The 140,701-nt window shown below is 42.5% G+C and overlaps 3 protein-coding genes across 7 annotated transcripts; 2 read left to right on the top strand and 1 right to left on the bottom strand.

Moving 5' to 3' along the window:
* Positions 1-769: 769 nt before the first annotated feature.
* tbc1d7 (TBC1 domain family, member 7) lies at positions 770-15,222 on the top strand. Its single transcript, XM_014168911.2, has 8 exons — positions 770-1,099; positions 11,946-12,065; positions 12,181-12,261; positions 12,450-12,640; positions 13,845-13,982; positions 14,202-14,347; positions 14,589-14,718; positions 14,819-15,222. The coding sequence occupies exons 2-8, from the start codon at positions 11,954-11,956 to the stop codon at positions 14,903-14,905; spliced, it is 885 nt and encodes a 294-aa protein (XP_014024386.1). The 5' UTR covers positions 770-1,099; positions 11,946-11,953; the 3' UTR covers positions 14,906-15,222.
* A 6,953-nt stretch (positions 15,223-22,175) lies between these two features.
* Positions 22,176-113,456, bottom strand: LOC106584070 (phosphatase and actin regulator 1). 4 transcript variants are annotated; one of them, XM_014168910.2, is made up of 13 exons: positions 113,246-113,456; positions 38,439-38,603; positions 33,102-33,182; positions 32,654-32,779; positions 32,259-32,465; positions 31,813-32,086; positions 30,192-30,385; positions 29,375-29,531; positions 27,507-27,562; positions 27,330-27,391; positions 26,392-26,532; positions 26,211-26,287; positions 23,033-25,406 (listed from the first exon to the last, which is right to left on the bottom strand). In XM_014168910.2, the coding sequence occupies exons 1-13, from the start codon at positions 113,355-113,357 to the stop codon at positions 25,391-25,393; spliced, it is 1,668 nt and encodes a 555-aa protein (XP_014024385.1). In that variant the 5' UTR covers positions 113,358-113,456; the 3' UTR covers positions 23,033-25,390. The 4 variants fall into 4 exon arrangements, with proteins under 4 accessions (XP_045562261.1, XP_014024384.2, XP_014024385.1 ...); XM_014168908.2 differs by lacking the exon at positions 113,246-113,456 and adding an exon at positions 40,010-40,444; XM_045706305.1 differs by lacking the exon at positions 33,102-33,182 and having other exon boundaries at positions 22,176-25,406.
* An 8,269-nt stretch (positions 113,457-121,725) lies between these two features.
* On the top strand, positions 121,726-135,546 carry LOC106584069 (NAD-dependent protein deacylase sirtuin-5, mitochondrial). 2 transcript variants are annotated; one of them, XM_014168906.2, is made up of 9 exons: positions 121,726-121,986; positions 126,047-126,155; positions 127,769-127,902; positions 128,076-128,301; positions 132,499-132,586; positions 132,698-132,751; positions 133,860-133,983; positions 134,138-134,253; positions 134,522-135,546. In XM_014168906.2, the coding sequence occupies exons 2-9, from the start codon at positions 126,056-126,058 to the stop codon at positions 134,589-134,591; spliced, it is 912 nt and encodes a 303-aa protein (XP_014024381.1). In that variant the 5' UTR covers positions 121,726-121,986; positions 126,047-126,055; the 3' UTR covers positions 134,592-135,546. The 2 variants fall into 2 exon arrangements, with proteins under 2 accessions (XP_014024381.1, XP_014024379.2); XM_014168904.2 differs by lacking the exon at positions 121,726-121,986 and adding an exon at positions 122,057-122,458.
* Positions 135,547-140,701: the final 5,155 nt, after the last annotated feature.

Genomic DNA, 140,701 nt, shown 5'->3' with positions numbered 1-140,701 from the left:
TGCAATTGTGTTCATTGTCCATAGCTTATGCCTGCCTGCCCACACCATAACCCCACTGCCACCATGCGGCACTCTGTTCACAACGTTCAAATCAGCAAACCGCTCACCCACACACCGCCATACACATGGTCTGTGGTCGTGAGGCTGGTTGGACATACGGACAAATTCTCTAAAACGACGTTGGAGGTGGCTTATGTTAGAGAAATGAACATTAAATTATCTGGCAAAAGCTCTGGTGGATATTCCTGCAGTCAGCATGCCAATTGAACGCTCCCTCAAAGCTTGTGTTGTGTGACAAAACGGCACATTTTAGAGTGACTTTTATTTTCCCTAGCACAAGGTGCACCTGTGTAATGATCATGCTGTTTAATCATTATCTTGATATGCCACATCTGTCAGGTGGAAAGATTATATTGGCAAAGGAGAAATGTTCACTAACATGGATGGTAACAAATTTGTGCACAAAATATTAGAGAAATACAGTTTTTGTGCATATGGAAAATGTCTGGGATATTTTATTTTAGCTCATGAAACATGGGATCAACACTTTACATGTAGCGTTTATATTTTTGTTCAGTGTAGAATGGCAGTAGACCGTAGTGTAGGCCGTCATTGTAAATAACAATGTGTTCTTAACTGACTTTCCTAGTTAAATAAAGGTTAAATAAAATAAATAAAAGTAAACATTGAATGTTTGTTACCCAGCTACAGTACACCCTCTATTGGCAGATATCTGTAACTACAGCAAATAATATAATGTTCATTGCCATCTGCTGGTTGCACGTGCTGTCGATGAGGAAATGGTCAACATGTTATGAATGGATCAATAGCCTGCGTTTCACTTTCTCATTGCTGTGCATGTGATTTTTGTTATTCAAACATCTTTGGTATTGCTAGCTTGGGTTTCATTGCTTGCATAGTGACGTTGATATACGCATATGAGAAGAAGATGTACCAATAGTGGTTACAGTATCTAGCTAGAGAGATAGCTAGCTGGTTGCAGACAGTCGTGTAGGTCGCGCCCGGCTTCAGAGCTCCTTCCACGGTGACTGCAAGCTGAAAAGGGCGTGGATGCGGTGAGGCCCACGGGTACAACAAGGTAGGAGGCAAAATAAGCTTTACATAAAGCACATTTCAACAGTAAACTGTACTTCTGTTACGTTATTCATCCAACAGTTTAATGGTTTTCAGTAAAGTGTAATTTTAACACTGTCACAGAAAATACTAGAAACTCAAGTTTAGGGCTATTATGGATCCTTGGGACGTCCATACCCTAAGCCTAACTGTAACCTCTAACCTTAACTATAAACCTTACCTAAAACGAACCTTAACCCATAAAGGTCCCGCACAGTCATCCTATTTCCCAATGTAAAAATAGCCTTTGAATGACCAACACATCACCCATAATATTTTTAAGCTATTAAAATGCTCAGAATTGAAGAAATGGTATACTTTCTTACATCTTTAACTATCAGGAAGCCTTAAGAAATGCTGAGTGGAGTGGCAGCTTATATTCATGAGATCGCCTTGACTGACAGTTATTGGAATTGCCCATGTGGTCGTTTCCAGGTACCAAGATAAACAAAAGGCCACATGTCACTGATGACAAGTGAAACAATGGGCCACATGTCATCCCGATCCTAATTGGCATGACTCAACCCATTTTCTCTGAAAAATGCTCTCTCTCACGGTCAACAGAGCTAATCATGGACTGTTGGATAGCAGACAAACAGCAGAAAAACACAATTGCATTTCTATTGTTTTGTAATTACACTGAACAAATAACAAGATAATCACTGCTGCTACTCGCTGTTTATTATCTATTATCTATACATAGTCACTTTACCCCAACCTACATGTATAGTACCAGTCAAAAGTTTGGATACCTACACATTCCAGGGTTTTTCTTTCTTTTTACTATTTTCTACATTGTAGAATAATAGTGAAGACATCAACTTTTGACTGGTACTGTACATATTACCTCAATTACCTCAACTAACCTGTACCACCGCACATTGACTCAGTACCTATAGCCTCGTTACTGTTATTTTATTGTTGCTCTTTTATTTTTTTACTTTATTCAGTAAATATTTTTCTTAACTGCATTGTTGGTTAAGGGCTTGTAAGTATGTGTTGCATGGTAAGGTCTACACCTGTTGTATTTGGCGCATGTGACAAATAACATTTGATTTGAAATATAAACGCAACAATTTCAAAGATTTTACTGGGTGACAGTTCATATAAGGAAGTCAGTCAAATGAAATGAATTCATTAGGCCCTAATCTATGGATTTCACATGACTGGGAATACAGATATGCATCTATGTTGTTAGTGTATGCAGCATGATGGACTGACTGGTTTACATGTGTATGATGTGAAAATGAAGGTGTGTGTAATTATTGTAATGGAAGGTGATGCCGAAGAAAAATGGCCATCCTGGATGGACAATAAAGTTGTATTCTATCTGCTGGTCTCAGATACAGTACCTTAAAAGAAAGGTAGGCGTGTTGATCAGAAAACCAGTCTGTATCTGGTGTGACCACCATTTGCCTCATGCGGTGCTGCAAATCTATTGTTGCATAGAGTTCATCAGGCTGTTGATTGTGGACTGTGAAATGTTGTCCCCCTCCTCTTCCATGGCTGTGCTTAGTTGCTGGATTTTGGCAGGAACTGGAACACGCTGTTTTACAATCCAGAGCTGCCCAAACATGCTCAATGGTTGACATGTCTGGTGAGCATGCAGGCCATGGAAGAACTGGGATATTTTCAGCTTCCAGGAATTGTGTACAGATCCTTGCGACATGGGGCCGTGCAGTATCATGCTGAAACATGAGGTGATGGCGGCAGATGAATGGCACGACTGGATCTCGTCACGGTATCTCTGCATTAAAATTGCCATTGATAAAATGTAATTGTGTTCATTGTCTGTAGCTTATGCCTGCCCATACCATGACAGTTTGTGCAGAAATTCTTCGGTTTTGCAAACCAGCTGTCTGGGTGGCTGGTCTCAGACGATCCTGCATGTGAAGAAGCCGCATGTGGAGGTCTTGGGCGGTGTGGTTACATGTGGTCTGCGGTTGTGATGCCGATTGGACTTACTGCCAAATTCTCTAAAACAACGTTAGAAGTGGCATATGGTAGAGAAATGAACATTCAATTGTCTGGCAACAGCTCTGGTGGACATTCCTGCAGTCAGCATGTCAGTTGCACACTCCCTCAACTTGAGACATCTATGGCATTGTGTTGTGTGACAAAACTGCATCATTTAGTGTCCTTGTATTGTCCCCAGCACAAGATGCACCTGTGTAATGATCATGCTGTTTAATCAGCTTCTTGATATGCCACACTTGTCAGGTGGATAGATTATCTTGGCAAAGGCAAAATGCTTACTAACAGGGATGTAAACAAATGTGTGCACAAAATTTGAGAGAAATAAGATTTTTGTGCATATGGAACATTTCTGGGATTTTTTTATTTCAGCACGATACATGAGACCAACACTTTACATTTGCGTTTTATATTTTTGTTCAGTGTATAGAATTATAGAATACAGTTGACTGATAGACTTCTTCGCAATATTTTGTAAAGCAGAAGTCACCTTAGAAGCTTAGACATACAGTGCCTTCGGAAAGTATTCAGACCCCTTGACCTTTTCCACATTTTGTTACGTTACAGCCTTTTTCTAAAATGGATTAAATAAAAAATATTCCGCAATTTACACACAGTACTCCATAATGTCAAAGCAAAAACAGATTTTTAGAATTTCTTGCAAATATATATAAAAAAAACATACCTTATTTACAAAATTATTCAGACCCTTTGCTATGAGACTGGAAATTGAGCTCAGGTGCATCCTGTTTCCATTGATCATCCTTGAGATGTTGCTACAACTTGATTGGACTCCACGCCACATTTTTGCCCATTCTTCAAGACAAAAGTGCTCCAGCTCCTTCAAGTTGGATGGGTTCCGCTGATGTACAGCAATCTTTAAGTCATACCACAGATTCTCAATTGGATTGAGGTCTGGGCTTTGACTAGGACATTCAAAGACATTTAAATATTTCCTCCTAAACCACTTGAGTGTTTGAAACAAGTCATTCTTTTCATTTAACTTCACCAATTCGGACTATTTTACAGGTTGCAACAAAATAGGAAAAATGCCAAGGGGGTGAGTACTTTTACAAGGCACTGTACAGATCTGGGGAAGGGTACCAACACATGTCTGCAGCATTGAAGGTCCCCAAGAACACAGTGGCCTCCATCATTCTTAAATGGAAGAAGTTTGGAACCACCAAGACTCTTGCTAGAGCTAGCTGCCCGGCCAAACTAAGCAATCGGGGGGGGGGGGCTTGGTTAGGGAGGTGACCGAGAACCCGATGGTCACTCTGACAGAGCTCTAGTGTTCCTCTGTGGAGATGGGAGAACCTTCCAGAAGGAAACCATCTTTACAGCACTCCACCAATCAGGCCTTTATGGTAGAGTGGCCAAACGGAAGTCGCTCCTCAGTAAAAGGCATACGACAGCACGCTTGGAGTTTGCCAAAAGGCACCAAAAGACTCTCAGACCATGAGAAACAAGATTCGCTGGTTTGATGAAACCAAGATTGAACTCTTTGGCCTGAATGCCAAGCGTCATGTCTAGAGGAAACCTGTCACCATCCCTATGGTGAAGCATGCTGGTGGCATCATCATGCTGTGGGATGTGTTTCAGTGGCAGGGACTGGGAGACTAGTCAGGATTGAGGGAAAGATGAACGGAGCAAAGTAGAGAGAGATCCTTGATGAAAACCTGCTCCAGAGCGCTCAGGACCTCAGTCTGGGGCGAAGGTTCACCTTCCAACAGGACAATGGACCTTAGCACACAGCCAATAATAAAACGCAACTTCCAACTATAATATAATTTGCAAATGACCTGTCCTTTAGACTATTTGTATGAACATTTTCATTAATAAATAACAAAACAGCTTTTTTTCTAATATCATCTAGGCCTCTCTAATTTAATTTAGCCTAGGCGTGAACATTTTAATTAGGCCTAATAAATAATAAAACAAGGCTGTCTACAGACACCAGGGCAGGCCGGTCATGGCTAGAAGTGTTCCAGCTTTTGTCAAATTGATGTCAGATTTGCCTTTTCGTAGCTGATTAGGAGAAGTTACGCCGCAGGTTAGGAGAATTAGCTAAAATGCAACAAAAAAATATCTACTTTTGATGTTGATTTGACAAAAGCTGGATCCCGTCTAGCCATCACCCGGCCTGCACTCCCCACTCCCCATCCCGCTGCGATTCAGCATCACAGCAGTGGAAAATTATAAAACTGATATTGGACAATCAAATTCGATATGTACACTACCATTCAAAAGTTTGGGGTCACTTAGAAATGTCCTTGTTTTGAAAGAAAATCTTATTTTTTTTGTCCATTTTAAAATAACGTCAAATTGATCAGAAATACATTGTTAATGTTGTAAATGAAATATCTACATAGGTGTACAGAGGCCCATTATCAGCAACCATCACTCCTGTGTTCCTATGGCACGTTGTGTTAGCTAATTATGTTAGCACAGCTGAAAACTGTTGTTCTGGTTAAAGAAGCAATACAACTGGCCTTCTTTAGACTAGTTGAGTATCTGGAGAATCAGCATTTGTGGGTTCGATTACAGGCTCAAAATGTCCAGAAACAAAGAACTTTCTTCTGAAACTCATCAGTCTATTCTTGTTCTGAGAAATGAAGGCTATTCCATGCGAGAAATTACCAAGAAACTGAAGATCTTGTACTAAGCTGTGTACTACTCCCTTCACAGAACAGCGCAAACTGGCCCTAACCAAAATAAAAAGAGGAGTGGGAGGCCCCGGTGCACAACTGAGCAAGAGGACAAGTACAGTCCAGTGTCTAGTTTGAGAAACAGACACCTCACAAATCCTCAACTGGCAGCTTCATTAAATAGTACCCGCAAAACATCAGTCTCACGTCAACAGTGAAGAGGCGACTTCGGGATGCTGGCCTTCTAGGCAGAGTTGCAAAGAAAAAGCCATATCTCAGACTGGCCAATAAAAATAACATTTTCAGATGGGCAAAAGAACACAGACACTGGACAGAGGAAGATTGGAAAAAAGTGTTATGGACAGACGAATCTAAAGTTTGAGGTGTTTGGATCACAAAGAAGAACATTCGCGAGACGCAGAACAAAAATAAAATATGCTGTACGAGTGCTTGACTCCATCTGTCAAGCATAATGGAGGCAATGTGATGGTCTGGGGGTGCTTTGGTGGTGGTAAAGTGGGAGATTTGTACAGGTTAAAAGGGATCTTGAAGAAGGAAGGCTATCACTCCATTTTGCAACGCCATGTCTGTGGACAGTGGTTAATTGGAGCCAGTTTCCTCCTACAACAGGACACTGACCCAAAAGCACAGCTCCAAACTATGCAAGACCTATTTAGGGAAGAAGCAGGCAGCTGGTATTCTGTCTATAATGGAGTGGGCAGCCGGATCTCAACCCTATTGAGCTGTTGTGGGAGCAGCTTGACCGTATGGTACGTAAGAAGTGCCCATCAAGCCAATCCAGCTTGTAGGAGGTGCTTCAGGAAGCATGGGGTGAAATCTCTTTTGACAACTAGAATGCCAAAGGTCTGCAAGGCTGTAATTGCTGCAAATGGAGGATTCTTTGAAGGACACTATTTAAATGAAAATAATTATGTATAACCTTGTCAACGTCTTGACTATATTTCCTATTTATTTTGCAACTAATTTCATGTATGTTTTCATGGAAACATGGACATTTCTAAGTGATCCCAAACTTTTGAACGGTAGTGTAAATAAACAATATTCATTAAGGCTGGTTCATTGAGAAATCTTATGTCCTGTGAAACGAGGCCTGCGACATATTTTTATAAAAGTACTTGTCTCCAAAGCTCAAATTATATCTCACTCGTTTCATTTCCAAGTTCACTGATTAAGCTCAACTGAAATGCACCAATTACGCACGATACAAATCATTACTCTATTCTAGTCTATCAATCCATTCCAAATTTTTATACTATACATATCACGGGCGGCATATGTTGATGTTGTCTAGGGCGGCAGCAGAACTGCTAGGACCGGGCCTAACAAAAACAATTTGCCTCTAATTTACTTGCGTTTGCGGCAGATCTTGGCATGCTCAAAGTGAGCCCCTGCTCTTGGGAAGTCAAAACTGTCCAACTCATTGGGGCAGCTTGCGTGCGCATCAGCTTCGTTACTTTGTCCTGAAGAAGGCACACCTTGAGTCTGTCTTTACCCTGTTTTGGAGAAAGATTCCCCTCTCGGCAGGCACACTGGAAACCGGGATAATTAACACAATCTTTTGCCCAGTCGGGAAGTACATTTAGCTGAAGTCCCTTATGATGACCTTGCGTCTTTTGCGTAAGTAAAAATAAACATACTCTCCCGACGCTAATTTCCAAGCAGCTTGTGGATTTATTAGCCTATGAAGTATATTTGCCTTTGATGTTGGAACACTTATTTCCAATGAATAAAAAGCATTATTTTGCGATGGATTTTCTTTTTTTTGGGGGGGGGGACAATTTGGCCATCAATTTTATTTATTGGCTTTTCTTTTTTTCTTTTTTTTTTAAGCCGGCATTTACCGGTTAACGGAAACCCTGCCTTCCTGGTAGTCCTCTGGCCCTGTGGCCTTGTGAATGTTAACCTGTTTAAAGGTCTTACTCACATCGGCTATGGAGAGCCTGATCACACAGTCGTCCAGAACAGCTGGTGCTCTCATGCATGGTTCAGTGTTGCTTGCTTGAAAGCGAACATGGAAGGCATTTAGTTCGTCTGGTAGGCTCATGTCACTGGGCAGCTTGTGGCTGGGTTTCCCTTTGTAATCTGCCTTTAGCTCAGTGAGGATGTTGTCCTTAATCGATGGCTTCTGGTTGGGATATGTGTACGGTCACTGTGGGGACGACGCTGTTGATGCACTGATCAGATTTGCCAAATGGAGGGCGATGGAGAGCTTTGTATGCGTTTCTGTGTGGATTGGGAGGACAGCAGTAAATCCTTGGTAATGCCTGCCTCCTAAAGCCAAGTGTTTGACATGAGGGGAGGGGACCAGTAATTTGTGTGTGTACATGCATACATACATACATACATACATACATACATACATACATACATACATACATACATACAGTTGAAGTAAAAAATGTTTAACTTTAAATTGTTTAACTTGGGTCAAACGTTTTGGGTAGCCTTCCGCAAGCTTCCCACAAAATGTTGCGTGAATTTGGGCCCATTCTTCCTGACAAAGCAGGTGTAACTGAGTCAGGTTTGTAGGCCTCCTTGCTCGCACACGCTTTTTCAGTTCTGCCAACAAATTTTCTATAGGATTGAGGTCAGGGCTTTGCGATGGCCACTCCAATACCTTGACTTTGTTGTCCTTAAGCCATTTTGCCACAACTTTGGAAGAATGCTTGGGGTCATTGTCCATTTGGAAGACCCGTTTGCGACCAAGCTTTAACTTCCTGACTGATGTCTTGAGATGTTGCTTCAATATATGCACATCATTTTCCTACCTCATGATGCCATCTATTTTGTGAAGTGCACCAGTCCCTCCTGCAGCAAAGCACCCCCCACAACATGATGCTGCCACCCCCCGTGCTTCAAGGTTGGGATGGTGTTCTTCGGCTTGCAAGCCTCCCCTTTTTCCTCCAAACATAATGATGGTCATTATGGCCAAACAGTTATATTTTTGTTTCATCAGACCAGAGGACATTTCTCCAAAAAGTATGATCTTTGTCCCCATGTGCAGTTGCAAACCGTAGTCTGGCTTTTTATGGCGGTTTTGGAGCAGTGGCTTCTTCCTTGCTGAGCGGCCTTTCAGGTTATGTTGATGTAGGACTCGTTTTACTGTGGATATAGATACTTTTGTACCTGTTTCCTCCAGCATCTTCACAAGGTCCTTTGCTGTTGTTCTGGGATTGATTTGCACTTTTTGCATCAAAGTACGTTCATCTGTAGGAGACAGAACGCGTCTCCTTCCTGAGCGGTATGACGTCTTCGTGGTCCCATGGTGTTTTTACTTGCGTACTATTGTTTGTACAGATGAACGTGGTACCTTCAGGCATTTGGAAATTGCTCCCAAGGATGAACCAGACTTGTGGAGGTCTACAATTATTTTCTGAGGTCCTGGCTGTTTTCTTTAGATTTTCCCATGATGTCAAGCAAAGAGTCACTGAGTTTGAAGGTAGGCCTTTAAATACATCCACAGGTTCACCTCCAATTGACTCAAATTATGTCAATTAGCCTATCAGAAGCTTCTAAAGCCATGACATAATTTTCGGGAATTTTCCAAGCTGTTTAAAGGCACAGTTAACTTCTGACCCACTGGAATTGTGATAGTGATTTATAAGTGAAATAATCTGTCTGTAAACAATTGGAAAAATAACTTGTCATGCACAAAGTAGATGTCCTAACCGACTTACCAAAACTATAGTTTGTTAACAAGAAATTTGTGGAGTGGTTGAAACACTTAGGTTGGAGTCATTAAAACTCGTTTATGTAAACTTCCGACTTCAACTGTATATAGACTAGTTGAGGATCTGGAGCATCAGCATTTGTGGGTTTGAATACAGGCTCAAAATGGCCAGAAACTAAGAACTTTCTTCTGAAACTCGTCAGTCTATTCTTGTTCGGAGAAATATATAATATAACTCGTGGAATGCAATGTAATCGGCCATAGTCAGCGTCCAACTATGCCTATTACCGATTGTTATGAAAACTTGAAATCGGCCCTAATTAATCTGCCATGCCAATTAATGTATTTCAGTGTATTTATGATTAATTTGATATTTTAATGCACAAAAAATTTGCTTTTCTTTCAAAAATAAGGACATTTCTATGTGACCCCAAACTTTTGAACGGAAGTGTGTGTGTGTGTTGTTTCTCCCCAATTGGTAGTTACAGTCTTCTTCCCTCACTGCAACTCCCGTACGGACTCAGGAGAGGCGAAGGTCAAGAGCCATGCGTCCCCCGAAACACGACCCTGCGAAGCCGCACTGCTTCTTGACACTGCTCGCATAACCCGGAAGCCAGCCGCACCAATGTGTCGGAGGAAACACTGTACTGCACTGTACTGGCGACCAAAGTCAGCGTGCAGGCGCCACATTGAGTCGCTAGAGCGCGATGCGACAAGGTCATCCCAGCCGCCCTCCCCTGACCCGGATGACACTGGGCCAATTGTGCATCCCCTCATGGGTCTCCCGGTCACGGCTGGCTGTGACACAGCCTGATATCGAACCCGGGTCTGTAGTGACGCCTCAAGCACAGCGATGCAGTGCCTTAGACCGTTGTGCCACTCGGGAGGCCCTGGACAGCAATTTTATGATCAAATTTGATCAATATACTAGCTACAGTCATTTCTCATACTTGGGTCACCCAACTTTGAACTGGTTTCATCCAAATATCACCCAATTTGACTGAAAAGCATGATTTTCACTGTTCGGGACCTTTAAACGTTCTGTGAACAGAAGTGATAATGTCTTTCTTTTCTGGGAACGTAAATATTTAGGTTGCAGGGAGGTTCTGACAACATTTTAGTTCCCTGAAAGTTATTTAATTACCTTCAATAGCCTATAATTTCTCTTCTTGGAGCATTAATAAAACCTCCCAGGAGAACTTTCAGGGAACCAGAGTAAAATGTTCTCAGAACCTTGCTGCAACCTAAAAATTAAGAGGTGTTGTCTCACAATCTATATCACTTTTCAATGTAGATTATGTAGTGTTTTCTCAGTGTTCTATTATAATCTAGCTAACTTGCCATGGAATTCCATAGTAATGTTACGGTGAATCACTTTAAAATGTATACCAAACAAAAAGCCAGTGATTTCAAAGTTTAACAAACCATAGAACTATTTGCACAAGGACTACTTTGAACATTTTCCAAAAACACATTTACAGGAAGAACTGTGCGGATACAAAGTTTGGTAACAGAATACAATAGTGAGACTTTACCGGAATTCTGTTACTAAACTTTGCATCTGCAATAAATGTTTTTATATTTTTGATTTACTGTGTAAATTGTTCAAAGTACCGTAAATTCCGGACTATTAAGCGCACCTATTTTGAACATAAATAAGCCGCACATGTCTATAAGCCGCAGGTGCCTACCGGTACATTGAAACAAATTAACTTTACACAGGCTTTAACGAAACACGGCTTGTAACAAAAATAAATAGGCTTTAACGAAACACGGCTTGTAACAAAACATTTAAAATTAGCAGTAAACAGTAGCCTACCAAGAAAGTCATTGCTCCAGACCAAGCTCCCGTGCAGCAGCTCTATTTCCTTTTCCAACAGCCAGATCAATCGCCTTCAACTTGAAAGCTGCATCATATGCATTTCTCCGTGTCTTTGCCATGATGAGGGTGACAAAATGACTACCGTAATCAGAATGATGAGCGCGCTCGATTTAATCTAAACAGTAAACAAAAAAGTTGTTTGACCTTAACCCGTTCGGCAATTTCATTGGTCTAATGAAAGCTTCATGCCGCCAAAAAACTGAGCACGTCACCGTATGTGTTTAAAAAAAAAAAAATTAAAAAAAATCCATATATTAGCCGCGTCATTGTTTAAGCCGCGAGGTTCAAAGCGTGGGAAAAAAGTAGCGGCTTATAGTCCGGAAATTACGGTAGTCATTGTGCAAAGAGTTGTATGGTTTGTTAAACGTTTTGAAATCAATGGTTTTTGTTTGGTATACATTTTTAAGTGAAAAATCTGAGTCTTAGCGTAATTCCATTATTGTGGAGTTGCCCTTAATGTTAACTCCAGTGTCCATGGAGATGATAGAGTTAGGCTAAGTATCTTTAGCGATCTAAGCCTGCCAGTGCCTGACAAAGTAAGTGTGCTGTGGTTTTGATGTCATTTTCAGGAGACACTATCATTAAATTACCCTTCTTTAAAACTGTGCTTTTCCAGGTGACAGTATGGCTGAGGACCCTCAGAGGAACTTCCGTTCTGCCTATTATGAGAAGGTGGGCTTCAGAGGGGTGGAGGAGAAGAAATCACTGGAGATATTACTGAAGGACAACCCACTGGGTATGTACATTACAGTACTACTACTGTTACAACAGGTACATCATTGTTATTATCACTGCTGCTCTGCTTCTACCTCCAAGTCTGTTCATATGCGTTTTTTGTGTTCCTTCGTCAGACGTGGAGAAGCTGAGCACTTTCAGTCAGAGATTCCCTCTGCCCTCAATGTACAGGATCCATGTATGGAAAGTGCTGTTGGGTAAGTCTTTTAACACAGACTACCCACAGGATTCAGAGCATATTTTACATACCAGCATACCTCTCAGCCCATAGAAAACCCTATTTCTCACCAGACACACATACACTAGACAGATCCATCTGACAGACCAACCCACTGCCGTGACTTGCGTGACTTGCTGATGTGACCCACCTTGTGTCTGTCTCTAGGTATCCTTCCTCCCCACAGTGACTCCCACTCCCTGGTGGGAGGGTACAGGCGGGAACAGTACCAGGATGTGTTGGAGGCCCTGAAGGTGATGAGGTTTGTCCACATGGCCACTCCCCAGACGCAGGTGTACCTACGCATGTTCCAGCTGGAGAGCCAAGTGCTGCCCAGACGCTCTGATACCTCAGCCCCGGTAAGAGGAGAGAGAATAAGAGGGGCCTTTAAAAAAAATTTAAAAATTAAAGGTCCAATACAGCCGTTTTATTTTTTTTATCAAGATATCAAATCATGAATCGTGAATAATCAGAAAGTCGTGCATCTGTAACTATCATACCCCCCCCCCCAAAAAAAATGCAAACCTCCCCTGTTATTGTAATGGTGAGAGGTTAGCATGTCTTGGGGGTATGATATTTGTGCGTCTAACTTTCTCACTCATCATTATTCACGATTCATTTAGGATTATCCGTAATCGTGGTAGCATCCACATTCATGTAGAAGTGTTTAGAAACGTATTCCATTCTTATTTACTGTAAAAGTGACTCCAAAATGACACAATGCATTATTTACCATTTAATTCATATTGGGCACAATATCATCTGCAACACAACCAAAACAAAGAGCAAATGCATCTAACAAATTTGTGGAGTCACAAGCTTGATGTAGTCATTGTGTGCCAAATACTTACCTTTTTACTACTTTAATAGACATGTAAGTTAATTTGTCCCAATACGTTTGCTCCGCTTAAATGGAGGGACATTGTACAAAAAGTGTTGTAATTTGTAAACGGTTCACCCAAAATGGGTAAACAATACCCTCAAATGAAAGCTGACGGTCTGCACTTTAACCTCCTAGTCATTGTTTGATTTCAAATCCAAACTCTTAGAGTATAGAGCCAAAATAACAAAAAATGCTTCACTGTCCCAATACTTATGGAGGGCGCTGTATATAAACCACAGGAAAATCATGTTTTTAACTGCACTGGGCCTTTCTTTGCATATTCTAAAGTAAACAGAACGTAAAGAGTTGGAGAGGGAAGATTAAATGAAATCAGACCCTTGTTCTGAACGTGCAACTTACCTCTGCCAGTATCCCTATACATTGTAAATATTGTATTGGAGCTGACCCTGTATCCAGCTTGCTTACTTCTCGTGTTCTTCTTATTTTTATTACTTGTGTGTTTTTGTCCTACCTTAGGTTATTTTTTAGTACTACATTGACATTGATTACTCCGTTGTTGGGTTTAAAGCTTGCAAGAAAGTAATTTCACTACTTGTGCACGTGACATTAATACTTGGAACTTGCCTGGTCCTACTCAGGAACTTGATTTCACTTTATTCTTTGTTATCAGTAGGATAGGCTATTTATGTGTGAGACTGACTGGTGTGTGTCTGTTTCAGGACGAGGAGGATGAGGACTTCCTGTCCATAGCTCGAGCCATGGAGGAGATCGTAGAAGACCCTATGGATTGTTATTGGCTGATCAAGAGCTTTGTCAACCAGTTCAACAATAAGTTTGGAGACTCCATTCCCCACCTGGTGAGCAGTGGATTGGAGGGTGGGTAAGGGGATGAAAGGGGTGGTCTGGACTACACTTGTTGTGTGGTGTTGCCTTGCTCGTTGTTGTTACTGCCACTGTTGTTGTTGTTTTGATTAGTCAAATATCCAACATAAAAATGTACATGTAGCAGATGTGTACACTGCATCTATCTCTCAACACATCTAACCCCCCCCCCAATCTGTGTCCGGTTGGTTTAGCCCAAGAGTCTGGAGCACTACCTGAGTGTGGAGGAGCCCCGGCTACTGAACCATCTGAAGAATACTGGGGCCCTCGCCATGCTGCCATACAGCCTGTGGTTCAGACGCTGCTTTGCTGGCTGCCTGCCTGAGTCCAGCCTGCAGAGGTTAGGCACACTGAGGCTTGTTTCTCTCAACAACCCAGCCACACAGGCGTGAGAGGTGTAATCTTTGCATCAACAAACCACATTTGTTACATGAAGCACTTTGCTGTTCTGTGAGTGGCGTGGGCCTGGGACTTGGTTAGAGAAGTCATGCACCATGTTAGCTATGAAGCTTTCAGGAAACTCATCGCTCTTCGCTCTATGCTGGCATTATGACTCATGTCATGTGTTCTTGCTCTTTTAGGGTGTGGGACAAGGTGATCAGCGGGTCCTGTAAGATCCTGGTCTTCGTTGCCATGGAGATCCTTCTCAGCTACAAGATCGTGGTGATGGGGACCAGCAGACCGGAGGGAGTGGTCAGCATCCTGTGCAATGTGAGTGACATCATCATCATAGGATCCGCTGGAGGTTTGAGACTTTTCTCTCCTTTTTGTCTACCAATCACATTGATTTGTTTTTCTCCTCTACTACCAGATGCCCCAGGAGAACACTGATGCAATAGTGACTAAGGCCATTGACCTGTGGCACAAGTACTGTGGCACCCCCATGCACTCTGTATAGGATCACAGGTCTCCTGCCAGACCCTCTTGATGGGGTCATTGACATTGGGATACGCTTGGACTCAAATCAATCATGTTTATTTGTCACATACTTTGTAAAACAACAGATGTAGACTAGCAGTGGAATGGTTTCTTACGGGCCCTTCCAAACAATGCAGAGAGAAAGAGCATAGAGAAATAATATAAAAGTAATAATAACATGGCTATATAGACACACGGTGCCAGTACCAAGTAGATCTGCAGGGGTACAAGGTAATTGAGGTAGATATGTTCATATAACTAGGAATAAAGTGACTAGACAACATTATAGATAATAAACAGTAGCATCAGTGTATGTGATGTGTGCCTGGTATAGCGGTCCTGGATGGCAGGGAGCTCAGCCCCAGTGATGTACTGAGCTGTACGCACTACCCTCTGTAGAGCCTTGCGCTTGAATGCCAAGAAATTGACATACCAAGCGGTGATGCAGCCAGTCAAGATGCTCTCAGTGGTGTAGCTGTAGAACTTTTTGAGGATCTGAGGGCCCATGCCAAATATTTTCAGCCTCCATGCCATGTCTTTTCAACCTCTGACTGGAAGTGCCCCTGAGGAACCACCGTGTTGAGGGTAAGTGTGGCGGATGTGTTGATGCCTACCATCAGCACCTGGGAGCAGCCTGTCAGGAAATCCAGGATCCGGTTGCAAAGGGAGGTGTTCAGTCCCAGGGTCCTTAGCTTAGTGTTGAGCTTGGAGAGCACTATGACGTTGAACGCTGAGCTGTTGTCAATGAACAACATTCTCAGATAGCTGTTCCCTTTGTCCAGGTGGGAAAGGGCAGTACCCCGTTGCAGAAAATGGCAGATTTGGGCAATGTTAAACTCCTAAATTGGAAACGCAATGGCTGTACAGTAACATGAGACTTTTAGCTCCAAAATGTCCAAAATGTGCTCTAGCTCTGCGCTTCACAGCGCTGAATGGGTTTTGACTGACAGCCATTCTGAACTTGAGCACCTCGCACGACAAGAAGTTGCCCCCATCCCTCCCGCTAATTGGACAACTTTTGAGGGAAATGCTGTAAATTAAGAGGATTCTATGTATACTGCAAAAAAATATAAACGCAACATGAAACAATTTAAAAGATTTTACTGAGTTACATTTCATTTAAGGAAATCAGTCAATTGAAATAAATAATATTAGGCCCTAATCTATGGGTTTCACATTCAACATTCAATTCTCTGGCAACAGCTCTGGTGGACATTCCTGCAGTCAGCATGCCAATTGCATGCTCCCTCAACACTTGAGACATCTGTGGCATTGTGTTGTGTGACAAAACTGCACATTTTAGAGTGACCTTTTATTGTCCTCAGCGCAAGTTGCACCTGTGTAATGATCATGCTGCTTAATCAGCTTCTTGATATGCCACACCTGTCAAGTGGCTGGATTATCTTGGCAAAGAGAAATGCTCACTAGCAGGGATGTAAACAAATGTGTGCCCAAAATTGAGGAGAAATAAGCTTTTCGTGCATATGTAAAATTTTGGGGATCTTTTAATTCCGCTTATCAAACATGGGACCAACACTTTACATGTTGCGTTTTTATATTTTTTGTTCAGTATATTTTGAAAGATGAAACTTTTGAGGATTTATAATAAATACCAAATGATGTCATACAAGCAATCCAAACACCCTTGAGTCCAAAATGTGCACTTCACAATTCCTTGTCATAAAACTTGTCTTATATATACAGTGTCAAAGTTTATGATCACTATGTTTTATGTACTGTTACAAGATGACACGCCGTCATACCCTGGGTTATTCTGAACAGAATGATCCTCGGTTTCTCTATTGTGAAGGACATTTGCCACTGCGCACGCACCTGAATGCACTCACGACTCCTTTCCATGCTCACCAAAAGTATGATCTGTTTCCCTGAATTGCATTGCGAAAGCCTTTTTATAATGTCTTTGTCTAACACTGTAATATCGTATTTTATAACTTTTCTAGTCATGTTGACAATGGAACAGGCTTTGAAATGATGCCCACCTGACCCAGATTGCGATTTATAATTGACCATTTTGGATTGCGTAAGTAACAGTTATTGTGTGATTGCGGGGATGCAGTATGTTCCAAACAAAATAACTACAAGTGTGCTTGCTCTAGTTCCTGAATGGCACAGCTAGGAGAGCTCACCTTATAGTTCAAGACTCTTCTTTAAATCATAAAAGTGCATTGAAATGACTTAAACTGTGCACACTTTGGAAAGGTGTGGCCACTTGAAGACACCAGTTAGTCCTCTCACTCAAACCCTTGTCATGTATTTGTCTTATGTTGTACCTACCCCACATTTTCCAGGAATATCTTATCATGTTACTGAATGTATCAAGAGTATTTTCAGATTTAGTTTTCAACAAATGTGACACAAGGTACAGCATACAGTACTAGTAAAAAGTTTGGACACACCTACTCATTCAAGGGTTTTTCTTTATTTTTACATTTTTTTTCATTGTAGAATAATAGTGAAGACATCAAAACTATGAAATAATGCATATGGAATCATGTAGTAACGAAAAAAGTGTTAAACAAATCAAAATGTATTTTGGATTCTTCAAAGTAGCCACTCTTTGTCTTGATGACAGCTTTGCACACTCTTGGCATTCTCTCAACCAGCTTCATGAGGAATGCTTTTCCAACAGTCTTGAAGGAGTTCTCACATATGCTGAGCACTTGTTGGCTGCTTTTCCTTCACTCTGCGGTCCAACTCATCCCAAACCATCTCAATTGGGTTGAGGTTGTGTGATTGTGGAGGCCAGGTCATCTGATGCAGCACTCCATCACTCTCCTTCTTGGTCAAATAGCCCTTATACAGCCTGGAGGTGTGTTGGGTCATGGTCCTAAATGATAGTCACACTAACCGCAAACCAGATGGGATGGCGTATCGCTGCAGAATGTTGTGGTAGCCATGCTGGTTAAGTGTGCCTTGAATTCTAAATACATCACTGACAGTGTCACCAGCAAAGCACCCCCCCCCCCACACACACACACACACACCATCACATTTCCTCCATGGTCCTCCTCCATGCTTCACTGTGGGAACCACACATGCAGAGATCATCCGTTCACCTACTTTGCTTCTCACAAAGACATGGCAGTTGGAACCAAAAATCTCAGATTTGGACTTAATCAGACCAAAGGACAGATTTCCACCGGTCTAATGTCCATTGCTCATGTTTCTTCTCTTCTTATTGGTGTCCTTTTAGTAGGGGTTTCTTTGCAGCAATTTGACCATGAAGGCCTGATTTCACACAGTCTCCTCTGAACAGTTGATGTTGAGATGTCTGTTACTTGAACTCTGGGAAGCATTTATTTAGGCTGTAATCTGAGGTGCAGTTAACTCTAATTAACTTGTCCTCTGCAGCAGAGGTAACTCTGGGTCTTCCCTTCCTGTGGCGGTCATAATGACAGCCAGTTTCATCATAGTTCATCATTTGAACTGTTCTTGCTATAATATGGACTTGGTCTTTTACCAAATAGGGCTATCTGCTGTATATCACCCCTACCTTGTCACAACACAACTGATTGGCTCAAACGCATTAAGAAGGAAATCAATTCCACAAATTAACTTTAAGCAAGGCACACCTGTTAATTGAAATGTATTCCAGGTGACTACATCATGAAGCTGGTTGAGAGAATGCCAAGAGTGTGCAAAGCTTTCATCAAGGCAAAGGATGGCTACTTTAAAGAATCTAAAATATATACTTTGATTTGTTTAACACTTTTTTGGTTACTACATGATTCCGGATATGTGTTATTTCTTAGTTTTGATGTCTTCACTATTATTCTACAATGTAGAAAATAGTAAAAATACAGAAAATCCCTGGAATGAGTTGGCTGTGCCCAAACTTTTGACTGGTACTTTATGTAAAATGCACATAAAATCAAAAGTGTTATATTTGGATTCAGCATTGTGTCAGGTGAACTGTTGTCCTCACTTTGGTCTAATATTTTTTCCATAATCTCAAAACTGTTCCTGTTCATTTGCTACCATTTTCATATTTCTTCTGTAAGAAACATTTCAATTTAGCCTTATCCATATAGGCCAATTCCCACAAGTGTAAAGAGTTAACAGGAGAACATCCAGACCTCTGCCACTAACACAACATACATTGAGTTTGGACTCAATGGATAGAATGAATGACTGTACAGTACAAAGGGCTGGCCAAGGCCTGTCATGGTTGAGGTTACTATGGTTGTTTATATGGGGAAACTGGTCCTAAACCTGTGCTTAGGGAGGTTTACTAAGCAGACAGCTTTTGGATCATAGCAGCAATCCACTATATTTATGGCCTGGTCTCAGATCTGTTTGTCTTGTCTTGTCAATTCCAACCATGCTTGTCAACTCCTCCAACCTACTCAGTTCAGACTCCTCGAAACGATGCCCATTTCCTTGAACATGTGTCCTAAAGGAAGGAAGTTGGAGGTGGCTTTGCTTGACATGTGAACATCTAGCAGAAGATCACAGCTGAATCATGTATTTATATGTCAATAAACATGCATTTAATGACAGAGAAATTTGAGTGAATTGAAACCAGCGACATAATACTCTTCTATTATGAAAACAGTTTGGTTTGAGTTAGTGAAGGGAAGTTCAGTTCTCACTGTTTGTGATGTTATATACGGTGGGATCTGAAATTGACACTTGATAAATATGAGCAAAAATAACTGCATAAAATAAATAATTCAAATACTGAGCTATATTGTATGCAAAAAAAAAATGTGTACTCGTACAATTGCTCAGAGGTAGAGATTTTGTTTAACAAGTAATACTTTTTTTTTCTCAAAGAGAGACAATTATTGACACCCCTGTTTTCAATAGGATAATGACACTGAGCCTTTTCTGAAGTGTTTTATGTGTTGGAGAAGATATTGGGAGGGATCTTAGGATATCAAGGATCTGGAAGGATTCTGTCTATGTGCTTATGGGCTGCCCTCTTCAATTCAAACCATATGTTTTAAATTAGTTTTAAGGCCAGAGACTGAGATGACCTTTATTTGGTTCATCGCACTCTAGCGACTCTTTGTGCCGGGCCAGGCACCTTCAGGCTGACTTCGGTCATCAGTTGAACAGTGTTTCCTCTGACACATTGGTGTAGCTGGCTTCTGGGTCATTTCGACGCCAAACCCACCACTGCTGTAACAGCTGACATAACTTGTCATAATATGGTCATAACACTGTCAAGACACATCTAGATAGATCTGTTGTGACATATGCTAGTCGGAATGAGGAAACTCAAATGTCCGATTTGCTATCTAGTTTCCTAGTTCCGACTAGCATGTGAACGCGGCAATATATTGCTTTATTTCTTTGGCTGGTTATGACACCTACAAAAGTATCGAAACCCACAAAAACTCCCACACAAGGCAAACCAATCCATTACACCATAGCCTGCTTGTAAACCATATGTATATGTTTTAAATAACATTGTCAAAAATGTTACATATTAAAATATCATTGTAGTTGCACACACATTGATGTCAAACATGCACCTACCCCAATACTGTGTTGCTGATGACTGGGATAAATGCAGGAGCAGTTTTCAGGAGCAGGACAAGACACCCTCTTTGTGGCTGATGACTGACATAAGGGCATGTATGTGATAGGCCTATCTGGCTTATATGAAATAAAGATAAAATAAAAATTATAGTAACAGTCATAATGCTTCTTGATGGTGTCAAAGCGTATTTTCTTAGTCCAAGTAAAGTGACACAGGATGTCATAATGCTTCTTGACAATGTCATAAAGTGTATTTTCTGCAAGTTATTCAAAATACAATGAAGAAAAACATGATTGTAAAAAAATCTTTCCAACAAAAACAAAGGATTTTAACTCTAAATCGTATTATTTATTCAAACGTGTTTTTTTCCCTGCCAAGAAGTTTCCTTTAGTTCGTTTCTGCAGCCTCCCTTAAGGTCTTCATCTACAACCCATGATGCAGCAGATACATTACTTTCTCTGAAAAGTAAAGAACAGAAATCAGAATAGAGTATTTTACAATGCAGTGACGGCTCTAAAGAAAGCTGAAAAATAAAACTTCATACCAAATACATTATGGAAATGGCAAACACTTTCTCAAATACATTACAATCCTGTTTTCTCAGTGTTTTCATTAAAACAGCTCTTAACTATTAATGTAGGTATCTAACAGTGTTTGTTTAGCTAACATTAGCATCAGTAAGGGGTGCAAGTCTGGTTTTAGAAGTGTGGGGGAGTATAACTTGGCTGTGGTCTGTTTAAATGTGATTTGAAAAAAATTGGGGGGCAGCTAATTTCCTGCATTTCTACACAATCTAATATGACCCATGGCCCGAAAGCTGTCTCTATTTAGAACAAAAAAATAAGCAAAAATGCCCACAATCATCAAGCTAGGTAAGAGCAGTGGTGTAAAGTACTAAGTAAAAATACTTTAAAGTACTACTTAAGTCGTTTTTTGGGGTATCTGTAATTTACTTTACTATTTATATTTTTGCCAACTTTTACTTCACTGCATTCCTAAAGAAAATAATGTACGTTTTACTTTTACTACATTTTCCCTGACACCCAAAAGTACTCGTTACATTTTGACAGGAAAATTGTTCAATTCGCACACTTATCAAGAGAACATCCCTACTGCCTCTGATCTGGCGGTCTCACTAAACACAAATGCTTTGTTTGTAAATTATGTCTGAGTGTTGGCGTGTGCCCCTGGCTATTCATCAATAAAAAAATACAAGAAAACTGTTTGCTTAATATAAGGAATTTGAAATGATTTACTTAATATACATTTTAGCAATTCCATTTACTTTTGATACTTAAGTATATTTAAAACCAAATACTTTTAGACTTTTACTCAAGTAGTATTTTACTGGGTGACTTTCACTTTTACTTAAGTCATTTTCTATTAAGGTATCTTTACTTTTACTCAAGTATGACAATTGAGTACTTTTTCCACCACTGGGTAAGAGATCATTATTAAATATGTTTAAGTGATTAAGACTGAACTAGATCAATGATTATTCAATAATCAATATTGTGTTGTACCTTTAACCAATAGCCTAACAACTCGTACAAATAAAGTACAAAGATGTAACTTTTGATTGTCCATATTAAGACATCCTCTATATCAAAGTGTAGCCAGACCACCCAGCCAGCCCGAGCCGCCTACACGCCTGACCCCCCTCCCCCCCCCCACCAGTCTAGTCAATAACTCTACTCTCTCCCCAACAACTTCCTTCCCATCTTTTTTTTGTCTCAGGGGAAAGGTTTGAAAAAGAAAAGTTTAATAAAAACACACATATACCTACACATTAACACACAGAAACAGTACATCCTCCATAGCGCTAATAGTACTGTGGAGCTCTTTTTTGCACACAAGAAAGCTCGGTCACCCCGTCCTGCCCCTAGGGGTCCACGGCCCTGCAGCGCCCCAACCCAACACACCCCACTCATCTTTAGGATATTAGTGAAACATTGATTATTGGTTTCAGGTGTGTTAGGCCACGCCAGAGTGACAACCCACAGTACGACAGACCCCCACGGCCAGCAGCTAGGGATTGTCTAAATAGGTATCTCCCCTGATGTGGGCATGTATTCAATACAGACTCCTTTTGACTGTAATGGTGCTGCTGGCAACAATTTAATTACGTTCTTTTGCCGACGTTTACTGACACCAGTCATATTCAACAGGTGATGCGCGTTCGTAAAATCCTCAGTTATTCTGCACTCGGACACACTCAGAGGAATGTTTTGAAATCGGAGTAGATAAGCCTGAGTGAATTAACGAACGCACACCATGTGTATAAAATATTTTCGAAAAAGGCTCAGTGCTGTTATCTTTGCAATGTGAGGTATTGAAAGGTATTAAAAACATGGGTGTCAATGATTTTGACCCCTACCTATTTTTGAAAAAAGATTATTACTTGTTAAACAAAATCTTTCTCTGAGCAGTTGCATTAGTATAAAATAAAAAAAATCCCAATTTTTGGAGTATACAATATATCTTAATATTTGAATGATTTATTTTATACAGTAATTTTGCTCATCTTTATCCAGGGTGTCAATCATTTCGTACACCACTGTATGTATGGAATAGAGATTGAAGAAAAAAGCAGTTATGAACATTTAACGGTTTTTTTTTAATATATATTTCCTTTAGATAAGAAACTGCATACATCACAAGCCCCGTTTATACCTGGTGCTTTCATAGGTTGGTTGTCCTGATCTTGTCTACATTCTGATTGGGCCCACATTTCCAGAAATGTGTCTACACAGGCTATTAAAATGTCTGTTATCTGTCCACTATGTCTGTGTTGTGACCAGATTTCCAGGTCCCTTCCTTTATGCAAATTATTTGAGTTATTCTTTCAAAATAATATTTATTTATTGTAAGATATGTTGATGTAATCAGTCAATGGGGCCACCTGTCAATGATTTTAGACGGCAGAATAATGATTTAAATGGTTTCTCTGTCCAGATCTGTCTACACAATGCATGCCTGACTACCTCCGGAAGTGGGCAGAATGATCTGATCACAATCAGATCACAATGTGTCTTTTGATTTTCTACACCTGCCTAAAAACGTGGGCATAATCAGAATTTGGACAAGATCCGGACAAAGGACCCAAGTTAGAACCAGGTATAAACAGGGCTATAGAAGATGAACAAATAGTTAACAATCATCACATGCAGTTTCCTTCTGTACAAAAAAGAAAAACATATTTCAATTCCAAGTTTCTTTTGTACTATGTACATATATTATACAAAGAGTGTCCTCTTTTGTTAGTTTGGATACAGGAGAGAGGCACAGGGAGACAACACTGAGTCCTGGGTCGTGTTAAGTAAGCACTCCGTTGTAAAACATTTTCCTGTTTTGTGCCTAATGAACATGTACGCGCACGCAGACACACGCACACCCAGGATACACCACAAGTCAAAGGGTTCTCAGACTAAACAATCAAGACCAACTCATCAACTGCATGTGTTCATTGTAAAAAAACAAGAAGAATGTTTTTCCTTGTATTTTGAGGTGTCTGGCTTTTTGTGAGCAAAAGGTGGTACTGTACTTTCATTCACAGCCAAAGGGTGGTCTAATGTAGGTTCTCCACTATGAAGCCAAACCAGGCGGAACCATAGAATTCCTGTTTTGAGAACAGTGAGAAATTGAACAATTCCATTCATAACTGATACTTACCAGTCTATGGAGCACGCTACTGAAACATTATATTGACAACATACTTGATCAAATGTCTTTCAAACAAAGTACATTTGGCAATGTTTTCATCCATGTAAACAATACAACAGGCACAGTGACACTATACAGAGGGTTGCAGAACTCTCAACAGTAATAATGATGATCTGGGTTGCATTCAAGATCACAACAGCATTTCAAAGTGTATTTGGTATTGAGCGGCTAGCTCTCTGAAATGTTTCCTGTACTTGTTCACTTGAATGCAGCCCAGAAAGAGAGACAGATGGAGGAAAGAAAAGTTCAATTATTGCTTGGTTCACATTTCTATATCCCAACATGAACACAACACGGACAGGAGAGTTTTGCGTTGTATTTCAACATTTTTAGAGGTAAATATTCTGATCATATTCTCCTACTACAGTTTCCTTCAGAGTAGCACATACCGTATACGGTATTGTAAGTAGTACTTTAACCGCAACACACTTATTACAGAATCCTATTCTGCAGTACTATCAGATTAAAAGGGTTTGGTCCCTCTGTTTTCAAAACAGCAGCCCACAATGGAAAATAGTCAAACTAATAATGTACCAAAAAGTATTAAAAAGGCAGGAACAACAACCCTTGGAGGATAATCATTTTTGAACCAATCAGTTGTAGGATGTCTCTCTGTATTCCTTACGGATGCCCTCCCAAACTCAATCTCCCACAATCCCAAAGTCTTGTTGGCACAGATATAGGAATAGAGTTCCATAACCCCTCCATAGAGTACCGTCAAAAACTAAAGTGCAGTAAAGTAAACACATTAACTATCTTCATAATTAAAAAGGATAATAAAAGGCTGTTAAAAACAATACGTTTTAGTCCATATAATCTCCGTTTAGAGGAGAACCCAGTCAGTCAGTCCATCCAGTGCTTTCCATCAATCTCTCTCCATGTGTACGATGCTCCCTCTCCGCAACCCCAACATGACCACACTGTGACCACTCTATAACCACAGGACCAAGATACTGTTGTGATTGATCCAGTCTGCCCTATCCTGTTATTGGCACATATTTTGGGTCAACACTGGAGCCTGGAGTAGTGTCAGCTGCCCGGTTCTGTACACACACCCCTCCAGGTTCAGATTACGTTTTCGGTCAGTTTCACTACATGTTCTACTCCGGTTCTAGTGTGGTTCTGGTCCAGTTCTAGTCTTGTTGTGTTCTGGAAGCGAAGGGGTGTGGTACACAGAGGCAGTAGTTTGCGATCCAGCACTTGAGGTTCTTGTAAAATATGGCAGAAGAAGAACTACGGTCGATGAAACCTACAGGACAGAGAAAGAGAGGGAGAGAGACAGAGAGAGCTAAATGAGGAGTTGATTTCCAAAACGCTATATCCACCCATTTTAAACATTTGTGCTTTCTCATCAAAAATGATTGCTTATGGGTACCTTCTTGTGTGTGTAAAATATTACTGTTCTCAGATTTTTTATTAATAGATTTTAGATGTGTATGAAAATGTGCTTTTTTTGCTAAATGCTATTTTCATTGTTTAGATGGAATGGAATGTTCGTATCCTGTATATTTGACTGTGATATGTGGTTGTCTCACCTAGCTACCTTAAGATGAATGCACTTACTGTAAGCCGCTCTGGATAAGAGCATCTTCTAAATGACAAATGTTTTACATACAGATCTCATATTACTGTATTGAATTATTTAAAAAACATGTAAATATTGCTGTCACAAATGTATCATTTGTACATTTATTTATAATATTTTTCCCCGTTATTTATTACATTTGACTGTGTAAAACCTAGCGGGTCTATTTATTGTGGATATATAGCATTTAGCAAAAAAACTAAAATGTCTCTGAAATGAAACCACCAAGTGATACATTTTAAACAAATAGATATCTGTCATTGAACAACCTCATTCCATTATTAGGTAGTGAAAAAGCATACCAATCTCTTTCAGAATTTCTTTAAAACAATAAAAGGTAATTTGCCAACATTTCTGAAAATTGATATATAGCGTCTTCAAATAGTTACTGTATACAGCTTGAGGTATGGGCTACTGTCTTTGTGTTGTCTTGCAGCTTGTAGTATGGCTGTGACATACAGTACATACCTGGTGAGATGGCGACTACCCTCATGTACTTCCATTTCTGTGTTTTTAAATTCATTGAGTTCTTTACGTATGGCAGCCTACGAGGGACAAACAGAGCCAGAGATCAGTCTGAGAAAACAGTATCCACATGACTGTGCATTTGTGTATGTGTGTGCACACACATGCATGTGAGTGTTATTACCTTATCAGCAGCTGTGAGTCGTGTCCAGGGTTTGTCTGCCCTCCTGTCGTAGTCCTGAGCGTCAGCCACCTCTACGTAGTCACTGAAGCGGGTCAGGATCTTAGCTTCCCTCAACTCCTCCACTGTGGGCCTCTGACTCAACTGGGTACAGGGGGAAAAGGGTTATCAGAGAGTGCGTGTGCAGGGCCGGCCCTAGTCTTTTGGGGGCTCTAAGCAAAATGTTATTGGTGTCTGGCAGTGACTGACATAACAAGAGAAAAACTGCTGATGCACAACCAAATTTCAAAATTGTACCTTGTGTATTCTACTATTATAACTCTCAACAGTAAGTTGCGACAGAGAGGAAGAGGCAAAGTGAGAGGGATAACTGGGCCCAAAATCTGTATTCTCCAGCAGGTGGCATTTTGGGTAAAGAAAAATGGATTGGAATTTTTGGAATTCTTAGATTGTTACGAGAGTACTGATATAAGTAGGACACGTGACATCCCGGCAACTCTGAGAAAAAAAAACCTATATATCGGCGTTGTGCCAGTTTTTCAAAAGCGTATAGCCCTCTCATTGGCTAGAATGGTCCCACCTGAACTTGCCCCATCCCCACTGCTTTCCATTATTTAAGACGTTTATTTTCATCTTTAGAGTGGCCACTAGAGTATCTGGTCAATATAATGGATAGTCTGTCGAAGGGAACACGACTGCATTCCAATTTTTTTTTGTACTAAAATAACTGTATTTTGGGTCTGGGGCCCCCTAGCGGCTGCAGGGACCTAAGCAGTTGCTTATGTCGTTTATGCCTTGGACCTGCCAGCTGTGTTTGTGTGGTGATTGAGGGTCACCACACACACACTCATATTTCCAATGGTCTGTCATGTAATGGAAATTGATACCCAATTCCCCTCTCGTAGCCTCTTCCTCCCCTCTCTTACCCTCCCCTCTCTCACCTTTCTCGATAGGCGTTTCTTGAGCTCTCTCATCTCCTCCTGCTCCTCCAGCTCATTGTGGCCTGAGATAGGGGAGAGAAGGAGAGACAGGTTAGAATAGAACATAACAGAAGACACTATGTCAATTTCATAAGAAATGAAAGTGTGTCTTCTGCCTATCTAGTCTGTGCTACTTACGTTTGAGTATGTTTCTCTGTTCCAGCTCTTCTGTAGTTGGCCGTTGACTCAACCTCCTGAGGAAATAGAACTAGAGTCAGTCTGGACCATTTCCTAACGTGTTTTATTGTGTTATGTTTTACTTGCTGATGTCAGAGCAGGTTTTCTATGAGCCGTGACTGCTTCAGATTTACATGTATTTATTTACCACCTCAACAGTCTGACACAATGATTCATACAGCAACGAGAGGGAGGGAAAGAGATGGAGAAAGATAGAGGGGAGGGAGGAAGGAGTAGGGAGGGGGAAGCAGAGAGATGGAGAGGGAGATAAATGGATAAAGGGAGGGAGGGAAGAGAGGGAGAAGGCAAGTTGTAGTGAGTGTGACAAATGAGAGTGGGAGGCAATAGAAGGAAGGAAATGATTTGTGAATTCTGTTTTCTTCCTGTATTTCCCAATGATTTATATATACATTAGATGACTGATAGGGGGCGCTGTGTTAAAGCCACATGTCTCCATCTTGGCACTCCCCCACCATTATAAAAAATATTTTGGAAGCTTAGAAATGCATTTATGTGTCTACATTAGTTTTTGCTACATTTATTATATTACAGACACCTTAATGCATACTTTTAAATTATATTATGTGCACTAAACATAAACATTTTTACTTAAAGTATAATTTTTCATGATTACTAATGTTACTGTCCCCACTACAACAACAAAAAAATACTTAAATACATGTAATTTAGGGCCTCCCGAGTGGCGCAGCGGTCTAAGGCACTGCATCGCTAGTGCTAGCTGCATCACTACAGATCCTGGTTCGATCCCAGGCTGTGTCACAGCCGACCGGGAGACCCATGAGGCTGCACAATTGGCCCAGTGTCGTCCAGGTTAGGGGAGGGTTTGGCCGGGTTTTCCTTGTCCCATCGCGCTCTAGTGACTCCTGTGGCGGGCCGGGTGCAATGTATGCTGACACGGCCGCCAGGTGTACAGCGTGCGGCTGGCTTTCGGGTTAAGCGAGCATTGCGTCAAGAAGCAGTGCGGCTTGGCGGGGGTCGTCTTTCGGAGGACGCACGGCTCTCGACCTTCGCCTCTCCTGAGTCCGTACGAGAGTTGCAGTGAAGGGACAATTGGATATCGCAAAATTGGGGAGAAAAAGGTGTAAAAAAATATATGCATTTCATTTTATTGAAATACTGTAGAATTAAATGCATTCATATGGAGGACCGCTCCTACTGCGCAGTGCCAATATGGCCAACCGGTGGCTTCAAAGCCTCTCATACATTGCATCAGCAATCCAGGGTTAATATACATGATTGATATTGCCACAACCCTCCTGTACTCATGTTCTGTCCTCTGTGAGCGTAAAATCCCACTTGAAGATGTCTGCCCTCTCACTGGCATATTCAAGATTCAAGATTTAAAAAATGTGACAGGCTCTCTGCTACTCTCCCTCCATCCTCTACCTCTCATCAATTTCCTTCCATCCTCCGTCCCTCTACCTTTCCTCACTTCCACTTCCTCTCATTTCCAGCTTAGCTTCCTCTCTCCATTATGAGGTGTCGTCTATCATGCTGTCTTAATTAGCCAGGTCACATCTCAACCAGGCCACAGCAGGGTGTACAGGCGCTGACTGGGAGATGAGGTGTGTGTGTGTGTGTGTGTGTGTGTGTGATTTCAAGCACACGTGAGTTCATCTCACACCATAATAGCTTGTTGCTTGGCAATCGTTTTGACTGCATGCAATGTGTAAGAGCCTGCGTGCGTTTGTATGCGTGAATATGACTCTCTCCATGCGAGCTTGGTGCCTATATGATAATGTGACTCAAGTCCTCTCCGTTGCTATAGGGAGGGTGTGCATCCATATGTGTGTGGGCGTGTCTCTCACCGTGTGAGCTTGGTGCCTATCTGCTGCCTGAACTCCAGTTTCTCCTGGTCTGACTGTGTGGGCAGTATGTTCTTCTCCTCCAGCTCTCTCTGTGACGGACGGTTACTGATCTTAATTGCCAGGGAGTCCTTCCTCAACACCTTCAGAGCCAGGGTACCTATACACACGTGCACATGTACACACACACACACACACACACACACACACACACACACACACACACACATGGACAAATTGTTTTTTTTAGAGGCCAGAATAAGATCAGCAAACTTTGTCCATAACATTTTGATAAAATTGGAATTACTAGCACCACAGCTAACTCATGCACTAGCAATTCAACTGGCACAGCGGTTACCCTATCCAGTGAGAGCTACAGGATGGGAGTGTGTTCACTGTTTCCAACCCACTCTTCTGTTTACATCACCTTATTACAGAGAGGAGAGGTGTGTATAAATACTTCATAGACATAACGGGCCTCATTCAGAAAACTGCTTATGAAAAAGAGTGAAGGGAACTACTGGAACAAGGGATCTGAGGACCAGCCGTGGTGTACGTGTGCGTTTCATGACATAACAGACAGGTTACGCAACACCTCTCATTCACACGCCACTGTCACCTCTGCGATTTGATTGGTCACATTCAACACTCAAATCAGGGACGTGAACCAGAGCCCTGAATGGAGAGGTCCAATGAAAGGAGAGCTCTTGAACCACATATCCCAGCAGCCATTGAGGCTGTTACCAGGAAGCAGGGGCACCAAGCAGAGACCAAACGGCCACCACGGTCCCAAACCAATTATGTGTAAACAATCACCTACTTGTAAAGAGTGTTTCATCTTCGTCATCTTCCTCCTCCTCTTCTTCCTCATCATCATCATCATCTTCTTCTTCATCATCATCATCCTCGTCCCTGTACGAACCAGGTAGTTCTTGATAGTCTTCCTCGTTGGGGAGGTTCTCTTTGTTGTAGTCACATGCTATCATCACCGTGGGAACCGCGTGGTGCAGCGAGCTGAGGTCAGTGAGAAAGGTAAAAGGTTAGCAAGAGATGGTGGGTGTTTGTGTGTCTGTTTATCCATGTGTGTGGTGTTAGACAGGGGAGTAGTTAGGTAATGTCAGGTTGTTTCCACCATCAGTTATTATGAAAGGAGCTATGACCTATAACCTCGAACTCATGTTAACGGCACCTCAACTCAACTGAGAAATCAAGACAGAAACACTGTAGAAAAACAAGCCAGAGCTCTCTTAATTGTCACAGTATGTGGCTCCTAAAATAATGTTGGTACCTCACTCTGCCGGGAAGCATTGCATGACTTATACTGACTGGATGTAACGGAGATGTAAGGGAGGGATGTAACAGACATGGTTGGCTTTAGAGACTCACATTACCACGCCTAAATCACACAGCCTGTCTCAACTATAGGGGAGACAAGAGGCACAGCAAAAACAAACTGCAAACCAATCACAAATGAGCCTTGAGGCAGCATCACCAATCAGCAAGGCAAGCAGCAATCCAGCAACTGTGGAGCTCCCATAATGGAGAATAATGATCTCTGTTGCTTTTACAAACTCATTTTAGGCGTGCCTTACATAACATTTAGACAGCAAATGAGTAATTCAAAAAAGGGCTACAAAAGGAAGAGGATGCCTACATCTATTATGTGCTTGAGTCCATAACCACCTGCCGGCCCACCAATTAGAGTGATGGATCATGGGAGGCCAATCTGGCGCTGGCACATCAGTCACAGAGTGTGTGGGTCGATTGCAGAGTGTTCTCCACGTGTGTGATGTGTCTGTGGACAGATGGAGATGGTGTTGTGTGTGTGTGTGGTGCTCTAAAATGGTCTGAACTGATTAGACACCAGCCCATGATACACATACACCCAGAGGTAAAGCCAAGGCTCTGGGAATTTGTGCAGCTCTATATCTGAAGCTGAAGTCAACACCAGCCATGCTGCTCTCCAGGGAAGGTTTCGATTAAATGGTCTCTGTACTGAGATGTGTATGACTGACCAGACGTTTGAAAATGCTGCCTAGAGTGCAGATGTAGGTGAGCCAGTTTGCTACAGCAGAAAAATAATCCTGCAGCAATAGGACATGTGAATTATTATGTGGATTGTAATTTATGGACATTTTTTGTAGGGGTTGATACATTTTCCGTAAGGGAAAATCATGTCAGAAGCCTTTTAAAGCCTCAAATACACCAAGTTTTTAATTTCCTTACGGTAACTCTCAATTTAACCCTACTGATTAGAAACCCTTAGTCACATGATAAACAAGCTCCTTAACGACCCCATCCAACTCACTGCTGTAGTGTAGACACAGGGCAGGACCAATGGGAATAGGGTACAAGGCAGACTGGATATGTGAACCACTGAATCCATCCACATGGAGGCATGGATACACACACACAAACACATACTTCGCCTTAATCCTCACCTCTTGTATCGCTGCATAGTGAGGGCCAGGGTCTTGTTGAGTTCCTCGATGATGCGGCTGGGGGGGTGTAGGGGCACAGGGAGGGTCCCGTAGTGTAGGGAGTGGCCCCCCAGGGACCCCACGTGGTGGGAGGGAGGGGGGCACTTCTGAAAGGTGAGGGCCGAGGGCTCCATGCTCCCCCCCGCACCCACAGGCACACAAATCATCAGCTTCTTAGGAGGTAGAGGAGGCGACAGCTTCATGGACATACAGGGCAGCTTCACTGGCATACCGTCTAGAGGAAGAGAGAGAAGAGAGAGAGAAAAATCGGAGTCAGATACACACACTGATACACCCACACAAACGGCACGCTGGTGGGCTGGTGTACAGTAAAAACAGAAAGCAAAGTAAACGCAAAGAATGACACAGGGATACACGCATAGACACAGAGGATTACAGGGCTAGACCTGTGATGTGGTTGGGCAGCCTGTTGAACGGTTTGGGGGGTAGCACTGGGGGTTGTTTTTTATGTTTTATGGTGTGATGTGATGACTCTGCCCCAGCCCCTTCGCCTGGATACACCATAACCTTCTTAGTGGATGGAGGCTGGCTGGGATTCTGGGTGTGGTCTTGTGGACACGCCCCCTCTCCAGACATCTGGAACTCAACTGTACCTGGGCATAGAATAAATCAATCAGATGATATGTTAGAACAGGGTGAATGGAAATGAACCAATAGGTGAGCGTATTGGGAGAAGGCCTGAGATTTGAGAAAAACATTGACCAATCAGATGTCAAATAACAGCACAGTGAGAGACTATGAACCATTGCATAAGTGTGTTGATAGAAGGCCTGAGACGTACCTATGGCTGACCCTGCTCCATCCATGAGCTCAGCTCCATCACATGGTGATGGATCAGACCCTCCTAATGCTGGAGACCTCCCGTTCTCCATCTTCTCCTCCTCTCCTCTCATTACTACCGCCCCATCTGCAGAGAGAGAGAGAGAGAGAGAGAGAGAGAGAGAGAGAGAGAGAGAGAGCGATATATATATATATATAGATATATAGATATATATATATATATATATATATATATATATATATATATATATATAACATGTTCACAGTACATATCTGGCGTGTGGATATCAATCCATGTGGATGCTGTGATGCCGACTATGACTTGACTTCATTTCCGCCAAAAGTATTTTTGATTACGCAACAAAGAACAACTACAACAGTTCTGCCAAAAGTCTCTGCGTTCTAACCTCCCTCTGCTGTCTTCTTCTCTATTCTCTCTGACCCCTCACCTTTGTCATAGATGTCCTCCATCACTCCTCTCTTGATCAGATCCTCTCTGCTCTGCCTGGTCGACATCTTCCTCTCCAGGACTGAGGGTACAGGATATGACATCACAACAACATTAACTCTCATCATATGGTACAGGATTCTACTCTATTCTACTTCATCACCAACTTCACTGTGCTTATAACTGGCCAGCAGAATCGGCACGTTCTTTTTCTGATACATTGGTCTCTGTCTGAATCATAACCCAGTTATGGCTAGGGTCCTGTGATAAAAATACTGTATGGTTAGTGTAACAGTCAACATACAGTATATTGGCTGCGAGAATATGTTTGACTATTTGAATTATGCCAAAATGTATGCCATTATATTAACACGCCATAATAATTCTGTTCAGAGAAAAATCAGAAACTGCACCGACAGCTGGGGGAGCAGCATGAGATTAGAAAGACAGGGCAGCGCCCCACTGGTGAGTGTGTGTGTGTGGACTACTTTGCATAACAAACTATAACACTGTAATACATTTTTGTAAATTTACTGCAATAAATGTACAGTTCTATATTACAGTACAGTACTGTAAAGAGCAATGCATTAAGGGTGCTCAACGGTATTCCGCTACACTGTTGTAAAATATAGTACTGTGCACCTGTTTTGCTGTATATTTACAGCAGCATACAGTGAATTATGGTGCATTGTGGGAAAATGTTGTGGACGGCGAAAGAATCTCTTTCCCATGAACATATTTTGAGATGTGCCTTGTAAGAGGCTGTATTTAAGGCACCTGTAAGTGAGAATGCTGTACCAAATGAATTGCTATGTGGTAGTAGTACCTGAACAATTTAAAGTGTATAGGGGACAGATCAGAGCGGCAGCATGTCTTAAACCTTTACTGGTGTTTTGCCCTGTAATCACGGCCAGTTCAGAAGCCTTTGTTTAGGCCCCTAGAAATGCAAGTGATTTAAAACACGAAATATCCATTATATGCTGTAAAATACAAATACCTAGCAGCCAACCTGCTTGCATCAATCCCATGTAATTACAGTAAAATACCAATGTTATGATAACAGTAGCATTTACTTTCTTACAAGTGGCTAGTTTTACAGTATTGTACTGTTTCATTGCTCTGATATTACAGTAACTTATAGGAAGCTCATGGCAAGTTACTGTGAATATTACAGTAACGTACTGTGCACTAGCCAGAGATGGGAAAAGACACATCAAAAGGTATCTTGTTACAAATATAAAATACTTTGAAGACCAATGTATCCTTAACTACAACAACTTTATCAGTAACTGTTACAGAAATGTTTTACTTGCAATGACTGTGATACGTTTATTTTCTGAGCATTCTTTTGAATTATTAGGAAATGCAAACATCTTAATCGGCATTCCAGCATTGTGTGATCTGCGCATGTGCTAGCATCAGCCGAGCGAGCATCCCTCCAGCGCAAGTGAAGTGAGTTTGGAACAACTGAATGTATGCGTCTTAGAAGTGGTTTTCACATACAAACTTTATATGTCCAAACTCAGAATCAAAAATGCTTCCCCAAAATAACATTCGCTGTGGTAGAATGTTTATTTTGATTGAAGATTTTCTGCATTTATCAGAGTGTCATCAGGTAGCATGATTTCATATGTATCCATGTACACAGGATTATTAGGGAAATCGTTCTTCTTGCAAAGCATGTAAATGTTTTAATCAAACTATTACATTAATCTGACTAACCACAATAATCACATTATTGTGTGTATTTAACCGTACTCAGTGCATTAAACTAAGGTAGATAAAACAAGAACATATCACAGTCATAGCAAGTAAAAAGATGATGTTACCGTTACTGAGAATGTTGTTGTAGTTAAGCGGGCTACTTGCAGGTTTATTTTTTGTATTAGGAAATACAAAATACATGTATTTAAAACTCATGAATTGTAGTTCAGGCCAGTGAAATAGAAATTACAAAATAGGTATTGAAATACCTATATCAAATAATTTTGCCCATCGTTGGCACTAGCTGCCTGCACTGTAAATCTAACAGTTTACTAACCACTGTGCTTCCAGTAATGCAATGTAAATTCTAGAAATTAGAGGTCGACCGATTAATCGGAATGGCCGATTAATTAGGGCCGATTTCAAGTTTTCATAACAATCGGTATTTTTGGCCACCGATTTGCCGATAAAATTTTTTGGCCACCTTTATTTAACTAGGCAAGTCAGATTAAGAACACATTCTTATTTACAATGACGGCCTAGAAACGGGGGTTAACTGCCTTGTTCAGGGGGGGATTCGTTTTTGCAACCTTCGGTTACCAGTCCAACGCTCTAACCACCTGCCTTACATTGCACTCCACAAGGATTAACAGGCTGACTACATGTTACGCGAGGGCAGCAAGAAGCAAAGGTAAGTTGCTAGCTAGCATTAGACTTATAAAAAATTATCAATCTTAACATAATCACTAGTTAACTACACATGGTTGATGATATTACTAGTTTATCTAACGTGTCCTGCGTTGCATATAATCGATGCTGTGCCTGTTAATTTTCATTGAATCACAGCTTACTTCGACAAACGGGTGTTGATTTAACAAGCGCATTTGCGAAAAAAGTACTGTCGTTGCACCAATGTACCTAACCATAAACATCAATGCCTAACAGGAATATTTAGACTTAGCCACCCGTTAGATAAAATACGGAACGGTTCCGTATGTCACTGAAAGAAAAAAACTTTTGTTTTCGAGATGATAGTTTCCGGATTCGACCATATTAATGACCTAAGGCTCGTATTTCTGTGTGTTTATTATATTATAATTAAGTCTATGATTTGATAGAGCAGTCTGACTGAGCGGTGGTAGGCAGAGCAGGCTCGTAAGCATTCATTCAAACAGCCCTTCGCTGTGCTTCAAGCATTGCGCTGTTTATGACTTCAACCTGGGTGGGTATAATTTGTGGAACGTTCCAACAGGAATCTATTCCAAAAACTTTGTAAATAACAAGGTTTCCAAAAAACAACGCATACAAAGTTGTATAGCGGCAGAATAAGATACCGGGTAGGGAGTGGTCTATTTCATTGCGTTTTTCACTCATCACGTTTATTCCGAAAAATGTCTGTCCTCACATGTCTGTTTGCCTATGGACAAACATTAAGAATAAGCTACGTGGTGAGTTGATGCTTATTCGGCAGCTAGTTAGCTAGGTTTATATGCTTTGCTACTTTGTATGTGTTGTTGGTTGGCAACCTTTTACTTTATGTTTTTTGGAACAGATTCCTGTTGGAACGTTCCACAAATTATACCCACCACTTCAAGCCTATCAACTCCCAAGATTAGGCTGGTGTAACCGATGTGAAATGGCTAGCTAGTTAGCCGGGTGCACGCTAATAGCGTTTCAAACGTCACTCGCTCTGAGACTTGGAGTAGTTGTTTCCCTTCCTCTGCATGGGTAACGCTGCTTCGAGGGTGGCTGTTGTCGATGTGTTCCTGGTTTGAGCCCAGGTAGGAGCGAGGAGAGGGACGGAAGCTATACTGTTACACTGGCAATACTAAAGTGCTTATAAGAACATCCAATAGTCAAAGGTATATGAAATACAAATCGTATTGAGAGAAATAGTCCTATAATTCCTATAATAACTACAACCTAAAACTTCTTACCTGGGAATATTGAAGACTCATGTTAAAAGGAACCACCAGCTTTCATATGTTCTCATGTTCTGAGCAAGGCACTTAAACATTAGCTTTCTTACATGGCACATATTGCACTTTTACTTTCTTCTCCAACACTTTGTTTTGCATTATTTAAACCAAATTGAACATGTTTCATTATTTATTTGAGGCTAAATTGATTTTATTGATGTATTATATTAAGTTAAAATAAGTGTTCATTCAGTATTGTTGTAATTGTCATTATTACAAAAAAGAAAAAAATAATCGTACGATTAATCGGTATCGACTTTTTTGGCCCTCCAATAATCGGTATCGGCGTTGAAAAATCATAATCGGTCAACCTCTACTAGAAATAGAGCATGTTGCTGTAGTCAGGTGTTACAGTAATATGCTGGAAATGTGTTTCAGTAAAGGTCCTGTAAATCTACAGTAATTTACTGACTTCTGTGCTGCCAGTAATCTACTGTAAATTTACAGTAACCTACTGGCTACTGTGTTGCCAGAAATTTACTGTAAAAATTACAGGAAATGTTTTACAGTGTAGCTATTATACCATAACAATGGTATAACATTATATTAGATATCTTATTTAATTTTGGATCATTATTCAATTCAAGTGACATTGTTAGCTGGAACTCCAGATCTGCCATCAAACTGAATCTGCAGGGAATTTTCTGTCAACACTTTCACAGCTGTTCTCTACATTTTTGATGAACAAGACTGATCTTGTGTAAATGTTCAGTAGCAGTATTTGGTATTTTTAATTTCAAATCATTTATAAAAAGGCTTAAGGGGACTATTATGCTCTCAAGTCTGTCTGGTCTTGCTGATGTCTAACACGCACGCACACGCACGCACACACACAATGTAATAATCCCACTGTTTAAACTTTAAAGAATAGCCTGGACGTAGCTCCAGTCTCCTGTGTTATCGTTGGCCCCACTGATCCGGTTGGCGATAATATACAGCTACAGCTGACCTACAGCATTCATGCTGATCCTGTTACATAACCATAATATAACTATCATACACCATGCACCTAGCTCTGATGCTTCATGGCACCTATGTGCTATAACTGCTGATCCCCTGTTACATAATATAACCATCAACCAGTACAGCCCCTAGCTGCCCAGCTCTGTACAGCCTACAACCATCATATACTGTAGCATATAGCCACCTAGCACTGCCTCGTGCCTCATAGTACCTACATTTGTCAACATAATGGAGTCATACTGTTCCTGCTAGGGTGTGAGCTGGTGAGACAGTGATCTATTCTACAACTAAAGGTTGTAGCTTTAGGACATAAGAGTGCGCCTACTGTGGGTCAGGGGGAGTGATTAGGTGGCAAGCAGAGAGGCAGAATACAAGGGTTAAGGCTTAGGGGTTAGATCTTAGGGCTTAGGGTGGTAGATTTTAGGGTTAGGGGAGAGGTAGAAAGCAAGGCCTAGGGCTTCGGGGTTAGGGTTTAGGAAACGTGCCAAACTCATTCCACGTGTCTGCGTGTTTTCACTCCTCCCTTAGACTTGATTAGCGAATTAAGGTCACTGATTAGGAAGGAACTCCCCTTACCTGGTTGTCTAGGTCTTAACTGAAAGGAAAAAACAAAAACCAGCAAACACTAGGCCCTCCATGGAATGAGTTTGACACCCCTGGTTTAGGGCTTAGAGGTTAGATATGGTTCTCACCAGAAGATGTCTGCTTGAACTTCTCGCTCTTCTTCTTCCTCCATTTCCACGGCTTGAAGAGACGCCCCAGGGTGGCAAACTTGCTCCGCCTCCGAATGGGAGGGGTGTGTGTGCCAGGGACCAGCGAATCAGATCGCATCGCCGCTATTCGCTCCACCTCCTCAACTGGAAGAGAGGAGAAGAGAAGGGGAGAGAAGAGGAGAGAAACCAGTCACATAATCCATAAAACAATAGATCAATGCGATTCAAAGTATGTGGAACTCAGAGGAGCAATTGAAAGAATCATTCTAATGAATACATAAAGAAGACACTATGGAAATAGACATCATTACACAAGGAATGATGAAGAGGGAATGTTTACAGATGAGGATTACATTTTTTCTCAATATGATGCACATACACAGCTCAGTTTGGTGCCATTCAAACTTCTCAATCTCTCTCTCTTTTTTTTTTACATCTCTTCGCATCTCTCTCACCCTGAGCTATGATGATCTCTGCCCTGCAAGGGAGATGTCAGACCGTTCTAAAGTAAACACAGTGAATGCCCTGCACTCCGAGTCCTTACTCAATTTTTCCATCTCTAAACTCCTCTCATCTCTAAACTCCCAACAGGCTGAACTTTTTGTTCTTCTTCAAATAAAAATACTGTCTGTCTGTCTTGCTCTTACACACACACACACACACACACACACACACACACACACACACACTCTCTCCCAGCTCACCTCTAAGTCTGCACAAGCAGTAAGTGTGTGTGAGTGAGAGTGTTATATGCCTTCAATGGCACTGCCCCCTGACCTCACCTTCGCACCACATCATGATGCAGGTGTGAGTGTTCTTGGTGATATGTGCACATTGAGGGAATTTGGTCATACTGTGTATAATAGGAGAGGACAAAAAAAAGAATCCATCTGTGGGAATAGCTTCTGGCAGGGATATAGGAGGGTGGGTCACAGTACAGTAGCAACCTACTACTTTATCTTATCTGCAGTTCTAGGTGATTCTAGATCCTTCTAAATCACTATAGATATTATGGATTGGGGCTACTTGATAAAACCACATATCAACATTATTTCAGTTGACTAGCATGTCTGTTATCTTGGTGAATCAATGTGCCCTGTGTTTGTATAGCCTACAAAGTACAACCTCAGTCAACTATTTAAAGTAGTGCTGTCTGTCTGCTTTGATGATACTGTATAATTGCATCACGCGGAGTGGATACATTGGTGCATAATAAAACAGTAACAGCCTACATGTAAAAACCCAGCAGAAGTATAAACAGACTATTCTAATGCTGTAGCCTACTTCTATATCCAATAATGTATCAAAAACAACCAATACACTCATACAGCCACATAAATATTCTGACTCCGAGTAGTGCTATTAGGATTGGAAAAAAGTCTCAGCAGCCCCGTCCATCGAGAAAACTGCCCGCGATGGAGCATATTTTTACAGGCAGTGTGCAAGGCAATGGAGCGGTCGATTTGGAGGAGCGGCGCCAACATGAAATGGAGGAGATCAAAACATCTCCCTATTGCTGCTGCTGTTTTCACTCTTCTCTCTCCACTCACCGTCCTGAGGGTCAGCGCCACGGCAGTTGCTGCATATGTGCTTGATCTCCTTCCCGATCTGGCAGTGGATTATGAAAGGCATATTGTTGTTGTTGTTTGCCACGGGTTGCTGGGGTAGCTGCTGCTGCTTGCCACTGTCGTTGCGGTTCTTGGACTTCATCCGAGGCAGGCAAAATGCTCTCATCTTCCGCGGCTTCTCCACGGTAAGGGCTGGGAGTGGGGAGGGGGCGTCGTTACTAGATCCAGAGGAGGACCATGGGCTCATACCGGCGTTTGCATGACCCGCCATGGTTAGGCAATGAACGGCTGTGGGGTGGACCCACTGATCCTGATTCCCTCTAGCTCTCAGAGATGGAGGCAGGGGAGTTTGAAACGGTCTCCACCTTCTGCTCTAGCGCAGCAGACCTAAAATAGTCGCTGTCCAATTCGGCCAATCCCTTTGCGCATGGGGGCCAACGACGTCAGAGTTAGGGCTGCGAGATTTGTCAATCTGTATTATCGGTAGCTACATGGCTATGTACTGTTCATATCCAGTTATTCAATGTTATTTTCCATTTCTTTACGGGTCCAATCCATAGAGATCCTATTAAATGACTTATTTAGTTTGTTTGCCTTTTAAATTACTTATATCGTTTTAAATGAATTATTTCGTATTCTAATTCCAAATGTTATGGTCCAATCCCTGTTTATGAATCCTCTACGTCATCACATTTGAAACTGCCTCTCAACTGTATGGGCGTGTTTACGGTCTATTTAATCTCCACCCACAACTGAGAACTGACATTGTTCTGTTGCTACAGCCTACAAACAATACTTAATATGAATATCACTATGAACACAAAAAGCCCTGATATTAAATCAAATCTGAACAACAGTGGAGGTAAGGCCATCAACATAACATATAAATATCCTATAGGCCTACACCCAATCTTTCACTGCACAAACACATACTGTAGGCCTATTCACTACACTAGTGCAGGGGCCTGAACTGCCAAAGAAGCAGATTTTCCATTCCACTGTTTATCCAGATTCCTCTACTCCTAAACAAACAAGCACAAGCACACACACTATATAGCTTTACAGCCCAGTAGGGAGCTAGAAATACTATACTGCCAAGCTAATGAGATTGTTTGTGTGTGTGTGCGTGCGTTTGCTAATGTGAATCTCAAAATCCTCCTCCAGGCATGTCGCCTTCCCAGCATGCAGTACTGCTATCACAGCTCCACATTTACAGTGGAGTGGGGATTATCACTGCTCAGTGTGTGTGTGTGTGTGTGTGTGTGTGTGTGTGTGTGTGTGTGTGTGTGTGTGTGTGTGTGTGTGTGTGTGTGTGTGTGTGTGTGTGTGTGTGTGTGTGTGTGTATTCTGTCTGGCTACATCACCGACCTGGTATGGCAACTAAGGTGAACACATGTCCTGCATTGTGTGGGACAGTCCCGCATTTTGTCCCTTTGTCCCTTTGTCCCGCAACCAAACAATCACAGTATCTGGGATGCAAAGGAGCAAAAACATAAATAACAATATGGGGATGAGGTAGTTGGGTGGGCTATTTACAGATGGGCTGTGTACAGGTGCAGTGATCGGTAAGCTGCTCTGACAGCTGATGCTTAAAGTTAGTGAGGGAGATATAAGTCTCCAGCTTCAGCGATTTTTGCAATTCATTCCAGTCATTGGCAGCAGAGAACTGGAAGGAAAGGCAGACAAAGGAGGTGTTGGCTGTAACTGGACGACCAGTGAAATATACCTGCTGGAGCGCGTGCTATGGGTGGGTGTTGCTATGGTGACCAGTAAGCTGAGATAAGATGGGGCTTTACATAGCAAAGACTTATAGATGACGTGGAAGAGTGGGTTTGGCGAAAAATATGTAGCGAGGGCCAGCCAACGAGAGCATACAGGTCGCAGTTGTGGGTAGTATATGGGGCTTTGGTGACAAAACGGGTGGCACTGTGATAGACTACATCCAATTTGCTGAGTAGAGTGTTGGAAGCTATTTTGTAAATGACATCGTCGAAGTCAAGGATCGGTAGGATAGTCAGTTTTATGAGGGTATGTTTGGCAGCATGAGTGAAGGAGGCTTTGTTGCGAAATAGGAAGCCGATTCTAGATTTCATTTTGGATTGGAGATGCTTAATGTGAGTCTGGAAGGAGAGTTTACAGTCTAACTAGACACCTAGGTATTTGTAGTTGTCCACATATTCTCAGTCAGAACTGTCCAGAGTAGTGATGCTAGTCGGGCAGGCGGGTGCGAGCAGCGATCGGTTGAAGAGCATGCATTTAGTTTTACTAGCGTTTAAGAGAAGTTGGAGGCCACGGAAGGAGTGTTGTATGGCATTGAAGCTCGTTTGGAGGTTAGTTAACACAGTGTCCAAAGGAGGGCCAGATGTATACAGAATGGTGTCGTCTGCGTAGAGGTGGATCAGAGAATCACCAGCAGCAAGAGCGACATCATTGATATATACAGAGAAAAGAGTCGACCCGACAATTGAACCCTGTGGCACCCCTTATAGAGACTGCCAGAGGTCCGGACAACAGGCCCTCTGATTTGACACACTGAACTCTATCTGAGAAGTAGTTGGTGAATATGGGGAGGCAGTCATTTGAGAAACCAAGGCTGCCGATAAGAATGCGGTGATTGACAGAGTCGAAAGCCTTGGCCAGGTCAATGAAAATGGCTGCACAGTATTGTCTTTTATCGATGGCGGTTATGATATTGTTTAGGACCTTGAGCGTGGCTGAGGTGGACCCATGACCAGCTCGGAAACCAAATTGCATAGCGGAGAAGGTACGGTGGTCAGTGATCTGGTCAGTGATCTGTTTGTTAACTTGGCTTTCAAAGACTTTAGAAAGACAGGGCAGGATGGATATAGGTCTGTAACAGTTTGGGTCTAGAGTGTCTCCCCCTTTGAAGAGGGGGATGACTGCGGCTGCTTTCCAATCTTTAGGGATCTCAGACGATACAAAAGAGGTTGAACAGGCTCGTAATAGGGGTTGCAACCATTTCTGTGGATAATTTTAGAAAGAAAGGGGCCAGAATGTCTAGCTGATTTGTAGGGGTCCAGATTTTACAGCTCTTTCAGAACACCAGCTATCTGGATTTGGGTGAAGGAGAAGCGGGAGGGGGGGCTTGGGCAAGTTGCTACGGGGGTGCAGAGCTGTTGTCCGAGGTAGGGGTAGCCAGGTGGAAAGCATGGCCAGTCGTAGAAAAATGCTTGTTGAAATTTTCGATTATCGTAAATTTATCGGTGGTGACAGCCTCAGTGCAGTGGGCAGCTGGGAGGAGGTGATCTTATTCTCCATGGAATTTAGAGTCCCAAAACGTTTTGGAATTAGTGCTACAGGATGCAAATGTCTATTCAATGCTAATGCAGTATGCCACAGGATGTTTTTGTGCTGTCAAGGACAGTCAAGACTGGAGTGAACCAAGGGATATATCTGTTCTTAGTTCAAACATTTTTGAATGGGGCATACTTATTTAAGATGGTGAGGAAAGCACTTTTAAAGAACAACCAGGCATCCTCTACTGACAGGATGAGGTCAATATCTTTCCAGGATACCCAGCCAGGTCGATTAGAAAGTCCTGCTCGCTGAAGTGTTTCAGGGAGCGTTTGACAGTGATGAGGGGTGGTCGATTGACCGCGGGCCCATTACGGATGCAGGCAATGAGGCAGTGATCGCTGAGATCCTGGTTGAAGACAGCAGAGGTGTATTTAGAGGGCAAGTTGGTCAGGATGATATCTATGAGGGTGCCCAGGTTTACGGATTTAGGGATGTACCTAGTAGGTTCCTTGATCATTTGTGTGAGATTGAGGGCATCTAGCTTAGATTATAGGACAGCCGGGGTGCTAAGCGTATCCCAGTTTAGGTCACCTAACAGTACGAACTCTGAAGATAGATGGGGGGCAATCAATTCACATATGGTGTCCAGGGCACAGCTGGGGGCTGAGGGGGGTCTATAACAAACGGCAACAGTGAGAGACTTACTTCTGGAAAGGTGGATTTTTAAAAGTAGAGGCTCGAACTGTTTGGGCACAGACCTGGATAGTATGACAGAACTCTGCAGGCTCTCTCTGCAGTAGATTGCAACTCCACCCCCTTTGGCAGTTCTATCTTGTCGGAAAATGTTGTAGTTGGGGATGGACATTTTTGGTGACCTTCCTAAGCTAGGATTCAGACACGGCTAGGACATCAGGGTTGGCGGAGTGTGCTAAAGCAGTGAATAAAACAAACTTAGGTAGTAGGCTTCTGATGTTAACATGCATGAAACCAAGGCTTTTACGGTTACAGAAGTCAACAAATGAGAGCGCCTGGGGAATAGGTGTAGTACTGGTGGCTACAGAGCCTGGGTTAACCTCTACATCACCAGAGGAACAGAGGAGGAGTAGGATGAGGGTACGGCTAAAGGCTATAAGAACTGGTCGTCTAGTGCATTGGGAACAGAGAACAAAAGGAGCAGATTTCTGCGCGTGGTAGAATAGATTCAGGGGATAATGTACAGACAAGGGTATAGTAGGATGTGAGTACAGTGGAGAAAAACATTAGCGTTGAGTGACGATGAGAGAGGTTGCGTCTCTGGAGGCATCAGTTAAGCCAGGTGAGGTCTCTGCATGTTTGGGGGACAAAAGAGCTATCTAAGGCATGTTGAGTGGGACTGGGGGCTCTACATTGAAATAAAACAATAAGAACTAGCCAAGACAGCAGTAGACAAGGCATATTGACATTCGAGACAGGCATAAAGCAATCACTGGTGTTGATTGGGAGAGCTAAGACAACAACGGTTAAATGGCGATGAATGGGCAGAGAGGGTCAGTTAGGTACACACAGGACCTGAGTTTGAGGCTGGGGCCGACAGATAAACAAATGAGATACTGTGTTAGTGAACAGTCCAGCAGGCATCAGCTGTGTAGCCGAGTGATCATTGGGTCCAATGAGCAGCAATAGGTGACTCAGGGAGGCGTTCGGTAGTCGCTACTACGCTAGGTGAGTGGGAGACACGGCGATCAGAAAGCTAGCGGGCCGGGGCTAGCAGATGGGTCTTCGGCGACATCGCAACAGGAAAGCCTGTTGAAACCACATCGGACGATTACGGTCGGCAGACCAGTCATGATGGATTGGCGGGGCTCCGTGTCGACAATAAAGGGTCCAGACCAATTGGCAAAAAGAGGTATTGTAGCCCAAGAATTAGCTGGTATACTTCGTCGGCTAGCTGGGAGATGGGCCTAGCTCGAGGCTAGCTCAAGGCCAACTCGTGCTTGCTTCGAGACAGAGGCGTTAGCCAACAATAGCCACTCGGTTGCAGCTAGCTAGCTTCGATGATCCGGTGTAATGGTCCAGAGCTTGTGGCAGGAATCCGGTGATGTGGTAGAGAAAAGCAGTCGGATATGCTCTGGGTTGATATCGCGCTGTGCAGACTGGCAGGTATTGTCCGAGCTAAAGCTGGCTGGTGTCCGAGCTAAAGGTTGAAGACCGCTAGCAGTGGCTAACAATGACTAATACCTAGTAGCTAGTTACCTGGCTAGCTTCTGATGGAGGTTCCAGTTATAAGGTATACAAATAGCAGATCCGTACCACATTGGGTGAGGCGGGTTGCAGGAAAGTATATTTAGTTCATAGATGGAAAGTGAGATTAAAATATATATGGGAAAAAAACAGAAAACAGACTATTTACATGGGACAAGACAAACACACGTCCCAGTATCAAATCTCTTGAAGACTGAAACAGGTTTCCCTCAAGAATGTCCCTGTATTTAGCACCATCTATCATTCCTTCAATTCTGACAAGTTCCCCAGTCCCTGCCGATGAAAAACATCCCCACAGCATGATGCTGCCACCACCATGCTTCACTGTGGGGATGGTTTTCTCGGGGTGGTGAGAGGTGTTGGGTTTGCGCCAGACATAGCATTTTCCTTGATGGCCAAAAAGCTACATTTTAGTCTCATCTGACCAGAGTACCTTCTTCCATATGTTTGGTGAGTCTCCCACATGCCTTTTTGCGAACACCAAACGTGTTTGCTTATTTTTTTCTTTAAGCAATGGCTTTTTTCTGGCCACTCTTCCGTAAAGCCCAGCTCTGTGGAGTGTACGTCTTAAACTGGTCCTATGGACAGATACTCCAATCACGGCTGTGGAGCTTTGCAGCTCCTTCAGGGTTATCTTTGGTCTCTTTGTTGCCTCTCTGATGAATGCCCTCCTTGCCTGGTCCGTGAGTTTTGGTGGACTTGGCACGTTTTCTGTGTTGGCATATTCTTTCCATTTTTTAATAACGGATTTAATGGTGTTCCATGGAATGTTCAAAGTTTTAGATGTTTTTTTATAACCCAACGCTGATCTGTACTTCTCCACAACTTTGTCCCTGACCTGTTTGGAAAGCTCCTTGGTCTTCATGGTGCCGCTTGCTTAGTGTTGTTGCAGACTCCGGGGCCTTTCAGAACAGGTGTATATCTACTGAGATCATGTGACAGATCATGTGACTCATCATGGGACTTTATTTAACTAATTATGTGACATCTGAAGGTAATTGGTTGCACCAGATCTTATTTAGGGGCTTCATAGCAAAGGGAGTGAATGCACATGCACCACTTTTCAGTTTTTCATTTTTTTTTTTTTAAACAAGTAATTTTTTTCATTTCACGTCACCAATTTGGACTATTTTGTATGTCTATTACATGAAACCCTAATAAAAATCAATTTAAATTACAGGTTGTAATGCAAGAAAATAGGAAAAATGCCAAGGGGGGTGAATACATTTGCAAGGCACTGTATATCATAATGTACTGGTGCGCTTCAATTAGCTCATTCTGTGCAGTGGGAGGGAGATTGTTATTTTATTCATGCAGGCTACACTGTCCCGCAAATGTCCCTCAAAATTATCCCGTTGTCCCGCATTTGAGTATTTTAAATGTGGTCACCGTAATGGCAACTGCACCACCCTGAGCTGCAAGGCTCTACAGAGGTTGGTTAAGACTGCCCAGTCCATCACTTGGGGTGAGCTCCCAACCCTGCAGGGCAGCTACACCAGGCAGTGTCTGAGGAAGGCCCGGAAGATTGCCAAGGACTCCAGCTACCCAAGCCATGGACTGCTCTCTCAGTTACCTTCTGGCAGGCTGTACCGGAGCATCAGGTCTCGGAATCAGCGTCTACCTCCAGGCCATAAGACTGTTGTACAGCTAACCCTAAGCTGTCTACCTGCATAGACCTGCATTCACCTTCACCTTCAGAGTATTTGTACTGGCTCTCTTCAATTCTGCACTTTAAGAGACTATTCACACTGACTCACTCACTCACTCACTCACTCACCCTTACACACGCACATGCACACACACACAAACACACAATAATAAATAGTAGCAGCAATGATGACCGTGTGTGTGTGTGTGCGTGCATGTGTCACACACACAGTCATCATTGCTGCTACTATTTATTATTATTTATCTAAGCTGCTCAACCATGCCACTATTCACATTAGCACATTTCATAGTTTATACCGTCTATTCTTATTGTGCATATCCAAATCATGACTATTTTCTCCTCTTTTTTTACTACCTTTTATTACTTATTTGTGTATATTTTTCATCATGTGTACTGCACTGTTGAGGAGAGCTTGCAAGTAAGCAATTCACTGTACTGTTTACAGCCTTTCTCCTGTGCACGTGACCAATACTTAAAAAATATATTCATTTTTTTATTTCACCTTTATTTAACCAGGTAAGCTAGTTGAGAACAAGTTCTCATTTACAACCTGGCCAAGATAAAGCAAAGCAGTGCGACACAAACAACAACACAGAGTTACACATGGAATAAACAAGAGTACAGTTGTCACAAATAATGTTGTTGTGTTGAAGGGAGGACCAATACGCAGCGGGAATGTGGATACTCATCTTTTTAATAAAACACGAGCAAGGCATCCACAGGAAAAAACAATAAACAATACTCACGACAAGAACAGTGTGGCAGGCTAAACAAAAGCAGTGCTCACAAACAACTACCCACAACCACAAAGAAAAACACACACCTGTTTATAGGACTCCCAATCAGAGGCAACTAGAAACACCTGCCTCCAATTGAGAGTCCAGCACCCAACCTACACATAGAAAACCTACCTAGAATAGACACAACACAAACCCTCTGCCACGTCCTGACCAAAACTAATACAATTACTCCCTCTGCTGGTCAGGACGTGACAGTACCCCCCCCCCTAAAGGTGCAGACCCCGACTGCACCTAAAAGAAAAGACAAAAACCCCAAACAACAAAAAATATCCCCTAAACTAAAGGGAGGGAAGGGAGGGTGGCTTCCGTCAACGACGGCACTGTGCTACACCCCCCCTCCCCAACCCACCTATATAGGAGGCGGCTCAGGTGCGGGATGTGGACCTCGCTTCACCTTCGGCGTCGCCCACTTGGGTGGCGCCCCTGGCTGCGCCCGGCGGGCGGCGATGGCTGCGCCGGTCAGACCGGCCACTCTGGCTGGGCCGGAGGACAGGCGGGCCACTCGGGCTGGGCCGGAGGACAGGCGGGCCACTCGGGCTGGGCCGGAGGACAGGCGGGCCACTCGGGCTGGGCCGGAGGACAGGCGGGCCACTCTGTCGGCCCCAGACTGGCGAGGCTGGGCTGACGCACTAGATGCCTGATGCGTGGGGCTGGTACAGGACGTGCCAACCTGGAGACATGCACCTCAAGGCTAGTGCGTGTAGCGGGAAACACTGGACCGTAGAGGCGCACTGGCAGTCTCGAGCGCAGGGTTGGCATCACCCCTTCAGGTTCGATGCCCACTCTCGCCTGGCACATGCGGGGCGCTGGTACTGCGTGTACTGGCCTGAAAATACCAGGCCTCACCACAGCCCCTACCCCAAAGCACGGGACCTGTCCAGTCTGTTTCTGTCCAAAAAGGGTACGGGGAGCTGGCCTGGGTCTCCAATCTCGCCCCGCCAAACAGCCCTTGTGCCCCCCCAATTTTTTTTATTGGGGCTGCCTCTCGGGCTCCCTTACCCGGCGTGTTCCCCAGTCCTCGCCAGAATTCCTCCGCTGCTTGGTCCTGGTATGGTGGGTAGTTCTGTCACAAATAATGTCGTTGTGTTGAAGGGAGGACCAATACGCAGCGGGAATGTGGATACTCATCTTTTTAATAAAACACGAGCAAGGCATCCACAGGAAAAAACAATAAACAATACTCACGACAAGAACAGTGTGGCAGGCTAAACAAAAGCAGTGCTCACAAACAACTACCCACAACCACAAAGAAAAACACACACCTGTTTATAGGACTCCCAATCATAGGCAACTAGAAACACCTGCCTCCAATTGAGAGTCCAGCACCCAACCTACACATAGAAAACCTACCTAGAACCTAGACACAACACAAACCCTCTGCCACGTCCTGACCAAAACTAATACAATTACTCCCTCTGCTGGTCAGGACGTGACAACAGTCAATAACACAATAGAAAAAAAAGAAAGTCTATATACAGTGTGTGCAAATGGCGTGAGGGGGTAAGGCAATAAATAGGCCATAGTAGCGAAGTAATTACAGTTTAGCTAATTAACACTGGAGTGATAGATGAGCAGATGATGATGTGCAAGTAGAAATACTGGTGTGCAAAAGAGCAAAAAAGTAAATAAAAAACAATATGGGGATGAGGTAGGTAGATTGGGTGGGCTATTTACAGATGGGCTATGCACAGCTGCAGCGATCGGTTAGCTGCTCAGATAGCTGATGTTTAAAGTTAGTGAGGGAAATATAAGTCTCCAGCTTCAGCAATTTTTGCAATTCGTTCCAGTCATTGGCAGCAGAGAACTGGAAGGAAAGGCGGCCAAAGGAGGTGTTGGCATTGGGGATGAGCAGTGAGATATACCTGCTGGAGCGCGTGCTACGGGTGGGTGTTGTAATTGTGACCAGTGAGCTGAGATAAGGCGGAGCTTTACCTAGCATAGACTTATAGATGACCTGGAGCCAGTGGGTCTGGTGACGAATATGTAGTGAACGCCAGCCGACTTGAGCATACTGTTCGCAGTGGTGGGTGGTATATGGGGTTTTGGTGACAAAACGGGTGGCACTGTGATAGACTGCATCCAGTTTGCTGAGTAGAGTATTGGAAGCTATTTTGTAAATGACATCGCCAAAGTCGAGGATCGGTAGGATAGTCAGTTTTACGAGGGTATGTTTGGCGGCGTGAGTGAAGGATGGTTTGTTGCGAAATAGGAAGCCGATTCTAGATTTAATTTTGGATTGGAAATGTTTAATATGAGTCTGGAAGGAGAGTTTACAGTATAGCCAGACACCTAGGTATTTGTAGTTGTCCACATATTCTAAGTCAGAACCGTCCAGAGTAGTGATGCTAGTCGGGCGGGCAGGTGCGGGCAGCGAACAGTTGAAAAGCATGCATTTGGTTTTACTAGCGTTTAAGAGCAGTTTGAGGCCACGGAAGGAGTGTTGTATGGCATTGAATCTCGTTTGGAGGTTAGTTAACACAGTGTCCAAAGAAGGGCCAGATATATACAGAATGGTGTCGTCTGCGTAGAGGTGGATCAGAGAATCACCCGCAGCAAGAGCGACATCGTTGATATATACAGAGAAAAGAGTCGGCCAGAGAATTGAACCCTGTGGTACCCCCATAGAGACTGCCAGAGGTCCGGACAACAGGCCCTCTGATTTGACACACTGAACTCTTTCTGAGAAGTAGTTGGTGAACCAGGGGAGGCAGTCAGTATGGAGAAAAAAATGTGTGAAATGTATGCATTCACTACTGTAAGTTGCTCTGGATAAGAGCGTCTGCTAAATGACTAAAATGTAATGTAAATGTCATTTGAGAAACCAAGGCTGTTGAGTCTGCCGATAAGGATACGGTGATTGACAGAGTCGAAAGCCTTGGCCAGGTCGATGAAGACGGCTGCACAGTACTGTCTTTTATCGATGGCGGTTATGATATTGTTTAGTACCTTGAGCGTGGATGAGGTGCACCTGTGACTAGCTCGGAAACCGGATTGCACAGCGGAGAAGGTACGGTGGGATTCAAAATGGTCAGTGATCTGTTTGTTAACTTGGCTTTCGAAGACTTTAGAAAGGCAGGGCAGGATGGATATAGGTCTATAACAGTTTGGGTCTAGAGTGTCACCCCCTTTGAAGAGGGGGATGACCGCGGCAGCTTTCCAATCTTTAGGGATCTCGGACGATAAAAAAGAGAGGTTGAACAGGCTAGTAATAGGGGTTGCAACAATTTTAGAAAGAAAGGGTCTGGATTGACTAGCTCAGCTGCTGGGTTCCTTCATAATTTGTTGAGATTGAGGGCATCTAGTTTAGATTGTAGGACTGCCGGGGTGTTAAGCATATCCCAGTTTAGGTCACCTAGCAGAACGAACTCTGAAGATAGATGGGGTGCAATCAGTTCACATATGGTGTCCAGGACACAGCTGGGAGCTGCGGGCGGTCTATAACAGGCAGCAACAGTGAGAGACTTATTTCTGGAGAGATTCATTTTTTAATTAGAAGCTCGAACTGTTTGGGCATAGACCTGGAAAGTATGACAGAACTTTGCAGGCTATCTCTGCAGTAGATTGCAACTCCACCCCCTTTGGCAGTTCTATCTTGACGGAAAATGTTGTAGTTGGGGATGGAAATCTCAGAATGTTTGGTGGCCTTCCTTAGTCAGGATTCAGACACGGCAAGGACATCAGGGTTGGCGGCGTGTGCTAAAGCAGTGAGTAAAACAAACATAGGGAGGAGGCTTCTGATGTTAACATGCATGAAACCAAGGCTTTTTCGGTTACAGAAGTCAACAAATGAGAGTGCCTAGGGACACGCAGGGTCTGGGTTAACCTCCACATCACCCGAGGAACAGAGGAGGAGTAGGATGAGGGTACGGCTATCAAAACTGGTCGTCTAGTGCGTTGGGGACAGAGAATAAAAGAAGCAGATTTCTGGGCATGGTAGAATAGATTCAGGGCATAATATACCGACAGGGGTATGGTGGTGTGCGGGTACAGTGGAGGTAAACCCAGGCACCGAGTGATGATAAGAGAGGTTGCATCTCTGGACCGGCTAGTTATGCTGGGTGAGGTCATCACAGGTGTGGGAGGTGGGACAAAGGAGGTATCTGAGGCATGTTGAGTGGGACTAGGGGCTCCGCAGTAAACTAAGACAATAATAACTATCCTAAACAACAGTGTGCAAGGCATATTGACATTTGAGAGAGACATAAAGTGAGGCATAAAGCAATCACAGGTGTTGATTGGGAGAGCTAGCTAAGGCAACAATGGGTAAGACAACAACAGCTAATCAGCTAAGACAACAACAACAGGTAAAATGGCGATGAATGGGCGGAGAGGGTCGGTTAACTACACACAGGGCCTGAGTTGGAGCCGACAGATAAACAAAAAATAAACAAAATGGAGTACCGTGAATACACTTTGTTCTGATTTTATTTAGGAGAGAGAAAGATAGAAAGAGTGTGGGGAGAAAATGTGATTCTGCAGCAATATCATTCATGATTCATCCTTCAATCCTTCTCTATATTCCTTGTTAACAGAAGATGGAGAGAAGGAAGAGGAGAGGAGGGTGCAACATGGATGATTCATCAGCTATTTCTATAGCGAATGCCATCTGAACAAAGGTAATAATTGTAGTGTATACGTCTAATACATATCACCATACGAGAAAATATGGTCTTATCTGACTCACACCATGGCAGGTTGTCATGCTGTAGACCTGGTTGATGGTAGAGGTTAATCATAAGAGTGATAGGTTGACCATTACCAGTTCATTCATGCAGCGTTACTGCCCCCTGCTGACAGCTATAGAAATCACTTATTGCAGCAGTAGCTTCCTGTTATAAAAAGCAGGTGACGATAGCTGATAGTAAATGGAGCACAGTCACAGTAGTGGCTCGTTCTGCAGTAGATTCATTCAGAGGTAACAATACACAGACAATGCTGCCTATCTAACACACATGGACACGCAAACAAGCACATACACACATACGCTCTCACACTCAATTCAATTCAATTAAAAGGGCTTTATTGGCATGGGAAACATATGTTTACATTGCCAAAGCACTCTCTCTTTCTCCCCCCCCCACCCCCCTCTCCAACCCAGTCATGGTTTTGAGTGTAGCAGTCAGGGGTGCACAGTCAGAGAGGAGAGAAAAGTAATCAAAGCTGACTCACTCTGTAATCGCTCATGTAAACAGTCAAGATGGGGCAAGTTCAACAGAGGATACTGTTTAAACCATGTGTGTGTGGGTGTGCTTGCATGACAGCAAGCATGTTGCAAGTATATGTTTTATGTGTTCTGTGTGTCTGTGTGTGTGCCCACATGCTTGTATGACATTTAGCACAGTATGTGCAAGTATGTGCTGTGTGGGTGCGTGCGTGTCCGTGTGTGTGATGACATAACAACATGTTAAAAAGTCCGCCCTCCTGGCTGATGCTGACTGGATGTTGAAGCACTGTGAGTCATACAGCCTTTAACCTAGCCAGTGATGAACAGCAAACATAATCCTCAGTACTTTAATATCGTTGTAGCCTCTTTACCACTGCAGCACTCAACACCACTTGGTTAGGGCTATATGACATCATCATCATCTCTGCCATTTCTCGACTATCAATTGCTCAGGATAACATCAGGGCATGGACTGCTCAGAGCTCAGTGGTAGTACTGGCACCTACTGCCAGAGTGGTAGAGAAGAGTAGAGATTTCATAAAACATATACAGTATGCAGCATGTCTCAACAATAATAAGGTCTGCTTATACATTTAACTTGATCCAAAGATTTGCTGACTGGTTATGAACCTGTTATTTCAAATGTGACACAGATAGGACAAGGAAATTGACCTGACCTTCATGTAGGTTTTTCAACATTATATCCCAAATTAAATACAGTACAACACAATATAATACCATCCTGGCTCATCAGTCATGTAATTCCCATAGAAATAGAGTCATCTGTCTGCATTATGCGTAGGCATATTCCCGCCCTATAGGACCATTTATCCTCTATTGACCAACCTACATCATAACTATGAGCGGAGGCAGGAGGTCTGGCTTATTTATATTCTCCCGTCATGAATGTTAAAGAATAATCAATAACCAAGTGATAATACCACTGTTTACCAACATGGATCTATTTCCTTGGATCGATTTTCATGGATCTATTTCAGGCAGATCCCCCACTTTCATCTGTGAGACAACGCACCATGGTGAGGGTGAGGGTGTATCTAGTAAGGGTGAGATTAATGAGATCGAACGGAAGTGACAATATTTATGGATGGGCGTGAAAGCAATGTAGGAAATCAAAATATATTTATTAGTTCCAAATAGGACAATCAACAATTACAGAAATACAATTTTCTAGTTTATTTCCCCCACACATACCCCCCCCAACCCAAAGATAGACAAAAGCATAACTACCAAACATTAACAGAAACATAAAAAAATAAAAAGGTCCTCACATTTCCAATAATAAAAATAAATCAAAAGTATAATATGCAGTCGCAGATAATGCAGATTACGCTTCAACTATAGCCAATATTCACAGAAAAAAATGGAGAATATACAGATTCACAGGTTCCATGCTTCATCAGTATCACCGGTTTGCAAAAACTCACAAAACAGATCCCAAATATCATGAAACTCTGGGGCTTTCCTTTTTCACTATATAAGTACAAGTTCATTATTTTTTACCAATAATAGATATAGGCAATGATGTCCATCTGTTAATTATGTTACACTTGTTACCATGGGTTCATCATTTGTTGAACTCAAGGAGCTCATTTCTGGTGTGATTTTAATACCAAGATACGTGAAACCTTGTTCTGTATTCACAAATGGATGCTGTAAAACTGGATTCAGTCTCTCTTGCTTCTGGAGGAAAAGGATGGGAGATTTGGTTTTATTAACTTTAAACCCAGAAAACGGACCAAAGTTATTAATTCAATTGGAGAGGGAAGAGATAGAATTCTTAAGATCTGTTAGGAATTAAAGGGTATCATCGGCATACAGGACCACTCGATGTTCAAAATCGGGTGGGCCCTTACTGCAATTGCAAAGGGTTCTATAGCTAAAAGAAAGAGTCTTGGACTGGCCGGACATCCTTGACTCGTGCCCCGAAAAAGCTTAAAAGGTTGTGAAATCAAGTTGTTAGTGGCAACTTCTGCAGTGGGGTCTGTATATAATATCTTAATCCATTTACAGAAGTAGTTCCCAAACCAAAATCTCTTAAGCACTTCAAATAAATAATCACTTAACTCTATTGAATGCCTTTTCTGCATCAAGTGAGAGTATGGCAGTATCAGGGGACCCTTCACACATGTTTAGTACTCTCCTCACATTGTGAAAACCTTGATGGTTTTTCATAAAGCCATTTTAGTCTTCGTGTATTAGATATGGGAGCACTCTATCCAATCTCCTGGCTAAGGCTTTAGCAAATATTTTAGAGTCAGAGTTCAGAAGAGAAATCGGTCTGTAACTTTCACATTTTGTTGGGGATTTATTAGGCTTCAGAATTAGAGTGATTCAAGCAGTACTTAGAGAGGGGGGAGACAACCTTGCTGAAAGGATTCAGCATACATATTCAAAAGTGGACCTAGAAGTTTGTCCTTAAATATCTTATAAATATCTATTGGGAGCCCATCTGGACCTGCCGCTTTACCTCCCTTCATATTGAAAATAGCATCAGATATTTCAACACCATCCAATTTCTTTTGTCTTCTGAAATAAAGGGAAAAAATCAAGATTCAGAGTTGTAAAGTGTATTGTAGTAGGAAGCAAATGTTTGGTTTATTTCTACAGTATCCATTGATAATTGTCCTTGTAAATTGTGAATTGCATTAATGTCTCTGTCTGAATTTAACTTCTTAATGCACCAGGCCAGCAATTTACCAGGTGTTTCACCTTGATCATAGAAGGACTCATTAAGCTGTTTGCAGCCTTTGAGGTGGAAAGTTCTTCATACTGAGCTTCAAGAGCAAATAATTCCTTGTTTACTTCTACTGAGTTATTCAAAAAAGATGCCCTCTCCAATTCTCTGATTTTGCTGTCCGTCTCTCTCTTTTTCAGATTTAATTAATTTGAAACTGGTAAAACATATAATTTGCCCCCTAATATATGCTTTGAAAGCCTCCCACCTAGTACTCGCTGACGTTTGGTCAGCGTTCACTGTAAAATAAACATCTATATGCACTCCAATGTAATGTAAGAAGTCTGGGTCCTGTAACCATCTGGGATGCAAACGCCATCTAGAGGATCCTTTTACTAGTTTTGCATCCTTATAGAATAATCACACAGGTGAATGGTCACTCAGAACAATACTATCATATTCGCTTCCTATACGAGAATATGATTTAATATAATTCAAATGTCGACGAGTAACATGAATACTCCCTTTTACTCAGGTTCTGAGTCCTCTAAGGTTCACATAGATTCAAGTCCTTAATGAAATGCTGTAATTTCTTTCTACTCTGCGAGTGGGAAGTGTCTAAACCAGAGGAGCGATCTAGATGAGGATCAAGAGTGCAACTAAAATCCCCTGACATTATGACTTTGCCAGGAAGGGAGGCTATCAATAGAAATACATTCTCAAAGAATTTGGGATTATCATCATTAGGACCATAAACATTAAGCAGAATAATACACTCATTCAAAAGAGTTCCCTGTATCAAAATGTATCAATCTATCAGCTGTATCAGTTACAATATTATCTATTTGAAACGGAACAGATTTGTGAATTAAAACCATAACACCATGAGAATGAGAGGAGAAACTGGATGCTATTACTTGCCCTTGCCATCTCCTGCGTACTTTAAGTAGCTCATCCTTCAACAAGTGAGTTTCTTGAAGGAACACAATAGGTGAATGAAGTTGTTTAAGCCTAGTAATAACCTGTTTACGCTTGGATAGTTTACAAACTCCACGGACATTACACAAAGTCAATTTCAGTTTTGCATTTGGAGTCATTTAACCAAAGATGTAAACATGGAATAAGCTATAGCATAAAGGCATATCTAAAATATGTTTAGTATCCACAAGGACCACATTCATATTTTGTAGTGAAGAAAATATGTAAAGAACTGTTGGAACAAACAAACATAAATCTATCCTGACAGTAAAACACTGAACCCCATTCCCCTGTCTCCCTAACCGAGACACCCAACGCTTCCTCTCCCACCGCCCCCTAATCGTAGAGTGTAGCCTGGTGGACAACTAATCCATTAAAGGGAGCAGTCTACCCTAAGCGTCGCTAAACAAAACAGTGTCTCCTGCCTTCTCTCGGCTATTACTCCTCACAAACAAAACAAAAGGCATATCTTGCAATATGTTATGTGAAATATCACAACAGAAGGCATATCTAGCAAGATGATATGTGAAATATCACAGTATTCGTTTGAAAAATAGCAAAGAATAGCTCCACCTAAAACATTAACGCTAGCCAGAGACTAACGTTAACGTTACAGTATGGACAGTCCAAAATAGTTGTAGATGAACTGTTGCTAGTAGCTACCAAGTAACAAAATGGCCCATACATATAGCGTTAACGTAGTCTACCATGATACGTTTATAAACCAAAAAAAGTATCAAAGATCAGAAATGAACAGGCTACGTGAGAAAAGAGATACCATTGAATATGTGCTACGTTACCCAAAGGCCCTTTGCACATGATGTCAGGCTTGCACGTGAGTGTCAATAATTTTAGTCCAAGGATATGATAGAAACTTAAGTCTTCATATAAAGTAGTCCCGATGCTTCTCGGTGGTGCAGGATGAATGAATAAGGTCCCACTGTGTCATGGCTGGCTCACTGGCTAAATAAGTGAGGTAACATTAGCCATTTTGAGTCTGTTAACATGGAGTTAAACATCTTTGCCGGCCTTTTACAGTGTTTTATGTAATCCAATGGAAGAGAATTATCAACATAACAAAAATAAACTTAAACATGACATCCAACGTTCAATGGACAGCTATCTCGCCTGTCATATAGAAGAAACTGAGCTAACTGATGAGCACATACGGGCTACAAATAATATAAAGAAACTTTGCGTGGGCTAGCTCTCCATATTATTCACTTAACTGTTATCCTAGCTACAGTACTACAGTAGCAGCTAATACATTGACTAATGTTAGTTAGCTTACCAACAGTCACATAATCCAAGATGATGCGAGATGTTCTTCTTGTTTTAGGAAGACTATGTCAATTCATAAATGGATGTAGATACACCTGAAATTGTCCAAGAAAATTGCTGTTCGTGTTACGAGGATTTAAAGTAAGAGATTAAAAGAAGTTTAGCCGAAATTGTCAGGAGAGCACTAAAAACACGCAATGACCCCCCCATTAAGTCTACTTTATGAGACACTAAACAAAACAAGATCTCTCTCTATCTCTCTCTCACATGCACACACACATACACACCCACACACATACATTGATAACTTTTTACTCTTGTCTATACTGTTTATGTCATCTAGTCTCTGTTCAGGCTCTGCTCGCTGACTCAGCACGACGGAAAAGGGGTTTGTGCTGGGACAAGTGTGTGTGTGTGTGTGTGTGTGTGTGTGTGTGTGTGTGTGTGTGTGTGTGTGTGTGTGTGTGTGAAGAGATAGAGAGAGATCTTGTTTTGTTGTGTGTGTGTGTGTGTGTGTGTGTGTGTGTGTGTGTGTGTGTGTGTGTGTGTGTGTGGCTCCATACCTGAGAGACACACTCATGCATGAGGTCTATTTGCATCCAGGAGCTCACAGAGAAGGACCATGCCAAACCCCTCTGCCTCCACTGAGCTACTCATCTGTGGTCCCTCTCCCTCTCTCTCTCTCCCCCTCTCTCTCACTCCCGCAGTGCGTGTGTACGTGTATATGTGTGCGTGTGTTTGTGTGCTGTATCCTCGCTGCTCCTCTCAGCTCGGATCTCTGTGTGACCTGTCTTGTTAGTCTTGGCTGTGCCAAGCTATGAGTCATCTCAGTTCTCTCTGACCATAGTTAGGGTCAAGACCAAGAAACAATCCTCACACACTGCTGCCTCAGAACAGCTTATCTCATACTCAACTTAATCTATTAGATATGTGCCTCTTGTAATTAGCGCTACATTTAATGAAAAACTGTAATTTATCTTCTTGGTGACAAGGGGCAGTATTCAGAAATTCAGATGAATAACGTGCCCAAATTAAACTGCCTGCTACTCGGGCCCAGAAGGTAGGATATGCATATTATTAGTAGATTTGAATAGAGAACACTCTGACGTTTCTAAAACTGTTCGAATGATGTCTGTGAGTATAACAGAACTCATATGGCAGGCAAAAACCTGAGAAAAAATCCAACCAGGAAGTGGCTTGCAGTTTCTCTATCTAATCCCTATTCAAACTACAGTGTCTGTGGGGTCATTTTGCACTTCCTAAGGCTTCCACTAAATGTCAACAGTCTTTAGAACCTTGTTTTATGCTTCTACTGTTACTGGGGAGAGAATAGGAGCTCACTCAAGCCTGGGACCAACGAGTTGTTTACTGTGCACTTACGCAGGCGCGCCGCTCCTTCTTTTTCCTCTGTAATGAATACGCTATTGTCCGGTTGGAATATTGTCGAAGATTTATGTTAAAACGTTTGACATGTTTCTACGAACGGTAATGGAACTATTTGACTTTTTGTCTCTGGTTTTGCGCTCGCGCATTATGCCTTTGGATTAGTGATCTGAACGCGTGAACAAAACAGAGATATTTGGACATAAATATGGAGTTTATCGAACAAAACAAACATTTCTTGTGGAAGTGGGAGTCCTGGGAGTGCATTCCGATGAAGATCAGCAAAGGTAAGTGAAGATTTATAATACTAATTCTGAGTTTAGTTGACTCCAGAACTTGGCGGGTAACTGTATAGCTTGCTTTGATGGCTGAGCTCTGTACTCAGAATATTGAAAAATGTGCTTTTGCCGTAAAGCTATTTTGAAATCTGACACAGCGGTTGCATTAACCTGTCTGGGCTAGGGGGCAGTATTTTCACGGCCGGATAAAAAACGTACCCGATTTAAACTGGTTACTACTCTTGCCCAGAAACGAGAATATGCATTATTAGTCAATATGGATAGAAAACACTCTGACGTTTCTAAAACTGTTTGAATGGTGTCTGTGAGTATAACAGAACTCATATGGCAGGCAAAAACCTGAGAAACTTCCAAGCAGGAAGTGGCCTGTCTGAGAATTTGTAGTTCTTCTTTTGATTCTCTATCGAAACTACAGTATCTGTTGGGTTACGGCGCACTTTCTAATGCTTCCATTGGCTGTCTAAAGCCTTCAGAAAGCGGATTGAGCCGTCTCCTGTCTCTGGGCAGAGTATAGCAGCTCAGTTTCTTAGTGGTCTGCCTGGGGACAAAGGGATTGGATATGCGCGGTCGCGCGGGGCACGCTGTTTTTTCTTTTCCTCTTTGAATGAATACACTATTTTCCGGTTGGAATATTATCGCTATTTTACGAGAAAAATACCATATAAATTGATTTTAAACAGCGTTTGACATGCTTCTAAGTACGGTAATGGAACATTTTGATTTTTTTGTCTCAAAATGCGCTCGCGCATTACCCTTTGGATAGTGACCTGAATGCACGAACAAAACGGAGGTATTTGGACATAACTATGGATTATTTGGAACAAAAGCAACATTTCTTGTGGAAGTAGCAGTCCTGGGAGTGCATTCTGACGAAGATCAGCAAAGGTAATACAATATTTCTAATACTAATTCTGAGTTTAGTTTGCACCGAACTTGGCGGGTGTCAAAATAGCTAGCCGTGATGGCTGAGCTATGTACTCAGAATATTGAAAAATGTGCTTTTGCCCGAAAAGCTATTTTAAAATCTGACATAGCGATTGCATAAAGGAGTTCTGTATCTATAATTCTTAAAATAATTGTTATGTATTTTGTCAACATTTATGATGAGTAATTTTGTAAATTCACCGGAAGTTTTTGGTGGGAATACAAGTTCTGAACATCACACGCCAATGTAAAAAGCTGTTTTTGGCTATAAATATGAACTTGATTGAACAATACATACATGTATTGTATAACATAATGTCCTAGGAGTGTCATCTGATGAAGATCATCAAAGGTTAGTGCTTCATTTAGCTGTGTTTTGGGTTTTTGTGACATATATGCTTGCTTGGAAAATGGCTGTGTGATTATTTTGGTCTATGTACTCTCCGAACATAATCTAATGTTTTGCTTTCGCTGTAAAGCCTTTTTGAAATCGGACAATGTGGTTAGATTAATGAGAGTCTTATCTTTAAAATGGTGTAAATTAGTCGTATGTTTGAAAAATTGAAATTATTGCGCCACGCTGGCTTTTGAATAGAGTGGGACGGTCACGTCCCACCTAGCCCAGAGAGGTTAAGGAGAAGTGTATATATAATTCTTTCAATAACTGTTGTAAATTTTATCAACGTTTATGATGAGTATTTTTGTAAATTGATGTGCTCATTCACTGGGAGTTTTGGAGGGAATACATTTTCTGAACATCACACGCCAATGTAAAATGGGGTTTATGGATATAAATATGAACTTTATCGAACAAAACATACATGTATTGTGTAACATTGAGTCCTGGGAGTGTCATCTGATGAAGATCATCAAAGGTTAGTGATTCATTTTAGCTGTATTTCTGGTTTTTGTGACGCCTCTCCTTGCTTGGAAAATGGCTGTGTGGTTTTTCTTGTTTAGGCGCTGTCCTAACATAATCTAATTTTATGCTTTCGCCGTAAAGCCTTTTTGAAATCGGACAATATGGTTGGACTAACGAGAAGAAAATGGGATATAATAGTTGTATGTTTGAGAAATTTGAATTATGAGATTTTTGTTGTTTTGAATTTGCCGCCCTGCTATTTCACTGGCTGTTGAATAGTGTGTACCGCGGGTGGGACGTGTCCCAGAGAAGTTTTAACCAGTCATTTCAAGTTTAAAATGTAAAGTTTAAAATGTCACATGCACAAGTACAGTGAATTGACTTTCTTCAAACTCAAAACCCAACAATGAAATAATCAATAACAATGTATTAATAGAAAAAACACAAGAAATATGAAATACACAATTAAGTCAGTAAGCATATGTTACAATTCCATGTTTACAGTGCTTTCGGATAAGTATTCAGAACCCTTCACTTCTTCCACATTTTGTTATGTTACAGACTTATTCTAAAATGGATTAAATTGTTTTTTCCCCCTCATCAATCTACACACAATACCCCTTAAATGACACAGCAAAAACAGTTTACATTTTTTGCAAATGTATAACAATATAAAAAAACTTAAATCACATTTACATAAGTATTCAGATCCTTTCCTCAGTACTTTGTTGAAGCACCTTTGGCAGCGATTACAGTCTCTAGTTTTCTTGGGTATGATGCTACAACCTTGGCACACCTCTATTTGGGGAGTTTCTCCCATTCTTCTCTGCAGATCCTCTCAAGCTCTGTCAGGTTGGATGGGGAGGGTCGCTGCACAGCTATTTTCAGGTCTCTCCAGAAATGTTTGATCGGGTTCAAATCCGGACTCTGGCTCGACACTCAAGGACATTCAGAGGCTTGTCCCAAAGCCACTTCTGCGTTGTCTTCACTGTGTGCTTAGCGTCATTGTCCTATTGGAAGGTGAACCTTCGCCCCAGTCTGAGGACCTGAGCGCTCTGGAGCAGGTTTCATCAAGGATCTCTCCTTGCTTTGCTCCGTTCATCTTTCCCTCAATCCCGACTAGTCTCCCAGTTCCTGCCGCTGAAAAACATCCCCACAGCATGATGCTGCCACCACCATGCTTCACCGTAGATATGGTGCCAGGTTTCCTCCAGATGTGGCATTCAGGCCAAAGAGTTCAATCTTGGTTTCATCCGACCAGAGAATCTTGTTTCTCATGGTCTGAGAGTCTTTAGGTGCCTTTTGGCAAACTCCACGTGGGCTGTCATGTGCCTTTTGCTGAGGAGTGGCTACCGTTTGGCCACTCTACCATAAAGGCTTGATTGGCGGAGTGCTGCAGAGATGGTTGTCCTTCTGGAAGGTTCTCCCATCCCCACAGAGGAACTCTGGAGCTCTGTCAGAGTGACCATCGGGTTCTTGGTCAACTCCCTGACCAAGGCCCTTCTCCCCCGATTGCTCAGTTTGGCCATGCGGCCAGCTCTAGAAAGGATCTTGGGTGTTCCAAACTTATTCCATTTAAGAATGATGGAGGCCACTGTGTTCTTGGGGACCTTCAATGCTGCAGAAATGTTTTTGTAACCTACACTTCCCCAGATCTGTGCCTCGACACAATCCTGTCTCGGTGCTCTATGGACAATTCCTTCGACCTCATGGCTTGGTTTTTGCTCTGACATGCACTGTCAACTGTTGTACCTTATATAGACAGATGTGTGCCTTTACAAATCATGTCCAATCAATTGAATTTACCACAGGTAGACTCCAAGTTCTGAAGGATGATCAATGGAAACAGGATGCACCTGAGCTCAATTTTGAGTCTCATAGCAAAGGGTCTGAATACTTATGTAAATAAGGTATTTTTTCTTTTTTTATACATTGCAAAATAATCTAAAAACCAGTTTTGCTTTGTTATTATGGGGTATTGTGTGTAGATTGATGAGGATTTTTTTGTATTTAATCCATTTTAGAATAAGGCTGTAACGTAACAAAATGTGGAAAAAATCAAGAACTGTAGATCCTGTTTCTGTCTACAAGAGGTTTTAGAGACTATGGAGATTGCATGAGGCAGCATAATAGCTAATTATAGACTCCTGTATTGTATTCCTTTAGCTCAATAAGAACAACAAATACCCAGAAGTGGGGAGGAGAAAAGGAGTGGAAATCAATATTCTGTGCTATTCCTCTGATCTCAACTCCTGGAGAACAGGACTGGAAAGAACAGAAGTGTAACAAGGGATTAGTCATCAAAACAAGAGAGGGAAGTAGGAGGGTGGAGAGAAAGTAGAGAGATTTAAAAAATGGAGAGAGAAGGAGAAAGGATGTGAATGTGACAAGGAGACTAAAGTGTGTTTTAGAGAGAGAAAGAGAGCGAGAGAGTGAGGGAGGGCTTGTGAGTGGGAATCTTGTTATGTTCTGATCCCTTTTGATCAGTACGTGGGCGTAACTAAACCCCTCTTACTGTCTGCGATCGTCAGTCTCTCATTTTGTCATATTGTAAATTAAACATTACGTTCCCTTCACATCCTATTGATTATAGTGGAATCACATTTATTCCTGTGGCTGTGGTGTTTGACCCTGTCTGTTATTGTGTGTGTGTGTGTGTGTGTGTGTGTGTGTGTGTGTGTGTGTGTGTGTGTGTGTGTGTGTGTGTGTGTGTGTGTGTGTGTGTGTGTGTGTGTGTGCTTGTGTGTGTGCAGTCAGTGGGGCTAGGCGGTAGGATATTGATCGGAGCAGGTCATGCGATGACTGACTGGGTCTACTGTTTGCACTGTGCCATCCTGCAGGTCTGTGCCAACACCACAATCAATAGTGGCACCACTGGGCAGCTCCAGTAGCAAACCAGTCTGCACAGTGAGCTTTTTCATTGAACAGGAGTAAACTGTATTCTTTCCACTATTGTGTCTGTGTAGTGCATGCCAGTCTGCACTGGGTTTAAGAACTACACAACGCACCTGTATTAAACTTTGACCAATAAAAGGCGTTTTTTGGTCGGAAGCATCAGTACTTCATGTTTCCAGAAAGATGACGTCACTGTGCGATGTTAAGCTCTGAGCTGCCATCCGCTGCCATCTTCCCCCATGGCTGTGTAAAACAGACCAAATACTTCCTTTCATCTCCTCCATGCCATAAATCAGGCCAAAGAGATTAATCTTCTTACCGTCTAACTTGGTGTGGCTAATTTAGGCTTTAAAATGAGAACATGAGTCTAGCTGAGGGTGGTGGGCAGAGGTTAAGATTGTAAAGCTTGTTCTGCGAGAGAGAGAGAGAATGAGAGAGAGAGAGAGAGAGAATGAGAGAGAGAGATCTGTTTGAGGTTTAAAACAGGTTCACTTTTTACCCTCTACCACTTAGGGATGGGCACAGTTAATTGAAAACCCGGATATTTTCAGACTGCACAAATCAAGTGTTAACCAATTGAAAATCAACCACCTCATTGACACAACTCTGGTATAAAGGACTCTGAAGTGTAATGCCCAGGTCCAGCTTTTGTTTGAAATGCATGGAAGCGTATGAGTGCTATGGCAAAAATGGGAGGTTAAAATAAAATAAAATGTTTACATAGGTAAATAATTTCACGTGCATTTGACCTGGAAAGCAACAGTAACTAAGGAGAGCAGGGCTTGACAATGTGTGAATTACTTAATTAAGCATCAATCAAATATTTTTAACACATGAATAAACAGTTATGGCTAAAATTGTGAGATAGTCATTCAGTGCTTGCCAAATTGTGAGCCTATAAGCTTGGTTGAATTATAGTTTATAAATGCACTAAAATGGTCATAAGACAATCTCTTATTTCATCATGTAACCTTGCAAGGGTTTCACGGTTGAAGAACATTCTCACTTTTAGGATGCATTGGCACACTTATTTATTCATCCCAGGAATTAAGGCATCACTTCAAGATATGCCCATCTGCGCAACGAGCTTGAAATAACAACGACCTCGAATGTGCCCACAATTTCTGTTGACACTGACTTATAGTGACAGTACGCAAAGAACCGGGATCAAGAAGAATGTTGTGTGGAAAATCCAGACATAAGAGATTGCTGCAAAATAAGTGTTGTAGAGGAGACAAAAACAGGAGAGAGAAGGTTTTCCATGCACTTTGTTTTGCTTTTTGGATGCAGTAATTGTGCTGGTCTATTTAGCATAGGTAGTTATCTAGCTAGCTAGAGTTTGCCAGCTAGCTAGCTTACTGTTGGCTAACTAGCAAACGATAGCTTGCTAGCTGGAAAACATGAGCTAGACAACTACCTATTCTAAACCATAGCTAGCAAACGTTAGCTGCCGTTTTTGGTAGCTAGCTAACTTAGTTAATTAACATCTACAGTAAAAACTTTCCATGCCTTAAAAGCTAATGTTAACTAGCTAGCTACCTAAATCTGGCAAATAGTTAGCTAGCTGGGCTCGATGGTCTTATCTTACATGAACCTTGTTCTCAGGGTGTCCGTATGGTATCCAAGGGTATTAAGTGAGACACACCCAGCATGTTAACATTAGCTAGCTATCTATCTGTTTGTGTCAACACATCTATGAGTAGTTCCTTTTCAATGTTAACAGCTAGTTTATTAGTGTTAGCAAGCACCATTATATATAATGCTTGCTGGATAACACAACAACTAGGTAGCTAGGTCTAAATCCTAAATGATAGCTAGAAATCATGATAATGATGATAACAGACATATTGGAGGAAGGTTTCTATACCTTCTCTGATGATAGCTAGCTACTATAGTTGGCTAATTGTAGAGTGTCTTTGCTAAATTGTCATACATATTTGTTCTCTACCACAGATTCCCACAAGGTCTCAGACTCCAGGATGGGAAAATGCTTACAAGAAAGAAGCAGATGAAGACACAGATGTTGTCGACTTCCATTGTTACTTGCAATGTAAAAAAAGGTAGAAAAAGACACTCACGTTTTTGCTAGCTAGCTAACTAGACTACTCACCATATTATAGGCTGCAGATTTTAGTCACCACTATTAAAATAGTTATTTTATGTTATTGAGTAGGCCTATATCTTTGCTTATTCTAATTAACCTAACAACAAACATCCCTATTCTTTGTAAAAAATGTAAGGTATTTTTACATGTTGCAATAAAGTTGACTGAACTATAAGCTCATCTTTTGTTTGTTTTCACTTGGTAATGAGTAGTAAGTAAGTATATGGTAATTGCTAATAGGTAACGATATGTCTAGGTAACGTACTATGTAGGTACACATAATAATTACACGTAAGTAACCCTCAAGATACACTTAATTTCAACTAACTAAATCCTGTGTAACACCTAGTAATTACATTGCACATTTATTACATGTACTCTGGTGTACTAGTGTGTTTATGCTCCCACTTGGATGGCACTTTCCTTAAAATGAGGGCCAGGTTTTCAGGATGTGTAATGTACAATATAAGTAGACATTAATTACAAGTAAGTACCCCTCAAGATACACTTCATTTTAACTAGCTAAATCCTGTGTAACACATAGTAATTACATTGTACTTATGCAGATAGTACATGTACTCTGTGGTGTACTAGTGGGTTTATACTCCCACTTGGATGGCTAGTAGGTTCAGGTTGTCCTAATGGGTAACATACACATTCATTATAAGTCACTTGTTAAATTATAATCTGGGATGACACCCGTATAGTAGACCTCAGTCAGTGAGGTTGACCTATATCTGATCTGTTTTTGTAAAGTCAACCACGTTAACCCAGATGATACAATTTTAGGGGGCAACTGCTAGAAACAACATTGAGTGGAGATGTTGAAGAGTGCACATTCACGGTAGGTAACTAGAGCCTATTGAACTTCCAATATTTCTAATCTTGGACACCCATAGCATCTGTCCACGAGAGAGTACAACCTTGTTAATGAATTGGATGCAGCTGAGAAGAAACAAAACGCTAAATTGGTGAATTTAGTGGATTTGTAGCAAGCATGGTAACAAGCATTTGTGACCGGTTTCAGGAAGCTATGTGTATGTCGCACGTCAATACTTCACAGGAGAGACATATGAACGTCTTAAAAAAATAAAATCTAAATGCATTTTTTGGAAGAAATGCCTTCTGGAACATGTGAACTTCATGTACCTTAATAACAAACTTGTATTCCAATTTAATTTAACAATAAATTACGAGTCGAGTTGGTTCAGCCACAGAAAAAAACAGGAACCTTCCCAATAGCCATGATTGGATTGGCTGGACTTGCCAGGAGATGAGTTCGGGTTGGTCTTTCATGTAGCCTGCTTCTGTCTATAACGTGAGCTGCTCAGTATATGTTGATAGTCCTTTCTACTGCAGCGTTTTTGAAAGATATAACGTTAGCCATCAAGAACTACAAAAGTTTTGCTACTTTTCTCACTAACATTGAAGCCCTGAATTTAGCAGGCGCTCTCGACAGATCAATTGGAAAAAGTGATGGGCTCCTTTCTGCAAACGCCACGGTCAATGTGAAATGGAGTGACTTGACACAACGCTGGCCAACAAGATGTAGCTACAAACAAAACGGAGTTAAAGGGTTCCAGTCTGCCATGAAGTCATCCATGTATACGGGCAAGAGTATAGCTACATTTTCAGATATTATAAGTTTATAATTTTGTCAGAAAGTCTTTTCATTGCAAGTTAAAGTGTAATGTTAGCTAGCTAGCAAACGTTAGTTTGCTGGCTCACTAGCTAATGTTACGTGTATGATCGGTGTAGTAATATTGTTTTGAATCAGAAACCATTTGCATTGCTAGTTATAGCCTAATATTAGCTAGCTAACATTTAACCTAGTTGGTTATCTTTAGCTACCTGCAGATTCATATTACAGCTATGACAAGGTTTGTATTGGTAGTAGTATGATTTTGGACTATGCCGGTTCATTGTTTATCTAGCTACATGTCTAAACAAAAGACTCCACTTTTTCGGATGATTTCATGACCCATCAAGTTAGCCAGGTATGATTACAACCATCTATTGTATTTCAAGAAAATGTGTACATAGTGACCCATCCACTTAGCTAAATGTGGCTGGGGGGTGGTTATAGCATTTCTTTCACATCACCCATCAATTTAGACAAGTGTGTCGGGTAAGCATCATTTAATTATTATAAAATATGTATTAGATGTTTTTATCTGGACATTTTCTATTTTTGATATTTCTACTATGCAAGTAACCATTTCACTGTACCGTTTACACCTTCTGTATCCTGTGCATGTGACAAATACACTTATACAGATTTTATTTGATATAGTGTTTGTTTACCAGAGACGGTAATCTGAAGAACAACATGACCTGCACCAAGTCCGATTAGGATATAGGCCAAGGTCTAGATATACCTGGAGCTTTTCCTTATTGTAGGCTACAACCTTCACCACATTTAGTCTTGAAATATTTGGTTGTTTACTACACTACTCACTCTGTTAAGCACATGGCCTCACATGTGAATCTAAAAAAATATATTTCACCTTAATTTAACCAGGTACGCCAGTTGAGAATAAGTTCTCATTTACAACTGCGACCTGGCCAAGATAAAGCAAAGCAGTGCGACAAAAAACAACAACACAGAATTACACATGGGATAAGCAAACGTACAGTCAATAACACAACAGACAAATCTATGTACAGTGGGTACAAATGTAGTAAGATCAGGGAGGTAAGGCAATAAATAGGCCATAGTGGCAAAATAATTACAATTTAGCATTAACACTGGAGTGATAGATGTGCAGATGATGATGTGCAAGTAGAGATACTGGGGTGCAAAAAAAGCAAAAATAAATAAATAACAAAATGGGGATGGGGTAGGTGGGTGTCCTATTTACAGATGGGCTGTGTATAGGTACAGTGATCTGTAAGCTGCTCTGACAGCTGATGCTTAAAGTTAGTGAGGGAGATATGCGTCTCCAGCTTCAGTGATTTTTGCAATTCGTTCCAGTCATTGGCAGCAGAGAACTGGAAGGAAAGGCGGCCAAATGAGGTGTTAGCTTTGGGGATGACCAGTGAAATATACCTGCTGGAGTGCGTGCTACGGGTGGGTGTTGCTATGGTGACCAATGAACTGAGATAAGGCAGGTCTTTACCTAGCAAAGACTTATAGATGACCTGGAGCCAGTGGATTTGGCGACGAATATGTAGCGAGGGCCAGCCAACGAGAGCATACAGGTCGCAGTGGTGGGTAGTATATGGGGCTTTGGTGACAAAACGGATGGCACTGTCATAGACTACATTAAATTTGCTGAGTAGAGTGTTGGAGGCTATTTTGTAAATGACATCGCCGAAGTCAAGGATCAGTAGGATAGTCAGTTTTATGAGGGTATGTTTGGCAGCATGAATGAAGGAGGCTATGTTGCGAAATAGGAAGCTGATTCTAGATTTAATTTTGGATTGGAGATGCTTAATCTGAGTCTGTAAGGAGAGTTTACAATCTAACCAGACACCTAGGTATAAGTAGTTGTCCACATATTCTAAGTCAGAACCGTCCAGAGTAGCGATGCTAGGCGGGTGGGCGGGTGCGGGCAGCAATAGTTTGAAGAGCATGCATTTAGTTTTACTAGCATTTAAGAGCAGTTGGAGGCCAAAGAAGGAGTGTTGTATGGCATTGAAGCTCGCTTGGAAGTTTGTTAACACAGTGTCCAAGGAAGGGCCAGATGTATATAGAATGGTGTCGTCTGCGGAGAGGTGGATCAGAGAATCTCCAACAGCAAGAGCGACATCATTGATATATAGAGAGAAAAGAGTCGGCCTAAGAATTGAACCCTGTGGTACCCCCATAGAGACTGACTGCCAGAGGTCCGGACAACAGGCCCTCTGATTTAACACACTGAACTCTGTCTGAGAAGTAGTTGGTGAACCAGGCGAAGCAGTCATTTGAGATACCAAGGCTATTGAGTCTGCCGATGAGAATGCGGTGACTGACAGAGTCAGAAAGCCTTGGCCAGGTCAATGAAAATGGCTGCACAGTACTGTCTTATATCTATGGCGCTTATGATATCGTTTAGGACCTTGAGCGTGGCTGAGGTGCACCCATGACCAGCTCGGAAACCAGATTGCATAGAGGAGAAGGTACGGTGGGATTCGAAATGGTAGGTGATCTGTTTGTTAACTTGGCTTTCGAAGACTTTAGAAAGGCAGGGCAGAATGGATATAGGTCTACAACAGTTTGGGTCTAGAGTGTCTCCCCCTTTGAAGAGGGGATGACTGCGGCAGCTTTCCAATCTTTATAGGTCTCAGACGATACGAAAGAGAAGTTGAACGGGCTAGTAATAGGGGTTGCAACAATTTCGGCGGATAATTTTAGAAAGAAAGGGTCCGGATTGACTAGTTCAGCTGATTTGTAGTGATCCAGATTTTGCAGCTCTTTCAGAACATCAGCTATCTGGATTTTACTGAAGGAGAAGCGGGGGGGGGGCAAGTTGCTGCGAGGGGCCAGACGTAGAAAAACTATTATTGAAATTCTCGATTATCGTGGATTTATCAGTGTTTCCTAGCCTCAGTGCAGTGGGCAGCTGGGAGGAAGTGCTCTTATTCTCCATATATTTTACGGTGTCCCAAAACTTTTTAGAATTAGTGCTACAAGATGCAAATTTCTGTTTGAAAAAGCTAGCCTTGGCTTTCCTAACTGACTGTGTATATTGGTTCCTGACTACCCTGAAAAGTTAGATATTGCAGGGGGCTATTCAATGCTAATGCAGTATACCACAGGATGTTTTTGTGCTGGTCAAAGGCAGTCAAGTCTGGAGTGAACCAAGGGCTATATCTGTTCTTAGTTCTACATTTTTTGAATGGGGTATGCTTATTTTAGATGGTGAGGAAAGCACTTTTAAAGAACAACCAGGCATCCTACTGATGGGATGAGGTCAATATCCTTCCAGGACACCCGGGCCAGGTCGATTAGAAAGGCCTGCTCGCTGAAGTGTTTTAGGGAGCGTTTGACAGTGATGAGAGGTGGTCGTTTGAACGCGGGCCCATTACGGACGCAGGCAATGAGGCAGTGATCGCTGAGATCCTGGTTGAAGAGAGCAGAGGTGTATTTAGAGGGCAAGTTTGTCAGGCTGATATCTATGAGAGTGCCCATGTTTACGGATTTAGGGTTGTACCTGGTAGGTTCCTTGATGATATGTGTGAGATTGAGGCCATCTAGCTTAGATTGTAGGATGGCCGGGGTGCTAAGCATATCCCAGTTTAGGTCACCATACAATACGAACTCTGAAGATAGATAGGAGGCAATCAATTCACATATGGTGTCCAGGGCACAGCTGGGGGCTGAGGGGGGTCTATAACAAGTGGCAACAGTGAGAGACTTATTTCTGGAAAGGTGGATTTTTAAAAGTAGAAGCTCGAACTGTTTGGGCACAGACCTGGATTGTATGACAGAAATCTGTAGGCTATCTCTGCAGTAGATTGCAACTCCACCCACTTTGGCAGTTCTATGTTGACGGAAAATGTTGTAGTTGGGGATGGAAATTTCAGAATTTTTGGTGGTGCTCGGGTGGTGCTCGGCGATCGACGTCACCGGTCCTCTAGCCATCACTGATCCATTTTTCATTTTCCATTGGTTTTGTCTTGTTTTCCTACTCACCTGTTTCCAATCCCAGTCATTACATGTTGTGTATGTAACCCTCTGTTTTCCCTCATGTCCTTGTCCGAGATTGTTTTGTTTGTTATTGATTTCGTGTATTTTTGTATTGGTGTGCTACGGGTATTTTTACCCATGTTATTTTTATGGACGTTGGTTTTGGAGTTTGTGTTTGTTTATTATTTTTAAACAACTCCAGTTCTACCAAGTTGGTTTCTCCTGTGCCTGACTTCCTTGCCACCTACACACATGTCGATGACAGGCGGCCTTCCTAAGCCAGGATTCAGACACAGCTAGGACATCAGGGTTGGCGGAGTGTGCTAAAGCAGTGAATAAAACAAATTTAGGGAGGAGGCTTCTGATGTTAACATGCATGAAACCAAGGCTTTTACAGTTACAGAAGTTAACAAATGAAAGTGCCTGGGGAACAGGTGTAAAGCTGGGGGCTACAGGGCCCGGGTTAACCTCTACATCACCAGAGCAACAGAGGAGGAGTAGGATAAGGGTATGGCTGAAGGCTATACGAACTGGTTGTCTTGTGCGTTGGGAACAGAATAAAAGGAGCAGATTTCTGGGCGTGGTAGAATAGATTCAGGGCATAATGTACAGACAAGGGTATGGTAGGATGCGAGTACAGTTGGGGTAAACCTAGGCATTGAGTGACGATGAGAGAGCTTGTATCTCTGGAGACACCAGTTAAGCCAGGTGAAGTCTCCCCATGTGTGGGGTGTGTGACAAAAGAGCTATCTAAGGCACGTTAAACTGGACTAGGGGCTCTACAGTGAAATAAAACGATAACTAACCGAAACAGCAGAAGACACGGCATATTGACATTAGAGAGAGGCATGTGTAGCCGAGTGATCATAGGGTCCAATGAGCAGCAATAGGTGAGTCATGGATCCGTTCGGTAGTCGCTACTATGCGTTCAGAAAGATAGTGGGCTGGGGCTAGCAGATAGGTCTTTGGCAACATCGCAACGGAAAAGCCTGTTGAAACCACATCGGACAATTATGTCGGCAGACCAGTTGTGATGGATCAGTGGGGCTCCGTGTTGGCAATAAAGGGTCCAGGCCAATTGGAAAAAGAGGTATTGTAGCCCACGAATTAGCGGGTATACCTCTTCGGCTAGCCGGGAGATGGGCCTAGCTCGAGGCTAGCTCAAGGCTAACTGGTGCTTGCTTATGGACAGAGGCGTTAGCCAGCAGTAGCTACTCAGTTATAGCTAGCTAGCTGCGATGATCCGGTGTAATGGTCCAGAGCTTGCGGCAGGAATCCGGTGATGTGGTGGAGAAAAGCAGTCCGATATACTCTGAGTTGATATCGAGCTGTGCAGACTGGCAGGTATTGACTGAGTTAAAGCTGGCTGGTGTCCGAGCTAAAGGTGAAGACCGCTAGACTTGGCCAACAGTAACTACTAGCTGGTAGCTAGTTAGCTGGCTATCTTCTGATGGAGGTTCCAGTTATAATGTATACAAATAGCAGATCCGTACCACATTGGGTGAGGCGGGTTGCAGGAAAGTATATTTAGATCGTAGGTGGAAAGTGAGATTAAAACTACATACGAAAAAAACGCCGAAACCAAATATTTACAATCGACAAGACAAACACACGTCCGACTGCTACGCCATCTTGGAGTTCATAAAGTGATAGGTGGGGCTAAGGCTTATGAGGGTGTGAACGATGTTGAATGGGTGTAGACAAAGAAGAGCTTTCCTGTAGGTGTACCAAAACATTCAAGGGCCATTTTCTCAAAAGTGGGGTTACAAATTGATCAATTTTCAAAGCAGAATATCTTTCCCATTGTTTCTCAACTGCAGTGTATGATATATCATTTTCTAGCTCTGAGTCTCTACTTTTACCAATGTAAAAAAACACCATTTAAAATGTTGCTACATAAGACCGAATTGAGGCGGTCGGTCACATTTGTTGTTACACATCTGTAATTACAGACTGCAATTACCACCAGTTACATATTGTTATTACAGTGTAACTATGAGTTATTACAATTAACTACTTGTTACAGTGTAATTACACATGTAATGACAGTGTAACATGGACCCCTTAAAATTAACTGTTACCAACATTTTTTGGGACTGGATATCCCAAAATATGTCATGATATATTATTTGAATCGTAAAATAATTTCAAAGGCCCGCCCCTACTTCCTCTGTGTCCCTCCTTTAAAAACAATAACATAAAGGTGCTGACGATGACATAGATACACACAGCGAGGCATGGTTAAAGTGATCACACCCCCAAGCAGGGGCGTGATGGCGTTGATAGACATGGTCGCCTGGTTCCTGTTTCCTAAGCAACTTTGCAGTATATATATACTGCTCAAAAAAATAAAGGGAACACTTAAACAACACAATGTAACTCCAAGTCAATCACACTTCTGTGAAATCAAACTGTCCACTTAGGAAGCAACACTGATTTACAATAAATTTCACATGCTGTTGTGCAAATGGAATAGACAACAGGTGGAAATTATAGGCAATTAGCAAGACACCCCCAATAAAGGAGTGGTTCTGCAGGTGGTGACCACAGACCACTTCTCAGTTCCTATGCTTCCTGGCTGATGTTTTGGTAACTTTTGAATGCTGGCGGTGCTTTCACTCTAGTGGTAGCATGAGACGGAGTCTACAACCCACACAAGTGCCTCAGGTAGTGCAGCTCATCCAGGATGGCACATCAATGCGAGCTGTGGCAAGAAGGTTTGCTGTGTCTGTCAGCGTAGTGTCCAGAGCATGGAGGCACTACCAGGAGACAGGCCAGTACATCAGGAGACATGGAGGAGGGCAACAACCCAGCAGCAGGACCGCTACCTCCGCCTTTGTGCATGGAGGAGCAGGAGGAGCACTGCCAGAGCCCTGCAAAATGACCTCCAGCAGGCCACAAATGTGCATGTGTCTGCTCAAACGGTCAGAAACAGACTCCATGAGGGTGGTATGAGGGCCCGACGTCCACAGGTGGGGGTTGTGCTTACAGTCTGGAGACGCCGTGGAGAACGTTCTGCTGCCTGCAACATCCTCCAGCATGACCGGTTTGGCGGTGGGTCAGTCATGGTGTGGGGTGGCATTTCTTTGGGGGGCCGCACAGCCCTCCATGTGCTCGCCAGAGGTAGCCTGACTGCCGTTAGGTACCGAGATGAGATCCTCAGACCCCTTGTGAGACCATATGCTGGTGCAGTTGGCCCTGGGTTCCTCCTAATGCAAGACAATGCTAGACCTCATGTGGCTGGAGTGTGTCAGCAGTTCCTGCAAGAGGAAGGCATTGATGCTATGGACTGGCCCGCCCGTTCCCCAGACCTGAATCCAATTGAGCACATCTGGGACATCATGTCTCCCTCCATCCACCAACGCCACGTTGCACCACAGACTGTCCAGGAGTTGGCGGATGCTTTAGTCCAGGTCTGGGAGGAGATCCCTCAAGAGACCATCCGCCACCTCATCAGGAGCATGCCCAGGCGTTGTAGGGAGGTCATACAGGCACGTGGAGGCCACACACACTACTGAGCCTCATTTTGACTTGTTTTAAGGACATTACATCAAAGTTGGATCCGCCTGTAGTGTGGTTTTCCACTTTAATTTTGAGTGTGACTCCAAATTCAGACCTCCATGGGTTGATAAATTGGATTTCCATTGATTATTTTTGTGTGATTTTGTTGTCAGCACATTCAACTATGTAAAGAAAAAAGTATTTAATAAGATTATTTCTTTCATTCAGATCTAGGATGTGTTGTTTAAGTGTTCCCTTTATTTTTTTGAGCAGTGTATATATATATATACTTTTTTTTCTCACATTATTAGCTCAGAACATTTTTTGCATTATTACATCCAGCCGGAAATAACTTTTGGATAACAGAACAGTGGTAACTCACCAGCATTTCGATCAGAAATGTGACTTTTTTTTATGGATCCTAACCCCCAAGGCGATTCCACTTCCGGTATTCGGAGTGGACTTTTAGTCCAACTCAGGAGGCGTGTAAACCATCCACTGCTTCTGAGTATATTACTCACTAATGTTCAGTCCCTCAATAAAGTAGATGAGCTCAGGGTGAGGATCTCCTTCCAGAGAGACATCAGGGACTGTAATGTACTCTGTTTCACGGAATCATGGCTCTCTCCGGATATACTGTCCCCATCCATACAGCCAGCTGGGTTCTCAGTACACCACACAGACAGGAATAAAGAACTCTCTGGGAAAAAGGAAGGCGGAGATGTATGTTTCATGATTAACCTGTTATGGATAGGGGGCAGAATTTTCACGGCCGGATAAAAAACGTACCCGATTTAATCTGTTTATTACTCCTGCCCAGAAACTAGAATATGCATATAATTGTTTGATTTGGATAGAAAACACCCTAAAGTTTCTAAAACTGTTTGAATGGTGTCTGTGAGTATAACAGAACTCATATGGCAGGCCAAAACCTGAGAAGATTCCAAACAGGAAGTGCCCTCTCTGACCATTTCTTGGCCTTCTTTATTATCTTTATTGAAAACAGAGGATCTCTGCTGTAACGTGACACTTTCTAAGGCTCCCATAGGCTCTCAGAAGGCGCCAGAACGTTGAATGATGACTTTGCAGTCCATGGCTGAAAAACAGTAGCGCATTTGGATAGTGGTCGATCTGAGAACAATGAAACGGGTGCGCACGTGCACGTGAAGAGTCCATTTTAGATGATCAGTCTTTGAACGAAAACAACGACTCCCGGTCGGAATTTTATCGCTATTTTACAAGAAAAATCGCATAAAAATTGATTTTAAACAGCGTTTGACATGCTTCGAAGTATGGTAATGGCATTTTTTGAATTTTTTTGTCACGATACGCGTCCGCGTGTCACCCTTCAGATAGTGTCTTGAACGCACGAACAAAACGCCGCTATTTGGATATAACTATGGATTATTTGGAACCAAACCAACATTTGTTGTTGAAGTAGAAGTCCGGGGAGTGCATTCTGACGAAGAACAGCAAAGGTAATCCAATTTTTCTTATAGTAAATCTGAGTTTGGTGAGTATCAAACTTGGTGGGTGTCAGATTAGCTAGCCTGTGATGGCCGGGCTATCTACTCAGAATATTGCAAAATGTGCTTTCACCGAAAAAGCTATTTTAAAATTGGACACCGCGATTGCATAAAGGAGTTCTGTATCTATAATTCTTAAAATAATTGTTATGTTTTTTGTGAACGTTTATCGTGAGTAATTTCGTAAATTCACCGGAAGTGTTCGGTGGGAATGCTAGTTCTGAACGTCACATGCTAATGTAAAATGCTGGTTTTTGATATAAATATGAACTTAATTGAACAAAACATGCATGTATTGTATAACATAATGTCCTAGGAGTGTCATCTGATTAGGATCATCAAAGGTTAGTGCTGCATTTAGCTGTGGTTTTGTTTTTTGTGACATTATATGCTAGCTTGAAAAATCGGTGTCTGATTATTTCTGGCTGGGTACTCTCCTGACATAATCTAATGTTTTGCTTTCATTGTAAAGCCTTTTTGAAATCGGACAGTGTGGTTAGATAAAGGAGAGTCTTGTCTTTAAAATGCTGTAAAATAGTCATATGTTTGAAAAATTGAAGTTTTCGGATTTTCGAGGAGTTTGTATTTCGTGCCACGCCCTATCATTGGATATTGGAGCGGTGTTCCGCTAGCGGAACGTCTAGATGTAAGAGGTTATTAACTACTCATGGTGTGATTGTGGTAACATACAGGAACTCAAGTCCTTTTGTTCACCCAACCTAGAATACCTTACAATCAAATGTAGACCGCATTACTTCCCAAGATAATTAACTTTGGTCATCATCACAGCCGGATATATTCCCCCTCAAGCCGATACCAAGACAACTCTTAAGGAACTACACTGGACTTTGTGCAAACTGGAAACCGCATATCCTGAGGCCGCATTTATTGTAGCTGGCGACTTCAATAAAGCGAATCCCCAAAACTTTTGACCAATGCTACTTTTTTTTTTGACCAATGCTACTGCGATGACTACAAGACCAACCCTCGCCCTCCCTTCGGCAAATCAGATCATGCCTCCATTCTGCGCCTCCCTTCATATAGGAAGAAACTCAAACAGGAAGTATCCGTGGTATGGACTGTTCAACGCTGGTCTGACAAATTGTAATCCATGCTTCCAAAAAGTTTTGATCACTCGGACTGGGATATGTTACAGGTTGCCTCTGAGAATAACATTGGCGTATACACTGACACGGTGATTGAGATCATCAGGAAGTGTATAGGGGATGTTGTTCCCACTGAGACGATTAAAACCTATCCAAACCAAAAACCGTGGCTAGATGGCAGCATTCACGCAAAAATGAAAGCGCGAACATTGCATTTAACAACGTCAAGGTGACAGGGAATATAGTCGAGTACAAACTAGCGAGAGAAGTTCATCTCGATCTAATTCACTAGTCTGAGAAATTTTGCGTAACTACTTCCAGTTTTTGCCTACTCTTGAACGGTCTAGTTATTTAGAAAAGTTGAATCTTGTTGGCTTGCCTATGTGTCCTTTCAACTTGCCGGAGACCACCTGGGGATACAACCCTACCAAATGGACCAAACCAAAGTAGCCTATGGCAGTATCTACACCTACAAGTGGAATCTCCAGGTTTGTATAAATATCCAAATGCAGAATAATTTTAGAGCTGTTATTTGGATGGATACAGCTCACTAGTCCTTACTACAAGCTAACTAGCAAGTTTTATGCAGAGCAAATTACCGGCGATGAAGTGCTTGAACACACATAAATGTGTAACCGGAGCCCACAGCTTTCGATCATCATCACCGCATAATAGCCTGAAACCATGAGGTTTGTTTAACCTGGTCCTTGAGCAGTTGATGAAACTTCATTTACTGGTCTTTTCTCATACTATTGCTCAAACAAATCGGTATGCAACAGCTTTTTGGCATCTTAAAAGCAGGGTTAGTTAGCTTATTGAAGAAAGTGAGCACCACTCTTGACAGGCTGATCAGAATCAATTTCTGCCTCAGAGCTTGATCAGATCGCTAGCAGCCTCAGAGGCTGATAAGCCAGGATCTGCCTTGTAAGCTGTTTCATATGTAAAGCTCCTTGCAGGCAGACTATCAGTCAGTGCATTATGTATATGATCAAGAGTGGGTGCGCTCTATTCCTGGCAGGCTGATCAAATCAAATCACATTTTGCTGTAGACCTTACATTGAAACGCTTACTTACAAGCCCTTAACCAACAATGCAGTTAAGAAAAATACTACAAATAGTAAGAAATAAAAGTAAGAAATAATTAAAGAGCAGCAGTAAAATAACAACAGCTAGGCTATACGGGGGTACAGGTACAGAGTCAATGTGCGGAGGCACCGGTTTGTCGAGGTAATTGAAGTAATATGTACATGCAGGTAGAGTTATTAAAGTGACTATGCATAGATAATAACAGAGAGTAGCAGCAGCGTAAAGGGGGGGGCAATGCAAATAGTCTGGGGTAGCCATTTGATTAGATGTTCAGGAGTCTTATGACTTTGGGGTAGAAGCTGTTTAGAAGCCTCTTGCACCTAGACTTGGCGCTCCGGTATCGCTTGCCGTGCGGTAGCAGAGAGAACAGTCTATGACTAGGGTAGCTGGAGTCTTTGACAATTTTTAGGGCCTTCCTCTGACACCGCCTGGCATAGAGGTCCTGGATGGCAAGAAGCTTGGCCCCGGTGATGTACTGGGCCATATGCACTACCCTCTGTAGTGCCTTACGGTCGGAGGCCGAGCAGTGGCGGATGTAATGTTAACTACCCTTACCACCTGAGGGTGGCCCGTCAGGATGTCCAGGATCCAGTTGCAGAGGGAGGTGTTTAGTCCCAGGGTCCTTAGCTTAGTGATGAGATTTAAGGGCACTATGGTGTTGAACGCTGAGCTGTAGTCAATGAATAGCATTCTCACATAGGTGCTGCTTTTGTCCAGGTGTGAAAGGGCAGTGTGGAGTGCATTATAGTGGAACATCTGTGGATCTGTTGGGGCGGTACGCAAATTGGAGTGGGTCTAGGGTTTCTGGGGTAATGGTGTTGATGTGAGCCATGGCCAGCCTTTCAAAGCACTTCATGGCTACAGACATGAGTGCTACTGGTAAGTTAGGCAGGTTGCATTAGTGTTCTTGGGCACAGGGACTATGGTGGTCTGCTTGAAACATGTTCATATTACAGACTGAGACAGGGAGAGGTTGAAAATGTCAGTGAAGACACTTGCCAGTTGGTCAGTGCATGCTCGGAGTACACGTCCTGGTAATCCGTCTGGCCCTGCGGCCTTGTGAATGTTGACCTGTTTAAAGGTCTTACTCACATTGGCTGCAGAGAGCGTGATCACACAGTCTTCTGGAACAGCTGATGCTCTCATGCATGTTTCAGTGTTACTTGCCTCTAAGCGGGCATAGAAGTAATTTAGCATGTCTGGTAGGCTCGTGTCACTGGGCAGCTCTCGGCTGTGCTTCAATTTGTAGTCTGTAATAGTTTGCAAGCCCTGCCACATCCGATGAGCGTTGGAGCCGGTGTAGTATGATTTGATCTTAGTCCTGTATTGACGCTGCCTGTTTGATGGATTGTCAGAGGGCATAGCGGGATTTCGTATAAGCTTCCGGGTTAGAGTCCTGCTCCTTGAAAGTGGCAGCTCTACCCTTTAGCTCAGTGCGGATGTTGCCTGTAATCCATGGCTTCTGGTTGGGGTATGTACGTACGGTCACTGTGGGGATGATGTCATCGATGCACTTATTGATGAAGCTAGTGACTGATGTGGTGTACTCTTCAATGCCATTGGAAGAATCCCGAAACATATTCCAGTCTGTGCTAGCAAAACAATCCTGTAGCTTAGCATCTGCTTCATCTGACCACTTTTTTATTGACTGAGTCATTGGTGCTTATTGCTTTAATTTTTGCTTGTAAGCAGGAATCAGGAGGATAGAATTATGGTCAGATTTTCCAAATGGAGAGCAAGGGAGAGCTTTGTACGTGTCTCTGTGTGTGGAGTAAAGGTGGTCTAGAGTTTTTTTCCTTCTTGTTACACATTTAAGATACTGATAGAAATTAGGTGAAACAGATGGAAGTTTCCCTGCATTAAAGCCCCTGGCCACTAGGAGCGCCGGCTCTGGATGAGCGTTCTCCTGTTTGCTTATGGCGGTATACAGCTCATTGAGTGCGGTCTTAGTGCATCGGTCTGTGGTGGTATGTGAAACTCTCTGAATTTACATACGAAAAATACAGATGAAAACTCTAGGTAGATAGTGTGGTCTACAACTTATCAGGCGAGAAAAACCTTGAGACTTCCTTAGATATCGTGCACCAGCTGTTGTTTACAAATATTCATAGACCGCCACCCCTTGTCTTACCAGAGGCTGCTGTTCTATCCTGCCGATACAGTGTATAACCTGCCAGCTGTATGTTATTCATGTCGTTGTTCAGCCACAACTCGTTGAAACATAAGATATTACAGTTTTTAATGTCCCGTTGGTAGGATATACGTCCTTTTAGTTCGTACAATTTGTTATCTAGCAATTGTACATTGGCCAATAGGACGGATGGCAAAGGCAGATTAGCCACTCGTCACCTGATGCTCAGAAGGCACCACGATCTACTTCCGCGAAATCTGTCTCTTTCTCCTGTGAATGACAGGGATGGGGGCCTGTTCGGGTGTAAGGGGTGCGTACTAGCGGCAGAGAAGTCAGACGCAGGAGAGCAAAAACTGTGTTTCCAACGGCGCAGTTTAATAATAAAAACCCACCGGAAAACAGAACAATCAATAAATGGGTATATAACCCGACGCACACCAGACATAACGTGCACAAGCACTTACAATAAACAATACCGGACGAGGAACAGAGGGTTAAATACACAACATGTAATTGATGGGATTGAAACCAGGTGTGTGGGAAGACAAGACAAAACAAATGGAAAATGAAGGGTGGATCGGCGATGGCTAGAAGACCGGTGACGTCGACCGCCGAACGTCGCCCGAACAAGGAGAGGGACCAACTTCCGAGGAAGTCGTGACATCGGGTATTTGGAGTAAATCCCTCTCATCCAACTCATTAAAGAAAAATGATTTGTCTAATTCAAGATGAGTAATCGCTGTTCTGATGTCCTTTTCGGTCAAAAGAGACGGTAGCAGCAACATTATGTACAAAATAAGTTAGAACAAAGAAATAACAAACAAAATAGCACGGTTGGTTAAGAGCCAATAAATCGGCAGGCATCCTCTCCGGCACCATTGAAAAAATAAAAAATAAAGGAAAATATATATATGGGGGATTGGAAGAAGGTGGATATATGGGGGATTGATCAGATTCAATAGCAGCCTCAGAGACTGATAAATCAGGATGCTGCCTTTTAGGCTGTCTGCAAGGAGCCTTACATATGAAACAGCCTACAAGGCAGCATCCTGACATGAGCCTATGAGGCTGCTAATTGAATCTGATCAGCCTGCTAGAAATAGAGCTCACCCACTTTGGATTATATGCATCAACCTATAAAGCGCTGACAGCTAATTTGCCTGCAAGGAGCCTTACATATGAAACAGCCTACAAAGCAGCATCCTGACATCAGCCTCTGGGGGCTTAGCTCCCCCACAAGCTCTTAGCTCAAGGTAAGGGACATTTAGCTTGCTAACATTCTAACTTATAAACTGACAATGAGCTCCAAACACAAATGAAAGCATGATGTTAGGATGAAATGTACCATCCCTAACTGTAGCAATCAATTAAAACGTATGCACTGATCCACCGGGGGCTTAGCCATACTATCAATCTATCATCAATACGTCCACTCCTATTTATAGAGTTTATCTCATGATCTCGACAGAACATCTTTTGTTATCTCCTGATCATCAGATAAATAAGTTATGATCTCAAAATAACGAGGGAATAATTTTTTGGTTCATATGTCCTCTATGGACTTTTTTTTAGATATGATGTAGTTTTATTGTATATATATTTATTTATTTAGGGGTAGATCAGCTTTAATATTGCAGATAGATTGTGGGTTCTATCAATGTAATTGTTTGCATAATTTCCAATCCCCCATATATATATTTTTTCCTTTATTATTTTCCCCTAACCCTACCTCTCCCCTTCCCCTAATTGGAGTAAACTAATGGAGAACAATACTTAGGCTTCTACTTCCAGCTCATATAAGCACAAGGTACACGGACACAATACAGTTTACATTAGTTATCTCTTTCTAATTTTTTTCAAATCCTACTCTTCAGTTTGTTGATTAGGATGACATGGAAGTATGTTATATTTGACCAACCAAGCATGTCCAAAATGTTTATAGAATGATACAAAAAAAGAATACAGCCGTTGTCCGGTTATCCGTAAAGTAGGCAATATTACATGGGAGTAACGGGAGTACCTTATGGCTGTATCCTACGCGGGGGCGTGGTCAGGTTAAGCCATGCCACACCATGTGTATCTATGGCATGGCATGATGACAAACCAGGAAATCATCACTAAGTCATGTAGAGAACCCCCCTCGTTCCCAGTGTAGCTGAGTAAAATATGCAAATGGTCTCTCATGCCACCTTATTTACTGCAGACTATAAATTGGTTGAGAAGTGTTTAGTGTCTAATTGGGTCAGTATCAGGGACATGGTCCTCTACTCTCCAAACCTCTCCTCTACTACACTGCTCTCCTCCTGATTCGTTGACAGTGTTAACACTCCTCTTCTATAGGAGACAGCCAGCAGTGGCTAAGGGAAGGAAATCATTCAAAACATCAAGATCTGAGAACTAGCTGAGTTGCTCTGTGGCCTCAATACTATCCCCACATGTATTATGTATTAGGCATGTCTACCAGTATTCAAAGACAAAAACACATGCACCAACACAAATGCACACACACCAAACTCGTCATTAAGCTCGAGACCCTGGGTCTCGACCCCGCCCTGTGCAACTGGGTCCTAGACTTTCTGACGAGCCGCCCCCAGGTGGTGAAGGTAGGAAACAACATCTCCACCCTGCTGATCCTCAACAGTGGGGCCCCACAAGGGTGCTTTCTCAGCCCTCTCTTGTACTCACTGTTCACCCATGACTGCGTGGCCATGCACGCTTCAAACTCAATCATCAAGTTTGCAGACGACACTAGTGGTAGGCCTGAATACCAACAACAACAAGACGGCCTACAGGGAGGAGGTAAGGGCCCTCGGAGTGTGGTGTCAGGAAGATAACCTATCACTTAACGTCAACAAAAGAAAGGAGATGATCGTGGACTTCAGGAAACAGCAGAAGGACATCACGGACATACATCACGGACATACTGAAATGGTCCACCCACACAGACAGCGTGTTGAAGAAGGAGCAACAGTGCCTCTTCAACCTCAGGAGGCTGAAGAAATTTGGCTTGTCACCGAAAACACTCACAAACTTTTACAGATGCACAATTGAGAGCATCCTGTCGGGCTGTATCACCACCTGGTACGGCAAACTGCACCGCCCTCAACAGCAAGGCTCTCCAGAGGTGAGTGTGGTCTGCACAACGCATCACCAGGGGCAAACTACCTGCCCTCCAGGACACCTAGAGCCCCCAATGTCACAGGAATAAGGCCAAAAATATAATATATTTATATGTACATATTCTTATTCATCCATTTACATGTGTGTGTATAAGGTAGTTGTTTGTTATATTACATTCACTACACTCACATTAACATCTGCTCACCATGTGTATGTGACCAATAACATTTGATTTGATCCACACACTCAAATGGTCTCTCTCTCTCTCTCTCTCTCTCTCTCTCTCTCTCCTCTCTCTCTCACTCTCTCTGTGTGTGTTGACTGCACCACATTTAGACAAAAAGTAGCAGAGCTGTACGTGTGATGCTGCTAGAAGTGAAAATGCAAATGAATGGAAGAGGGAGAGAATGTAAAATCATCATCAAAATCCCCTCTCACTTCACTGGCCTCAGTTCTCACTCTCTCTTCTTCCTAGTCCCTCCATTTCTCTCTCTCTCGTTGTGCTGAAGTAAATGCAAAGTGGCAGGACAACACAGTCCTGGGATGTGTGTGTTTGCGTGTGTCAATGTGATTGGCCATGTCACTATTCCATGGCGATGAGTAACACCATCTCTCTCTCTTGTCACCTTTATAGACAGACTTTACGGTAAATTGCCTGCAAAAAAAAATCTGGCAATGTTTTTTTAGAACCCAATTCATACAGTCTCATTTTTACCACATTCGTGCCGGGATAAGCCTTTTAAATCTCCCATGCACATGCTGGCAAGTTTAAGTGTGGGAGTAGACGTGGGTATATGCAGGTGGACGTCTATTTTAATAAATCCATTGAATATGCACCATTATTCATTTGTTTTAGGCAGGTCTTAAGAAACATTATAAGTCTAATAAAGTGTATTTTCAAAAGAACAGAATGCCATATTTTGAGTTTAATTATATTACTGTCTGTGCAGCCTACAGGCTACATGAAATCAAAAAACAGACAAGACACACTTAGGCTACCCTGATCAAAGTCAACACACATATTTTATAGTAGGCTAAGAATTTAAATGAAGTAACAGAATAAAATACAAATAATATTTTAGCCACACAACTTGCATCATGGTAATGTGTGGAACTGCTGTCATAATTTTTTTAAACATTTTGAAACAGAGCCCAAGGCAAGCCCATGCTTTTTTAATCCACATTTCGTCTCTTTTCTACCCTCACTCCGCTTTGTTAGGGAGCAAGCGTAGGGTCTTACATTGAGAGTATCTTCACCATGATACCCATAGAAAATAATAGAAATCTATATTTTCAAAAGCATGTGAGTCTCATGTTCATATTTCACAACCTCAGCGGGCTTTTGCAGTTGCCTGTATGCCATTGAGCAAAATAATAGGCCTACACTTGACTTAGGCTACATTATTGCATGCTAAATGTTTCTAATCAGTGATAGATGAGCAAATGAATAGATGAGCTATAACACTGCCACTTATTTGGCCAACCAGATCATTTATCAAATGAATAGACAGAGATTCAGTGAAACAAAATGTCTTTGATTGATTAAGACAAGTCACAGGCTTTTGATCGAGAGTAGGCTACTAAGCGACTATGGGGGAAGAGCAAAATAATCCCCTTGTTAAGCTAACATGCTGGCAAAAATGTTCTGATCAGTGCTAATAAATAACCTAACTAGACAAGATGATCATGAGCATCACTCACCTGAATGTACAGTCCATTCGGAAAGTATTCAGATCCCTTGACTTTTTCCACATTTTGTTACGTTACAGCCATATTCTAAAATGGATAACATTTTTGCAAATGTATAAAAATAAAAAAAAACGGAAATATTATAAGTATTCAGACCCTTTACTTTGTCGGTGATTACAGCCTCAAGTCTTCTTGGGTATGACGCTACAACCTTCACACACTTCTATTTGGGGAGTTTCTCCCATTCTTCTCTGCAGATCCTCTCAAGCTCTGTCAGGTTGGATGAGGAGCGTCGCTGCACATCTATTTTGAGGTCTCACCATCGATGTTAGATCAGATTCAAGTCCGGGCTCTGGCTGGGCCACTCAAGGACATTCAGAGACTTGTCCCAAAGTCACTCCTGCGTTGTCTTGGCTGTGTGCTTAGGGTCGTTGTCTTGTTGGAAGGTGAACCTTCACCCCAGTCGAGGTCCTGAGTGCTCTGGAGCAGGTTTTCATCAAGGATCTCTCTGTACTTTGCTCCGTTCATCTTTCCTTCGATCCTGACTAGTCTCCCAGTCCCTGCCGCTGAAAAACATCTCCACAGCATGATGCTGCCACCACCATGCTTCATCATAGGGATGGTACCAGGTTTCCTCCAGACGTGACGTTTGGCATTCAGGCCAAAGAGTTCAATCTTGGTTTCATCAGACCAGAGAATCTTGTTTCTCATGATCTGAGAGACCTTTAGGTGCCGTTTAGGTGCTCCAAGCGGGCTGTCATGTGCCTTTTACTGAGGAGTGGTTTCCGTCTGGCCACTCTACCAGAAAAGCCTGATTGCTGGAGTGCTGCAGAGATGGTTGTCCTTCTGGAAGGTTCTCCCAACTCCATGTAGGAGCTCTGGAGCTCTGTCAGAGTGACCATCGGATTCACCTCCCTGACCAAGGCCCTTCTCAGTATGGCCAGGTGGCCTGCTCTAGGAAGAGTCTTGTTGGTTCCAAATTCCTTCCATTTAAGAATGATGGAGGCCACTGTATTCTTGGGGACCGTCAATGCTGCAGAATCTTTTTGGTACCCTTCCCCAGATCTGTGCCTCAATACAATAGTGTCTCGGATCTGTATGGACAATTCCTTCGACCTCATGGATTGGTTTTTGCTCTGACATGCACTGTCAACTGTGGGACCTTATATAGACAGGTGTGTGCCTTTCAAAATCATGTCCAATCAATTCAATTTACCACAGTTGGACTCCAATCAAGTTGTAGAAACATCTCAAGGATGATCAATGGAAACAGGATGCACCAGAGCTCAATTTCAAGTCTCATAGCAAAGGGTCTGAATACTTCGGTAAATAAGGTATTTCTGTTTTTATTTTTAAATACATTTGCTAAAATTTCTAAAAACCTGTTTTCACTTTGTCATTTTGGGGTGTTGTGTGTAGATTGAGGATGAAAACAATTAATTTAATCAATTTTAGAATAAGGCTGTAACAAAACAAAATGTGGAAAAAGTCAAGGGGTGTGAATACTTTCCGAATGCACTGTAGATAACATTTCTATGCAAAGAGATGGGTAAAGTGTCATGCTCTTGATGGTGCTACCTAGCAACCTTAATGGTCCTACCTAGCTGTAAGCAAAACTTTACTGCAATCATGACTAGGTCGATTAGGGGAAATAAAAGAACACTCTAAAAAATACTGTGTTAAAAACAACCCAATTTGGGTAAATATTGGACAGAACACACATTGCGTTATTTTGACCCAGCAAGTTGGGTCACAAACAACCAATTGTTATCTCCTATGAAGTAGACGCACGACATACGCCTAGTTTCCTGAAACGAGTCACATTTTTCCTCTTGAACTTATTTAGGCTTGCCATAACAAAAGGGTTGAATACTTATTGACTAAAGACATTTCAGCTTTTTATTTTTTATTCCTTTGTAAACATTTCTAAAAACATAATTCCACTTTGACATTATGACGTAGTGTCTGTAGATCAGTGACACAACTACTCTTATGAAAAAAACATGATTTCACGTGAAATTTCACATCATTTGTTCATAGAACATCAGCTTGCGAATAACTTTTGATTTATACTTTTGTGTCGAAAACAACTTTAAAGTTTAGTCATGGTGTGATGCTCAATATCTGGATGTGCAAACTACAAGCACAGGCTGCTGGGGTAACATTTAATTGGTTACCTTACTAAGAAGTCGAGCAGAGGTAACATAGCTAACTAAGCTAGCTAACATAACTAGCTAGCGAATAACATTTGTTTATCTAAACCAAAATCTAGCTAGCTAGCTTTCATAATACGCTGGCTAGACATTCCAAAGCAAATCAATGCAATAAGCTAGCTGCTATCTTGCGATGTGATTTGTAACTTTTCAAGCTGACGTTAGACCGTATCTAACCGTTAGCTATCTAGCTAACTAACTACCGCAGAGGCTAACATGACTGGCCTGTCTACAATATAAGGCATGTTGATGTTCTTGGCATATCTGGATCAGTGGTGTTCACCATGCTGCAGCGTTACCTCGGAAAGGGGCACACCATATTTGTGGACAACTGGTACAGTAGCCCTTTTCCAGTACCTTTTGAGGGAGAACACAGGGGCCCTGTTGCACAGTGAGGAAGGGGATGCCAATATTCAAAAAGAAAATGAGCAAGGGGGAGGGGGAGTTCCAAACGAATGGGGAGATAATGGTAGTGAAATAGCACAGCAAATGCGATGTCCATGTTCTGTCCACTGTGCACTCCAAAATGTCAGACACAGGAAAACTAGACTATGTCACCAGACAGAGGAACATTTAATTTTTAAACATTTTTAAAATGATTTTTTATTTCACCTTTATTTAATCAGGTAGGCTAGTTGAGAACAAGTTCTCATTTACAACTGCGATCTGGCCAAGATAAAACAAAGCAGTTCGACACATACAACAACACAGAGTTACACATGGAATAAACAAACATACAGTCAATAATAGAGTAGGAAAAAAGTCTATATACATTGTGTGCAAATAAGGTAAGATAAGGGAGGTAAGGCAATAAATAGGCCATGGTGGTGAAGAAATTACAATATAGCAATTAAACACTGGAATGGTAGATGTGCAGAAGATGAACGTGCAAGTAGAGATACTGGGGTGCAAAAAAGCAAGATAAATAAATAAATACCGTATGGGGATGAGGTAGTTGGATGGGCTATTTACAGATGGGCTATGTACAGGTGCAGTGATCTGTGAGCTGCTCTGACAGCTGGTGCTTAAAGCTAGTGAGGGAGATATGAGTCTCCAGCTTCAGTGATTTTTGCAGTTCGTTCCAGTCATTCGCAGCAGAGAAAAGGAAGGAAAGGACGCCAAAGGAGGAATTGGCTTTGGGGGTGACCACTGAGATATACCTGCTGGAGCGTGTGCTACAGGTGGGTGCTGCTATGGTGACCAGTGAGCTGAGATAAGGCGGGGCTTTACCTAGCAAAGACTTGTAGATGACCTGGAGCCAGTGGGTTTGGCGACGAGTATGAAGTGAGGGCCAGCCAACGAGAGCATGCAGGTCGCAGTGATAGGTAGTATATGGGGCTTTGGTGACAAACTGGATGTCACTGTGATAGACTGCATCCAATTTGTTGAGTAGAGTGTTGGAGGCTATTTTGTAAATGACATCGCCGAAGTCGAGGATCGGTAGGATGGCCAGTTTTACGAGGACAAGTTTGGCAGCATGAGCGAAGGATGCTTGGTTGTGAAATAGGAAGCCGATTCTAGATTTAATTTTTTGATTGGTAATGTTTAATGTGAGTCTGGAAGGAGAGTTTACAGTCTAACCAGACACCTAGGTACAGTGGGGGAAAAAGGTATTCGATCCACTGCTGATTTTGTATGTTTGCCCACTGATAAAGAAAGGATCAGTCTATAATTTTAATGGTAGGTTTATTTGAACAGTGAGAGACAGAATAACAACAAAAATATCCAGAAAACGCATGTCAAAAATGTAATAAATTGATTTGCATTTTAATGAGGGAAATAAGTATTTGACCCCCTCTCAATCAGAAAGATTTCTGGCTCCCAGGTGTCTTTTATACAGGTAACGAGCTGAGATTAGGAGCACACTCTTAAAGGGAGTGCTCCTAACCGCAGCTTGTTACCTGTAAAAAAGACACCTGTCCACAGAAGCAATCAATCAATCAGATTCCAAACTCTCCACCATGGCCAAGACCAAAGAGCTCTCCAAGGATATCAGGGACTAGATTGTAGACCTACACAAGGCTGGAATGGGCTACAAGACCATCGCCAAGCAACTTGGTGAGAAGGTGACAGCATTTGGTGCGTTTATTCGCAAATGGAAGAAACACAAAAGAACTGTCAATATCCCTCGGCCTGGGGCTCCATGCAAGATCTCAAGTCGTGGAGTTGCAATGATCATGAGAACGGTGAGGAATCAGCCCAGAACTACACGGGAGGATCTTGTCAATGATCTCAAGGCAGCTGGGACCTTAGTCACCAAGAAAACAATTGGTAACACACTACGCCGTGAAGGACTTAACCTCTATGGGCCAGTGTAATCAGCCAGTGTAATCAGCCAGTGTAATCCCGTGGCGCGTTATTCAAATTCCTCAAAAAAGCACAAACTTCAATTTTTCAAACATATGACTATTTTACACCAGTTTAAAGACAAGACTCTCGTTAATCTAACCACACTGTCCGATTTCAAAAAGGCTTTACAACGAAAGCAAAACATTAGATTATGTCAGCAGAGTACCCAGCCAGAAATAATCAGACACCCATTTTTCAAGCTAGCATATAATGTCACATAAACCCAAACCACAGCTAAATGTAGCACTAACCTTTGATGATCTTCATCAGATGACAACCCTAGGACATTATGTTATACAATACATGCATGTTTTGTTCAATCAAGTTCATATTTATATCAAAAACCAGCTTTTTACATTAGCATGTGACTAGCATGTGACTAGCATTCCCACCGAACACTGCCGGTGAATTTACTAAATTACTCACGATAAACGTTCACAAAAAGCATAACAATTATTTTAAGAATTATAGATACAGAACTCCTCTATGCACTCGATATGTCCGATTTTAAAATAGCTTTTCGGTGAAAGCACATTTTGCAATATTCTCAAGTAGATAGCCCGGCATCACAGGGCTAGCTATTTAGACACCCAGCAAGTTTAGCACTCACCAAAGTCAGATTTACTATAAGAAAAATGTTATTACCTTTGCTGTCTTCGTCAGAATGCACTCCCAGGACTTCTACTTCAATAACAAATGTTGGTTTGGTTCAAAATAATCCATAGTTATATCCAAACAGTGGCGTTTTGTTCGTGCGTTCAAGACACTATCCGAAAGGGTAAATAAGGGTGACGAGCATGGCGCAATTCGTGACAAAAAAATTCTAAATATTCCATTACCGTACTTCGAAGCATGTCAACCGCTTTTTAAAATCAATTTTTATGCCATTTTTCTCATAAAAAAGCGATAATATTCCGACCGGGAATCTGCGTTTAGGTAAACAGACGAAAGAAAATAAAGCATTCGGTCGACTCGGGCACGCGCCTAAGCCCATAGTACTCTGATCGGCCACTTGCCAAACGCGATAAAGTGTTTCAGCCAGAGGCTGCCTCGATATCGTTCAGCTTTTTCCCGGGCTCTGAGAGCCTATGGGAGCCGTAGGAAGTGTCACGTTATTGCAAAGATCCTCAGTCTTCAATAAAAGGAGCCAAGATGAAACACAACTTGTCAGACAGGCCACTTCCTGCATGGAATCTTCTCAGGTTTTGGCCTGCCATATGAGTTCTGTTATACTCACAGACACCATTCAAACAGTTTTAGAAACTTTAGGGTGTTTTCTATCCAAAGCCAATAATTATATGCATATTCTAGTTACTGGGCAGGAGTAGTAACCAGATTAAATCGGGTACGTTTTTTATCCGGCCGTGTCAATACTGCCCCCTAACCCTAACAGGTTAAATCCTGCAGTGCCCGCAAGGTCCCCCTGCTCAAGAATACATATACATGCCCGTCTGAAGTTTGCCAATGAACATCTGAATGATTCAGAGGACAACTGGTGAAAGTGTTGTGGTCAGACCAAAATGGAGCTCTTTGGCATCAACTCAACTCGCCATGTTTGGAGGAGGAGGAATGCTGCCTATGACCCCAAGAACACCATCCCCACCGTCAAACATGGAGGTGGAAACATTATGCTTTTGGGGTGTTTTTCTGCTAAGGGGACAGGACAACATCACCACATCATTTGACGGGGCCATTTACTGTCAAATCTTGGGTGAGAACCTCCTTTCCTCAGCCAGGGCATTGAAAATGGGTCGTGGATGGGTATTCCAGCATGACAATGACCCAAAACACACGGCCAAGGCCACAAAGGAGTGGCTCAAGAAGCACATTAAGGTCCTGGAGTGGCCTAGCCAGTCTCCAGACCTTAATCCCATAGAAAATCTGTGGAGGGAGCTGAAGGTTCGAGTTGCCAAACGTCAGCCTCGAAACTTTAATGACTTGGAGAAGATCTGCAAAAGGAGTGGGACAAAATCCCTCCTAAGATGTGTGCAAACCTGGTGGCCAACTACAAGAAACATCTGACCTCTGTGATTGCCAACAAGGGTTTTGCCACCAAGTACTAAATCATGTTTTGCAGTGGGGTCAAATACTTATTTCCCTCATTAAAATGCAAATCCTTTTATAACATTTTTTTGTTCTTATTCTGTCTCTCACTGTTCAAATAAACCTACCATTAAAATTATAGACTGATCATTTCTTTGTAAGTGGGCAAACCTACAAAATCAGCATATACCTGCCCATACCATAACCACACCACCATCATGGGGAGAGAATGCCAAGAGTGTGCAAAGCTGTCCTCAAGGCAAAGGTTGGCTATTTGAAGAATCTCAAATATAAAATATATTTTGATTTGTTTAACACTTTTTTGGTTACTACATGATTCCAAATGTGTTATTTAATAGTATTGATGTCTTCACTATTATTCTACAATGTGGAAAATAGTAAAAATAAAGAAAAACCCTTGAATGAGTAGGTATTCTAAAACTTTTGACTGGTAGTGTATGTAATATAAATGATAATAATAATTAGACAATTATCAATAATACTGTAGATTCTCGCTGCTACTACTACTATAGGAAGAAAGGATATGTTTTACAAAGCCTCATATGAAGCAGACATTGCAGTCTTGATGCAGTGAGGGGTGCAGAAAATAGAATTCTGTCACCACATGCAAAAAGACCTCACACGGTAAGGGACATTATTAATACTTAGAACTTTCGAGTCACAAGGTTAACTGGGGTGATATTCCCTATCATGGGTGACCAAAAAGAGCTAGCTGAAAGCTATGCTTGCAATATTCTGATAGGCTGCCGCTGCTGCAGTATGCTGCCAATCAGAAAATAATGTTCCCAACAGAAAAGTCAGTTATGGCACAATAAGTTACTTGCAACATTTTGCCAGTAAGTTATTGTGAGTTTAAAATAACTTGCTGACATATGGTTTCCAGTTAAGAAATAACAAATTCACACTAATGACTGGCAACAAGTTTCCATTAAGTTACTGGAAAATGCACAATAACCACTTTACAGTGCAGCTCATTAGTGCGATATGCTTTTAAAACATTTGCCAGACAGACAGACAAAGGAGATACTCATCTTGCATTTGGCGTAACCATCAAACACTTAAACCGCCACAACACTTTCATTCTTCATTCACTCTTTGTTTCTGACCATTTGGAACAGTGTAAACACAACAAATACAATAATAATTTACAAACAAATTATAATCAATGCCATATAGTCTGTTCTAACAATAAAGGTGTTAAAGTCATTAGTACAGCCAAGATTAAAAACAGTTGAATTCATTTCTGTATTCAATTGCATTAGCTGACATTGCGGTTTATTATTGTTCAATTATTTAAGGCTCCCTTTGTTATTTAGTTTTATAACTAAAAATGCAATTTTTTTTAAATTCAATAATATATTTCGGTCACTGTAGATGCTGTGTTTTTGGTTGATGGTAAAGCCATGAAGCCTCTGCTACTAGGCACAGACAAACAAAATACAAATACAAGGTTTCACATATTTTCAAGATCTGAGCAATTTAATGTAGGTCTTTTATTCAATGCATTTACTTGTGTAATGTTACCGAATAGATAACAACAATAGAAAGAATAATCTGGTAGAGAGTCAGGTGGAGAACAGAGTGAAAGTGCACTGTACTGTAAGTAACAACGTTGTGGGCCAGGTGTAAATCGGTTAGCAGCCTTTCCAATGAATTGGAATACAAAATAAGCCATCCACCCTTGACTTGATAGGCTATCAGCAGGACAATAGACTCTTGCCGAGTTTAGGGACTTTAAATGTATTAATGGAAGTTTGCGAGGCATGTCACTTCACCCATCTCTTTGCATAGCCCACCAAATGCACTGTTTTCTAACCACATCTGGATGGACCCATAACGAATTACTATGGGAATAAATATCACTGAATGACAGAAATATTGGAATAAACTAGGCTAATGCAATTGAAGGCAACAAATTGTTGCTTACTGAAACACCCAAAGTCATACAATTGTTATAATAGGATTTGAAGCAATAGCCTACCCGCGTGTGGTCAACAATTTCAGCATCATTTTGCACTGCTTTGAGACAAGCATTTAATTGTTTAATTTTTTATTTCACCTTTATTTAACCTGGTAGGCCAGTTGAGAACAAGTCCTCATTTACAACTGTGACCTGGCCAAGATAAAGCAAAGCAGTGCGACACAAACAACAACACAGAGTTACACATGGAATAAACAAACGTACAGTCAATAACACAATAGAAAAAAGTCTATATACAGTGTGTGCAAATGGCGTGAGGATGTAAGGCAATAAATAGGCCATAGTAGTGAAGTAACTACAATTGAAAAATTAACACTGGAGTGATAGATGTGCAGATGATGATGTGCAAGTTCAAATACTGGTGTGCAAAAGAGCAAAAAAGTAAATAAAAACAATATGGGGATGAGGTAGGTAGATTGGATGGGCTATTTACAGATGTTCTGTGTACAGCTGCAGTGATTGGTAAGCTGCTCAGATAGCTGATGTTTAAAGTTAGTGAGGGAGATATAAGTCTCTAACTTCAGTGATTTTTGCAATTCGTTCCAGTCATTGGCAGCAGACAACTTGAAGGAAAGGCGGCCAAACGACGTGTTGGCTTTGGGGATGACCAGTGAGATATACCTGCTGGAGCGCGTGCTATGAGTGGGTGTTGTTATCGTGGCCAGTGAGCTGAGAAAAGGTTGAGCTTTACCTAGCAAAGACTTATAGATGACCTGGAGCCAGTGGGTCTGGCAACAAATATGTAGCGAGGGCCAGCCGATGAGAGCATACAGTTCGCAGTGGTGGGTGGTATATGGGGCTTTGGTGACATCCAGTTTACTGAGTAGAGTGTTGGAGGCTATTTTGTAAATGACATCGCCAAGTCGAGGATCAGTAGGATAGTCAGTTTTACGAGGGTATGTTTGGCGGCGTGAGTGAAGGAGGCTTTGTTGAGAAATAGGAAGCCGATTCTAGATTTAATTTTGGATTGGAGATGTTTAATATGAGTCTGGAAGGAGAGTTACAGTCTAACCAGACACCTAGGTATTTGTAGTTGACCACATATTCTAAGTCAGAACTGTCCAGAGTAGTGACGCTAGTCGGGCGGGCGGGTGTGGGCAGCGATCCGTTGAAAATCATGCATGTAGTTTTACTAGTATTTAAGAGCAGTTGGAGGCCACGGAAGGAGTGTTGTATGGCATTGAAGCTCGTTTGGAGGTTTGTTAACACAGTGTCCAAAGAAGGGCCAGATGTATACAGAATGGTGTCGTCTGCATAGAGGTGGATCAGAGAATCACGCGCAGCAAGAACAACATCATTGATATATACAGAGAAAAGAGTCGGCCCAAGCATTGAGCACTGTGGTATCCCCAAAGAGACTGCCAGAGGTCCGAACAACAGGCCCTCTGATTTGACACACTGAACTCTTTCTGAGAAGTAGTTGGTGAACCAGGCGAGGCAGTCATTTGAGAAACCAAGGCTGTTGAGTCTGCAGATAAGAATACGGTGATTGATAGAGTCGAAAGCCTTGGCCAGGTCGATGAAGACGGCTGCACAGTACTGTCTTTTATCAATGGTGGTTATGATATCGTTTAGTACCTTGAGCGTGGCTGAGGTGCACCCATGACCAGCTGGGAAACCAGATTGTACAGCGGAGAAGGTACGGTGGGATTTGAAATGGTCAGTGATCTGTTTGTTAACTTGGCTTTCGAAGACTTTAGAAAGGCAGGGCAGGATGGATATAGGTCTGTAACAGTTTAGGCCTAGAGTGTCACCCCCTTTGGAGAGGGGTATGACCGCGGCAGCTTTCCAATCTTTAGGGATCTCAGACGATACGAAAGAGAGGTTGAACAGACTGGTAATAGGGGTTGCAACAATGGCGGCGGATAATTTTAGAAAGAGAGGGTCCAGATTGTCTAGCCCAGCTGATTTGTACAGGTCCAGGTTTTGCAGCTCTTTCAGAACATCAGCTGTCTGGATTTGGGTGAAGGAGAAGCTGGGGAGGCTTGGGCAAGTAGCTGCGGGGGGTGTGGAGCTGTTGGCCGGAGTTGGGGTAGCCAGGAGGAAAGCATGGCCAGCCGTAGAGAAATGCTTATTGAAAGTCTTGAATATCGTCCATTTATCGGTGGTGACGGTGTTTCCTAGCCTCAGTGCAGTGGGCAGCTGGGAGGAGGTGCTCTTATTCTCCATGGACTTTACAGTGTCCCAAAACCTTTTAGCGTTAGAGCTACAGAATGCACATTTCTGTTTGAAAAAGCAAGCCTTTGCTTTCCTAACTGAATGCGTGTATTGGTTCCTGACTTCCCTGAAAAGTTGCATGTCACAGGGACTATTCGATGCTAATGCAGTCCACCACAGGATGTTTTTGTGCTGGTCGAGGGCAGTCAGGTCTGGAGTGAACCAAGGGCTATATCTGTTCTTAGTTCTACATTTTTTGAAAGGGGCATGCTTATTTAAGATGGTGAGGAAAGCACTTTTAGGTCACCTAACAGAGCGAACTCTGAAGATATATGGGGGGCAATCAGGGGGGTCATAACAGGCGGCAACAGTAAGAGACTTATTTCCGGAGAGATTCCTTTTTAAAATTAGAAGCTCGAACTATTTGGGCATAGACCTAGATAGTATGACAGAACTCTGCAGGCTATCTCTGCAGTAGATTGCAACTCCTCTCACTTTGGCAGTGGGAGGACTTGACGGAAAATGTTGTAGTTGATGGAAATCTCAGAATTTTTGGTGGCCTTCCTAAGCCAGGATTCAGACACGGCAAGGACATGAGGGTTGGCGTAGTGTGCTAAAACAGTGAATAAAACAAACTTAGGGAGGAGGCTTCTGATGTTAACATGCATGTAACCAAGGCTTTTATGGTTACAGAAGTCAACAAATGAGAGTGCCTGGGGACACGCAGGTCACATCACCGGAGGAACAGAGGAGGAGTAGGATGAGGGTACGGCTAAAGGCTATCAAAACTGGTCGTCTAGTGCGTTGGTGACAGAGAATAAAAGGAGCAGATTTCTGGACGTGGTAGGATAGATTCAGGGCATAATGTACAGACAGGGGTATGGTAGGGTGCGGGTACAGTGGAGGTAAACCTAGGCATTGTGTGACGATAAGAGAGGTTGTATCTCTGGACGCACTAGTAATGCTGGGTGAGGTCACCGAATGTGTGAGCGGTGGGACAAAAGAGGTATCTGAGGCATGTAGAGTGGGACTAGGGGCTCCACAGTGAACTAAAACAATGATAACTATCCTAAACAACAGTATACAAGGCATATTGACATTAGAGAGAGACATAAAGCGAGGCATAAAGCAATCACAGGTGTTGATTGGGAGAGCTAGCTAAGACAACAACGGGTAAGACAACAACAGCTAATCAGCTAAGACAACAACAACAGGTAAAATGTCAATGAATGGGCAGAGAGGGTCAGTTAACTACACACAGGGCCTGAGTTCGAGGCTGGGGCCAACAGATAAACAAAAATAAACTAAATGGAGTACCGTGATTAATGAACAGTCCAGCAGGCATCAGCTATGTAGCCAAGTGATCATAGGGTCCAGTGAACAGCAATAGATGAAACAGGGAAGCCGCTAGGTGGTCGTTACTACGTTAGCAAGCAGGAGACATGGCGTTCAACATTTTTTATAATTTTTTTTAGTTAGTAGGCCGGTGCTAGTAGAAGCATCGGCAAGTATTATCCAGGCTAAAAGCGGCAGGTGTCTGTGCAAAAGGTAAAGGCCGCTAGCAGTGGCTAACAATGACTAAATAGCTAGTCACTAATTAGCTGGTTAGCTTCTGATGGAGGTTCTGGCTATGAGGTCTAAAAATAGCAGATCCGTATCACATTGGGTGAGGCGGGTTGCCGGAAGGTATATTTCATTTAAAAATGGAAAAAGAGATTGAAAATATATTGAAATATATACAAAAACAATTGTATAAAAAATGTACATGGGAGAACGACAAACAACTTGGATCAAAAAAAGGGGACTGGTCTTTATAAATCAATCGGATTTTTCTTTTCACTGAATCTCCATTTGGTTATTGGTTAGCCTACAATTAGGGTGTGGAAATGTTAGGATTATTTTTCTTGGATAGAAACACAATAACATTTCTCAATTTAACTAAGCAACATTTTTAACAGTATAAACAGCACAACAAATGTCACGTCCTGACCAGTAATAGGGGTTATTTGTTATTGTAGTTTGGTCAGGACGTGGCACAGGGTATTTGTTTTATGTGGTTCGGGGTGGTGGTTTGTTTAGTAGGGTATTTGATTTATGTATTCCGGGGGTTTTTGGGCACTGTTCTATGTTAGTGTATTTCTATGTTCTGTCTAGTCTTTAAAATGTCTATGTTTTGTTAATTGGGGTTGGACTCTCAATTGGAGGCAGGTGTTTTCTAGTTGCCTCTGATTGAGAGTCCTATATATAGGTATGTGTTTGTTGAGTACTTTGTGGGAGATTGTTCTGTGTATAGCCTTGTGCCTTACCAGCCTGTGATTAGTCAATGTGTTTTCTTTGTGTTTGTTTTGGTTCTCCTTCTTGTCCGAATATAATAAAGAAGATGAGTGCACATTTCCCCGCTGCGTTTTGGTCATCGCTACACAATGACACCCGTTACAGAATCTCCCACCAACCAAGGACCAAGCAGCGGGGTAAGGAGCAACGGGATAATAATGTGGACTGTCGGGAAAAGTGGACGTGGGAGGAGTTTATGGCCGGAGAGGGTCCATGGAGAAAGTGGAGCGAAGACCGGGAACGCTACAGGGGAATGCGACTGGCGTTTAAGCCGGAGAGGCAACCCCAATAAAAAAAATTGGGGGGGGGGACACGGGTAGTTTGGCTAGGCCAGGCAGTAGACCTAAGCCAGCTCCCCGTGCTTTGTATGGGAAGCGTTTGGAGTGGAGAGCGCCGAGGTATGCAGAAGTGCGCACGATCTCGCCCATACGCACGCACAGTCCGGTGCGAGTGATCCCAGCCCCTCGCAAGTGCCGTGCTAGAGTGGGCATCCAGCCTGGTAGGAGGATGCCTGCGCAGCGCATCTGGTCACCGATGTGCCTCCTAGGTCCAGGCTACCCTACGCCCGCTCTACGCACGGCAACCATCAGGCCCCTGCACAGCCCAGTTCGCCCTGTACCAGCACTCCGCTCGTACAGGGCTACTAGTTCCATCCAGCCAGGACGGGTTGTGCAGGAGGTGCGATCGAGACCGCCAGTGCTTCTCCACGGCCCGGTATATCCAGTACCAGTACCACGCACCAGGCCTCCAATACGTCAGCCCAGTCCAACTCAGCCCGTTCCTGCTCCCCGCAATAGCCATGAGGTGCGTGTTCCCAAACTGGCACTTCCAGCACCACGCATCAGGCTTCCAGTGCGTAATACCAGTTCCACTCGGCCGGTTCCTGCTTCCCGCACTAGCCCTGAGGTGCGTGTCCCCAGGCTGGTACCTCCACTACCAGTCCCACGCATCAGGCTTCCAGTGCGTCAGCCCAGCCACGAGTATCCGACGACAGTGCCCCGTCCAGAGTATTCGACGACAGTGCCCCGTCCAGAGTATCCGACGACAGTGCCCCGTCCAGAGTATCGACGACAGTGCCCCGTCCAGAGTATCGACGACAGTGCCCCGTCCAGAGTATCGACGACAGTGCCCCGTCCAGAGTATCGACGACAGTGCCCCGTCCAGAGTATCGACGACAGTGCCCCGTCCAGAGTATCCGACGACAGTGCCCCTTCCAGAGTATCCGACGACAGTGCCCCGTCCAGAGTATCCGACGACAGTGCCCCGTCCAGAGTATCCGACGACAGTGCCCCGTCCAGAGTATCCGACGACAGTGCCCCGTCCAGAGTATCCGGCGACAGTGCCCCGTCCAGAGTATCCGGCGACAGTGCCCTGTCCAGAGTATCCGGCGACTGTGCCCCGTTCAGAGTATCCGGCGACAGTGCCCCGTCCAGAGTATCCGACGACAGTGCCCCGTCCAGAGCTTCCGACGACAGTGCCCCGTCCAGAGCTTCCGACGACAGTGCCCCGTCCAGAGCTTCCGACGACAGTGCCCCGTCCAGAGTATTCGGCGACAGTGCCCCGTCCATAGTATTCGGCGACAGTGCCCCGTCCTGAGTATCCGGCGACAGTGCCCCATCATGAGTATCCGGTAAGAGTGTTAAGCCCGGAACCAAGGGAGACGGCCTACAGTTCGGAACCAAGGGAGACGGCCTAGAGTTCAGAACCAAGGGAGACGGCCCACTGTGCAGAACCGAGTGAGACGGCCTACAGTTCGGAACCAAGGGAGACGGCCCACTGTGCAGACCTGAGTGAGACGGCCCACTGTGCAGAACTGAGTGAGACGGCCCACAGTTCGGAGAGGGGTGAATGGGTCTACAGTCCGGAACCGAGTGAGTCTGCCTACGGTCCGGAACCAAGCGAGTATGCCTACAGTCTGGGTGGCTGTAGACCAGAACCTGAGCCACCTCCAGTATAGGTGGGTTGGGGGGGGTGTAGCACAGGTGCCGTCGTTGACGGCAGCCACCCTCCCTTTAGTTTAGGGGATTTATGTTTGTTTTGGGGTATTTTTTTGTTGTTGTTGTGTGAGGTGCATCCGGGGTCTGCACCTTTGTGGGGGGGGGGGTACTGTCGCATCCTGACCATAAATATGGGTTATTTGTTATTGTAGTTTGGTCAGGACGTGGCACAGGGTATTTGTTTTATGTGGTTCGGGGTGGTGGTTTGTTTAGTAGGGTATTTGATTTATGTATTCCGGGGGTTTTTGGGCACTGTTCTATGTTAGTGTATTTTAATGTTCTGTCTAGTCTTTTGTATTTCTATGTTTTGTTAATTGGGGTTGGACTCTCAATTGGAGGCAGGTGTTTTCTAGTTGCCTCTGATTGAGAGTCCTATATATAGGTATGTGTTTGTTGAGTACTTTGTTGGAGATTGTTCTGTGTATAGCCTTGTGCCTTACCAGCCTGTGATCAGTCGTTGTGTTTTCTTTGTGTACGTGTTTGTTTTGGTTCTCCTTCTTGTCCGAATATAATAAAGAAGATGAGTGCACATTTCCCCGCTGCGTTTTGGTCATCGCTACACAACGACAGCCGTTACAACAAATACAATAATATTTTACTAACAAATTATAATCAATCCCAGATAGTCTGTTCTAACATAAAAAGTTTACGTCTTTAGAACAGCCAAAATTAAAAACAGTCAAATGCATTTGTGAATTCAATAATTTATGCCGACATGTTGCGGTTTATTACTTGTTTAATTATTCAAGGCTCCCTTTGTTATTTGGTTTTATAACTAAAATGCTTGACTGTATTTAAAGACATGGATGATTTATATGCTGTGTGATGAGATACACAAATTAATGAATGATTGATTGATATACTGTATATTGAAGTAGACCTGTATGCCAATAAGTAAGTTACGCAAAAACAGCTACAGCAAATAGGACTCTTAGGCCTACAGCTCCATGTAATTTCAATAATTTAGCTCCTCCAATATGCCCTCTGGTGGTCAAACTAGCATTAGGGGCAGCAGGGTAGCCTTGTGGTTAGAGCGTTGGGCTAGTAACCGAAAGGTTGCAAGTTCGAATCCCCGAGCTGACAAGGTACAAATCTGTTCTGCCCCTGAACAAGGCAATTAACCCACTGTTCATAGGCTGTCAATGAAAATAAGAATTTGTTCTTAACTGACTTGCCTAGTTAAATAAAGGTAAATAAAAATTAATGTCTGACAGTGAAATACTATGATGTCACACACTCCAATGATACTGTGCTGTGCTGCAGTATGATGCAACTTTTAAAGGAAGAACCTTTGTGCACCTTTGCCTTTTTTGTACCCCAGGGAACAACACTGTACCCTAACCATAGCCTTAAATTAAATTAGAATATATTGTTGGCAATATATGTATATTCTGTTATGTCCACAGACCTGGTGGCGCAGCAGGAACATCAGGTAAGCAGCAACCGAAAGGTTGCGAGTTCAAATTCTAAGTGAGGTTGAGTCCCAAGTAATCATTACACATCAGCATACTGTTCTTTCAAATTAACACCTTAATTTAACTGTAAACATACAGTAACTTGTTAGAGATTTACCCTATTTTCACCACAACTAGACAAAAACTTCTGGGGACCATGACAATATTCGTAGAAATGCTCTTAGGGACATCCCTGGAACAAACCAGGTGCAAGGCAAAACCTGCATGACTGTTTAAATTGAATTAACGTCAATTATGCCTTTTAAAGTAAAATATTCTCAATTACATTTGACTCCTGGGTTTTCACGTGTCGTTTCATGGTATTTTGCATCCCCATGTTGTCACATTTATTTAACATGAGATAATTTTCCCACATGTGCTCAAATGCTGTCAAGTGTATATTCATGTTATCACATGTTGCACATGTTATCATGTCAACTTCACATTAAATCATGTGAAATTCATGTGGTTTTTCCGTAAGGGTAAACCTTCATCCCTTGTTATATCTCTGAGTTAGCTGAGCTCTGAATTATCTCTAGAGTAAAAACACTGTCTTGTTCAAACTGACTCTGTGAGTCTGGACCCCCTGGCCAGAGAGGAAGAGTGTGATTTCCTCTTCCTTTGTGTTAAGAGGAGCAGCAGTGATAGAGAGCCTGGTGACTAGGCTGCTGTGAATATGCAGCACATCTCTTCCCCACTCCTCTCCTCTGCACTGCAGACCAGTCTGACAGTCTTTGTGGTTTTCCTCTAGGTCCGGCTAATGTATTCACAGATAGTATGTGTGTGTGTGTGTGTGTGTGTGTGTGCGAGTGTGTACGAGAGACATGAAAAAGGAGAGAGAGCTTGTGTATGTGCGTGCATGCATGTGTGTGTGCGTGCAGGTATATACAGTTGAAGTTTACATACACCTTAGCCAATTACATTTAAACTCAGTTTTCACAATTCCTAACATTTAATCCTAGTAAAAATTCCCTGTCTTAGGTCAGTTGGGATCACCGCTTTATTTTAAGAATGTGAAATGTCAGAATAACAGTAGAGAGTGATTTATTTCAGCTTTTATTTCTTTCATCACATTCTCAGTGGGTCAGAAGTTGACATACACTCAATTAGTATTTGGTAGCATTGCCTTTAAATTGTTTAACTTGGGTCAAACGTTTTGGGTAGCCTTCCACAAGCTTCCCACAATAAGTTGGGTGAATTTTGGCCAATTCCTCCTGACAGAGCTGGTGTAACTGAGTCAGGTTTGTAGGCCTCCTTGCTCACACACACTTTCAGTTGTCCACACATTTTCTATAGGGTTGAGGTCAGGGCTTTGTGATGGCCACACCAATACCTTGACTTTGTTGTCCTTAAGCCATTTTGCCACAACTTTGGAAGTATGCTTGGGGTCATTGTCCATTTGAAAGACCCATTTGCGACCAAGCTTTAACTTCCTGACTGTCTTGAGATGTTGCTTCAATATATCCACATAATTTTCCTGCCTCATGATGCCATTTATTTTGTGAAGTGCACGAGTCCCTCCAGCAGCAAAGCACCCCCACAACATGATGCTGCCACCCCCGAGCTTCACGGTTGGGATGGTGTTCTTCGGCTTGCAAGCCTCCCCATTTTTCATCCAAACATAACGATGGTCATTATGGCCAAACAGTTCTATTTTTGTTTCATCAGACCAGAGGACATTTCTCCAAAAATTACGATCTTTGTTCCCATGCGCAGTTGCAAACCGTAGTCTGGCTTTTTTATGGCGGTTTTGGAGCAGTGGCTTCTTCCTTACTGAGCGACCTTTCAGGGTATATCGATATAGGACTTGTTTTACTATGGATATAGATACTTTTGTACCTGTTTCCTCCAGTATGTTCACAAGGTCCTTTGCTGTTGTTCTGGGATTGATTTGCACTTTTTCGCACCAAAGTACGATCATCTCTAGGCGACAGAACGCTTCTCCTTCCTGAGCGGTATGACGGCTGCGTGGACCCATGGTGTTTATACTTGCGTACTATTGTTTGTACAGATGAAAGTGGTACCTTCAGGCGTTTGGAAATTGCTCCCAAGGATGAACCAGACTTGTGGAGGTCTACAATTTTCTTTCTGAGGTCTTGGCTGATTTCTTTTGATTTTCCCATGATGTCAAGCAAAGAGTCACTGAGTTTGAAGGTAGGCCTTGAAATACATCCACAGGTACACCTCCAATTGACTCAAATGTTGTAAATCAGTCTATCAGAAGCTTCTAAAGCCATGACATCATTTTCTGGAATTTTCCTAGCTGGTTAAAGGTACAGTCAACTTAGTGTATGTAAACCTCTGACCCACTGGAATTGTGATACAGTGAATTATAAGTGAAATAATCTGTCTGTAAACAATTGTTGGAAAATGACTTGTGTCATGCACAAAGTAGATGTCCTAACCAACTTGCCAAAACTATAGTTAGTTAACCTGTTATGGCTAGGGGGCAGTATTTTCACGGCTGGATAAAAAACGTACCCGATTTAATCTGGTTACTACTCCTGCCCAGTAACTAGAATATGCATATAATTATTGGCTTTGGATAGAAAACACTCCAAAGTTTCTAAAACTGTTTGAATGGTGTCTGTGAGTATAACAGAACTCAAATGGCAGGTCAAAACCTGAGAGATTCCTTTACAGGAAGTGGCCTGTCTGACCATTTCTTGAACTTCTTTGCCATCTCTATCTTTTACAAAGGATCTCTGCTCTAACGTGACACTTCCTACGTCTTCCATGGGCGCTCAGAGCCCGGGAAAAACCTGAATGTCGTCATCCCAGCCCCAGGCTGAAACACATTATCGCCTTTCTCAAGTGGCCGATCAAGGGACTGTGGGCTTAGGCGCGTGCCCTGGCCGCCCCCGTCTTTGTGATTTTTCCTCTGTTTGCCGAAAAAGGAGATTCCCGGTCGGAATATTATCGCTTTTTACGAGATAAATTGCATAAAAATTGATTTTAAACAGCGGTTGACATGCTTCGAAAGTACGGTAATGGAATATTTAGAATTTTTTTGTCACGAATTGCGCCATGTGCGCGACCCTGATTTACCATTTCGGATAGTGTCTGGGACGCACGAACAAAACGCCGCTATTCGGATATAACGATGGATTATTTTGGACCAAACCAACATTTGTTATTGAAGTAGCAGTCCTGGGAGTGCATTCTGACGAAGACAACAAAAGGTAATCAAACTTTTATAATAGTAAATCTGATTTTGGTGAAGGCTAAACTTGCCGGGTGTCTAAATAGTTAGCCCATGATGGCTGGGCTATGTACTTAGAATATTGCAAAATGTGCTTTCACCAAAAAGCTATTTTAAAATCGGACATATCGAGTGCATAGAGGAGTTCTGTATCTATAATTCTTAAAATAATTGTTATGCTTTTTGTGAACGTTTATCGTGAGTAATTTAGTAAATTGTTAGCAAATTCCCCGGAAGTTTGCGGGGGGTATGCTAGTTCTGAACGTCACATGCTAATGTAAAAAGCTGTTTTTTGATATAAATATGAACTTGATTGAACAAAACATGCATGTATTGTATAACATAATGTCCTAGGTGTGTCATCTGATGAAGATCATCAAAGGTTAGTGCTGCATTTAGCTGTGGTTTGGGTTTATGTGACATTATATGCTAGCTTGAAAAATGGGTGTCTGATTATTTCTGGCTGGGTACTCTGCTGACATAATCTAATGTTTTGCTTTCGCTGTAAAGCCTTTTTGAAATCGGACAGTGTGGTTAGATAAAGGAGAGTCTTGTCTTTAAAATGGTGTAAAATAGTCATATGTTTGAAAAATTGAAGCTTTGGGTTTTTTGAGGAATTTGTCATTCGCAGTGTAGAAAAGGCAACAGACTGCTTGTTCCGCTAGCGGAACACCTGCTCCAATATCCAATGATAGGCGTGGCGCGAATTACAAATTCCTCAAAAATACAAAAACTAGCATATAATGTCACAAAAAACAAAACCACAGCTAAATGCAGCACTAACCAGCTTTTTTACATTAGCATGTGATGTTCAGAACTAGCATACCCCCCGCAAACCTCCGGTGAATTTACTAAATTACTCACGATAAACGTTCACAAAAAACATAACAATTATTTTAAGAATTATAGATACAGAACTCCTCTATGCACTCGATATGTCCGATTTTAAAATAGCTTTTCGGTGAAAGCACATTTTACAATATTCTCAGTAGATAGCCCGGCATCACAGGGCTAGCTATTTAGACACCCACCAAGTTTAGCACTCACCAATATCAGATTTACTATTAGAAAAGTTTGATTACCTTTCCTGTTCTTCGTCAGAATGCACTCCCAGGACTTCTACTTCAATAACAAATGTTGGTTTGGTCCAAAATAATCCATCGTTATATCCAAATAGCGGCGTTTTGTTCGTGCGTTCTAGACACTATCCGAATGGTAAATAAGGGTCACGAGCATGGCGCATTTTGTGACAAAAGATTTCTACTTCGAAGCATGTCAACCGCTGTTTAAAATACATTTTTATGCCATTTTTCTCGTAAAAAAAGCGATAATATTCCGACCGGGAATCTGTGTTTCGGCAAATAGAGGGAAAAACACAAAGACGGGGGCGGCCAGTGCACGGGCCTAAGCCCTTTGTCCTCTGATAGACCACTTAGCAAAAGCGCTCGTGTGTTTCAGCCAGGGCTTTGAATTACGTCATTCAGCTTTTTCCCGGGCTCTGAGAGACCATGTGAGCCGTAGGAAGTGTCACGTTAGAGCAGAGATCCTTTGTAATGGATAGAGATGGCAAAGAAGTTCAAGAAATGGTCAGACAGGGTACTTCCTGTACAGAATCTTCTCACGTTTTGGCCTGCCAAATGAGTTCTGTTATACTCACAGACACCATTCAAACAGTTTTAGAAACTTTGGAGTGTTTTCTACCCAAAGCTAATAATTATATGCATATTCTAGTTTCTGGGCAGGACTAATAATCAGATTAAATCGGGTACGTTTTTTATCCAGCCGTGAAAATACTGCCCCCTAGCCATAACAGGTTAACAACAAATGTGTGGAGAGGTTGAAAAACGAGTTTTAATGACTTCAACCTAAGTGTATGTAAACTTCCAACTTCAACTGTATGTACGTTTGTGCATGGGAACGTATATAAAAGTATCTATACGTCCTCGTAAGAGTGCGTGTCTCATACCAAGCAAATACTCAGACAGAGCTGAGCAATTAAACATCCAGTCGGGCACGTTAACAGTAAATGGCCGCAGGCCTTTCAGCCCATTGTGATGAAGAGTTCTTGTGCAGTGATGACGAACTCGGCCCTCGTCAACAGTCAACACAGTGGGAGAGAGAGAGCCTCTCAAAGATGCTTCCTTTTCATTATCATCATTACCCTCTCTCTCTCTATCTGCTGCTGCATTCTCGTTAAATGGCCTCTCTCTTTTTATTATTATTTACCATTATTTTGACAGGGAAGTCATACTGAGACTACGGTCTCTTTTACAGATGAGCCACGCATAAATACATCAAACACATACAATATACAAAATTACAAAACAGACACATTTATCAACACAGAGGTCTCCGATCATTGCTCTGAACTGGCCAAGGGGGACCAGAACATCTCATTTCAGACAGCTCCGGAAGTTGTTCCACATAAAGGGCGCAAAAAAAAAAACGAAAAGCAGCTTTACCCAACTCTGTGGAGACCGACAGGGCCTCCAATGTTATCCAAGCCTGAGACCGGGGGGTTGGTAATTTGTAAGTCTAAATTGAATGAATGATGATAGATACATAGGAAGTTGGCCTCTCTCTCTCTCTTTACATCTGTCTCTCCGCCTCTCCATCTGCCTCTCTCCACCACTCTTTCTCTGTCTGTCTGATTCCCTCTCTGTCTTTGTCCATCTGTCTCCATCTGTCTCTCTTTCCCTGTCTGTGTGTCTGTCTGGCTGTCTGGCTGGCTGGCTGTCTGGCTGTCTGTCTGGCTGTCTGTCTGGCTGTCTGTCTGTCCATCAGTCTCTATTCCTCTATTTCTACCGCACTCCCCTTCTCTGTCTGTCTCCCTCTGCTCTCTCTCTATATGACTGGCTGTCACTCTATCGCCTCTCTCTGTCTTTCACTCTCTCTTTCTCTCTCTCTCCATCTACCTCTCCACATTCTACCTCGCTCGCCCCTCTCTCTCATTCACGGCTGTCTCAGTGGGATGGCTGTTTGGGCTGAGAGAAGAGCAGTGCAGGGTAATGAATGCATTGGGGGAAATCATGTTTTTTGTGAACAGAACAGCACTAAACCCTCACCCAGCTGACCTGATTTACCATATACACACACACCCGCACACACATGCACAAACACATACACGCACACACACAGCTGCATTCAGGATAGGTCCCGGGGGGGCACCGGAATGGTCAGCAGAGGAATGCCAATCCAGAACAGAACATTTAGAATGGCAGCAAGTCGACAGAAGGATCTACAGAAGAATCTTATTTTGGCAAAAGGTTGAGGGCTAGACTAATGTGCAACACAGCAGCACAAAACCAAACCTTCTGGAGTGGTTTATAATGCCAGCAAGCCTAACACACACACACACACACACACACACACACACACACACACACACACACACACACACACACACACACACACACACACACACACACACACACACACACACACACACACACACACACACACACACACTCGCGCACACACACACTCGCGCACACACACACACATCATTGTCATGTGAGGAGGAAGCAAGGGCTATATTAGTCACAGCTATGCACTGTGCCACCCTCACTCACTTCAAAGGAAGGTGTGGGTTGATGCTACAACAACTGTTTAAACATACAAACACACAAATGAGGAAGCAGAGAGTGGGAGGGCAGGCAGCTTGAGGGGAGACGGAACGATATAGTGCTGCTACAACCAGACAGAAATGGGCCGAGAGAGAGAGAGAGACAGAAGATATAGAGGGGACAGGCTATAGAAAACAGAGAGTGCAAGGAAGAGGAGGATGAGAAGAGAAAATATAAAAGTGAGTGATACAGTTTGTAAGCCACATTGCCAAACTGAAGGATGCAATATTGACGTGTACAGTCTGGTAGCAAGATGTGACAGAGGAGCGTAGCGGCACTGGTTTGACTGTGACAGTCTCCGAGCTGTGATGTCACACATCAGACACCAACGTGAGTAGTGAGCACTGTACCCAACACGGCGATTTACATACCCAATTAACGACCACCAAAGCACCAACAGGCAATATATTCAGACAGATCCTTCCCTTAAATCTGTGCCATGTTTGCCACAATGCAGTGTCGGGACTTCCGTTGGGATTCAGTATGTTGGTACTACTAATGGTACTATCTGTAAGTGCAGTCTATGTGGAGGAGGGTTAAAGCACTGCGTGGGTGTCTCTCGGAAAACAGTGTCTATGAGAAGCTAGACTGTCTGAGCGGTGGGTTGGAGGGAGCACCGCCATGTGAGACGATGGCATGGGTGAGAGAGAACGTGTGAGAGAGTATGGGAAAGAGCACTGTTTAAGACAAGCTAGCACTGTTGGTGAGTTCATGTACAGAATATCCTGGAGCACTGATGTAGCCATGCTATTACTGACAACATAGACTGCTGCAACTGAAAATACCTACATTCACCAATCACCACAAGCTTAGGCTACATTAAAGCAATTCATAAAATGATCTAACCCAACCCCCAAATCAAATGATAATCCACAATGGATTACCAATAATCTCAGCAAATAAACTGAACACTAGTAGTAGGACAATATTGGCTATGACAAATGTGCCAGGCAGAGTAGAACAATAGCCAGCCGTGTGGGTTTCCTCCACCAAGAGTTGGCATCTGTCCAACATGAATACCACGTGACTGGGATTTATAACATAGGATACAGGAAGTCGTTTGACACACATCCACAAACATTATAGTTCCACTTCCCTTATACTCTCAGATGAATAGGTGACACGAATGATGTGCTCTGTGATATATTCTGAAAATAACAAACATTTTGCGCTAATCTGTTGGCATCTGGCTGTCTGTTGCGTGATTTGGAATGCTGGTGGCTTCGGTTTCAGCACCGGGACAGAGTGGACAGCTCTTGCGTGTGACGCAAGTAGCCTACTGGCTGTTGTATATGCAGAAGAAGCTATTATTGGTTGATCACACAAACCCCAAAACAGAAGCAACCTCTAAAATTGGATCTGTTCAGTTACAGACAAAACAGTTCATGCAAGATTTCAAGCCAAAAGCAGTTGGCTTCTCTATGGACTCCATAGGCTACCATCATGGTGGGATAATTATGCCAAGTCACCATAGCAACAATGGATGCCTACAGCTTCTCTTTACAGTTTCCAAGACCATCTTAAATGAGGCAAACCAGTACAAGGTACTGAAACAACAGTTCCCTGGGACACCTTTTTTGAATGCTTCAAATCATCACCCTCACGTCGACAGGCAGAATGCAGCCTAGATTCTAGAACAAGTCCAAATGCATTCATGCAAGTGAGTCAAGTCATTCTGTTCTGACATTTGAAAAGCTGCAAGACAGCAAAAAACCTTGCAGTCACATTACTTTTCTAAAAACAGGAATGGATCCAACTGCAGAATATTGAGTTTAGCTATAAGATGCCTGGTCAGTTGGTTAGCCTAACCTTGCAAGACAGCCTTTCCATAGAAAATAATATCAAAGGTTTTGAATAGCCTGCTCTCTTCTTCATGATATGTTGTCTATGATATTGGGTTGAATATAGGCTTACACTGTAACAAATTGCTGTACATATACAGCAAAAAATGTACAGTTAGCTACTGTAATTCTATATTATAGTACTGTAAAGAGCAATGCATTAAGGGGGTTCAATGGCATTCAGCTTACACTGCTGTAAAATTATAGCAATTTCGGTAATTTTACAATACAATTTTACAATACAATACCCTATCCTAGGGTATGTGCTGTATTACCTGTTTTGCTGTATATTTACTGCAGCTTACTGGGAATTATGGTGCATTGTGGAAAAATGTTGTGTGCGGGGAAGGAATCTCTGGCTCATTAACATATTTTGAGGCATGCCTTGTAAGAGGCTATATTTGTTGCACCCGTTAGTAAGAAATGCTGAACCCCACAGAATACATTACCATACCGTACTTTTGGAATCTAAAAACCTTTTCTTATAAATATACAGTGCCTCTACAAGTGTAAGTGATATAAAATAACAAATGATCACTGGTAAGTTGTAATACATTATTACATACACTGTTAGCAATTGCTGTAATTTTATTACAATACATTTTAACAAAAAAAGTACTGTATTTCTATTTTCTGTGTATTTACTGAAGTGTTCTGTAAATGATGGTGTATTGTGGGAAAATGTTGTGGGCGGGGAAAGAATCACTGACTCATGAACATATTTCGAGGCGTGCCATGTAAGGGGCAATATTTGTTGGACCCGTTAGAGAGAGTGCTGTACCAATTGAACTGATTTGTGGTAGTAGTACCACATAATTTAATATTTAAATGGGGACTAATCATGGTGGCAGCAAGTCTTAAGCTTTTGCTGGTTGAGCAATTTGCCAAGTCCTACTGGTCTGTTTTACCTTGTAATCATGACAAGTTTGGAAGTATTTGTCTAGGCCTCTAGAAGTGCAAGAAGACATAGAACACAAAATATTCATAAATATGTTGTAATATACAAATACCTAGCAGCCATCTTGCTTGCACCAATGCCATTTAATTACAGTAAAATACTTTAAAATACCAATATTGCAATTACAGTAGCATTTACGTTCTTACAGTATAGTAGGCTAATTTTACAGTATTGTACTCTATCGTTGCTCTGATATCACAATAATTTACAGGAAGCTGGTGGCAAGTTACTTTGAATAGCACAGTAGCATACTTGGTACTAGCCAGAGATGGGCAAAGACATATCAAAAGGTATACTTACTATAAAATATAAAATACCTTGAAGACCGATGCCTCCTTAACTAAAACAACATCCCAGTAACCATTACAGGAACCTTTTACTCTATCAGCTGCCTGATACACAATGCATGAATGAGTCACTGTGCAGCCTAGTCACCGCATCCCCACCACATCCACATCACCAGCAAGCCGCAGCATGGCTCTTTAACCCAGGCTATAACGTAACAGCGCTACACAGTCAGTCTGCCATAAAACAATCCTCTCGATTTGATACAATTGTCAAAATGGGAGAAATATATCGAATCGTTTTCCATGACACGCATCTCTTTGGGTTAATGTCTGTAACACAGTGAGTACAGCCGCGAGCCCCACATCTAGCCGACTGCTTGGTCCACGCAGTCAGACAGTGCGTGTGCGTGTCTGTGAACGCATGTTACCTACCTGTCTCCAGGTGGAGAGAGAGACGCGACTCAGTGATGTAGGGCGTATCGCTCTTGGACCGGACTCTCCGGATCGGCCGACGGTCTATCTCATTCTCCGGTGACGCCGCCATTTAGGTCTCCTTGGCCGGGCAACGTCCGTCCACTGGCGACCAGCGGAACTGCGCGAGACGAGACTCATGCACGGGCAGACGGTGTAGGTGGTGCGTGCGATGAGAAATGGAGATGGGAGGGAGAGGGAAGAGAGAGAGAGAGAGAGAGAGAGAGAGAGAGACGTTCCACTGTAATAGTGAAGGTGTAAACTTGGCAGTAGAACATCTTAACAGTATATTTGACCTCTCAGCTTCCCTATCAAATCTAAAATTCTCAATTAGAAAACCGAAGAAAATGAACAACAATGACAAATGGTTTGATAAAGAATGCAAAAATCGAAGAAAGAAATTGATATACCTGTCCAACCAGAAACATAGAGACCCGGAAAACCTGAGTCTATGCCTTCACTATAGTGAATTACTAAAACAATACAGAAATACACTACGGAAAAAGGAACAGCACGTCAGAAATCAGCTCAGTGTAGTTGAAGAATCCGTAGACTCTAACCACTTCTGGGAAAATTGGAAAACACTAAACAAACAACAACATGAATAATTATCTATCCAAAATGGAGATGTATGGGTAAACCACTTCACCAATCTTTTTGGCGCTTTAACAAAGAACAAACAGCAAAAACATATACATGATCAAATACAACTCTTAGAATCATCTATTAAAGACTACCAGAACCCACTGGATTCTCCAATTACCTTGAATGAGCTACAGGACAAAATAAAAACCCTCCAACCCAAAAAGGCATGTGGTGTTGATGGTATCCTCAATGAAATTATCAAATATACAGACAACAAATTCCAATTGGCTATACTAAAACCATTTAACATCATCCTTAGCTCGGGCATCTTCCCCAATATTTGGAACCAAGGACTGATCACCCCAATCCACAAAAGTGGAGACACATCTGACCCCAATAACTACCGTGGGATATGCGTCAACAGCAACCTTGGGAAAATCCCCTGTATTATCATTAACAGCAGACTCGTACATTTCCTCAGTGAAAACAATGTACTGAGCAAATGTCAAATTGGCTTTTTAACAAATTACTGTATAACAGACCACGTATTCACCCTGCACACCCTAATTGACAAACAAACCAAAACAAAAGCAATGTCTTCTCATGATTTGTTGATTTCAAAAAAGCCTTTGACTCAATTTGGCATGAGGGTCTGCTATACAAATTGATGGAAAGTGGTGTTGGGGGGAAAACATACGACATTATCAAATCCATGTACATAAACAACAAGTGTGCAGTTAAAATAGGCAAAAAGCACACACATTTCTTCCCACAGGGCCGTGGGGTGAGACAGGGATGCAGCTTAAGCCCCACCCTCTTCAACATATATATCAACAAATTGGCGCGGGCACTAGAAAAGTCTGCAGCACCCGGCCTCAACCAACTAGAATCTGAAGTCAAATGTCTACTGTTTGCTGATGATCTGGTGCTTCTGTCACCAACCAAGGAGGGCCTACAACAGCACCTAGATATTCTGCGTAGATTCTGCCAGACCTGGGCCCTGACAGTAAGACCAAAATAATGGTGTTCCAAAAAAGGTCCAGTCGCCAGGACCACAAATACAAATTCCATCTGGACACCGTTGCCCTAGAGCACACAAACAACTACAGTGGGGGAAAAAAGTATTTGATCCCCTGCTGATTTTGTACGTTTGCCCACTGACAAAGAAATGATCAGTCTATAATTTTAATGTTAGGTTTATTTGAACAGTGAGAGACAAAATAACAACAACAAAACCCAGAAAAACGCATGTTAAAAATGTTATACATTTATTTGCATTTTAATGAGGGAAATAAGTATTTGACCCCCTCTCAATCAGAAAGATTTCTGGCTCCCAGGTGTCTTTTATACAGGTAACGAGCTGAGATTAGGAGCACACTCTTAAAGGGAGTGCTCCTAACCACAGCTTGTTACCTGTATAAAAGACACCTGTTCACAGATGCAATCAATCAATCAGATTCCAAACTCTCCACCATGGCCAAGACCAAAGAGCTCTCCAAGGATGTCAGGGACAAGATTGTAGACCTACACAAGGCTGGAATGGGCTACAAGACCATCGCCAAGCAGCTTGGTGAGAAGGTGACAGCATTTGGTGCGTTTATTCGCAAATGGAAGAAACACAATAGAACTGTCAATATCCCTCGGCCTGGGGCTCCATGCAAGATCTCACCTCGTGGAGTTGCAATGATCATGAGAACGGTGAGGAATCAGCCCAGAACTATACGGGAGGATCTTGTCAATGATCTCAAGGCAGCTGGGACCATAGTCACCAAGAAAACAATTGGTAACACACTATGCCGTGAAGGACTGAAATCCTGCAGCGCCCGCAAGGTCCCCATGCTGAAGAATACATATACATGCCCATCTGAAGTTTGCCAATGAACATCTGAATGATTCAGAGGACAACTGGTGAAAGTGTTGTGGTCAGATGAGACCAAAATGGAGCTCTTCGGCATCAACTCAACTCGCCGTTTTTGGAGGAGGAATGCTGCCTATGACCCCAAGAACACCATCTCCACCGTCAAACATGGAGGTGGAAACATTATGCTTTGGGGGTGTTTTTCTGCTAAGGGGACAGGACAACTTCACCGCATCATTTGACGGGGCCATGTACTGTCAAATCTTGGGTGAGAACCTCCTTCTCTCAGCCAGGGCATTGAAAATGGGTCGTGGATGGGTATTCCAGCATGACAATGACCCAAAACACACGGCCAAGGCAACAAAGGAGTGGCTCAAGAAGAAGCACATTAAGATCCTGGAGTGGCCTAGCCAGTCTCCAGACCTTAATCCCATAGAAAATCTGTGGAGGGAGCTGAAGGTTCAAGTTGCCAAACGTCAGCCTTGAATCCTTAATGACTTGGAGAAGATCTGCAAAGAGGAGTGGGACAAAATCCCTCCTGAGATGTGTGCAAACCTGGTGGCCAACTACAAGAAATGTCTGACCTCTGTGATTGCCAACAAGGGTTTTGCCACCAAGTACTAAGTCATGTTTTGCAGAGGGGTCAAATACTTATTTCCCTCATTAAAATGTAAATCATTTTATAACATTTTTGAAATGCGTTTTTCTGGAATTTTTTTATTTTATTCTGTCTCTCACTGTTCAAATAAACCTACCATTAAAATTATAGACTGATTATTTCTTTGTAAGTGGGCAAATGTACAAAATCAGCAGGGGATCAAATACTTTCCCCCCCCCACTGCATACATACCTTGGTCTAAACATCAGCGCCACAGGTAACTTCCACAAAGCTGTGAACAACCTGCGAGACAAGGCAAGAAGGGCATTCTATGCCATCAAAAGCAACATAAAATTCAACATACCAATTAGGATCTGTCTAAAAATACTTGAATCAATTATAGAACCCATTGCCCTTTATGGTTGTGAGGTCTGGGGTCCGCTCACCAACCAAGAATTCACAAAATGGGACAAACACCAAATTGAGACTCTGCATGCAGAATTCTGCAAAAATATCCTCCGTGTACAACACAGAACACCAAATAATGTATGCAAAGCAGAATTAGGCCGATACCCGCTAATTATCAAAATCCAGAAAAGAGACGTTAAATTCTACAACCACCTAAAAGGAAGCGATTCCCAAACCTTCCATAACAAAGCCATCATCTACAGAGAAATGAACCTGGAGAAGAGTCCCCTAAGCAAGCTGGTCCTGGGGCTCTGTTCACAAACACACCCCACAGAGCCCCAGGACAGCAACACAATTAGACCCAACCAAATCATGAGAAAACAAAAAGATAATTATTTGATACATTGGACAGAATTAACAAAAAAACTGAGCAAACTAGAATGCTATTTGGCCCTAAACAGAGAGTACACAGTGACAGAATACCTGACCACTGTGACTGACCCAAACCTAAGGAAAGCTTTGACTATGTACAGACTCAGTGAGCATAGCCTTGCTATTGAGAAAGGCCGCCGTAGGCAGACCTGGCTCTCAAGAGAAGACAGGCTACGTGCACACTGCCCACAAAATGAGGTGGAAACTGAGCTGCACTTCCTAACCTCCTGCCAAATGTATGACCATATTAGAGACACATATTTCCCTCAGATTACACACACCCACAAAGAATTTGAAAACAAATCAAATTTGGATAAAATCCCATATTTATTAGGTGAAATATCACAGTGTACCATCAAAGCAGCAACATGTGTGACCTGTTGCCACAAGAAAAGTGCAGCCAGTGAAGAACAAACACCATTGTAAATACAACCCATATTTATGATTATTTATTTTCCCTTTGTACTTGCATCTTACAACACTGTACATAGCCATGAAATTACATATGAAATGTCTCTATTCCTTTTAAACCTTTGTGAGTGTAATGTTTACAGTACATTTTTTATTGTTTATTTCACTTTTTTAATTATCTATTTTACTTTCTTTGGCAATGTAAACATGTGTTTCCCCAGCCAATAAAGCCATTTAAATTGAATTGAATTGAATTGAGAGAGAGAGAGAGAAGCAAACAAACCTCCTCCAGTGGTGTGAGATGTGCAGTGACACTATCAATTAAAAGAGGTCCTGCCTCCCTTCCGAAAAGAGAAAGTGGAATCCACACACACACACACACACACACACACACACACACACACACACACACACACACACACACACACACACACCCGAGATAGAATATCAACACGTCATAAGCCATTCCTTTTTGGGCGGGAATGACAGGAAATTTGCTTTAAAATTGCAACATATTCTCACAGCCTCATGGCAAAATGTGTAAAATAGCATGAGATAGGCTAAGCTATAAAACTACACTTTTTTGATTTTTGGTTAGGGCGGGGCTTGCTCGTACCTTGCGGCCCGAGGAAACTGCCGTACGCCACTGACACACACACACTTTCCCTGTCTGCACCAGCACAGAATAACACACAGTTGCTATTGTGAGAATACCTGCCTAATCCCCAGAGAGTAAATCAGTAGGCTATAATTGGAGATGATATCTGGAGAATGTCTGGCCCTTACTTTCAGTTAGCCTACCTAACCCTAGCCCATCTGTCTCCTTCATCATGGCTGACTCCATAGCCTACATGGCAGATATTTATAATGGTTGCCAAGAGTTCGCTGCAGCTAGCGACTGGAACGAGCTGCAACAAACACTCAAACTGGACAGTTTTATCTCAATCTCTTCATTCAAAGACTCAATCATGGACACTCTTACTGACAGTTGTGGCTGCATTGTGTGATGTATTGTTGTCTCTACCTTCTTGACTTTTGTGCTGTTGACTGTGCCCAATAATGTTTGTACCATGTTTTGTGCCGCGACCATGTTGTGTTGCTACCATGTTGTTGTTATGCTGTGTTGCTACCATCCTGTGTTGTCATGTGTTGCTGCCTTGCTATGTTGTTGTCTTAGCGCTGTGTTCTCTCTCTTGTTGTGATGTGTATTTTGTCCTATATTTATATTGTATTTATTTTTTTAATCCCAGGCCCCCGTCCCCGCAGGATGCCTTTTGGTAGGCCGTCATTGTAAATAAGAATTTGTTCTTAACTGACTTGCCTAGTTAAATAAAGGTTAAATAAAAACATTTAAAAAAAAGAGATCAGTAAGCAAATACCTATCTGAATGTACCATCACCATTTGAAAGCTGCTATTCTCCAACTCTTCTCTCTCTTTTTGGAAGCAAGCTCACCCCATCTAGTGGATGATATCATCAGAATACACAGAATGGAACTAGAATGGGGCATTAATATGCAAGCACAGGCACATTGTCATTTTACAGCACATTTGTCCATTTGTCACTGATACTCTCTTAGAAAAAAAGGTTTCAAAAGGGTTCTTCGGCTGTCCCCACAGGAGAACCCGTTTTGGTTCAAGGTGTATTCCTTTTGGGTTCTATGTAGAACCCTCTGCAAAAATTTTCATTTTAGGCTGTGTTTTGTATTTTTTATTTTTATTTTGACCCATAATGTTCATTACCTTTACATTCCGAATGGCCATTCAATAAAGTGCTGATTGATTATTTCTACCAGGGTTCATTGGGTTGGCCAAAGAAAGAGAGCACTATTTACATTTGCTAAATAAAAATATCCAGCCCTATAAAAGGGACCCCCGGCCCATCTAAAAGTAAATCATTCCATATCTATCAATCACAATGCCCAGAGGATGTCCCGGCGTTGCAGGAGAGGAGACCGCAGGAGGCATTAGACAGGCCGGGTAACCTACATGACCTAACCGCCCCCTCCCGGATCTTCCTCCCGACCAACCCCTGGCAGTGTAGAGATGTTAAAGTCTGCTTAGATTAAAGATGGGCTTTTAACTAAAACTGTTACGACTTTGACTTTTTATTAGGCTATTAGATGGTTTATAAGAATTTTATGCAGTAGAGTTAATAATAGATAAGTACGTCCATATATAATAATAGCCTAATCTGTTAGGGATTGATAAACATTGAATCTTTGTCACTGTCCCTAACAAATAAATAAATACATTAAAACAATGTATTTATTTCAAACATTGACATTAAATCATCAACAGTCAAGTCAGATGCATTGCACCATTATGGTTAAGTTTGCGCTCATTTGCAGCATAGGCTTACAATAATTTCTTGATCCAATGGTTGGATTCCAACCATTATAAACAGCAAATCATTAATTCATAAACGTTTACTATAGCTATAACATTGCACAACATTGACAGACAACTAAAAAAAGAGAATATACACAGTAATATAAATATGTAGGATATTATTTTAGTATGAAAAGAAGCGCGTCATCCTTTTACATGCCCCTGACCAATTTATATTCCACTGTGTTTTGTATTATTTATTTTTTCTTCCGGTTTTTGCATTTGGAATGGCACAGTTCATTTGGGAGATTTAGCTGTCATATTGCAAATTATATAAAGCATTTAAAGGCCAATTTTGTATCTGTATAATTAAGCAATAAGGCAAGAGGTGGTGTGTTATATGACCAATATACCACGGCTAAGAGCTGTTCTTAGGCACAATGCATTGCAGAGTGCCTGGACACAGCCCTTAGCAGTGGTATATTGGCCATATATCACAAACCCCCGAGGTGCCTGATTGTTATTTTAAACTGGTTACCAACGTAATTAGAACAGTAAAAATAAATGTTTTGTCATACCTGTGGCAAACGGTCTGATATACCACGGCTGTCAGCCAATCAGCATTCAGGGCTCGAACCACCCAGTAATTAAACATAATGCTAATTGACTGGAAATTCCAAATTGCCATGGCAATTATGCATCACAATAGTAGTTATATTTGGTAAAGGGCCCTCTGTGGTCAGTAACACAAAGTGCCATTGGTAGATTCAAAATATAGCCTAACAATTATTTAGTTGGCCCCAGTTGCATTTGCAAACAAATTATTTTTCTGTACTAAATCAATCAATCAACCCAAACATAGGGTGACAGTGAGCAATTGACAGTTATCCACTTCAAACCCAGTCCGCAGGAGAGCCACTCGGACTATGAGGCACAAGAGACGTATCAGGGGTGGACGCACCTGTCTTAATCAATGAGAGAAGATTTGACATAGACAAGATGGCGGCATACACATTGTTGGATTAATTCATTAATAACGGAGCACTTTCTACATTCAGACACGCCTCCTGCAACTGGACACGGACATTTTAGAAGATACATGTTTGGCCAAATCGAGAACGACGATAGTATCGCCCATACCAGGCATTTGAAAAATCTCTGGCAACTATTTGTATAGGTAAACCTATAACTCCCAGTAAAGAATAACAACAATCTTTTCTCACATTACTTGTTTTAACAATCTTTAGCTAAGGGAGGCCGTGTCCTCACTCACACTCCAGTACAGTAGGTGGCGGCGATGTATGAACCTAGTTGATGCGATCTGCCAATACAATTTTAAAAAGTGTATCATCTCAGAGGATTGTATAGTTTCTGTGGATAAAGTTGTGTGTGTCAACTGTAGGGGTGCTCATGTTGCTGGGGATCGGAAGTGTCCGGTGCGATAGAGGCAGGTTGAAGTGTCCAGAGTCAGAGTAGCGCTGAGGCAGTGTAGAAAGTAGAGGAGGATGTGTCAAGGGTGACAGATCCTGAGAGGATCCCATTGAGTAGTAGATTTGTGCCAGCTTCAGTAAGGTTGGCTTCTTAGCGTTCATAGCAATGGTTATCAACCGTACCGCAAAAATGTAACGTAAATCACAGAAAATAGATGTTGTGTTGGCAGCTGCAGAGAAGTATTTGGCTATACAAGATTTGACTTCAGAAGAGTTACAGGGTGTGTTGAAGGGTGGTGGCCCGTCCTCCCATGCCGTTGGCATGGTCCAGGAGTAGATAGGGTCAAAGTAGTGAGTGTAGGTGGCAGCTGCAGAGAAGTACCTGGGAGTACAAGATTGTACAGCTAAATAGTTAATTGTGTGGTGATTCTTATGAAATAGTGGTATATTGATGGTGCAATTTTTTCCGTTTAGAAACAGGAATAATGAAGATCATTAAACGTAGGTAGGCCATGACTGGCCTCACATTTCAGTACAGTAGGTGGCAGTGTATGCACCTGAAAGTAGGATGCGATCTGCCAACCCAATCCCAAAGGAGAAGAAGAGGAAGACTTAAAATTACACACCTCTTAGCTAAACAGCAGAAACAGGGTAAGGAAGGACTTAGAGAAATTCAACATGCAAAAATGTGTCTGATTAAATCTATCTTGAAGCTTATATTATTTAATCAGGGCATATTAATGTTGTATGTCAATGCTTCTTTGGACATGCGAAACAAGGAAATATACATGCTGATAGTCGTTTGAAGACTAACAGCAAGTTTAGCTAACTAATGTTAGCTAGCAGCTAAGCTTGAGTTGCATTCCATAGATAGCTAGCTAGCTGTCGTATTTAGAGCGCAACTCAAGAGTACGATCTTTGCTTGCAAGTTGCATGAACAACAAATAGTCTCGAAAACCCGACCCTGTTGCCTAGGGTCGGTTTTCGAGTCTAAAAAACGAACGACTCACTTACGCCCTTAAATGCACAAGGGTCAAAGAAAAATATTTACCCTTTGACTAGCCAGAGAGGTCTGCGCATGTCAGCAACGTTTCCAAGATGTTACAGCAAGCAAGATCTCCAGGTACAATAGCTAGTTGGTTAGGTGACAACTCAGTGTGGTGTTTTGTTACAATAACCCCCTGCTCTCTTGATCTATGAGGTAGTAACGTTGCAAGTTCCTTCTCCACTTTGCAACAACAATAAGAAATAATAGAAGATAAGAATATGAACATCAAGTAAATGGTTCAGTAGAATATTTTAGCATAAGTATAATACAGGAAGGTACAATTTATACTCAAATATTTACATGTGTTTTGGGGAAGGGGGAATTTGGGGTCAATGTTTAAATGGTGCATTATTTAGCAATCATAAGAGTCTGGTAGCCGCAGTTGTGATGTGTGTGTAGCATGAATGTGTGGCTGTGTATGTATGTGTGCGTGAGTGCACGTGTGCTAAGGTTTGGAGAATCTGAGCTGGTGGTTAGTCCAGTTCAAGTGTTCAGCAGTCTGATGGCTTGTAGAGAGAAACTGTCTCTGAGCCTGTTGGTGTCAGACCTCATGCTCTGATACGGTCTGCCTGACGGTAAGGGAGTGAGCAGCTGGGGTTTGTGGTGCCCTTGATGATGCTGCGGGTCTTCCTCAGGCACCATTATGAGTAGATGTCCTGGATAGGTGGGAGCATGGTCCTTGTGATGTTCTGGGCCGTCTTCACCACCCTATGGAGGGCATTGTGGTCGTGGACGGAGCAATTTCTGTATCAGGACGTGATGCAACCGGCCAGGATGCTCTCGATGGTGCAGCGGTAGTATTTGGAGAGGACCCGGGGTGGCATGCCGAATTTCTTCATCAGCGTTATGAAGTAGAGACGCTGTTGTGCCCTTTTGACGAGTGGTGGTGGTGTTGGTCGATGTCAAGTCCTCGGTGATGTGGATGGCGAGGAACTTTAAACTACTGACTCTCTCTACTGCAGTTCCGTTGATGTGGATCGGGGCATGTTACCTCCTTGGCTTCCTGAAGTCAACAATCAACTCCTTTGTTTTTCTGATGTTGAGAAAGAGGTGGTTGTCCTGGCACCACATGCCAGTTCACTTACCTCCTCCCTATAGGCAGATTTGTTTGTTGGTTATCAGGCATACAACCGTGGTGTCGTCAGCAAACTTGATGGAGTTGGTGTCGTGCCACGCAGTCATGGGTTAACAGGGAGTACAGCAGAGGGCTGAGGACACACCCCTGTGGGGCCCTGTGTTAAGAGTCAGTGTGGAGGAGGTGTTATTGCCAATCCAGCCTGTGGTCTACCACAATAGGGTTGAATGCTGAACTGTAGTCAATGAATAGCATTCTCACATAGGTGTTCTTGTCCAGATGTGATACGGTCGTGTGAATAGCGATGGAAATTGCGTCTTCATTGGATCTGTTGGAGCGGTAGGCAAATTGGAGTGGGTCCTGTGTACCTGGCGTGCTGACCTTAATGTGGGTCAAGACCAGTCTCTCCAAGCACTTAATGATGACAGTGGTGAGTGCGATGGGGCGATTAGTCATTTGGGCATGTCACCCTTGTTTTGCTTAGGCACTGGGACAATGGTTGTCTCCTTTAAGCAGGTGGGGACTACAGTCTGGGCATGTTTTAGATGTCCGAGAAGACGCCCGCCAGCTGGTCAGCAGCACACACTGAGGACGCGTCCAGAGATGCCGTCTGGGTCGGCGGTTTTGAGAGTTTTCCTCATGTCAGCATCGGCGAGCGAACACACCTGGTCATCTGGAGCAACGAGAGAAGCGAGCATAGAATGAGTTAAGCGTGTCTGGGAGGGAGGCTTCTGTCAGCACCACACAGCTGGATTTGCCTTTGTAGTTCGTTATAGTCTGTAGTCCTTTCCACATGTGTTGTGAGTTTGAATTATCAAACATTTTACAGAGTTACAGTTCATATAAGGAAACCAGTCAATCGAAATAAATTCATTAGGCCCTAATCTATGGATTTTACATAATTGAGCAGGGGCACATCCATGGCTGGGCCTGAGAGGGCATAGGCCCACTTGGGAGCAAGGCCCAGCCGATTATTTATTTTCTTCCCACAAAATGGCTGTATTACAGACAGAAATACTCCACAGTTTCATCAGCTGTCTGGGTGTTTGGTCTTAGACGAGTCCGCAGGTGAAGAAGCCGGATGTGGAGGTCCTGGGCTGGCGTGGTTACAGGTGGTCTGTTCTTGTGAGGCAGGTTGGACGATGTGCCAAATTCTCTAAAACGACATTGGAGGCGGCTTATGGTAGCAAAATCAACATTAATTATCTTTCAATAGCTCTGGTGGACATTCCTGCAGTCAACATGCCAATTGCATGCTCCCTAAGCTTGAGACATCTGTAGCGTTGTGTTGTATGACAAAGCTGGCCTTTTATTGTCCCTAGCACAAGGTGCACCTGTGTAATTATTATGCTGTTTAATCAGCTTCTTGATATGCCACACCTGTCAGGTGGATGGATTATCTTGGCAAAGGAGAAATGCTCACTAACAGGGATGTAAACAAATGTGTGCACAAAATTTGAGAGAAATAGCTTTTTTGTGTGTATGGAACATTTCTGGGATTTTTTTATTTCAGCTCATGAAACATGGGACCAACACTTTACATGTTGTGTTTATATTTTTGGTCAGTATAATAGCGAAATCACATAGACGCTGTTAACTAAATGCTAACGAGCTAATTGCAAAGACAGGCAAATCCAGCTCAAAGTTATTCAAGCATTGCTAGTAGCTACCGAATGTCATTTTCGGTGAGTGTGGACATTTACAAGTGAAAGGAAATGAGAGAAATTGTGCAAATGAACAAAGTTGTGATGCATGCTTTTCTAAAGGAAGAGCAGAATGTGTACACGGAGCAGAGGGGAGAAGAACGGAAGAGAAAATAAAACGCTAGTAGAAAGCACAGGGAAGAAATGGCAGCTGTACGAACTCATCAGAGCTATTTGACCTCTGGCAGAATTCTAAGATATCTGATGGCAAACATTTAGTAGTGAATTGCATACAAGTGCAACTTCATCGCCTCATGTGCGCCGCACAACAGAGACTATGGACTCTCCAGCTCCCGCCGTCTTCCGTTGTGCTATTTACAAACAAACGTGACTGGCTCAACTTTTCAAAGTTTCATAATGTAAAATATTGTGACCGATGAAATGAAGAATGCAGTCTGCTTTATCTCCTAACGAATTGCACAAGTTGACTGCAGGTATTAACTTAAGTATCTACAAATATTCACATTTCCTTGAAAAACTTCAAAGAATAGTATTGACATTATTGAAAAACCATCCTGTGGCTTTTTCAAAGTTACCCTGGAATACGGTATATAAGGTATACCACCCAAACCTATTAGCCATCAGGATACGAGAAAGAGGAGGCCATGTAGGCAGTCTTTTCAGCCTAGCTTGGAGTCCCCCTTTCCTTCCTCTTCTTCGTCACTGGCGTAGTATTCCCAATGTGGGATGCTGAGAGAAGTGTGTAGCTTCTGATTCATGATCCAGAAGTGTTTGTCGGTTGTAGGACATTATTGAACAAACATTGAGTAAACAAAGTAATAACAGAAAAACAGCCATTTAAAAGAAAGCTAAGTCGAGCAGGAACAGGTAAGATGCGCCGTCCTCAGGGCCGCCACCTTATCTTTTTCTTGTTCTTTTTCTTAGTTAAACCTGATGATTGTACGTCAGTTCAGCAGCAGAGGCGTCACCTCTCATCTGTGTGCCCGATTTAAAGAGACCCAGACAAGACAGGTCATGGCCAGACCCAGCTCAGGTAGGACTGTTAGTCTAGTACACACACTTGTTTTTCTATCCTTGTGGGAACCTAAAATTGATTTCCATAAAAAATCCTAATTTCTCTAACCCCTACACTTAAACTCTAAAGCTAACCCTAATGCTGAACCTCCTTAAGCCATTTTGCCACAACTTTGAAAGTATGCTTGGGGTCATTGTCCATTTGGAAGACCCATTTGCGACCAAGCTTTAACTTCCTGTCTGATGTCTTGAGATGTTGCTTCAATATATCCACATAATTTTCCTACCTCATGATGCCATCTATTTTGTGAAGTGCACCAGCCCCTCCTGCAGCAAAGCACCCCCACAACATGATGCTGCCACCCCGTGCTTCACGGTTGGGATGGTGTTCTTCGGCTTGCGAGCATCCCGCCTTTTCCTCCAAACATAACGATGGTCATTATGGCCAAACAGTTCTATTTTTGTTTCATCAGACCAGAGGACATTTCTCCAAAAATTACGATCTTGTCCCCATGTGCAGTTGCAAACCGTAGTCTGTCTTTATGGCGATTTTGGAGCAGTGGCTTCCTCCTTGCTGAGCGACCTTTCAGGTTATGTCAATATAGGACTCGTTTTACTGTGGATATAGATAATTTTGTACCTGTTTCCTCCAGCATCTTCACAAGGTCCTTTGCTGTTGTTCTGGGATTGATTTGCACTTTTCGCACCAAAGTACGTTCATCTCTAGGAGACAGAACGTGTCTCCTTCCTGAGCGGTTTGACTGTTGCGTGGTCCCATGGTGTTTGTACAGATGAACGTGGTACCTTCAGGCGTTTGGAAATTGCTCCCAAGGATGAACCAGACTTGTGGAGCTCTACAATTTTTTTTGTTCTGAGGTCTTGGCTGATTTCTTTTGATTTCACCATGAAGGCACTGAGCTTGAAGGTAGGCCTTGAAATGCATCCACAGGTACACCTCCAATTGACTCAAATGATGTCAATTAGCCTATCAAAAGCTTCTAAAGCCATGACATTATTTTCTGGAATTTTCCAAGCTGTTTGAAGGCACAGTCAACTTAGTGTATGTAAACTTCTGACCCACTGGAATTGTGATACAGTGAAATAATCTGTCTGTAAACAATTGTTGGAAAAAATACCTGTCATGCACAAAGTAGAGTTTTTTTTTTTTTTTAAACGACTTGCCAAAACTATAGTTTGTTAACAAGAAATTTGTGGAGTGGTTGAAAAACGAGTTTTAATGACTCCAACCTAAGTGCATGTAAACTTCCGACTTCAACTGTAAGTATATTTGAGCACTTACAATTACTTTTTTTAATACTTCAGTAGATTTAAAACCAAATACTTTTACTCGAGTAGTATTTTACTGGGTGACTTTCACTTCTACTTGAGTCATTTTTTATTATTAAGCTATCTTTTACTCAAGTATGATAATTGGGTACTTTTTCCATCACTGGAGTTGTCTCCACGAGGGAGAATTTTCCTTATTTGACTATCATTGTGGGGACTTTTAGGAATTTCAGGTCCCCACAAGGATGTAAGAACAAGACCACACACACATGGTCTGCTGTTTTGTTGCTGTATTTGTATGTGTGTTACTTTTTTGTCTTAATATTTTTGTCTGTGTGTTTTCAGACCTAGCAGCGTTCCGAGAGGTGTTCTCGAAAGCCAAACACGTGGCCATCTTGACGGGAGCAGGGGTTAGTGCTGAGAGTGGGGTTCCAACCTTCAGAGGAGAAGGAGGCTTCTGGAGGAAATGGCAAGCCCAGGTAAACACCCCAAGGATGCATCCTAAATGGCACCCTATTCCCTTTATAGTGCACTGCTCTTCCCCTTTGTCTCCCTCCTCCTGTCCCGCCCCTCTCTCCTTGTTTCTCACTCCCCCCTTTTCTCTATCACTCTGTTTTTCATCCTTACTTTGTCCCCCCCTCCCCCAAATCAGGACCTGGCCACCCCTGGTGCGTTCAGTCAGAACCCGTCCAGGGTATGGGAGTTCTACCACTACCGCAGGGAGGTGATGCTGACGAAGAGCCCCAACTCGGCTCATGTGGCCATAGCAGAGTGTGAGGCCAGGCTGCAGAAACAGGGGCGCCGCGTCACCGTCATCACACAGAACATCGATGAGCTACATCGCCGAGCCGGATCCACCAACATCTTGGAGATACACGGTACTGTAACCATGGCGAAGTCACCCAGACTGACTTTCACTGTCCTGACTAGTTAGCTAGTAGATCCACGGTAATAATGCAATGTCACTTTCACTGTGCCTATGTCCCAAATGGCACCCTATCCCCTGTGTAGTGCACTACGCTTGACCGAAGCCCTACAGATGGTGTCATCTTCTAGTGGACTATAGGGAATAGGATGCCATTTGGGATGGAACCTGTGTCTGACTAGCGAATAGTGGTATTGGGGGACTCATGTTGTTATTAAAGTGTAGATTTAAAGAAGATTGTTGAAGGTCAGTTTCACTCCAGTGTGTAATAGTCAATCCATCCTGGGTAGGCAGACTGGGCTGTAGATATACCATACAAGCGTTCAGGCTACGGCTGTCCCCGACCCCAAAAAAAATCTTGGTCGACCGAGAGTCGCCCTGTTCTTTCGACCAATCACTTGGTCGAAATGTTTAAACATATTTTTCCATATATAGAGCCTCACCCTATATGTTTGAATAGAACCAACTACATATGCACTGAGCTTGTGTGATGCTTTAAGCGCACCTGTTTGATTAACCTCTATGGGCTAGGTGGGACGCTAGCGTGCCACCCGTGGTGCACTCCATCAACAGCAGGTGCATTTCAAGAGCGGCAAATTTGAATCCAAATAAATGTCAAAATTCAAATTTTTCAAAAATACAACTATTTTACACCATTTGAAAGATAAACATCTCCTTAATCTAACCACGTTTTACGATTTCAAAAAGGTTTTACGGCGAAAGCATAAATTTAGAGTATGTTAGGACAGTACATTTACAAGAGTTGTGTGTAATGTTTTGTCAAGTCAAAGACAGGGTCACCAAAACCATAAAACCAGCTAAAATGATGCACTAACCTTTTACAATCTCCATCAGATGACACTCCTAGGACATTATGTTAGACAATGCATGCATTTTTAGTTCTATCAAGTTCATATTTATATCCAAAAACAGCGTTTTACTATGGCATTGATGTTGAGGAAATCGTTTCCCTCCAATAACCGGCAGTCAAGTCAGCGTCACAAATTAAATAATTAAAATTAGAAAACATTGGTAAAATATTATATTGTCATTTAAAGAATTATAGATTTACATCTCTTGAACGCAATCAACTTGCCAGATTTAAAAATAACCTTACTGGGAAATCACACTTTGCAATAATCTGAGCACTGCGCCCAGAAAAATACGCGTTGCGATACAGACTAGACGTCATGTTGGGGAGATCTAAAATCGAAAATACTATGTAAATAATCCATTACCTTTGATTCTCTTCATCAGATGTCACTTCCAGGTATCACAGGTCCATAACGAATGTAGTTTTGTTCAAAAAAAGCTCATCATTTATGTCCAAAAATCTCCGTCTTGTTCGCACATGATCTAAGCCAGCCGGACTTCTCGTCATGAACGAGGGGAAAAAATATATTTCCGTTCGTTCAAACATGTCAAACGTTGTATAGCATAAATCATTAGGGCCTTTTTTAACCAGAACATGAATAATATTCAAGGTGGACGAATGCATACTCTTTTATAACGTATTGGAACGAGGGTACCCAACATGAACTCGCGCGCCAGGTCTCTAATGGGACATCATCGTTCCATGGCTCTTGTTCGGTCAGATCTCCCTCCAGAAGACTCAAAACACTTTGTAAAGGCTGGTGACATCTAGTGGAAGCAATAGGAAGTGCCAAAATATTCCTAAACCCCTGTGTTTTTCAATGGGATAGGTTTAAAGTCAATACAACACATCAGGTATCCACTTCCTGTCAGAAAATGTCTCAGGGTTTTGCCTGCCAAATGAGTTCTGTTATACTCACAGACACCATTCAAACAGTTTTAGAAACTTTAGAGTGTTTTCTATCCATATATAATAAGTATATGCATATTCTAGTTACTGGGTAGGATTAGTAACCAGATTAAATCGGGTACATTTTTTTTATCCAGACGTGCAAATGCTGCCCCCTAGCCCTAACAGGTTAAATAATTAAGACACACAAATAACTCAGAGCACAATGGTCACACTGTGTTAAAAAAAAAAATCACAGCGAGTGCCTGTGGGACGTTGTCTCGCTCTCCTCCCTACTGCAGTGAAAATGCACCACAGCACAGCAAGTGTTTATTGCGCTCTCCATGCTGAAGCTGTAACATCATTTCAGCCATTTCAGTTGTTTCTGACTGGAAAAAGTTATTTTAATTTGTTTAGGAAAAACAATTCCCTATTCCCTCAACCCTTGTTCTCTTTATGTAAAACATAAGCATCGCATGCATGTGACCAATAGAGCCTGACCTATAGCCTATCATAAACACATCAATAAATTGGTAATAACAAACTCCAAACACAGTGATGTCGACAGCAAAATGGATACGGAGGACGTGAAAAATAATTCTGAGAGACGGGCAAATGTTTACTGGTTTCTCAGGAGGGAAAGTTGTAGTCAGATTCGTGGAAGACATTTGACTTAAAGTAGTTGAGGAATCTCCTGGAGATCAAGAAAAAGGAGGGTATAGGAGCAAGCACCGTGTGAGTATTGTGTGCTAAACAGTTGCTGTTAGATTACAATATTATTTTCTAACCAATTTGGAACAGTGTAAACAACACAAAATAAATTAGTGAAAGTATAGTGCTAAAGTCTGTTCTAACGGGGAAAAAACATATCTATAAAGCCTTTTAATACAACGGACTTAAAATGAGTTGCATGCATTTGTGAATTGCGGTTTATTTATTGTTTAGGCTAATTATTCAAAGCTCCCTTTTTATTTAATTTAAAAACTGAAATGCTTGATTGCATTTCAAAGCATGAATGTCTTGTATGCTGTGCGATGGCATGAATGAATGAATGATAGATTGATACAGTAGCCTATATATGGAAATATAGGCCTAAATAAGTTACGGTATTAAGACTAAACAGGACTCTAAGGCCTACAGTTCGATGGTAGTTATACAAGGCTACTGTACAAAGACCACTAATGATAACATTACTTATTAAGTGCTGTCTCCTCGTCTCTGCTGCTGCCGCCGCCGCATTGTTCTCAATCCCATTATGCCGGTTAATTTTGCTATTATGCACATAGCAACATAGGGAAAGGCTCCAATTCTACGGCGCACTGAAGATTGTTTCAGAACCGCGGACAGCAACCATGTCCAGCGCGGGAGAAAGCGCATTTGTTATAAAATAATATTTGATTTATTAGTGTTTTACCATTATTTTTTACATAATATAACCATATACAATTTCAGTATCACGTCTTGGAGTGATAGACTGTGCCATCCCCGTGGCCTCTGCAATGGATTAGTCCACTGAGACGGGCGCGAATCAGACAGGTGTCTTGTGTACCATGAAGAAGAAAAAAATTGCGACTAAAGAAATCTTGGTCGACCAACAGCCTATCGAACAAACAATCGACCAGTCAACTAAATAGGGTCAGCGATATTTCAGACTTGAGTACGTGTTCTTTAACGTTTGACTGGTAGTATGTATGTATGTATGTGTGTGTGTGTGTGTGTGTGTGTGTGTGTGTGTGTGTGTGTACATACACACATTACCAGTCAAAAATGTGGACACACCTATTCCTTCAAGGGTCTTTCTTTTTTTTACTATTTTCTGTATTGTAGAATAATAGTGACGACATCAACAATGAATAACACATATGGAATTATGTAGTAACCAAAACAAAGTGTTAAACAAATCAAAAAATATGTTTTATATTTGAGATTCTTCAAAGTAGACACCTTTTGCCTTGATGACAACTCATAAAAAAGCTGATAATTGTGCATGTGACTTGATGTGAATAATGATGATGAGAGCCCAGTAATTGTTACTTTGTGTTTCTAAAATCTCAATTGTTTCCATTTCTATAATAGTGATCAAATGTCTGCCTTTTTACTATATCTGAATATTTTTGCATATACTGTAGCCTATGTTTCCATAACTGATCAAATTTCTGTAGGATATAATTTTATGCCCATATGAACTAATATTTTAGGCCGTAGCCTGGTTTAATGAAAAGCAGCGAACAGACGCAACATTGTTTCACATTCTTTAATAAGCTACATCTTGACGTATTGTACAAACCGCGTACGTCGTTTTGCTCAACAAAAAGCCACGGAAGCTCTCCTCTTTTGTCTTTGAGTTGTGGTCATGTTTTATTTCCTACTCTCTCTCTGTGACCACAGGCAGTTTGTTTAAAACCCGCTGTATGAGCTGTGGTCATGTTGGGGTTAACCACAAGAGCCCCATCTGTGCTGCCCTGGAGGGCAAAGGGTAAGTCAGTCAAATTCAGGTCAGCAATTCCTTGGGGTTGTTACATGTAACTATACAGTAACAGTATTTATTGCCATCTCTCTCTCTCGCTTGCTCTCTCTCTCTCTCTAGTGCTCCAGACCCCAACACCAGTGATGCTCAGATCCCTCCTCAAGACTTACCCAGGTGGGACCATGGCATTTTGAATTAGAATACGTAGTAATAATAACTTAATATGATATCTATGGGTGGGACAAACTCAGTTACATCTTGTTTATACAACGGGTGGGTCTAGTCCTGAATGCTGATTGGTTAAAACTGCATTCCAGCCGGTCTCTATTCCACCAGTTGCCACCGGCTAAATTTCTGATATTAAAATACCTATTTACTGTGTTCTGTCTGACTGCACAATCCACTGTCTCATCAGCCCAGCCAGGCAATTTATAAACTTGGATCTCCACTATAAAAAGCATCTAGACATTCTCACATTTCTTTCAGAGTAACATTTCGTTTTCAACAGCGGAGATTTGTATAAACCTTGCTGTCTGTCTCTATGACATTTGCAACATTCTTTCAATATTCAAATTTGATCTTCTGCTGTCCCATAGTAATGAACGTGTCGAGACGAGACAGACGGGCAGGCAGCATTTGTTGGCCAGTCGAAATCATGAATCAGCTGGTATCATTTGTATGGATATATACAAACCAATGTCAATTGAAAAAAGGTCAAAAGAAACGCAGCTAATATGCAGTCTTTCCAGCTTCAGTTTGAAGTGATTGCGTTACTGTAGCTGTGTTGTTGGCTAGCTATGGTGTCCTGACAAGTGAGCACATTTAGAACGAACGACTGGGTCCATAGATACTGAACGACCGGGTCGCGTCCATAGATACTGAACAAAAAGATTGAACGACAGGGTCGCATCTCTAGCAACCGAAGATTTGTGTTGCGATTATATATTGTAGAAGGATGAAGTATTATGAATAAATTTATCAAAATAAAGTTTTTAATGGAAATATGTCAATCATTATTTGAGTATGTTGGTAACCCGTTGTATAAAAGTGATAATGCCCTCGAAAGCCGGTGTTTGGAGGATATATTGGCACAGTTTGCCACACTCGTGCCGATATATCCTCCAAACACAGGCTTCTCTGGCATTATCGCTTAATTTGAAATGTTATGATTTCTTGACTTGAGTTTGTTCTTATCTTCACTTTTTAGATGGCAGTTGATCACAATCATGAATTGATGTAGGAAACTCGTTTAAGTGGTCTAACTGTGTCTGTGCCTCACCAGGTGTGAGCAGGGTGGCTGTAGTGGTCTGCTCAGGCCTAATGTGGTCTGGTTCGGGGAGACTCTGGACTCAGACATCCTGACTCGCGTTGAAGAGGAACTAGACCTCTGTGACCTCTGCCTAGTGGTGAGTGCGGGTGTGTGTGTGTCTGTCCATTCTGTCTTTGTCATTTTAATGAGTGATATTTTTTTGAGACCCTGAAGAGATTTCTCTACAATGTAAAATAAATGGTTAATAATAATCACAAGATGCATATGTGCGTCTTCCTCGTGTGTTTTAGGTAGGTACGTCCTCCATAGTGTACCCAGCAGCCATGTTTGCTCCCCAGGTGGCGGCTAGAGGAATACCTGTAGCTGAATTTAACATGGAGGAAACACCCGCCACCATGCGCTTCAGGTTATACACATACTGTAGTCCAGTTTCTCCTAGTCCTAGTCCCGGGGACCCAAAGCGGTGCTTTGTTTGCCTAGCAATTACATACTTGAATCAACTAATCAATTCATCATCAAGCCTTGGCTCACTTGAATCAGGTGAGCCAAGGCTTGGGGGGAAAAAATGTGCACCACTTTGGGACCCCAGGACCACGATTGGGAAACATTGCTGTCGCCTCATACTAATGATTCCCTATAACATCCTTTAACACCTGTGTCTCTGTGTGTTGCAGGTTCCACTTCCAGGGCCCCTGTGGGACCACCCTGCCCCCTGCACTGGCACGCCACAACAATGAGCCCTGACTTCCCCTGGCCGAGCCATAGTGCAGTCTACACAGACTAGACTCTAGTGCTGGATGGGTGTGCATTCATTAGGGCAAAACATTTAGCAACAGTTGGACAATTTAGCTTCTAATTGGTCAATTTCAGGTTAGTCACTCTTCGTTTCAGCCATCTGCTTCTGTTTGGTTCCTAAAGAATACACCCCCGTTTTGTGAATGTAATGTATGCTATAGAAAACACACTGTGCTGACAATACCCCACACTCCCTAGGCTACCACTCTGGATTTGTGTTATTGCATGAAATGACAACCATGTTAAGGAAAATAAATCAGAATTATGACATGTAGTCCGGTATCTCAAGCACAATGATTCCTTTTCCCTTTGCGTAGGCATCTTCATCCAATATCAATGCATTATATCATGGTGGTCGTTGCATGTCAGATGGTGGTATTTTTTATCATATGTATAGATTATATATCAAATGTGGAAGGTTCATATCCGACCATTGTACATGCTTTTTAAATCAGGTGTGTGTGTGTGTGTGTGTGTGTGTGTGTGTCTGGCAGTAGAGGGCAGTGTTTAGCTACATTTGTTATTGTCTTTGTCTACAGATTCACTCCTACCTGCTGCATCTTATTGCCTGTTCATCGTAAAAGAGAATGTGTTCTCAATAACCTACCTGATAATACATGAACTCTTATGGTCAGTTTGAGTGGTTCTGAGGCCTGGTCGTACTTTACTTCTGACTATTATATGATTGTTCATTGATGTGTCTGTGCCTTCAGGATGACTGGGTCAGGGTTGGAGTAAGGGTTATGACAGCAACTCACTCATTTCTAGTGATGCTGTGTGTCAGTCTGTGTGTGTTATTGCAGAGGATCATGTTTATGTTATCTAATTTTATTAGACTGTGTTTTAAGAATGAAGGGAAATTCATTGATGGAACAGAAATACCAAATACTGTTGCTCTTTTAAATCTGTGTCTTTCTGTGTTTTTTGCCTGCATGGCATGTATGAGATTGTGTGTCAAGAGGTCACCATGTGGGTGGGTGGGTGTGTGTTCATGGAACTGTCAGAGGAAATGATGTACACTACCGTTCAAAAGTTTGGGGTCACTTAGAAATGTCCTTGGTTTTAAAAGACGAGCACATTTTTTTGTCCATTTTAAAATAACATCAAATTGGTCAGAAATACAGGGTGGACATTGTTAATGTTGTAAATAACTATTGTAGCTGGAAACGGCAGATTTTTTTTTAATGACATATCTACATGGGCGTACAGAGGCCCATTATCAGCAACCATCACTCACATGTTCCAATATCATGTTGTTTTAGCTAATCCAAGTTTATCACTTTAAAAGGCTAGTTGATCATTAGAAAACCCTTTTGCAATTATGTTAGCACAGCTGAAAACTCTCCTGATTAAAGAAGTAGTACATCTGGCCTTTTTTAGACTAATTGAGTATCAGGAGCGTCAGCATTTGTGTGTTTGGTTACAGGCTCAAAATGGCCAGAAGCAAAGACCTTTCTTCTGTAACTCGTCAGCCTATTCTTGTTCTGAGAAATGAAGGCTATTCCATGTGAGAAATTGCCAAGAAACTGAAGATCTCATACAACGCTGTGTACTACTCCCTTCACAGAACAGTGCAAACTGGCTCTAACCAGAATAGAAAGAGGAGTGGGAGGCCCCGGTGCACAACTGAGCAAGAGGACAAGTACATTAGAGTGTCTAGTTTGAGAAACAGACACCTCACAAGTCCTGAACTGGCAGCTTCATTAAATAGTACCCACAAAACACCGGTCTCAACGTCAACAGTGAAGAGGTGACTCCGGGATGCTGGCCTTCTAGGCAGAGTTGCAAAGAAAAAGCCATATCTCAGACTGGCCAATAAAAAGAAGATTAAGATGAGCAAAAGAACTTTGCCTAGAAGGCCAGCATCCCGGAGTCTCAAATTTTGTGTGTTTTTATTTTTGAATAGGGTAAGGCAGCTCTAACCAACATATCTCATCTCATTTATTAGACTCCAGGTTAGCTGACTCCTGACTCCAATTAGCTTTTTTTCCCCTGTTTGGGTACCTCAGTGGGAGATTTGGGTAGGGTAGTGCTATTTGCTACCCAGAGCTATAGCCTTTCTTTTCCCCTGTTAGGCTGAGTGACGTGTTCCACTTTGGAGTACGTTGGGCATGGTTATTTTGTTTGTTGTTTTTGTGTGGTGCCTAGTGTGATTGGTGTTTCTCTTGTTGTGGTCTGGTGTGCTCAGCAGAGGGGAAGAGCAAGATTATTTTTAGCAGTTACTTGTGACTATCGCGTGTAATGTAGACAAGTTAATTCACGTTCCCCTAGAGGAACTGTTCGAATTATGTACTGAAGAACAGCTGTTGAAGATCGCTGAACACTATAAGGTTGAATTAGTGATAAACATCTAAAAACATTGTTAGGTTAATCTTGAAGGCCAATCTGATGGAGAGTGGTATACTCAACGTTACCACTAGGGCAGCCTCTGACTCGCCGTCTCCCTGTTTCGTTACAATGGCCACTCCGCGTGTTAGCCGTAGTAGTCTTCCTTTTGAACAGCAGAACTGCTTTTGTTACAGCTAGAGCATGAACAAGCTAAACTGGAGCATGATCGTGTTAAGTAACGACACAGTGCCAGTGAAGATCCTGACGGACACAGGTGCCTCTGAGTCGTTTGTGTTAGAGTCTGTGTTACCTTTCTCTGCTGAGACTGATTCAGGGTATAACTTGGCTGGTGAGCGTGTGGCCTGTCGTGTCTCCATCTCTGGTGGTTTCCGCTAAGCCGTCATTTGTAGGGATTCCCGTTGAGAGCGAGCAGAGTTTCCCACAGGTGTTCTTTGTGTGCACGGTGACGCGGTCCATGAGTCGTGGCGACCTGGTCACTGCGCCAGCTAACCATGTTACAAAGAAATCTGTCACTACTTTCTCTGTTATCCCGTTATCTGTGCCCCGCTCTGATCTAATCAAGGAACAATGGGGTGACTCATTAGAAGAGTTGTGTGACCAAATTGTGCCTGTGGAACAGTTGGGAGATGTCACCCATGGCTATTTTCTCCAGGATGATGTCCTGATGAGAAAGAGGGTACCTCATAGTTGTTTTGTGGGGGAGGCTATTAGACAGGTTGTTGTACCAGTTAAGTTTCGTGAGTTGGTGTTAAACTTCCCATGACAATGTTGCTGGAGATCTGTGCGTGAGGAAAACCTACAATCGCATACAGAGACATTTCTTTTGGCCTAGGTTAAAGAGGGATGTTTCTGCGTTCATCAAAACCTGTCAATTAACGAGTAAACCTAATCAAGCTATTAATCTGGTACCGCTGGTTCCTATTCCCGTACTCGGCCAACCTTTTGAGTATCTGATTATTGAGTGTTGGCCCTCGGCCTCACTCTAAGAATGGTCAGGTTCCAGCACCAGCTCGATATTAAACACAATTTGGCTAGCGCCTATCACGGACAGAGTCAAGGAGCGCTGGAACATTTCATCAAACACAAATCTTTGTTGAGAGCTTATTGTACGGAGATGGATTGGGAGGAGGGGTTGCCATGGTTGCTGTTAGCTGCCAGGGATGTTTCACAGGAGAGCACAGGTTTCAGTCCAAATGACATAGTGTTCCGACATAGTGTGAGTGGGCTTCTAGCGGTGCTCCAGGATGACTGGAAGTCTCCCGAGCCACCTCAGTCCCTGTTATCTTATGTGTGAGAATTCCGGCGACGCCTGTACGCCGTTGGTGAGATGGCTAAAGAGAAGCTATCATCTTCCCAGCGGAGGATGAAGGGAATATTTGATCAGCGAGCTGAGCCTCGTCACTTTAGTCCTGGTGACCAGATTCTTGCTCTGCTGCCAATTGTCGGTTCTCCTTTTCAAACCAAGTTTCAATGTCCATATATGGTTGTGCGCTGAGCAAAACTATCTAGTTGCCACTCCGGAACTCAGGAAAGCGCACCAACTGTGCCACGTAAATCTGCTAAAACCCTATTACGCACATCCCTCGGGGGCCAAAGAGTGGGAGTCCGCAGAGGATGGTAAACCTGTTCTTTTGGCCGGTATTGTTACATCGCTGGGTTCTTGTCATGCTATGTCTGTGCATGGTGAGGAGGATATCCCTGGTCCCGATGATTGCGTACTGCAGGGTAGATTTAAAGATTCTGACACTGGATGTTTTGGATAGCCATCTCGCTCATCTTAAATAAGCATGCCCCATTCAAGAAATGTAGAACCAGGAACAGATATAGCCCTTGGTTCTCTCCAGACCTGACTGCCCTTAACCAACACAAAAACATCCTGTGGCGTTCTGCATTAGCATCGAACAGCCCCCGTGATATGCAACTTTTTAGGGAAGTTAAAAACCAATATACACAGGCAGTTAGAAAAGCCAAGGCTAGCTTTTTCAAGCAGAAATTTTCTTCCTGCAACACAAACTCAAAAAAGTTCTGGGACACTGTTAAAGTCCATGGAGAATAAGAGCACCTCCTCCCAACTGCCCACTGCACTGAGGATAGGAAACTCTATCACCACCGAGAAATCCACTATAATTGAGAATTTCAATAAGCATTTTTCTACGGCTGGCCATACTTTCCACCTGGCTACCCCTACCCCGGTCAACAGCACTGCACCCCCTACAGCAACTCGCCCAAGCCTTCCCCATTTCTCCTTCTCCCAAATCCAGTCAGCTGATGTTCTGAAAGAGCTTCAAAATCTGGACCCCTACAAATCAGCCGGGCTAGACAGTCTGGACCCTTTCTTTCTAAAATTATCTGCAGAAATTGTTGCAACCCCTATTACTAGCCTGTTTAACCTCTCTTTCGTGTCATCTGAGATTCCCAAAGATTGGGAAGCAGCTGCGGTCATCCCCCTCTTTAAAGGGGGGCACACTCTTGACCCAAACTGCTACAGACCTATATCTATCTATCCTACCCTGCCTTTCTAAGGTCTTCGAAAGCCAAGTTAACAAACAGATTACCGACCATTTCGAATCCCACCGTACCTTCTCCGCTATGCAATCTGGTTTCAGAGCTGGACATGGGTGCACCTCAGCCACGCTCAAGGTCCTAAACGATATCTTAACCGCCATCGATAAGAAACAATACTGTTCAGCCGTATTCATTGACCTGGCCAAGGCTTTCGACTCCGTCAATCACCACATCCTCATCGGCAGACTCAACAGCCTTGGTTTCTCAAATGATTGCCTCACCTGGTTCACCAACTACTTCTCTGATAGAGTTCAGTGTGTCAAATCGGCGGGCCTGTTGTCTGGGCCTCTGGCAGTCTCTATGGGGTGCCACAGGGTTCAATTCTTGGGCCGACTCTGTATACGTCAATGATGTCGCTCTTGCTGCTGGTGATTCTCTGATCCACCTCTATGCAAACGACACCATTCTGTATACCTCTGGCCCTTCTTTGGACACTGTGTTAACAACCCTCCAGATGAGTTTCAATGCCATACAACTCTCCTTCCGTGCTCTTAAATACAAGTAAAACTAAATGCATGCTCTTCAACCGATCGCTCCCTGCACCTGCCCGCCCGTCCAGTATCACTACTCTGGACGGTTCTGACTTAGAATATGTGGACAATTAGAAATACCTAGTTGTCTGGCTAGACTGTAAACTCTCCTTCCAGACTCACATCAAACATCTCCAATCCAAAGTTAAATCTAGAATTGGCTTCCTATTTCTCAACAAAGCATCCTTCACTCATGCTGCCAAACATAAAACTGACCATCGTAAAACTGACCATCCTACCGATCCTCGACTTCGGCGATGTCATTTACAAAATATCCTCCAATACCCTACTCAATAAATTGGATGCAGTCTATCACAGTGCCATCCGTTTTGTCACCAAAGCCCCATATACTACCCACCACTGCGACCTGTACGCTCTCGTTGGCTGGCCCTAGCTTCATACTCGTCGCCAAACCCACTGGCTCCAGGTCATCTACAAGACCCTGCTAGGTAAAGTCCCCCCTTATCTCAGCTCGCTGGTCACCATAGCAGCACCCACCCATAGCACGCGCTCCAGCAGGTATATCTCACTGGTCACCCCCAAAGCCAATTCCACCTTTGGCCGCCTCTCCTTCCAGTTCTCTGCTGCCAATGACGGGAACGAACTACAAAAATC

The sequence above is a fragment of the Salmo salar genome, chromosome ssa23 (genome assembly GCF_905237065.1).
Source record: "Salmo salar chromosome ssa23, Ssal_v3.1, whole genome shotgun sequence".
Classification (NCBI taxonomy): Eukaryota; Metazoa; Chordata; class Actinopteri; order Salmoniformes; family Salmonidae; genus Salmo; species Salmo salar.
Note: the sequence above shows the minus strand (reverse complement) of the source record. Positions and strands in the feature narration are given on the sequence as shown.

Excerpts from the sequence above, each read along its gene's own strand:
- LOC106584070 (XM_014168908.2), bottom strand. The coding sequence starts at position 40,298 with ATGGCGGGTCATGCAAACGCCGGTATGAGCCCATGGTCCTCCTCTGGA. Across the intron at positions 38,604-40,009 it reads TGGCGCTGACCCTCAGGACG|TTGAGGAGGTGGAGCGAATA; the intron begins GTGAGTGGAGAG and ends CCTCTCTTCCAG. Across the intron at positions 32,466-32,653 it reads TGGAGCAGGGTCAGCCATAG|GTACAGTTGAGTTCCAGATG; the intron begins GTACGTCTCAGG and ends TTCTATGCCCAG.
- LOC106584069 (XM_014168904.2), top strand. The coding sequence starts at position 122,414 with ATGTCAGCAACGTTTCCAAGATGTTACAGCAAGCAAGATCTCCAG. Across the intron at positions 126,156-127,768 it reads CATGGCCAGACCCAGCTCAG|ACCTAGCAGCGTTCCGAGAG; the intron begins GTAGGACTGTTA and ends GTGTGTTTTCAG. Across the intron at positions 132,587-132,697 it reads GCTGCCCTGGAGGGCAAAGG|TGCTCCAGACCCCAACACCA; the intron begins GTAAGTCAGTCA and ends CTCTCTCTCTAG.
- tbc1d7 (XM_014168911.2), top strand. The coding sequence starts at position 11,954 with ATGGCTGAGGACCCTCAGAGGAACTTCCGTTCTGCCTATTATGAGAAG. Across the intron at positions 12,641-13,844 it reads GCTCTGATACCTCAGCCCCG|GACGAGGAGGATGAGGACTT; the intron begins GTAAGAGGAGAG and ends TGTCTGTTTCAG. Across the intron at positions 14,348-14,588 it reads CCTGAGTCCAGCCTGCAGAG|GGTGTGGGACAAGGTGATCA; the intron begins GTTAGGCACACT and ends TTGCTCTTTTAG.